This window comes from Eretmochelys imbricata, chromosome 13 (assembly GCF_965152235.1).
Source record: "Eretmochelys imbricata isolate rEreImb1 chromosome 13, rEreImb1.hap1, whole genome shotgun sequence".
NCBI lineage: Eukaryota > Metazoa > Chordata > Testudines > Cheloniidae > Eretmochelys > Eretmochelys imbricata.
Window position 1 is genome coordinate 5,640,816 of NC_135584.1, and position 126,397 is coordinate 5,767,212.

The 126,397-nt window shown below is 44.5% G+C and overlaps 1 protein-coding gene across 1 annotated transcript; it reads left to right on the forward strand.

Annotated features, from left to right (window-relative positions):
- The first annotated feature begins 62,163 nt into the window (after positions 1 to 62,163).
- Positions 62,164 to 114,317, forward strand: MYT1 (myelin transcription factor 1). The gene is made up of 21 exons (XM_077832032.1): positions 62,164 to 62,218; positions 63,936 to 63,966; positions 67,867 to 67,929; positions 69,214 to 69,461; positions 70,612 to 71,493; positions 73,135 to 73,269; positions 75,021 to 75,111; positions 78,331 to 78,444; positions 80,043 to 80,257; positions 82,944 to 83,068; positions 84,463 to 84,732; positions 86,086 to 86,240; positions 90,273 to 90,335; positions 90,496 to 90,564; positions 97,328 to 97,390; positions 97,955 to 98,038; positions 107,434 to 107,655; positions 108,273 to 108,364; positions 111,495 to 111,598; positions 112,257 to 112,400; positions 114,177 to 114,317. The coding sequence occupies exons 1-21, from the start codon at positions 62,164 to 62,166 to the stop codon at positions 114,315 to 114,317; spliced, it is 3,366 nt and encodes a 1,121-aa protein (XP_077688158.1).
- The last annotated feature ends 12,080 nt before the right edge of the window (positions 114,318 to 126,397 follow it).

Consider the following 126,397-nt stretch of genomic DNA (forward strand, 5'->3'; position numbering starts at 1 on the left):
TTGGTTCTGGAAGTGAAGGATCGGTCCCAGAAGTGACCAATTCGTCACTTCCACCCCAGGCCCCGCACCCTCCTAGGGACGGTCCTGGACCTGGGGCCTGGAATTGCTGACGGTGGGCCTGGACAGCAGGAGTAGCACAGTGAGGAAATATTGTCCAGCATGCTAAGCCATGGTCTCCGCACGCCAGCAGCATGACCGTGACCAAGCTTTTTGTAGGCATCATAGTAAAGGAGAGTTTTAAAGAGAGATTTGAAAGGAACAATGAAGTGGCTTTGCAGATATTTACCGGGCGCTCCTCCCTTGTGTGAGGAACACAGCATGGGAGAAAGCACAAAGGTGCTTGTTTGAAAATTTAACAAGGGAGCAATAGAGTCTGGTAACGTCAGCGGATAGGAGGTGGGAGTCGACCTCTTGCTACTGAATGAGAGATGGCAGGAAGGGCGGGGATAGGTGATGAAGGGCCTTGGAAGTGAAGACAAGTAGCTCATGTCTGATGTGATAGAGAAGGGGAAGTCAGTGGAGGAATGCAAAGAGAGGCGTGACAATACTTCCTATGAGTCAGATTCCATGTCTTGAATATTGACAATTCCCATCTAGAGTTGAGACCAAACCTTGCACTCCTTCTTGTCTTAGTTGTGTTCCTCTAGCACTGATGCAGGTCTTTTAGGTTATTTTAGTTACTGATAAAATAATATTTAACTCTGGTGTAAAATTGAGCCCTGGGGTAACAGTGACACCCATAATTTATTGAAATGTATTTTCAGAAGTTCTGGTATTTCCCTTGATCGGTCTTGTATAATTTTCAGGTGCATCTCATCTGGGCCCACTGCTGTATGTGTGTATATACATGGATACACACACGTTAGGCATGAATTCAATAAATTCATGATTAAAGTGAAAAAGAATGAAAATCTGGGATTGTTTCACTGCACTAATGTTGTTACAATGCACTGTCTGGAATTCCATTTATAGTGAGCATCTGCTTACTCTGATGATGTGCTGTGAAACAAACCAAAACCAGATTGCACTCCCTCCAAAATGTGAAGGTTGAATGAAATTTGTCATTGAAATTTCATCCAAATCTTGCATTTCAACAAAAAGCAGCAATATAAAAATGAATTTTTCAGAGTCTTTCCCTGACTAGTTCCATTCATTAGCAATGTGGCCTCCCCATACGTGTCACAGAAATGTTTAAATCACACTTCGTCAGTTTCTGTAATATGGATGTGTGAGATTCTTCTTTTCTATTGCTTTGTTCATCCGCCATTTGCAAAGCCAAATTCTGCTGTCCGTGACTTACTGTCAAAAGTAAAGTGCAGAGACAGTAGGAACTGGTCCATAGATTCTCCAGATGTGCTTGAGTAAATATGGCAATGTTTGGTCCAAGGACTTTCCAATTTTCTTCTGCTTTAATCTTATTATGATCTGTGCAAGACAAGCCATTTGGAGCACTCCTGTATTTGTTTATGCTCTTCAGATAGCAAATATTTTAAAAAACACTGTTTCATCTCGTGTGTTTCTCCCGACATACATCAATTTGAAATCTCCTCCATGCATGAAATACAGGCACTAAGTGGAGGTAAGTGACCTTGTTGAATCTCCGGCCACTGCAGCTGCCCGGGAGTGAGAGTGGGGAAGGAGGGGGAAGGCACTTTGCTGTCTGCCATTAAAGCCCCAGGAGGCTGAAGATGAGAGAAGGACAAAAGTTTCAAATTGCCAGGACGTAATTGTGAAAGTCATTTTGCAAGTGCAGAGCCTTTCACGATGCCACCTCTCATCTGCCAAAGTGGGGTTGGAAAGACAATAAAAGGAAGGAATATTCAGGAACGAAGAAGCCACCAATGTAAAGAAAAGAGTTTTCAGTAGATTAACAGCAGGTTTGTAGATAAACTAATAGCATTTGTCCAACTGGAATTTATTTTGGTCCAGTTCTCCCACCCTCACTCGTGCCCTGCCACATCAGTTTTGCAGGAGTCCCATTGCAATGAATACAGCCCCGTCCACAGTTAGGTGCTACTCAGACTGAATAAGGGTGGCAGAATTGGGCCAGCTGTTTACGGATCTGGACTTTGACTGTACATGTAATCTCTGTTTCCTGATTCAAGCCACTCATGGCTTTATTTCCTAAGCCCCTGAGACTAATGGAGGGTCATAGAAGCAATAGTGCACTTAAAGACTCAAAAAAAAAAAAATAATAATCAGCAAAGCTGTTTCGCACACACACCCCCAGTCCTCCCCCGCCAAAGAAATCTGGATTAAGAAATCGAGCTTCTTTAAACAAAGGGTTCAGCTCAAGATCTTGGACCAAAGCGTGCATTACAGTCTTTTGTTCTTCATTCTTTGCTAACCTTTATTCCATCCCCATTCCCCACAATCATAAAAATAAAAATAAAATAATAATAATAAAAAAAAACCCTGACAGTTGTGTCCTGCTGGGATAAATTGCTTTAAACTCCCCGTCAGTTAATATCAGCTTTGTCCCTGTTCCTTATTACTGTTGCCACCTGTCTTTCAAACAGCAGGCTTCCCCCTTCCAGTTCCCAAATTACCCAGGATGTGAAGAGAGGGGCTTGGGTGGGCCTGCCCTCTCCCTCTCCCCAGCTCCCTGCTCCCATCCCTGCAAATTCACTACCTTCCTCCCAAGGGTCAGTGGGTAGGGTTTGGCTCCTCCTGACAATCGGGCTTTGTGTAACACAATGGCCCCTCCTCACTTTTGGAGAGAGCTCTCTCTGTTCAGCAGGCCAGCCAAGCGGCCCACCAGAAAAAACACTAAAGACCAAGAAGAAAAGGTCACCTGTTTTCCATGTCAGAGTGATGGTGAGTGCTGTGCTATGGGGCACCTGGGCTATGGAAAGTCCTGGCCCTCCAAGCCCACCGGGCCATAAAAGTTCACCGCTGCCAAACATACTAAACGCACCCCTGGTTTATCTTTAGGATTCAGTGGTAACTCGGTTCCCTCCACTTCCATCTGGGAGGCCTGTGAAAGCACTCCTCCCTGGCCTTTAGCCAGTTTTCCCCAGCTGGGAATCAGTTCAGTACCATGTTGCCATATGTCCCTTCAGATGCAGGGCTGCCCATTACAGTTTGGACGCAGCCAGGAGGCAGTTCCCCCTCCTCATCCACCCACCCACATACTCTGCACTTTAACAAAGCATAACCTGAGCTACCCAGTTGCAGAGAGGCCAGGCCTGACTCATTTGGGCCAGCAAGGAGAAAGGATTCAACACCCCACCACTTCCATTCGGAGACCACATTTCTGTGACAAAGACTCCAGGCGGCCGGGTGATTCTGTTTCAACCATGGGACGCTGGCAGCATCAGAGCAGGGGGCCAACACATCTCCAGCACCCACTTCCATGTCCTCACATTGGTGTCCCTTTGGGAGGAGGGGGGGGGGACCCTTTTTCCTGCTTCCAGTGGCAAAGCAGAGGCGGGTGCAGACTTTCCCCGTGTGCATGGGAAACATTTCGGCAGAAGCACTGAAATTGCACCGCCTCACTGCAGCTGGGTGGCTTTTTTTTAATCTACAGAGCCCCGCAGCTTACATTTAGCAGCCGCGGGTGTCCCTCCCTGCTGATGGCCCCGGTTATGCCCGGCACGCTCCAGCCGAAATACTCGGTCGGGCGGAGGGGAGTTTGCACCCCAGTAGCGGCCCCAGGCTGGGCTCCCGGGGCGCATGCTCAGTCTGAGGCGGCAGCTTCCCATTGTCTGCAGCCCGGGGAACAATTGAGCCGCGGCTCCAGATCTGCAGACCTGCGATTGGCCGCATTGATTTGTAATGAGCAGCTCGGCGAGCTCCCATTGGCCGGGCGGCCTCGCTCTATGGGCCTCTCGAGCACATAAGTTTTTGCTCTGGAGTGTAACTTTTTGCAGGGATGAAGTAACTTCTGACTTGAGCTGTTGTGTTTTGGTTTGTTTTTTGGTTTTGGTTTTGTTTTTTTTTGAGGGGAGGCGGTGGCTAAATCGCTAGCAAGGATGAAGCTGTGTGGAACTTTCCTTGGTTCGTAAAAGCCTCTCTAAACTTTTCTTGACTTCTGTGTCTTTGGGTTTTGTTTTCCTTCCTTGCAGCTTCTTAGCCGGTCTCTTCCGCGTCTGTTACATGTCATTTTTCAATGCACCAAGCAAAGGTGGCGAAAGTGACTAACTTCCAGGCGTGCCTCGATGTTAATCGCTTTGTGTATGTGGCTCAGAAAAGGAAATGTGTCAGGGAGGCTAGGAACAAACAAACAAACACACACACAAAAAACCATGTATCTGTATTCTCCTCTGTTGAGTGCATGGCAGCAATACCTTTCAATACATTCAATACATTTCACAGGCTTAAAAGCCAAGCTTCACCTCTAGTGTGTGCACTTAGCAAGTGAGATTCTGATTTATTCTTTTTTAAATATCTCGTTTTCAAAATGATTGACATTGACTAAACTCAATTTCAGATGCAAAAGTTTGTAGATCTAAACACTCTTACAAACGTAGGCGAAAGTGTGTGTGTGTGACTCTCACCTGCTCGTGCTGAAATTAGACTCCAAATAATGCTTTGTTGTTGTTAATCATTCGGGGTTTTTTTTGGGGGGGGGGGGGGAATGGTGCAGGTAAGAGATCTTTTTCTCTGTTTGTTTCTCATCAAAGCTTTGTCCAGAGTTCTCCGCTTTTGCATATTAGTGGATAAATAGGGGGTAGCTCAAATATAAAGCTGCCTAAAGCCTGTTAAGCCGTTGATGGAGTGTCCTAAAGATTGCACTTCACTGCCGGGACACAATGCTGACAAGTTTTGGTTTTGTTTTTAAATGCCATGTAGAAAATGCAGGGTTGAGATTGCAAAGATTTGCATGGGACTGATAAGGAGGCGGACGCCTTTAAAGAAATGAATAGTAGTTTAAAAAATAAGCTTCCAACTGTAAATTCCTTTTAGACAAAGAAGTTTTCTCCTGGGGGAAACTGTGTAAATCAAGAGAGAGAAACGGAGGGATATTGGAGAGTTTTTGTGCGTGTGCGGTGGTGTCCCATCTGCCAGGGGCCTGTAGTGGGCAGGTCTTTCTTTCCCAACCCTTCAGCTGTTCCATATACAATATTAATGCTGGCCATTTCTATTCGGCATACAACAGCACTAATTGTAGTCTGAGGCATTAAGGCAGCCAGCCCATCTGCATCGAAGCTTTCAGAAAGAAACAAGAAAAATCTTTCACCCCCCAGCTGGTACCGTAGAAATTGGTGCCAAGTGCAAATGTATAAAGTTTGAGACCTAAAGTACTTGCAAAGAGTCTCTAGGAAGCAAGTAGACTGTAGCTTAGCATTATGTCTGGATATACACAAAGTAACTGCACTTGTATTTTAAACAACCTTCAAACATAGACCTTTAATTCGAGTTTTTTAAAGGGACTCATCCAGGTTTTTTTAAACCAGAGGATGAATATAATCCATTGTTGTGGTTTTTTTAAAATCTTTCCATATTCATTTTGTAGGGTATGTTTGAAGTGAGCTGTAGCTCACGAAAGCTTCTGCTCAAATAAATTGGTTAGTCTCGAAGGTGCCACAAGTCCTCCTGTTCTTGTTATCAATGACTGGTAAACGTGTCAGGTTCAATTTGCAGCAGCTAAGATTTTCCAATGTTTGCGAGTAATTTTGTACCTCAAAGGGGAAAAAGCCATGTGTAAAATGTGGAACACAGAGAAAGAGTCAGCGTATTAAAAAGTGGCTACTTAGAAATCAGAAATAATATAATTTTAAAACACAAATTGTAACTATTAACATTCTGTGCTTCAAGTAATTTCTTGGTCTGACACATGTATCACTTAAAAGAGAGCCGAAAACCGTAGCCAGTTGTTTGAAGGTTTTGCTCAGCTGTGATCTTAACTTTAGCAGCAAGCTCAGGGGCGGGTATTCCTAAATCGTTTCTGAACAGTGGCTGCTACAAGCTATGGCAGGAGCTGTCCACTTCACCAGTGCTGATTGTCCTGTGTTTGCCTGGTTTCTCTTTAATTTTCTCAGCTTTCTGGAGGCTTTTAAAAGTTGAAACCTCTGTATGCTAATGTCTTAAATCGCCCCTCCAATTTTCTCAATGTGTTTGCCATGTAAGCCATTTATCTTCGTTTAGCAAAACAAACAGGTTAGGTTTAAAAGACAAAATAATAAAATCCTCAATATTTTGTTTCTCTTCAGCAACATCTTAGTGATAACGATAAACTCTAGCCTTACACTGTCCCATTTTGCGTCTAAATCTAGGTTGGTGTATTTGGATATACCCGTTTGCAAACTAACTTTTATTTTTCTGTTGAGGTTTTGCATAAACAACGGAATGCTATCGGCAGTCAATTGTACAGACTTTGGAGTTCCAGGGTAAATAAGTGTAGAAGGGGTGTGTGTGTGTGAGAGAGAGAGACTGTGTGTGTGTAAACCCACATACGCATGCATACACACAAACACCTTTTCCTCTTGTTTTCCATGCTATCTCTTTTGCTTTTGTTTCCCAAGTTTTAGTGTTACGTGGCCGAATTCAATAGCATTCAGGAGTACCATCCAGTATTGTTAACAGAATGGAGCTGATGGCGCCTGATTCCTCCCTTTTGATTCTATCTGGAATGCAGAACAATGAAGATGCGGTGTAGCACCGGGCCTGCTGCCGGGAGATAAGAGTTTAATAGAATTTCTGAATGCCAAAGGTTTAGGATGTAAAATATCCCTGTCCTCGCAGCATGTCCAAAGGAGATAGAAAATGGCTTTTCAGGAGTACTCTCAGTTGAATTCCTCCTTTTATGTTAATGGCTTAGCAGCTCAGGCAAGAGCCAGTAGCTGGGCCTGCAGTCATGGAAATGGGCATTGTAAGATGTTTCTTTCCAAGACACGCTGAATGTTCTGGGATTACAATGCTGTTACAGCCCCTCCCCCTAAATCTTAAAACAATGCATTCAGAATAAAATAGTCCAAAATAACTAACTAAAGGACATGGGCTTTGGCCCAATAGTAGGGTGGTGGGTGAGGAGCTGGTTGGCAAAATGGGATTTTATCTAAAGATTATTCCTTGGGGCCCTTTGTGGTGGTCCCCAGGACGCTCAATGCCATTGGCTTGGATGAGAATAGGATCAGGGCCCACGATGACACGACCAATCTTTCTTTCTTTCTTTCTTTCTTTCTTTCTTTCTTTCTTTCTTTCTTTCTTTCTTTCTTTCTTTCTTTCTTTCTATCTATGACCGTGAAATATCAGGGCAGGAATCGATCTCAGAATAATTGTCATTTACTTCTTTTCTCTCTCTCGCACACACACAACTGCGCCGTAAAGATGTACACGGGCCAGATGTTCCGCTCCTCAGCGTGCTCTGGGAGGAAGAATAAATGACTTGAGTGGAGTGTTTGAAATGCTGAGGTTGCAACTTTTGCCTTCTCTTGGCTTTTCTGTCCCTGCGGGCCTGGGCGAGCTCCAGCAGAGAGACGGTCATCAGTTTGGCTCGGCAGGGTCTCCTCCAGACCAGCCATGGGGGACCACAGGCCCAGACCTCAACTTGGGTTGCTTAGCTCTGCAACCGCTCTCTGGCTCTAGCATCTCTGAAGGCTCTTGGGGTTTTTTAGTCCATTTGTGAGCTGCAGCCTGTTCCTCTCAAACCTCCATTAAGAGGACAGTCGAGTCACCTTCTCAGTGAGGGGAAGAGCAGAGGCTGGGAAGTGCAGAATATCCCTCCCCAGTGCGAAGAGCTTGGTTCAGTCGGATCATATGTCCGCCACGATTTTCCAAAGTTACAATCAGCACCGATTAAAAGTGCTAACGCCCCAGTCCAACACAGGGGAAGGGTGATAACTTTTGTCCTTGCTTGCCCATGTGGGGAGTGGGGGTCTCTGACAAGAGCCGGGATACACATAGCACGTGTCGGCTTCGTGGCACACCTCATGGGTGGTGATGGGGCCTGCGGGGAGGGGGGTGTGTGAGAGAGAGAGAGAGAGAATGGTCAGCTGATAGCTCCGGGGTGGGGGGGAGGCTCTTTCCGGGGGAAACAGGCTTCCAGGAAGAACCGATTCTCACACACACACACACACACACACACACACACACTTAAGTAGAGATTGTGGGGCTGTTTTTAGAAGGATCGTTCTTCTGCTTTCAGTGGAAACAAACAAATGGAACTATCTGAAACTTTATCCGTCACCCCCCTCCTTCCTGTTTTTTGAAGGGGGGGGGGATGTTTTTTGGGACTGTTGTGTGTGGTGTTTTTTAAAAAGAACTATAGATACATTATAACAACTGGTCCTTGAATATATACATGGGCTAATATGCCATACTTCCTGTTTCATATAGGCGATAAATTTCCCGGTCTCTTCTTTATGATGATAGGTCATCTTCCTAACCACCAATAAATATTGTAAAGTACTTTCGCTGTAGCTATGCTAACCTAGGGCATCTGTCATTCCCTGGTTGTTGCTATTAGAAATTATTGGACTGTACCATACGAAGGGAATGCACGGGGGGGGATCAGGATGGCAGTCGTAACATTCGCAGCCCTTCTGTGTGCTGGGCTTCAAAGAAGCCCCAACTCTTCTGCATATTAATTATGAATCATCTTGGGCAAAATCGGGCCCTTTCGGTTGGATCTGGCGGCGGAAGTGGGGAGGTGGGAGCAGGAGGGGGGGGCGGCGGGTCGAGCAGCGCCCCAGCTCTCTCTCCACTCCAAAAAGTCAGCAGTCCCATCTTTTTGATGCTACACTGTAAATGTATTTCACCTCGGAGAGTAAACAGATATATTGCAACCCCAAGGGTTCATGGGTAGTGTATTTACAAAGGGAAGGCGCATCAAGCCCCCTCTGTGCCATTTCCATTAATGAGAGCGGTCATTAAGTAAATGAGACATTGCCTGTAGCAGGCTTAAGAGTTCACACACTAAGGCGCATCAGCTATTGAATTGAAACCAACAAACCATCTTACACGCATGTTACTGGTGTAGGGAAGTGGGCAAGCCTCCAACAACTCTTCCCCCCCCCCACCCCACCTCCAACCTCTCCCCCCTCCCCATGTAAATTTCATGATTGCTTTCCGTGATGTCATTTTGAAAAGGGGCAGACAATAGCTGTGGGGAAAAGGTAAGTCAATATTATGTTCTTTCGCTGACAAAGGCAGATAATGCTGGGGGGAGGGGGGGGTTCACCTTGGATTGGTACAGAGCAGAGGAAGGGGGTCTCGGAGAACCCAATTAATGTAAACAGATACAGGCTTGGCTCTTGGAGGCAGGGTTTGTTGTTTTAAAATTGCATTGGAGAACCGAGGCGGTTTTATTAAGATAATGATTATTCCTAGGTCCATCTTTCTCTCTCTCTTTCTCTGAGACTCGAGTGGACATGTTATGCTTCTGACTGAAGAAGAGAGCTTTAGCGGGGGCGGGGGAGGGGACACAGCATCGGATTCAGCTGGGAAACTTTCTGAATATTTCTGGAAGAAGAAGAGCAGATATGTTTGTGGACATAGAGATCTGTGGATGTTTATCAGGATAAATCACTGTGGTTTTAACAGAAGAAGCTTCGTAAAGGGAGAGGAAGAAAAGGCAAGCTTCGTAGTTTATTTCACTGGGATATCTTGCGTGGTAACTTCCAGTCCAAGGTACTGGAACAGGAGCCGATGCTGTGACTGACTCTGTCTGAGGCTGTGATCTCTCTGGTTGTTGTCTTTCTTTCTTTCTTTCTTTCTTTCTTTCTTTCTTTCTTTCTTTCTTTCTTTCTTTCTTTCTTTCTTTCTTTTCAAACTACTGAAGGGGAAAGGGGGGGGGACCTTTACATATTTTGTTCTTGTTTGCCTTGTACAAAAGATGCAGGCCAGTGTCTTCGGTCTGCTGTTTCTTACTCTTAAATCATTGATGAGCTTTGCATTTTCCTTCAACTAAGTGAAGATAATTAGTTTAAACAAAACAGGGCAGAGCCTCTAAAAATGGCATGCCTTTAAAAGCAAGTTGATGTGAGGTGTTAAAAGACCATGTGTTGGCTGTTTCAGCTAGTAGACTTTTTTTCTGACTACTTTCCACTTCTCTAGTTATAGTAAGGAGAAAGGAGGAAAATATGCGATATTTGTTTCCGTGCTCTCTGTTTACCGTGACAAAAAGACATCTGAAGCCTTGTTTGTAGTTAGCTTTGATCAGAGGTTTTACTTGAATGATCCCTTTAACAATTTCGCCGAAGAGGAAAAGTTAAAAATCCCGCAAAACGTTCGCACAGCAAGTGAAAACAGTTCCTTAGTCCTGGGGGTTGGAGTGAAAGGACCAGTTTGCTGGATGGCAGAGGTTGTTCTGTATTAGGGAGGACACTACGGAAACCATCTCTTGTAGCAGCTGGAAAGCAAAAACCCAGACACGTTCAAGGTTCTTTCGTGCGAGTGACCTGTGCAAACAAAAGAGCAAGTCACAGTAAGATGAACATAAACCACTGAACAAAACAGATACCTAGTGGCAGGAGGCCTTTGTGTTATGAGTCATCAGGATGTTTGCCTTGAAATCCTCCCTTTCCCCCTATTCTGAAGTGAATCGTTCGCTTACAGCTTGGCTTGGATCCAGGACCTGGCTGTCTGGGGGGGCTCTCCCCTACTTTTGTCTTTGACTTACTAAGCACGACTGTGTAGTTTTGCAGGACAGCCATTTCCAAATCATCAAGGGCGGGGGTGGGGGGGAGGCAGGAGTGCAATCTAACCGTGCCAATGTGCAGCCACAAACAGCCCCCATCGCTGTGTTTATCCTCCATCTATTGTGGGCCCCTCTGCTTGTATTCTAACCCTTTCCCCAGGAAAGGCAGTTTCAGGCAAAGTCCTCCCCATCTCTCTGCCGGTTCTTTTATCCCCCCCCCCTCCTCCCAGTTGGCTCTTCTGCTGTTATTATCAGCTTTTTCCATATGGTCACTTTAATTAATGGCAGACAAAAGGGGGAGGGGGAGGAAGAGAGGAATCCAGGAATTAGAGTTTATAGCGGGTTCGTGGCTGAGGCTGTCATAGGAACCCGAAGCAAAGATGCCGCCTGTGCCCTTCTTTGTATGATGCTGTTTATTGTTCCAGCGGCCGCACACGCCGTAGCCGGGGCTCTGCTGCAGGGGAAGGAAGCACAAACCCATCTGACGGCGGCGGTCCTTCTTAGCTCTAGGATTCAAGGCGCCCAACCAAGTTGTTGGTTTGTTGTTTCTGGAGCTGTGACTGACACACACACGCCCCGTTTGCCTGTGCCTTGTGGAGGCCGAGATCACTTTCGCTGGCGAGGGTGGGGGGCGAAGGGAGTGAATTGTGATCTGAAGGAAACCCAGTGGTGAGAGGGGCGCTGGGATGAGCTGTTGCACCCTTAGGAGAACTCAGGAAAGTTTGTTTTGTGATTAGCTGCACATTCGGACAGAATTGCCAACTGGCTACGGAGCGGAGTGTCTTTGTAGCTAAAGGTACAACTAGACCACAGCGGGTTATTTTTATTGGGGGCCAGGCATGCTACTCCACAAGTAACAGCTACTGCACTTGCCGAATTAGCTTTCGGGGGGTCAGCCATGGGGGAATGCGCTGGTAGAAGGAACATGGAGATGCAAGCTCAACTCTTTCCAGTTTATAGTGAGGACAAAGTGCATGCAGGGATGTTCTAACAACCAAGAGGGTGAAAACAGCACAGTCTCCTCCGTGTCCCTGTCATCCCTGCCTCCTAGAGTCTCCCAGGGGTATTTGATGGGATTCCTTTGAAGGAGGGTTATTAATAAATATTAGTCACACTGGGGATAAATGTGGGAAGACAACACGGGTGTTTATCAGAGTAGCTCCGCAGACACCCACCCTTCTGGCCCTCCCAAATGTCTGCCCTGCATAATTGAAGTCTCCATTGGTTTGTGGGTGGTGGTTGTTTTTAAATCTCTGAGAATGGGATGTTTCTAGAGGCGCACGCGTAAAACCGATCCGCGTTGCCTAGCCCGTTGCAGCCAGGTTTGTTGTCAGAGGAGGCGATCTCGTGGAAGGCATCAGCTGATCGCCCTTCACGGCTCTTCGCTAACCTTTTAACTGCACGACAGTCCTGGGGGGAGCTGGGCTGAGGCACTGGGTGCAGGCATCAGAAATGCAGCCTCGCCACAGCTCGCACGTGGGCTCCTGCCAGCGGGGCCAGTCCGGTCTCGCTCCCCCGCTTAACTTCCCCACGGGACCCCTGCTGCCCCTGGCTGCGGGCCAGTACGTCCTGTTCCCCGGGGTGTGTGTGTGAGACTTACCCGGTGCAGAGGCCCAAATGCATCACTAAAGTCAGGGGGTCTCCTGCTGCTTCTCTAAACAGGGGTGAATTTCACCTTTTGACAACAAGGTCCCCAATTCAATGAGACAGTGACCTCAAACGACCCCCCCCCCCGCAACTTTCTCCCACCCGCACTCTCCCCTTTATAAAATCCCTTTTAAAAAAATACAGGGTGGTGGGAATTTCTGAGCCTCGCACAATAATGCCTTGCTCTCATTCCTGAGAAATATCTTCTACCTTTATCTCTTAAGCCAATATTACAGCCTCCTGCCACCCTACGCATCTCCCCCACCCCTTTACTCCAGTGTCTGCGACTATCTGTACAGGCGTTAGGTGTATACACCCGAAGTGTGTGTGTGGGGGGGGGCGGGTAGAGACCTAAAATGCGTGACACTAATAAACTCCAGCTCCCAGTTGGACTCTCGGGGGCTCTGCAGTGGGTGGCTTGAATGACAGGCCGTCAGTCCCGAGGCGGTGTGTCGGGCTGGCCTCTGGGTACCTGTTTGCCAGTGTGCGCTCTTCTGCCTTCCTGGGTTGTTTGATGCTGCGCTGGGGGTTGTTTGCGTTCTTGGCGCTGGCCAAATGCGGATTTCGTGCGGTTCATCCCACGAGGCTTGGGGAATGGGGAGGGGGTGGGCACAGCAGGACCAGGTGATTTCAAACCGGGGAGCTGACGACAGTAATTATCCTTGCGACTAAACCAGCTGGGTAGAGCTGCTCTCTCGTTGGGGCTTAATCAAAGCAGTGAACTGCAGGTCAGGGAGGGAAGGGTCAGGAGGGACATAGGGGAGAGCTTGTGAGTGGACAGTGTCAGGCTGACTCGGAAGGGGAATAGCAGCCAAAGCAAAAAGCCCAGTGCTCGCAGCTCCAGCCTCAGGCCGGTGGGGCTGGCTGGCGAAGCGTCTGCCGCAGTTTTTGGGAGGAGAGGGGAGCCTCTCATAACAGGTGGCTGAGTCCAGTCGCCGGGAGAGCAGCTCCTGTGCGTAATTGGGACACTAACGCAGGCATCGAGCGTGGCTCTTACAACAGCTCTAGACGCTGGGCTTGCTCTTCCTCCCCTGACGTTGGAGTTACTCCTGATCTGAAAGTGGGAACAGAACCCGGCCCATGTACTTTTAACCTCCCCCGCCCCCTTAACGTGTTGGCATTTGGCAGTGGGATCGCGCTGCACTGTTCGGAAGCTCCCTTCCATGTGCATGTAAGACGTCAAGTTACACCGCTACCTACCTCGCCAGTGTGCCCGACTGGAGCTATGATTCCCCGGTCGGGGGAGGGGGGCGGGCGTTGCATTGCTCCCTAGCTGGGGGGATGCCAGTTTTGACGCTGTCTTGGCTCAATTGCCAAAAAATAAAACAAAAACCCCTTCAGCCCTGTTACGGTTTTGTTTTTTGTTTAAGTTATTTATTTATTGCTGATTGCAGCCTTAAAGCGCGGAGAGGCTGCCTGGCCAGGACTGCTGGTTAACATCATTGTAACCAGATCACACAGACTTGCCGGAAGAAGCCGGAGAAAGCTTTTGAATTATTACTGGAAGTCATATGATCCCCAGCCGGGCTGAGCTGCGTGTGCAGCGCGTCAGACCAGCTGCCATTTTACTCAGACATTTTGAAAACACTTTAACCCTCTGATCTCCCGAGCCCGGTCCTCTGACCTCCCGAGCCCGGTGTGTGCGCCTTTGCGCGTTCTGGTCCCTTGCATTTGCACTGGGGGGGCGGGGGAAACTTTTTCAAAGCTTTTGCTTCACGTGGGGGGAAGCAGTTTTCTCCACCCCCTCCCCAATCCCACCGTATGAACAATAGGTTGTGATCCGGAGTCGGGAAGACCACCTGGCTTGATCGGTTCTGCTCCCTGCACGTGTCAGCCGGTGCTGCGCTCTGCTCCCTGCAAAGGGGGACCGATCTACCTCCCCAAACGGGGAGATTCGGCCTCTAAGGCAGAGGACTAACGTGGCGGGGGAGGGGGTCTGGCTTTGCAATGCGAGCTTCCAGTAAATGCCAGAAGTGGCCTCAGCTCGGGTGAACTCATCCCGACAGACCCACTGCATTTCCCAGAAAGCATCAAGGCAGCCGGCGCAAAGGAGCAGCGCGCTGTCCAGGCTGCTGTGAAGTCAGACGTTTGCGTGGAATTGCCAAAGGGATGGGAATGGGCCTGCCCCGTCCCTCTCCAAGGAGGCGAGAGGCAGACCCGCCCTGGAGACGGTCAGTGCTGCTCCAAAGAGCACGAACTAACTCCCGAAAGTCGGGAACTTTTCGATGAAAGCAGCCCGTGGCTGTCTCGATCTGGCTCTGGGATAGCGCATCAGTTAATGAGTGTTTCAAGGACAGATGGACAGGGATCAGAGGGAGGAAATTGGCCTTCTCCTGGTGATGAGCTCCGTGTATTAACCTAGACAGACAGACGCCACTTAGATCCGTTAGTGGTAACTAGCTCCTTCTCATTGGACGTTTCTGTACGTAGGATCGTGAAACCATTGTAAACTTTATGAAGGATAATAATACAACTGAATAATATGTTGTTCTTGTCCAAGGATTTCAAAGGCCAATAAAGTGATATTTATGCCCCTGATCTGCAGCTAGGGTAATCGAAGCACAGAAAGGTTAACAGGACCTAAGTACTATACATCACTTCACCCACCACTGAGAGGCAGCCACCTCTGGGATGGATTGGGGCAGCTTTTGAAGCAAGGCACCACTAAATATCAGTTTATAAAGAACATTGTATCAAATTGAACGTTATTTGACTCTACATGGGGACTTGATCTTTCAAGGAGTTTTAGTAGCTTGGAAGGGTGGGGAGTGGGGTATCATGCTATGAATAAAGAAGACAGGCTGTATATGCAGACTAATTCACTTGTAAAGAACTACTGCTAGAGTAATAATGCATGCATTGGTACATCACCCTTCCCCAAGGACTCTTGCCACCAACCAAAAATGTAACTAAAGGATAAGGACCAAATTTTTTTCCAATGGCAAAAATAAAACCCACTCCTTTGTCATTCCTTTTGCTGGGGGTGAGGAAGAGAGGCAGGCAGGTGTGCGTGTGTGACAGAGTGAGGAGGATGGAAATGTATCATCTTGATGGGGTGATTCCATGAAGACTAGTTGCAACTCATTATATAGTCCCCAGACGTCCTATGGTCTTTTCTATGGGATGGTATTATCTACCCTTCCTCTGCTTCTGAAGCTGCTTACATGGATATCTGCACATTTGTCACTCTGCCTTTGGGGCTGGGAGGTGAGGCATGAAACTGGTCTCCACAGCATCAGCCTCTCCCCAAACTCACTGGGATTTCCAATTCCCTGCATAAGATATTTTCAGCCTTATCTTCTGATGCTACTTGCTTCTCAAACCAGCTGTAGGCTTGAGGGGAGTGGAGGGCTTCTGGCAAGCCCAGACAGAACCAGGAGGCTGCACCAGGGGCTATTATTAGGGTGGGAAGAGAGATGCCCTCTAGGGAATATTGTGGGAGAAATAGGGTTCTGCCCCCAGGTATCAGCCCTCTGTGAATAGTTAGAGATTGGTAGGATATGCATGGGTTATGAGGTTTGTGGCCCTTGCCTACTCTGACAGGTTGGCATTTCCTTCACACTTGTGTGCACATCACATTGGCTGGATGAGTCCATGGAAACTCCACACAGGGTGACACTCATGGTATTGTCCAAACTTTCCAGTTTTGCCACTGACTTCAGTGAGGCAAGGATTTTATCCTGAGGACCCGAGGGTTGCATTCAGATTCCTTCAAAATCTCTAATTCTCTCGTGCGGCTTGATAAGAGCAAAGTATCAATGGTTTAATTGCTCTACTAAGCCTATGTTTCTTGCTTACCTGCCCCATTGTCCCTGATGGGCTTAACAAGAAACCAGAGCTCCCACAGCCGGATGGACTCTGGGAGAATGCATCTAACCGACTGGTGGCTTGGAGGGGATGAGGTACAGGTTCTGGGGCCTAAGGACAGCAAGGTCCCACTGCCTTAGAGTGTTCGGCATGGGGGCCTGCACTTGGGAGCATGCCTGAGAGACCCAGAGTTAGGAACCAGTCACTACTCAGACCAGGGAAGTTAGACGCACATGGACCCAGTTTACAACAAACTAGTGCCTGTCCAGAAGAAGACAGGTCCAGGGTTTCACGTTTGGTTCCTAATCCTGTGCTCATCCCAGTAGGTCACCCCCGGAATACTGATTTCTGATACCCCCTGTACCGCCTGGCTCAGAGTTGCCCCTGTGCATTGCCTGTGTGTGGTGGTAAACTTTGGAGGAAAAACTGAAGCAAGGGGAAATTGTGACTTTGAAAGCCTCTACAGTGAAGGTCCTGGCAAAGGTCCAGTGTAGTGTGGAAAGGAGGGCAGAAAGGCAAACTGGGGTTCTGTGAACTCTCTTTTTATTGATAAATGGCAAGTTGGAAGAGAATGAGATCAGTGTCTCCGTGGTTAGACGATTTCAAGCAATTGTCAGGTCTTTAAAATAAAAGAAGTGACACATTGCTTTAATACTGCCCTTTATCTTTTTTTAAAAACAAAACGAAAATGGAAAATATAATAATTTTCACCTGAATTAAAATGCCTTTGATCTTTGTCTTTCATTGAACTTTTTGCTTCAGAGAGAATAGATTAATAAACACTTTCAAATGGAAAAGTATAGTTTGAAAAGGTTCCCTTTTTATCTTTAACAGAAAGCTTTAGTGCTGACCTGTATATGGGCCCCACCTTTTTTTTTTTTTCCCCTTTCCCCTTTTATGTTCACAGAAATAAGTTTGCTTTTACTGTGATCACACTGGCCTTTCCTGGGCATCTTTTATTCTTTCCTTTTTTAAAATTTTGAAGTCAGCACATTTAAAAGAAATTGCAATGTTATTTGAATCAGACCGAATGAAAGAGCAAAAAGGAGAATTTTAATCTGCTCCAAGCAAAACTGCCTTGTACATCTGTCATGTTTGGGATTAGTGGAACTCTTTAAAGAAGCTGAAGACTTTTTAAACAAAGTATTAAACATTTGTGACCTGGTTTCCACTCTGACAATATTCTCATTAATAAGAGTGTAGGCTGAAAGACATCTGTTAAGCCCTGGTTGTTTTATGAATATTACAGAATTAAAAAAAAGAAATCTAAACATAGCAGTTAGGGCCACAATCTTTTAGTCAGTTTCAAAATAGTGATTTTTTTTTTGAATAGCCAAATGAAGATGTTTTAAAAGGATTCCACGTCCTGTGAAAATTGGGCCTCTTTAAGGTGTTTAAAGATGAGCACCTAAAATCATTCATTACTTTTTGACAATTTAGGCCTTCAGTCCTTACTTAGGATAAACATCCCCCAAAGTCAATGAGAGTTTTACCTATGTCAAAAATGCATGTTTTTGCCCTTGAATTTGCCTTGCTGGAGGGGAGAATTTACCTCTGTCCCCAAATGGAAAGTTTGTAAGACATCTATTTCTTCTGTTTGAAAGCAGCAGTTTACAACTCCACTAAAAGCCTTTTCAAGTGGATAAATGCCTAACACCATACAGCGAGTAGCAGGCAGCAGAAAGCAGGGCCCTAAGGAGCTGTCAGCGGAGCAGACTGAAGCTGGGAGGTGCTTAGCGTTCTCAGCTGACATTGGTTTCAGTAGTGGATAGTGGCTCATGGTATCTTGCAGCGCTAAGTCCTATCAAAATAAAAACCAAAGCGGGAGGCATCCTTAGACACATAGACAGCACATTTGAATGTATCCGATGTTGCTTTTGGTCGCAATAAAAAAGAAAGTTCTTTTGGGGTTTGCTCCCTGTGTTTTGTCTGATAACACAGATGAAGTAAACAACTCAGTTCAGACCCCCGAGGAAAAACCATGTGCCCTCAGTAAACCACTTGCTGAAAGAATCTTTCAGTGTTAACACAGGTACCTCGTTTGAAAAGGAGGTTGCTGGCGACGGCAATCTCTGCATCCTGTTTATGCTTGCTGGGTAAAATATTAACGAAAGCATCTGAACATAAAGTTCTGGTGTGAAAGGGTATCAGCAGGGGAGAGCCATATGGTGCCAGCGTGCTCACAAAATACCAAACGTTGGAAATTCCTTTTTGCAGAAGACTGAAAACTCTACTTCCCATACATAATATATGAGTTCACGCCTTTGATGACTAATGTTTAGGAGTACAAATGGTACAGGCAACTCCTTGGAACAGACACAACTTAGGGCATGCTATTTTCCCTTCTTCCTCTGTAGAAAAGAAATCAATCTTGAGCTGCTAAGATACATTTATCCAATATGCTGTAAGACAATATTTTTCCAGAACGGCTGCACAAGCTGCCTTTGGTCCAATTAAATATAACTGCAGGGGGACTTAGGCAAAAGAAGAAACCTACCAGCTTGAAACCGTTTGGAACTGGAATAGATGCGTCTAGGGCAAGCTTCCTGCCCCACCCCCAGCCTTTTCAACTGAGGGCGGGCTACTCCAGTGGGTTTGAGATCAGAGCCCGTTTGAGTGCAAAAAATTAGAAATAAAATTGTCTCTTGCAACGGCACCTCAGACTTGTTTACTCAAGTGCTCTCTGCCAGATTAGGAGTCAGGTGTATTCAGCAGAAATGAATTCAAAACCCACATTATGGATTCCCCATAGCGAGTTTTGTTATAAGGTACATGAGATGTCTCTGGGGGAGGTTTCATATATACACTACTTAAAACCCAAGGCATCTCTGGCTTAATCTGCAGGTGATCCTTACTGTGTGCTTGATTTTATTTTATTTTTTTTTAATCTCTCAAAAGCAACCATTTGACATTGAATAGATATACTGTAGCCAAAATACTTATGTATAAATGCCTGTATGTTGCACATAAGATAATTAAGTAGAATTTCACCAACTGCTTTGTATGGTTTGAATGGCCTTAAATGTCCTAGAATCTGAATGTGCTGTCTTTCCAGCACCTGTGACTCTTCATTTTTCTTGAGCCTGAAGAGGGGAAGTTCTGCTAGGAGAAAAGGAATGGTTTATCTAGCAGGAAGGCATTTGGGACCCAATTTCAGAAATCCAGATCTTGCATGTGAGCACTCAGATCAGCATTTGGGCACCCAGCATCCCTTGGAAGAACTCTAAGTATCAATTGGAGCATCTAAACGCAGAATTTTGCCCTCCCATTTAGGCACTCGCATTTCAAATTTGGGCTTCCCCGTGTAACCTAAAGAGAGGCCGCCCCAAGGACTTGCAGACTCGTGGTAACCAAACACTCAAGATGGACTACTGCCACAAAGATGTGGATCCTGATCCAAAATTTCTCCATGCTCAGGGGTGTTTAGAACACAGGTTTTGGTTCAACCTATTTGACATATAGGCACCAGCTGTGAAGTTGCCTATAATGACATATGGCCCATCCATGACTCCTATTAGCAAATATCTCTAACAGTGAGAGATAAGACACTAGAGGGGAGGGTTCTGATTACTGCAGATAATTCTTTCCCAGGTGTCTGGCTGGTGGGTCTTGTTCACATGCTCAGAGTGTAACAGGACTGCCATATTTGGGGTCAGGAAGGAATTTTCTCCCAGGTCAGATTGGCGGAGTCCCTGGGGGCTTTTCACCTTCCTCTGCAGCCTGGGGCCTGGGTCACTCGCTGGTTTGAACTAGAGTAAATGGTGGCTTCTCTGGAACTTGACGTCTTTAAATCAAGATTTGAGGGCTTGAGTAACTCAGCCAGAGATTAGGGGCCCATTGCAGGAGTGGGTGGATGAGGTTCTGTGGTCTGCGGTGTGCAGGAGGTCAGACTAGATTATCACGATGGTCCCTTCTAGCCTCAGTGTCTGAGTCTAAATTGGTGGGGCAGAGTCTCTGCTTTGCACAGGTTCTGCTGCTTGACGCAGCACAGTTGGGATGGGGGACTGTCAGGCTACGTGGAGGAAGGCATAGGAGCTTGTTTTGTCAGCTCTGCACTTACTGGAGACTCCCCTAGGCTGAGGGTTTTCCCAGAAAGGGCGCTATGGGAGCTTTCAGCTCACCTTTGCTCTGCCTTAATGATGCAAAGGGTGATGATTGAGAGAAAAAAAAAAATCTCCCTCTGCACCTGGAACTAAATCCGAGCATTTCCTAATTTGTGCCTGTGCTGATTGGGTGTCTTGGTTCTGACCTATCTCTGTAACACTGTGGTGCTGGTATCTCTCTGATTGACTCCGGTAGGAACTGGCCCAAACACTAGAAACGCAAGTCTACTAAGCCCTGGCCATGCGCTCAATTAAGAATTCTGATGATGTTGCTATTATCAGTCTGCATTCTCCATATTACAGGAAACCTATTGACTCGTTGGTTGGAGCCCAGAAAAGAGCAAGGAAAATGACCGGGGGACGGGAGGGATTAATTTACGAGGCCAGTCCAAAGGAAAATGTGTGTGTCAGTTGGCTAAGCAGTCTAAACTACAGACCGGTGGGGCACACTTATATTGGTCAAGGTTGTGAAGAGGTGTGATTTGTGACAGACATAGCCGTGCCCTCTGAAGCTCCTAATGTCAACCTTGCTTTTACCGGAATAGCTCACCTCGCTCAGGGCGTGTGTGTGATTCGGGCAACATTGGTAACCGCGCGTGAGCTCTTCTGGTATAAACTGCATTGCTTTCCGGGTGTAGGAACACTGTACATTATACCAACAAAGCACTCCTGGTGTAGACATGGCCTCAGACGGGGTGTGAGAACGGTCCATAAGTGGTGTAAACACCATGGAGGGAGTGGAATTATCTAGGGTACACAAGTAGCGTAACTGGGAGTAATGGGATGAAATTAAGAGAGGAACAATGTAGGCTGAAATATTAGCCTTTCTTGACAGGGAAATGGTCTAGAATGTGAACTAGCCTCCCAAGGGAAGAACATTTTGATTATGACTGTAACAAATGAGGATCTCTTGTGGTCTTCTCCAAATATAGGAAACACAATGGAGGACAACTCTGCAAAAGGCTATGCTAACCCCTCAGGGGTCTAGAGTGACATTTCACACTACTCCACTTTGGTTTACCATGGTTACCACTGTCCTCAATCTCCTGTCTGCCTTTATTTATGTGTGAAGTAACTCTCCAACTCCATCCTTGCTTTCCACTCTCCAGTATCTGTTTAGTCACCATTATGCATGAATGCTTATGCATCAAAGTAGAACATATCCCTCCCAGTGCAATGAATAATGCCTCTGAGGTGTGGTGCACATTTTGGGTGTGGTACTGAAAGGCAGGCAGCATTGGTTTACCTCTACTTTGCTAGCTGTCAGCAAAACTCCCAACTGGTTTCAGTGGGTCCAATTTACCCTGGTATTACATTGGCTGATTACAGGAGAATAGCACTAGCATAAAACTGGAGTCACCCAGTGGTAACTCAGGTCCAGCCCCTGTTCTAGTCACAATGGAAAAAAACACAAGTACAGGAGTGAGAGAAGATCATCTACCTGGCAAAGACATAAGTATGACTGTTTTGGTGAGAGTGGAGTGTCTTAGGGGGTGTGTGTGTGTGTTTTTCAGATGTTAGCGTCTCCTAAGGTGTTAATATATAAACCTGGCTGGAATGAAAGCTCATGCTGATGTCTAGAGAGAGAGATGCTGTAGTTATATTGTCTGCTGGATAGTAGCAATTCTACAGCCTTAATTTCTACAGTTAATACAACATCTATTTTCCATAATTTTGAAGCTTTGTGTCTCACTAGCTTCTGGCAAGTGGAGTTAAAGTTTGTTTGTGGTCCCAACGTTTTGATTTAATTAGTCAGTGAGCAACTAGCTGCTTTGCTCAGAGAAATGCTTTCTCCAATAACATCAGTGACAGGCAAGGATTAGTCGCCCTATAGAGAGAGCTGCTTTGTTTAAAAAGTGGCTGGAAGTTGTGTAGCTGCTTTAAAGAAAAAATGACAGCCTGAGCAGTTAACTTTGCCCCAGGGGTCTCAAAGGAGCCCACAATGAGTTGTCATCTCCTCTTGCACTTCCCTTAGAAACTTTCAGCTACACGGTGTTGAGAATGGAGCTTTCTGACTGGCAGAAAAACAGATTGCTGCTGGAGTGGCAGAGGACCCTTGGCATGTTCACTCCATCCATCACTTACTTTGCAGGATTCTAAACAGGATTGGGTGGCTGGTTTTTGTTTGTTTGTTTGTTTGTTTGTTTTGAAGGATAACAAGCATATCCAGTGATAGTAAAGGTGTTGTTGGTTTTTTTGGGGGGGTTTGGAAGAAATATAAACTTTTATGCTCCAGGGCAAGAGACAACTTTTAATTAGCAAAGGTCAGGAGGAAACTTTAACTAGGGCCAGGATATCACATTACTGGCTCCTGCAGGGTTTCATGCACCTTCTTCTCCAGCAGCTAGCACTGGCCACTCTCAGAGGACAGTGAATTAGATGGACCCTGGTCTGATCCTGTACAGTAAGCCCTATGTAGCAATGTAGCCCTTTCAGCGTTCGCTGGGAATGTAACAATTGCAGAGTGATGAACAACATAGGCTTGATTGTGGCCAGACTTCAGAACCCCATACAGGGAGAGGTGCAGCACTGTACAGCTCTGGGAGGAGCTATGAGAGGCTTCCTACCTCAGGAAGGAAAATGGCTCTAGGAGCCAATGTGCCATCTTGAAGAATGCTGTATGCTCTCCCCAGGTACCAGGATGGGACCGCTCAAGGGACACAATGGCCCTGCTTTCTTTGACCCTTTAAGAAGGCTAATGTCATGGCTTCTGGCCTGGTGCACTCAGGGAAGCACAAGGGCTAGGATTATACCTTATTATACCTGAGCCATTTCAGGGGTGAAGGAAATGTCCTTCTGCCCTTTTTTCATCTGCCTCAGCTCCTCACAGGCAACTTACATACCCATGCCAACCTGGGCATGATCTGGCCTCTGATTCTTGCCCAGTGATCAACTCTTCAGTCAATGGCTACTTGATCAGACAGGTAGAATGTTGGGTTTTGTGAGGCCAAGGCAACTGGGGATGGACTGGCCTGGCTGGAGGTCCTGCACATCCCAAAAGGAGCCTAGTTAGGCAGGATGGGGACTTTTCCCATACAGCACAGAAGCTGGGGTGGGGGCCAGTACTAGAGAAAGTTCATGCTGCACCTTTAAAAGGGTTCAGTTCTGCAACCCCTCAGAACCAGAACTCTCATTGCTCTCAGCAGAGCTGTCATTGACTTCCATGCAGCCCCCGAAAGAAGGTATAAAAGCCACTTCTAAGCATGTTCCCCACAGCACCCTGGAGGCGTTCTGTCTGCTTCGGCGCTCTGCAGAGAGAAGGCTTCTGGCTACTGCTCCTAATGCCGTACATGTTCCCCCTTCCTGGCTGTGAATGCTTAATCGTTAGCCTATTAACTCTACTTCACACTTAAAGAGCGATCGCAGAGTCTCCATATAGCCTAACACGATAGATATAAAGGTATCACACTTTCTTATTTCATTTCAATTAAGGGGGTCTCCAGGAGCACTGAAAATGGCACCACAAGGATGATGAAAGAAAAGGAGTACTTGTGGCACCTTAGAGACTAACCAATTTATTTGAGCATAAGCTTTCATGAGCTACAGCTCACTTCATCAGATGCATACTGTGGAAAATACAGAAGATGTTCTTATACATACAAACCATGAAAAAATGGGTGTTTACCACTACAAAAGGGTTTCTCTCCCCCCACCCCACTCTCCTGCTGGTAAAAGCTTATGTAAAGTGATCACTCTCCTTACAATGGGTATGATAATCAAGGTCGGCCATTTCCAGCACAAATCCAGGTTTTCTCCCCCCCTTTTTCCCCACACACACAAACCCACTCTCCTGTTGGTAATAGCTTATCTAAAGTGATCACTCTCCTTACAATATGTATGATAATCAAGGTGGGCCATTTCCAGCACAAATCCAGGGTTTAACAAGAACGTCTGAGGAATGGGGTGGTGGGGTGGGGTGGCGGTGGTGTGTAGGTAGGAAAAAACAAGGGGAAATAGGTTACCTTGCATAATGACTTAGCCACTCCCAGTCGCTATTCAAGCCTAAGTTAATTGTATCCAATTTGCAAATGAATTCTAATTCAGCCGTCTCTCGCTGGAGTCTGGTTTTGAAGTTTTTCTGTTGTAATATCGCAACTTTCATATCTGTAATCGCGTGACCAGAGAGATTGAAGTGTTCTCCGACTGGTTTATGAATGTTATAATTCTTGACATCTGATTTGTATCCATTTATTCTTTTACGTAGAGACTGTCCAGTTTGACCAATGTACATGGCAGAGGGCATTGCTGGCACATGATGGCATATATCACATTGGTAGATGTGCAGGTGAACGAGCCTCTGATAGTGTGGCTGATGTGATTAGGCCCTGTGATGGTGTCCCCTGAATAGATATGTGGGCACAGTTGGCAACAGGCTTTGTTGCAAGGATAGGTTCCTGGGTTAGTGGTTCTGTTGTGTGGTGTGTGGTCGCTGGTGAGTATTTGCTTCAGGTTGGGGGGGCTGTCTGTAGGCAAGGACTGGCCTGTCTCCCAAGATTTGTGAGAGATGATGAAGTTAACATAGTTGATGAGTCTTCTTGCTTTTAAATAAACTGGGTACAGCAGAACCCCTGCTCAGTGTGTAATGATAGTGGCAAACTGGTACTTTTGTTTGAGGCTACCTTTTTAATGTCTAATGGGGTCATTGATTGACTGTGCGTGAATAGAACTGAAACGCGCGTCAGCGGCCGTACCAAGTGTGGAAACGGGGGCCACTGTAGAGAGATGATTGACCCTCTCGAAGGCTGAGAGTCGTAGGGTGCTGAGTAATGCTAAGTTACCCCAAGAGAGTGATTATTTCATGATGATCTCACCTCCTATTATGCCTTATTGCTTCTGTCTGTTTGACTCTACGACACACACTGATGTGTCAAATTTTCACTTCTTATGTGACAGGAGAGAGAAAAGGCTTAATATCACAACGACAAGCTGGCATTCTGGAAGGAGCCCACTTAGTCATCTAACTCTACGTCAGTGACATGAACAGCCAGTCTGTTCACTGGCTGCTTAGCAGCCTGCCTTAAAGACAGCCTCTCTGCTCCTTTATCCTTCCAACAACTGATGTGGCATCCAACATATACACACACAACACAAAATCTATTGGCTGCAGATTTTATTTATGGAACCTTGCCAACTTGACTCATTGTGAAATTTTCCCCAGTTTCTTGGGCACGGGTATTTGGTGGAGCAAAAATGCAGAAATCTGTCTGAAATCTTGATTTTTGGCTAATGAGGAATGGATCTGATTTAAGAAGCAATGAAGTGTCCCTCTGAAGTTACTATATGTTTGCATGATGGGTCAACGTCTCTGTTGGCATAATCGGTTCAGGCCCACTGACTTTGATGAAGTCACACTGATTTACATGAGCTGAAGATCTGACCTGTGATGTATATTTTTAAATCAATCACCCTGTTTTTTAAAAACTAAACTAAAACAACGCAAAGTGTTTTATCGGTGTTTGTAAAACTGGATTTTTTTTTGGCTGTCCGTAAGAATGTTCTCCAGTTCCCTATAGTTTGTCTAGGTCTGTCTTTGCTAGTAAACCATGGGTTGCTGGGGACGTTTGCACAGTCTTGCTACAGTCAGCAGTGACACGGGGTGAGATTTTCATCCCCTACTGCAGCTCCTGTTCATAGGGTAGAAGGTCCAGAATGGCGTACAGAAGCCCTAGTCCAGCTGGGGAGGACTTCCCCATTCAGGCGTTGCAGAGCTCAGCCGTAAGTTGGCCTTCTGAGGACCCCCTTGCAAGCCTTGGCATAGGGGATGTGCCAGACATGGGGCTGGAGGGGCTGGGGTAGGGGTGTGTGGGGCATGCAAATATAGCACACCATGCGGCAGAGATTGTGGACAGTACTGGATGGAGCCCATAAAGATCTAAGGTTAGGCTGTCATAACTGAGACAGGCACCAAAACTGCCATGGGCCACAGAATCAAGAGAGTGGAAGGGTGGCTTAAAGTCACCTTAACCTCCCAGTCCACGAGGCTGGGAGTTCTGTGCTGGGCCACTTAGAGAATCTCACCCTTGAAGTTCGAGGTTTTGCTCTGTGTGGTTGGCAATGCCCTTTTTGCCTGTCAAAGGCCTTTCAAGAAGAAGGAGACCTGAGCAACACACTAGACAGGACTGAAATTTGAAAGGTTTGGCTAAAGAGCATCCGGACCTATTTAAGGTTTTGAAGACCCCAATGGAACATGCAGTAGTTTTGCTTACAAGCCATCGACTTTCTTCACACTCACGAGTGTGTTAGGGATTTCATTGATTACGCTAAACTCCTTAGGTGCAGCCTCTCCCTCCACACAGACCCACACTCACTTACAACCACCACTGCAGCTCTCTTCCTTTTCCTTTGGCTCTTATATTGACAGCTCAGATACGCTGTGCCAGATTCTCAGCCGAGTCAATGGGCCTCATTCTGAACTATTGGACAGCAGCCTAAATGGGGAGCAACTCCAGTCAAACCAATGGAGCTCTGCCCATGTAAAACCAGCATTAGAGAAAAGAATCAGGCTTCGCTCAAAGCTGGTGTAACTTACACCTTCTCCTTGGCAGATTAGTTGCACCAGTTTAGAGACTCCCTGAGGCTGAGTGGGCTAAACTTACAGGTGGTGTGAAAGGAATGTAATTTATACGTGTGTGAGTGGAAAGGATCTAACACAACTGGAGAGACCCTAGCTGGATCTAAAGTGGTGTCTCTGACAGGCTGGAAGAAGGCATAAGCTCCCTCCCTCTCAACTTAGCCCATTCTTCCAAGGGAAGGAGCTGAATTCGCTGGAGGTTTTGAATCTGAAATATGCCTGAGGTTTTTTGGTGGGGAGGAGAGGCAGGGGTGAGGTGGATCCTTCCTGTGAAAAATCTTTTGAAAAAAAGACCCCCTCTGGAAATGTTTTAATGCCCAAAACAATACAACTGTCATCTCCTTTCTATTTTCATTCCCCCTCAACCCCAGTTTTCTGACTTTGGCTCCCATGACTCTGCCTCCCTCTATTAATGCCACATTTCCTGACTTCGCCAAAATGGAAGCAGCATCCTCTCTGCTTGGCTCTATTTGATTAGGATGTAATCTGTCCAGCTCCCATCTCTTTTCATCCTGCGCTTCTTTTGTTTTTCTTTCCCTTCTGTCCCTCCCCAATTCTCTTTGCCCTCTTGCCCGCTTATTTAAGAACATAAGAATGGCCCCGTTGGGTCAGACCAAAGGTCCATCTCTCCCAGTATCAGTCTCCCACCGTGGCTAGTGCCAAAAGCTTCAAAGGCAATGAACAGAACAGAGCAAGTATCCAGGGATCTATCCTCTGTCCTCCAGTCCCAACCTCTCCACCCCGGGTGTTAGTCCATCTCACAAGCTTCTTTCTTCATGGTTCCTCTCCTCTCCGCCCCCTCACACACATTATTATTTATTGTTTGTATTACCACCGCACCTCAGAGTCCTAGTCATGGACCAGGACCTCATTGTGCTTGGTGCTGTAGACACACAGCAGACATATGGAGGTGTCTTTCCACACCTTCTGATTCCCCAGCTAAGGTGTGAATCACCCCTTCATATGATGCCCACACCTGTGGGGTCAGCTCCTGTAGTCCTTCTCATGGTGCTCCCTGTCTCTGTGCTGTGTGACGCATGTCTCCAAGCAGAAATTCCACAGGAGTCAGGAGGGCCCCAAGAGTCCTGCAGCTGTGTGACGGAGGGCAGCTCCCATGCCACAGATCAGCAGGAAGCCAGAGCAACTCTCCATTCAAGAAAGAAAGGATCATCTATCCCAATAGCCCTGGCCAGATATTCGCTGCCATAAAATGCATGATATAAACAGCATTTTGTTAAAACAGTGTGGACCACATCCAGAAAGAATAAGCTCGTACCCTTACAAACCATGTATCTTATGCATGCAAATTGGCGGCTGTAGGCAGTTGCCTGTCTTGCACATTTCCCACACGCATTTTCCATCCACGTGCAAGCTTTTCCTATTCAGTCTGTGCATCCTTGAACTCAGTCATGCAAAGTCATCCGGTTGGACTGGACTCTAGATATGTGCTGAAACAGAGGTGCATAAACACATCACTTATTTTAAATACACTGCTGAAGCACACAAGCCTATATAGAAGATGGAGCACTGGACTGGAACTTGGGCAACCTGGCTTCTATTCCCGCCTCTGCTACTGGCCTGCTGGGTGACCATAGTCAAGCCACTTCCCCTCGCTGTGCCTCAGTTTCTCATCTCTAAAAGAGATAATGAACAATGCAAAGCACTTTGAGATCTACTGATGAAAATACTGTGTAAGAGCTAGGTGTTACTATTATACTTTCTGTATTGTTGGGTGTGTGTCAAACTCACACATGATATGTCTTATATAACAGAGGAACTATCTGATGCTTTTCACTGAGCCATTGGCTACTTCCTTCAAGAAGCACAATCCCCTGGTGCTGGCCACATCCCCAGGAGTCCAAGACTTGCTGGTCTTCCTGAATTGCCCCTTAAAATCTATTGGCAGGGAATTCTCCTGCTGTGTCGACATATTGGCTCCACAGAGGCTTTTGATTTGGTATGAAAAGTAATTATTATGGTGGTGCCGTTTAGCAGTTGTTTTTTACTCTGCTGGTCAGGTTAAAAGAAATAATAATAATATAAGAGAGACTCAGCCAGAGTAACTGCCTGCAACATGCTATTTGCATTTTTAAGGAAATACGTCTTTGAGACAGCTTGGGTGAAAGGTCAGTATTTGCATATAAATGGAAAAGAAAGTGTATGAGGCTGGAAGTTACAGCTGTATTATTTTCTCAGCAGTGAGCCGCTGTTTGGGAGATTCAGGGACAGGGATTGTATTTGGCTTTTATTGAATAGAAAAGTTACCAGGAAAGCCAAATTAGAACAAAATAATGAGGTAAATGTGCAAGAAGAAAGAAGCAACATCCCCTTACTCCCTTCCCAAACACACTCATGTGCAAACAAGCATGTAACACATCATGCATACACAGGCAATGTACAAATGCCCAGTCAGACACCAAGAGGAACCACACATGCAAAAGGGCATTTGGAGGACAAAGCAGGTTACAAGTAGGGACTGTTATGGTTTTCCTGTCCCTGGCAGTAGAAGGTATGCTGCGAGTAATTGTCTGAAAATGATAAGCCAGTAGTTTAAATTTTGTTCATGCTCAGATCTGTTCAGCTGGTAATTATTAATGTGCTTATAGAAGGTTCCCGCGTTTGTGGTCAAAAGAAACAGATGGGCGATCTAAGCAGCTTTTTGTTGCTCCCAGGTTACTAGACTGATGCACGAGGTAGAGACTAGGCAGCAGGACTAGTCGTTACCTAGAAAGCAGTCAAAGGTTAAAACCAACTGTCACTATTGTTGATCTCTTGTTGTCCCAAAGAACATAAAGAAGTTCTCTAGGGATGTGGGGAAAAGTTAACTGGTAGGTTTAATATTCCTTCTTTGTAGTCTTCATTTTGGCAGTCCTCTCCTAGGCACCAGCAATGGTATCTGGGCCACATTTGCTTATAAACATGTTTAAATGGAGGTGCTAGTGGAGAAATCATACCAGTTAATTTATCTCTCGGGTTGCGTTAGATTTTGACTTTAAGTCCCCAATTCAGCAAGCACTTTAGTATGTGCATAACTCTTACCCTATAGCGTTCGATGTGGCTACTCTCCTGAGTAAAATTAAGCATGAGTTTAACTGTTTGCGGGTTTGGAAGCTAACTTAGCCAAGCACAGTAGCATCCACTGTAGAATAGTAGATTTGCTTTTCCTGAGCCCCCCCACCTGAAACTTCTGTAACTTATATTTTCCTGTTCTTTGGCTTTCTGCCCCCCTTCTCAGAAGGCAGAAGAGCAGCGTCACAGTTTGAGAACCACAGAACCAGGAGCAGGGGAAAAAACGCTGAAATACCATAATTCTATTCACTGGGCAAAATGGTCTCTGGTTTTGTTTTTTTTTAATCAACATATTTTTAGAGAATGACACATAAATAGAACTGCTGCCATGTGCATGAAACATTTGTTCCCCCCCTTGAAGAATGTGTGAGTGACATGAACATCAGGAAGTGGAAGGAGAAAGATGTTACTTTTGAACCTTATATAGCCTTCTTTAATGTATTTCTCTCACACTCAGAAAAAGGCATTGTCTATTTAACGGTTCAAGAACACTGGACCCTAAATATCCTTGTTAAGGAGCGGGGTCTTTAGCCTTATTTGTTGTTTTTATATTGTGGGAGCACTTAGGACTCCATTCTGCTAGGGGCTGTGTAAACACAGGACAAAAAAATGGCCTCTGCCCCCAAAAGCTTACACTTGAAGTGTAAGACAAGATATAATAGATCTATACAGACAGCCAAGAAGAGTACAAGGACAAAATGAGACAATATTGGTTAGCATTACAGGCAGTGACCTTAGCACACCCATGGCCTATTCGTTGTCAATTTTTTTGTAGGCATCATGGTAGAGGCAATGGATTTTTCCTAAAAGTGGGGGTGAACATGGGGGCCCTGCTCCCCAGCCAAGCTGGAAGCCACAGCCAGGCTGGGGAGCACAGTCCCCTCCATCTGCCCAGGGTAGGGGGGCCCAAGAGCCCCTGGCTTGTGTCTCTGCCCCCAGACCCGCCGAGCAGCGCAGGAGGGTCTGCGGCTACCCATAGCTGCCAATGTGGCTTTTACTGTGACCCAGCTTCAGTTTCCAGTCTGGCTTCGGGCCTCGGGGGCCGAAGAGCTGCTGCCAGGCCATGGTAAGAGATGCCCAGGCAGCTATGGGGAGCCGCAGACCCTCCATCTGCCCTGAGCAGGAGACCCAGGGGGGCAGAGTCATGGGCCAGGGGCTGCTCTTGGGCCCCTCCCCCTCGGGCAGGTGGAGGGTCCATGGTTCCCCTGGCTCCCTGGGCCGCTGTTACCTGGGCCGGGCTCCAGCTTCTGGCATGGCTGGGACGTGGGACCTTGAGGGGGAAGAGGAGGGGCAGGGGGCTGGGCCTATGGTGAAAAGTGGACAGGCCAGTCCCATCCACTTTGGCCCTCTTCTCCCCCCCGCACCATTCCGGCATCCATGCATCATGGCAAAGGAGGATCTGAAGGAGGACAATGATGTAGCATTGGGATGTTTATGGGGAGCTCCTCCTAAGTGTCAGGAGCAGAACAGGAGAATATACAAAGATGTTTGTTTGAAAATTTAACCAGTGGGCTGTGAAGGCATATTCCATTGTCTGATCAGAGGCAGGAGTTAACATCTCAGAAGTGAATGAGAGATAAGTAGAGTGACGATAGGCCATGAAGGGCTTTGAAAGAAGACAAGTAGCTTATGTTTGATGTGATAGAGAAGGGGGAACCCAGGGAGGGATGCAAAGAAAGGGGTGATGTGGTCAAAGTGATGAGCTAGGTAAACAATCTTTGCAGCCGCCTTCTGAATGGATACCAGTGGAGAGAGATGGCATTTGTCAAGGCCGAAGAGAAGGATGGTGCGGTCATTGAGATGAGTCTGTGTGGATGGCTCGGAAAGGCTGTGTCTTAGGGATGTCATACAGAAAGACTCAGCCTAGAAATCAGGATCTGAGAGAGGGCTGAGTAGAAGATGGTGCCCAGGTACGGGCCCGAGTGACAGGGGGATGACAGTGTTGTTCACTGTGATTAGGGCAGGACTTGGGGGCGGGAGAATTAGAATTTGGTTTAGGCTATGTTGAATTTAAGGTGATGGCTACGCATTCATGAGATGTCAGAGTAACTGAATGGAGGACGGCAGGGTGATGCTTCTGGTGCTAACGGAACAGCTGCATCCTGGTAGCAACAAACTCGTCTCTTTCCCTTGACACGGCCAGCTAGAAGCCCTAGTGTTCCTCTCTCTATCCTCTCACCCTGGTGCCTGCAGAGCTGAACCAGATTATACCCAGCTGTCAGCAGTAAACACCTCTGAGCCATACTTCTGCTGATCTGATTGCTTAGCTGTTAGCAATGCAAGCTACGCTGGGAGCGTACGTTCAACGCAGAGAGAGTATAAAGATCTGACCCTACTGAAATTGCAAACTTTTCTTTCCCATGGGGAAGAAGAAAGAAAAATATTCACAGCTTTCACCAGCTTTGAATCCCCGGGGAAAGTCTGAGCGTGGGGTTAGGTGGTGGGTTAACATAACACTATTTCACCTTTGGAGGAACACCCTCCAAACTTAACGCCGGGAGTGAAATGATTTTGTTTGTCTCACCTTGGTCCTTAATGGGCATTTGACTATGACACAGTTTTGCATAATTCACCAAGGGCATAGGAGATGCTGGGTGTGAAGTAGTAGGGAGTGTAAGGATATTGCTCAGATGCATTGGCAGGCTGCATAAGGGCCCAGGACTATGGTGGCAAGATGTGTCAGATCAGGTATAATGTACCCTGACCGAGCCATGGGAGAATCAGTGCCCAGGATGGAGGTGCTTTGGTATAGAAGTTGGGGGCGAGTTTGTCCCGTGGCCTCTGAACTGCGTTTCTCGTAAGCGGTGTCTGTATTTCTTGTCGACGTGAAAATCATTTACCTTATTGCTTTCAATGAGATTTACTGGTAAAAAGTAAAAAATAAAAGCCTTTGGGATGGGGCACAAATATTGTATGCAAAAGAGATGAGCTTGAATCTAAATGTCGGCTGTGCCGACATCGTGGGGAAGTGCCCATACATATGGCTCTCCACTGGTAATGTCTACTGGAGAGCCACAGTGCGAGGGCATTCCCGGAAGCACAGGTGAGCCCCAACAAACCCGAAACGTCTGAGTTTTACACACATGGTGCTCCACAATACAAACACCAGCATGGGCCGGCAACCTATATTCTGGGAGAGTGGGGAACTGCCTGGGAGGGGAGGAGTGCAGGTCCAAACTGGGGCTTGCATTTATATAGTGTGAGCTTTTAGAACTAAAACTTTTTCTGATTTGTCCCCACCTGGCCACTGGGTAGCCAAATGCTCATCCGTGGCCTCATGGGTCTCCAAACATAAGGACCTGAATTAATCCAACCTTTTCCCCCCATCTCTGGATTTGGAGATGTTGGTTCAGTTTAGTTTGGAGAAAGGGGCAGTACCTCACTCACACAAAGTGCTGAAGGATTGTCTCACAGTTAAGGCTCTGATCTGGGCCCATTGCCCAGCTCTACTACAGACTCTTTGTGTGATCTTAGGCAAATCACTTAACCTCTCTGTGCCTCATTCTGCCAATCTGTAAAATGGGATGATAATCCCTTCCTTTCTCCCCCCCATTTTCTGTCTTGTCTATTTAGACTGTTGGCTCCTTCGGGCTTTTCTTGGCCTTGGAGTGTACAAAGAGCTACCAAGACTCAGCTTCTCTTAAACCATTCACTAGGCTCCTCTCCAGACATGTCAAAGATGATGAACACATGGAAAAATCACCAGAAATCTAGACCCACTAGCACTTCCATCTATACATCTCACTCTAATCTATTTCTTAAATCATATTTACTGATAAAGTAAGAGATCTGTATCTATTACACGGCTGTTTAACTTCAATTAGTGTTTTAATGATTGGTCATTAACCATGCAATATATAGTTAGCATCCTGTATAAAATCTTAAATTAAATGCATGTTTGGGAAGCGAAATTCCAAGCACTGGGCACTGCTCTTCTGCAGTACGCAGGATGATCGTCACATTGGATGGGAAACATTGTGGACCCTTGAAAGGGGGTTAAACTTCCATTCGCTGAGCCATGAATGGGAAGAATGGCTAACCTGGAACAGCCATCGCTGTTTACTTTGATACCAACGGAGGTTTTAATTCAGCTCCCTTGAAAAAGCACCCAGATGCAGAGCTTGTATGCTGCCATATTCCTGAAGGCTAAATGGATACATGCACTCACAATATATCACTTCAAGCACATCTGTGTTTCCTGCGTGTGGGGATAGAGGAGGAGTCTGGAGAAATTTAGTCCCGTTTCAGGTTGGGTTTCATTGTGCTATGTCCTGTCTACTGTATAAGAGGGGTTCAGTTAGGATCCAAAAGACAGCAGCCTTAAATCGGTGATGAAAGGATCATTAGTGATGCCTGCAGGAACAAAAGCCCTCTCTCCGCCATGGCTTTGACCACACAGGAAAACAAATTCTGGTTAATAATGTTCTCCAGGGAGCTGGATCTTACGCTGCTGAGAACCAGCCTCCCTCTGGGTGTAAAGGGCAGTGAGGAGAAGCCCTGTTGCTTTCCTTTGTGGCAACCTTTTTCACAACATTTAACACGTCTCTATAAAATATTAGGAAGGTGAATTAGTAACTTGAGTGTTTTCAGAAGAAATTTGCATTGGTTAATTGCAAAGAAAACAACCAGAACTGCTCTTAGTAATCCCTTAAATTCGTGCAGTGTGTGTATGCAGTTTATTACACAAATAAAGGAATCACCCACCACTGTAATGCAGCTGCCTCTAGTGTGAAGTACAATAGCGGGTGGTGGTTTTTGATAGTTTTTTTGTATGTTTTTTTTTTTTTTTAACAGTGCGCAGCAACCATGTCTGCATGACATTGCTGGGGGCATTTGAGTTGTCATTAAATGCAAAATGACTCCCTCTCCTTTGTGCCCATTACCAAAGAACGGTGTCCAGAGCACATCTATGGTAGACTCTGGGAACCTTTATGCATGCTTCCTTTCCATAAAGGGCGCTCAGGCTGCAAGTACAAAGGGCCTACTCCAGAGCCCATTGACAGGAAAGGGAAGGCTACTGTTGAGTTCAGTGGACTCTGGATCAGGCTCCAAGTGCAGCAAACACAAGTAATATGCTGCTTAGAGAGTTTTTTACACACAAAATGAGGTTCAATTTCTCTTGAGACCTAGCCCACCCCCATTTTATGAGTTCCCCAACATAGCCTTCATAGTGCTTCTAGGTCAGCTTTGGGAGGGAGGCCTTAATTCACCTCACTCCAGCTTCCCATCCTTGGCCATGCCCTGATGTGTGTAGTATAAGAATACAGCCTGAATTTTTTCCAGGCTGAGGTGTGACTGGCTTGGCTGAAGCATTAAATACCCCCTCAGCACATTCCAAGTCATGCAACCATAGGGCTTCCCTTTGCCACAACAACATCCTTGAGTAGCAATGTGGAAAAATCTCATCCTCTTCCTTCATTTTATTTTTTTTCTTGTGTCTGTGGGAATAAAAGACGCTTGATGCATACTTAAAACTAAAAAGGTAACCTGGTGCCAAAGCTGCAGTGCTATGAAGTGCTGGTTGTCCCTGTGCTGAATGGAGTTGGGCTGGGTGTCATCCGTTGCACATGGAATTGCAGGCTTGCTGATCTTACCCCTGGATTCAGGAAATGAGGAAGAGCTCTCATTTTGAAAATGTTTTCCTTCCACTCCTGTTTCTTTTCTGGATGATCGTTGAGGGTTTGTATGGTACGAATGACAATATATCAGCAAGGAAAGACATGGTAACAGGGAGTCAGGAAATTGCTAAACCGGTGACTCTTTCTCTATGGTCTTGGTCAAGTCACTTAAACTTCCTGCCACCCTTTCCACAACTGTAAATAATGGGATGGAGCAGAGAATTGTCAAATGCTATGGTGATGGGGGGCAGTATAAAATCCTAGGATAGATGGATGATACTTACCGACCTCACAGGACATTGCACTTGACATAAAATGTTCTGTAGAAGTAGCAGTAACCCTTTGCCTTAAAGGAGTTGTCTTAAACACTCTGTCATGTATTAAACCACCAGACATATTTAGCCCATGGATACAGTGACTTAAAATCATGCCTTGAAGAAGGGCTATAATGTAATTTGCTTTATAACGGTGCCTTAAAACATTTTCCCCTTAATGTATTACTAATGCCTTTTATAACATCCTTAAAAGGAAGCTCCATTTCCAGAGGGGCTGCTACACATATTTGGAAGTAAAGCCTTTCATTGTGCTTGGTATTTCCAAGCCTGTATGTGGTGGCCACCTTGTTTTTAAAAACAAAGCAAACCCACCCCCACTCCAAAAAGTGTGATATAATTTGTGACCCAGGCAACATGGAAAGTTGATGTCCTGCGAGGGATCGCACATGAGATCCCATCCTGCTTGGTTAGCCTAACAAGCTTAAAATATTGTTGTGGAATAATCAAACCTTTTTCATTTTTAAACATGAAAACTTTTTAATGCTTGCTGTATCTATGGCAGTTTCCCTGGTGCAGATATGTACAGATGGGGCAAATGGGACTAGGACTTTGCCATATGCTTCCAGGCAAGGAGCAGAGGGGATTCGGGAGCTTTCACCCGATTTTACAGTGGCAGATTTTACATTTATACTGTAAATGCGGAGCAATTCCGTTGAAGCTGGTGGAGTTAGACTGGCGTAGAACCAGTGTGCAGTCTTGCCAACGCTTGTGACTTTTATCGGGGACTCATATTGGCTTTTCTCAAAGCTTCAGCTCCTGGAGTCATGTGAACAAAGAGAATCTTGACTTTCATTTAAAAAATAATAAATTTCTCGACCTTGTGGTTGTAGAGAAAAGGTTGAAAATGTAACCTGAGTCTGTTGCAAAGCTTCAAAAACCAGAAGATGAATTAGAAGCAGCTCACATTTTATTCTTTGGCTTAAAAATCCCAATCTTATGAGTCTGGGGGGGGCATCTGACTATCATTTTGTGAATGCTTAGGGCTACACTGAGTATGGGTGAGCAGAGCAACAGGTCTTTGTAATGCAAGGGATGAATAGTTCACCCAGGTGTACTCCACACTGGACTGGGGGTGTCGTGTAGCTGTCTGGATGGAGTCCAGAGCCACCTCATCCCTCTCTGCACTGGCTGGCAGCCCTTGAGGGGAGCTGAGGGAATGCATCCTACATCTCCAAAGAGAAGGTGAAAGGGAGGACGCTTCACCTAGTGACCAGAGAGGCATTTTCCAATTGCCACACTGTATATAGCTCTGCAATGCACAAACACTTTGTTCAATATCTTCATAAATGATCTGGAGGATGGTGTGGATTGCACCCTCAGCAAGTTTGCAGATGACACTAAACTGGGAGAAGAGGTAGATACACTGGAGGGTAGGGATAGGATACAGAGGGACCTAGACAAATTAGAGGATTGAGCCAAAAGAAATCTGATGAGGTTCAACAAGGACAAGTGCAGAGTCCTGCATTTAGGACGGAAGAATCCCATACACCGCTACAGACTAGGGACCGAATGGCTAGGCAGCAGTTCTGCAGAAAAGGACCAAGGGGTGACAGTGGACGAGAAGCTGGATATGAGTCAACAGTGTGCCCTTCCTGCCAAGAAAGCTAATGGCATTTTGGGCTGTATAAGTAGGGGCATTGCTAGCAGATCGAGGGACGTGATCGTTCCCCTCTATTCGACATTGGTGAGGCCTCATCTGGCGTACTGTGTCCAGTTTTGGGCCCCACACTACAAGAAGGATGTGGAAAAACTGGAAAACATTTTTTCAGAGGGCAACAAAAATGATTAGGGGACTGGAACACATAACTTATGAGGAGAGGCTGAGGGAACTGGGATTGTTTAGTCTGCGGAAGAGAAGAATGAGGGGGGATTTGATAGCTGCTTTCAACTACCTGAAAGGGGGTTCCAAAGAGGATGGCTCTAGACTGTTCTCAGTGGTAGCAGATGACAGAACGAGGAGTAATGGTCTCAAGTTGCAGTGGGGGAGATTTACGTTGGATATTAGGAAAACTTTTTCACTAGGAGGGTGGTGAAACACTGGAATGTGTTACCTAGGGAAGTGGTGGAATCTCCTTCCTTCGAAGTTTATAAGGTCAGGCTTGACAAAGCCCTGGCTGGGATGATTTAGTTGGGGATTGGTCCTGCTTTGAGCAGGGGGTTGGACTAGATGACCTCCTGAGGTCCCTTGCAATCCTGATATTCTATGATTCTGTGAAACACATCACAGCACCTCTGCTTCTGAAAACCTGAGTGGAGCCCTACAGCAAGTTGTATACTGCCTTTGGTAGTACATTCTGATATACCATTGATGGGTGGGGCATAGAGAGAGAGAGGAATGCATTGCCAATGCCTACATCTTCTCCATGTTAATGACGTGCTAGAACAGGCTGATGAACCTACCGAGATGCACCTGGTTTCCAACTGGGCACCCGAATTTTGCAGGGTTTGGCCAAGATCCCATATATCTACCCAGATTCCTTCCAAAGGTTCCCAGCTGTTTCCATGAATCTGGGACCAGTTTTGACTCTCTAAGAATGCCCCAAACCAGGCAAAGTTTATTTAATTTGGTTTCCATCGCAAGCGTGTTGTACTGCTCAAAACTGAGCTGACTATGTGCCATAAATTAGGGAGCTACAAATCCTTGCTGTCTCATTTGTTCTCTCCACTTGTTTCCACTGCAAGGCTTCGGGGCTTATGTAGATCCAGACAGAGATTAGAAAAGCTAGAGAGATTGGGAGGAAAAGTGGAGCCATGATGTCACAGCAATACAGAAGTGGTTTTTTGGCACGATGCAGTATTTTGTGTGATCACAGGGTACGTATTTTTGTACACTAGAGAGGAGCCCAAGCTCTGAAGTTGGGGTCAAGATCTGAACTCCTTCAAAGTCTTTTGGAGGTGCCAAGATCCAGGGTTTGAAAATGAGCTCATGCTGGGAGGAAAACACAGATTGTGGGGATGCATACTGCTCATAAGGAAACACAAGGAGAACCCCACCCTACACAATAGATGATCTAAGGGGGCACAAAGTAGGGATGGGGAAAATAGTTCTATGAGTTGCAGGTAAGAATCTGGATATTATGTAGTTCCCCCATCCCCGATCTGGCAGTGATGCTGAGCACCCACAAGAGCCACTGATTTCATTTGGAACTGTGTGAGCTCAGCACCTCTCCAGATCAGTTCTTAAATGATTTGGGTAATGTGTCAGATCATTCCTCAGTGGGCAATTCTGTACAGCACAGAATCTCTATGCCACTTGGCAATTAACTTCTTCAGCTCAGCACTTCCTGTCTCCCCAGGGAGACGTGTACTATAAAAATCAACCCTGCCTTCGTCCATTTGAAACTAGAAACTCAGTGCAGGGTTGCATGGAGTTCTCTGCACAGCTTTTCAGCAAGCTTGGTTCATTGCAGCCTAGACTATTTGCTTATTCTATTTTATTTTCTAAAATACTGAATGAAATAAAATATCTTCTTGTATCTTTTAGAGGGGAAGTTTTACTGCTTAACTTTTGGGGACATCTCAGGGAATTGGATTAACTGATGAATTCCTGGGTGAAACTTATTCCGTATTTTATTTAACAAAAAAAAACCCAAAACATTTTTATGCCATGGTTCAAAATACTGTAGGCCAAATTCTGCCCTTGGCTATGCTTGCACAACACTCCAAGTAGGGTCACAGCTGTGGGTTGGACCATGATGGAATGATGCTGGGTTTTTTAAAAAATAAGGTGGATTCCATCTGATTCAAAAGCAACTTGATAGAGTTCAGAGCTGCTGCAAAGTGGGAGAAAGGTCACAAGGCACAGACATTGAATCTGATTCCAACCCACACTAGTCTGTCAGACAATCTCTGGAGCTCACAGTCCTCCAGAGTCCTCTCCTCTGGGGTGGTCAGGGAAATTTGCTAGGGTAGGAGGAACCTCCTTCCACACCTTGCAACTGTAGCCACGTGAGCTGCGATTCTGCTGAAACCAGGAATGGTGAGGGGGTGAGGGAGGGTGCAAGCTGTTGCCCTCTGGGGAGTATACATGGCAGCAGTAGGGATACAGGAAATACAATTAATGTGTTAACAAGGTTATCCCAGCTAACTAAATTCAGGACGGGGAGACAAGGACTGGAGTGTGGTGAGCTCATTGTGACAAGCCGCTCTCCGACAAAACCTTTCTGGCTGTCAGGGTGTCTGTGTTTTCCTAACACACATTGCCTGTTCTCTTCCCTGCTATGGCTCGATCACATGGCATGACCAAGAGTATAAGGAGGTGGGGATAGGGTCACCTGTAAGCATCAGTAACTGGCCAACGGATGGGGAATTGTGACATCAGGTGGTCAGATTTACCCAGGCAGTTGCCTAGGGTGACAGCTGTGTCGATCCTACCCTACAACTTGGACACACGTGAACAAAGCAGGCCCGATGGGGGGTGGGAACTATGCTTTTTCCTCCTTAAGGGTGTCTGACTCTCATAAAGTCTGAGGCTTTTGCAAACCCCTCAAACCACGAACAGGGGTTGCAAAGACATCTTGAGTTCATGAACCTTTTTTCTGTAATGTATGCCCATTTTCCCCAAGAGTGATTGTTAGTTTAAAACATGTATTTGTGGTTTAAAGGGAAATCTGTATCAGGTGGAGAAGGATACAAAGCTCCTCTAAGATAGGCTGGGACATTTGGGTGCCCTGTACATGGCGTATGACCTGCACTGAGTTTTCATTTAACTTTTGCCTTTGTTTTTATATATCCATCCCTCTCCCTCCACTGTCCCACTGTCTTTTCCAATTTCTGCTCCATTTTCTCCCTGCTTGTGCCATTTCTCTTTCTCTGTTCCTCTTTTCATAGAATCATAGGACTGGAAGGGACCTCGAGAGGTCATCTCGTCCAGTCCCCTGCACTCATGGCAGGACTAAGTATTATCTAGACCATCCCTGACAGGTGTTTGTCCAACCTACTCTTAAAAATCTCCAATGATGGAGATTCTAAGACCTCCCTAAGCAATTTATTCCAGTGCTTAACCACCCTGACAGTTAGGAAGTTTTTCCTAATATCCAAACTAAACCAACCTTGCTGCAATTTAAGCCCATTGCTTCTTGTCCTATCCTCAGAGGTTAAGAAGAACAATTTTTCTCCCCTCTCCTTGTAACAACCTTTTACATACTTGAAAAAGGTTCTCATGTCCCCCCTCAGTCTTCTCTTTTCCAAACTAAACAAACCCAGTTTTCTCAGTTTTCCCTCATAGATCATGTTTTCTAGACCTTTAATCATTTTTGTCACTCTTCTCTGAACTCTCTCCAATTTGTCCATATCCTTCCTGAAATGTGGCACCGAGAACTGGACACAATACTCCAGTTGAGGCCTAATCAGCGCGGAGTAGAGCAGAAGAATTACTTCTTGTGTCTTGCTTACAACATTCCTGCTAATACATCCCAGAATGATGTTTGCTTTTATTGGAACAGTGTTATACTGTTGACTCATATTTAGCTTTTAGTCCACTATGACCCCCAGATCCCGTTCCACAGTGCTCCTTCCTAGGCAGCCATTTCCCATTTTGTATGTGTACTACTGATTGTTCCTTCCTAAGTGGAGTACTTTGCATTTTTCCTGATTGAATTTCATCCTATTTACTTCAGACCATTTTGAATTTTAATCCAATCCTCCAAAGCACTTGCAACTCCTCCCAGCTTGGTATCATCCGCAAATTTTAAAAGTTTACTCTCTGTGCCATTATCTAAATCATTGATGAAGATATTGACCAGAACCAGACCCAGAACCAATCCCTGCGGGACCCCACTCATTATGCCCTTCCAGCGTGACTGTGAATCACTGATAACTGCTCTCTGGGAATGGTTTTCCAACCAGTTTTGCACCCACCCTCTAGTAGCTCCATCTAGGTTGCATTTCCCTAGTTTATTTATGAGGTCATGTGAGACAGTATCAAAGCTTTACTAAAGTCAAGATATACCATGTCTGCGGCTTCCCCCTGATCCACAAAGCTTGTTACCCTGTCAAAGAAAGCTATCAGGTTGGTTTGATATGATTTGTTTTTGATAAATCCATGTTGACTGTCACTTATCACCTTATTATCGTCTAGATGTTTGCAAATGGATTGCTTAATTATTTGCTCCATTATCTTTCCGGGTACAGAAGTTAAGCTGCATGGTCTGTAATTCCCCTGGTTGTCCTTATTTCCCTTTTTATAGATTGGCACTATATTTGCCCTTTTCTAGTCTTCTGGAATCTCTCCCGTCTTCCATGACTTTTCAAAGATAATCGCTAATGGCTCAGATATCTCCTCAGTCAGCTCCTTGAGTATTCTAGGATGCATTTCATCATGCCCTGGTGACTTGAAGACATCTAATTAGTCTAAGTAATTTTTAACTTATTCTTTCCCTATGTTAGCCTCTTCTGATCCTACCTCATTTTCACTGGTATTCACTATGTTAGATGTCCAATTACCACCAACCTTCTTGGTGAAAACCAGAACAAAGTCATTAAGCACCTCTGCCATTTCCACATTTTCTGTTGTTATTTTTCCCCGCCTCATTGAGTAACGGGCCTATCTTGTCCTTGATCTTCCTCTTGCTTCTAATGTATTTGTAGAATGTTTTCTTATTACCCTTTATGTCTCTAGCTCTTTTGATCATGGTTGATTTCATGGTTTCTGCAAAACAGACTGTGGTCTTAATAACTCCTGTTTAACTTTTGACCCCCATGCTATTCTGAGGGGTTCTAATTGAAACAAAGCAGCTTCTCTCATCGCTTCCTAATCTTCTAAATCCAAATTTTGGAATGAAATCTCTAACTTGGGGATTTCTGGGGAGTCATTGATGCAAAGCCAGAAAAATAATCTAATCAGATGACCTAACAAAAGTCATATTTAGGACAAACAGAGGAAAGCTGGCCTTATGATTACTCATCTTAGTCCCTGTTACCATAGTATCTGAGCACCTCACAACCCTCAATGTCACAACACCCCTGGGAGGCAGGGCAGTGCTGTTATCCCCATTGCACAGGTGGGGAACTAAGGCTCAGAGACGCTAAATGACTTGCTCAAGGTCATACAGGAAGCCTGTGGAAGAGCAGAGAACTGAACACAGGATTCTGGAGTCCCTACCTAGTGCCCAAACCACTGGTCTACCTTTCATCTCGCAATGGCTAAGGGACCAAACTGAGACTCGAAAGCTCTGGTTTCAAATCCTACTCTGCTACAAAATCCTGTGTGACTTTGGGCAAACAGTTTAATCTCTCTGTGCCTTAATTCCCCTGTGTGTAAAATAGGGAGCATGATCCTTTTTCTCTCATGCTTTTTTGTTTTGTCTATCCAGACTATAAGCTCTTCCAGCAGGGAGTAAATTTTACCTTGTGTATGTGCAGCACCTGGCACAATGCGGCCCAATCTCAGTTGGGACTTCAAGGGGCTACTATAATAATCAGGGTGACTTTCAGAGACACAAATGGGAATTAGATGACAAACTCCCATTAACTTTCAGTAGAGGTTATTGGCACCAACTGCCCCTAGTGTCACTTAAACTCTCCTCCAGTAATAGAAATGACCAAGCCTAAAGAACGTGGAAACACACTGTGGCAATAGCAAATGTGACATATCCCATTAGCTCTTCCCCAGGCCGTAAACACCTAGAGACGATTGAACTCAATGGAGTGGAGGGCTTCCCCGCATGGCACATTTCCTCCTTTTATTCTGCAGGTTTCTCCTTTTGTAATTTTTCTTACGTTGGTGGTAGATAAATGGAGCAAGGCTTGGAGAACGGGCAGTAAATTATTCAGCATGAAATACCATAGGGAACCACAATTAAAGATTCAAGGGGAAGGATCGTAGCAGAATCGCCCAAAGCAACCACAGTTTGCCAAGGTGAGCTGTGACATTCAGGGCCCTGAGGCCAAAATCTGGGGGCATCCCTTCTGATTTGACTGTGACAAGGTATAACTTAATACAGGGAAAGGAAGGCAGCCTAATATACTGATGCTGCAGCTCACACATAGGAGCAGATTCTCAGTTGGTGTGAATGGACTGTGATCAGGTTAATGTGCTAAAAACAGAGTGGTGGAGGGGCTAGCTGCCCTGCATACATACCTAGTGTCTCGGGTGGTACATACTGCGGACAATTAGCCCCTCCCACCACTCATCCTGCTGCAGCTACACTCTGGTTTTAGCGCTCTAGCATGATCGGAGCTAGCGCAGGTATGTCTCCAGGAGATGTAAATTTCCAGCTCAACATGTAGACATACTCTATATTCAGAGTTAGAATAGATGAAGGAAAAACCTCCAAGAAATGGCCCCTCTTACTCAGGTTGCAGGTACCCCCTGGTATTTTTCCAAGTTAAAATGCATACAATAGTAATAACGAGTTCTTACATAGCACTTTTCATCCACAGATCTTAAAGGCAAAGAAGTAATGATCCCCATTTAACAGATAAGGGAAGGGAGGTGCCCACAGTCATATAGCAGAGCCAGGCATAGAACTGAGATCAAGTGCAGCCCAGTCCCATCCACGGGGCTACCTGCTTTTCTTTAGAAAGTTCACAGACCTTCAAGTTCAGAAACCCATGGGTGTGCAAAGCCCAAATGTAATGGAACATGGTAAAATGCCTTTTATTTTTTCTTTGTATTGAGGAAGGGCAGACGAAGGATTGTTTCACTGGGTGTATAACAACATGACAAAACCCGTTGCTGCTGTCAACCTATGGAAAAGGCAGTTGAATCCTGCAGTTTGTGGTATAGTGCCCTTTGTGCATTTGATCTTTGCTTATATCAGGATCTTTGATACTGGGTGTTGTGGAATAATTACCTACGCCCTTTTCCCAATGGACGTGATGCTTCTAATAACATGTTTCCATCACTGCCGTCCTGCCCCATCCCATTGTGGCTATGAGATCACTCTGGATGGCATTACAAGGGCAGGTTATGACTCCAATTGTAGCAGTTCTTGCTGCTCAGGACGGAGAAGAACTGGTAATGGCTGTTCCAGGACTGGACTAGCAAAGCAATAGCAGGTCCAGACTGAGGTTTAGTGGCAGGGTTGTGAAATGGGCCTGAGCCAAGAATGGAATATTATGGGCACTGCAGGCCCGAACCAGGAGATGTTGCCATGGCACAGCCATGTGTGGGGAAGGTGTACATGGAGCTGTGCTGTCCCCGTCTCTAGCCAACGTTGTGAGCCCCCCATAAGAACCAAATGCACTCTAAAATGGGGGTGAAACAAGGAGAAAGCGAAGGGACTCAGCTAAATGAAAATGGTGGGCTGAATGGTGGTCATGCTCCAGCACAGACTGGACTGGGTCTCGAGTGCTAACATGCAGGGGATGTCAATGCGCCAGCCTGAGTAAAACCGGGGCGGGCGGGGAAGAACACCAGCTTGGGTGGGGCCAGTGGGCCCTCTGGGGAAGTGGTGGAGCAGGGGGCAGGACCATGGTTCAGGTGCGGGTGGCCCCCTCAATTCTAGGGAGTGTGGTGCTCCTGGGTGAGGGGGTATGTCTGCAGGGGCTGGGCCATGGGTTCCCCCAGGAGGCTGATGCTAGGTGGGTGTGTGAAGATATCTTTCTTCCAAAGGCGATGCAAGAGTCAGTAGTGAGCCTGGTCCTCCCCTATTCAAGCAGGAGGCTGCCCGCCATCCTCCCATCAGACGGTGGGCTCGGTCCTCCCTCGCTCCAAAGTGGCTGTGTCGGCAGGAGCCTTCCCTTTGAAAGCCCTGGTTTTGTATTATCTGTGGGTTGGTTTAATGACCTGCTCCTGAAGTGCTAGTCTTGTAAAAGACAGTTGTCATGGAAACCTGGGGTGAGAATAGGGACGCCACATGGCTCTTCGCAGTGTCCAGCGGACGAGCGCGTCCTCTGCTCAGATGTGTGAATGTTTGTGAAGGATTAAAATTCAACAGGATCTGTGTCAGTGGGGAAAGGGATTGGCAGAAGGAGCTCAAAGACCATAGAGAAGAATTCAGAGGTTCATCCATACCACAGACCCTTTGGTGTGTGTTGTCAGCCGCCCCACCCATTACGTTTCCCAGACTGATGTGGGAAGTACCATCTCCCCATCCTTAAGGCTGGTCGGCCCAAGTGGAAGTCACCACGGAAGAGATGAGTAGGAGCAGAGTGCTCTTTACCTAATTTACCTAGGCTATAAACGCTTTGAGGCAGGGACCATCTTTTTGTTCTGTGTTTGTACAGCACCCATCACAATGGGCTCCTGTCCCTGACTGGGGTCTCCAGGTGTGACTGCAATAGAAATAACAGTATATATAATTCCACAGCTCGTCTCCTCCGATTGGTACTATGGGTGAACCTCAAATGCTCGGTTTTGCATTTGAGTTTAAATAAGCCAAATTTTCCCTCAGGAGACTGTTCATCTCTGGCCTGCGAGACGGGGCTGACCTCTCATGAGACAGGTTTATCACCTGTGCTTTCTAGCGGAGTTGGTTGAAAACTTCTGAATTTGAATCCCCCCCTTGCTCCCCCCCCGACACACACACACACACATGCAAATCAGAGTCTTTTTTTTTTTTTTTTTTGCAAAACCTTTGGCGAAAAATATGCTTATTTTCAGACCTGCCCTGCTTTTGATCACTTGAAATGCTGTGAGACTATTCCCCTGGAATTGTGTGGATTGGTCCCAGCTTGGAAGCTACAGCAGAACGGTACCAAAAATCCCTCCAATCCTAGAAACAGAAGGGCTGAATTTCAGAGTAGTCAAAGTTCAGTCCAAGTTTGGCTCCAGGCTCAGGGCTGGGAGTTCTTATATTTCTGGACCTGATGGACCATCCTTAGAACCACATCTTGATGTCCTTACTCAGTCTTCATTCATGACAAACTCCCTTTGACTCCAATGAGCATTTTACTGAATTAAGAAGTTAGGGTTGATCTCCCATGGGTTTCACTCTGGAAAGCGATGGTGGACTCTGCGCCATCAAATCTCCATGAGGACTCCCTTGCAGAACATCCCCCTCCACTGCCCCACTGGGGGAGGGGTTGCCCCATGCTGTAAAAGAAGGCCCCAGGGCCTACCGACAAACCCAACAGATCTTCCTGTTTCCTTAGAAACCCAGGCCGTCTGCCTGGAGGCTCTGTGCCTCCATACTAGCCCTGGCATACATCAAGGCTGCTGCTCCAGCACTGCCGGTGACCGTCTCCTGGTGCTGGCTCCCAGTTGTGATGGGCTCGATGGCAAGGATCAGACATTCCCAGGAGGTATTATCTCTTCTGAACAAGCTCCACAGGGCCATATGTATCCACCCGATCTCCGCCCTCTCCCCCGGCACAGACACCAGGCCCACCGAGGCCTCTTGGATTCAGAGGGTGGATGGACTGAGCCATGTTGGACCACTCCCCTCCCTCCATGCAGGTTGGTGATGATCCCTGTGTACTGGGCCCCTCCATGACTGGACTGATCTCACCTTGAGAGGAGCGCTCAGGGGCTGATTCTTAGCAATTCTCCTCCTCCAAAGCATTATGGTTACATGCTCGATCCAAACTTTTTATGAACGCTGGACTATTGACAGCAACAAACGCGACAAGAAACCTTCCGGTTATTAAGAGGTGGGCCTGATGTGTATAATGAAACGTGTCACCAGTATGTAAAACACCATTTCCAACATCTTCTTTGCACAATTCGTTTTTTTTCCAGTGATCATCCTGTCTTTGTGCTTGGGCGGCAAAATGCTGAGGCAATTGTGGTAGGCTCGTTTATAGTTCTCTAGCTGTTTGTTGGTTCTCTCCCTCTACCATGTGTCAAGTTGTAGTCACAGTGAAGGAAATCCAGCTTTGCCAGTTCTGTGATGTCGTTCCCACTGTTGAGTGCCAAAAGGATGCACATAGTGTCTTGGTGCTAGAAGCCAGTAGCATGTAAGCCCTTAGGGGGAGGAGCCATCTTTATGTTCTGTGTATGTACAGCACCTAGCACAATGAGGGTCCCAGTCCAGTGACTGGGCTCCTAGGTGCTACCACCGTACAAATAATAACTAGGGTTCCTCTTTCTCAGTCCTGATGGCTCTGCTGAAGTGGTGTGGCCAGTGGCCACAGGACTGGTTTTGTTTCCTGACACTGTATTTCTCTTAACCCTTCAGAAAATGAGTTCCGGGGCGAGCTGCTGAATCAAAGGTGGACACGTGGAGAAAAGCTCAGCAGTTGTGAGACAGCAAAAAGCCTACACAGCAGACACATCAAGGTGAGCAGGCAGGGCAACCTTGCCAGAGCCTAGCAGTAAAGCAGCCCAGAAGTCCTATTCCCCCTGCTTTGTAGGACTGTAGACTGCACCATTAAAGAATCGTATGACCTGACCTTTCCTGCAGCATAAAAAGCTGAAATACACACACCCTGCACAAAGGCCCATGCACTCTTTTAGCCTGTACGGAGGCTGTGGGTTCTACTGATGCAGACAAAACCCAAAGTGAATTGTCTCCAAAGCAGGAATTAGCAGAAGTGTCTACCTGTCATGAATCCTAGACACCACCAGGTATAAAAGGAGAAAGGGCCTCCAGCTGTACAATTTGGATCCAGATCCATGTCTGGATTTTTTTTTTCAATCCTTTCCTTCCCCACAACCCGTCATCGGGTATGCTTGGGTCTGGAGAGCTGGGTAAGGCCCATCTCTGATTAAAAAGGCTCCTTCTCTAAGACACAGGCTCATTGGAAGAAGCCCCTTGCACACCAGTGGAACCTCAAAGCTTTAGAAGGAGATAAATGGGTCATTCATTCATGAACCCGGCCTATTAGACATCTGAGGGAGAGAAAAGCAACTCTGATGTTCTCAACACAGCAGTTCTTTTAGGGAAAAGTGTCGCAGCTGTGATCCTGTGAAAGGGGTAAAGCCAACACTGTCAAAACTCATGGCCGATTCGGAAGCTTTAATTCAACGTAAACCTAGGCTGCTCGCTATACAAGTGATACTTCCTGCTTTCTCTTTGGCCCTATCAAGAATTGTCTTGATAACAAAATGTCATCATGTGATGGACTATCAGTCCATTCAAATAGCCGAGAAATCACCCTGTAGCTGATGTTAATTTACTTCTCCCAAATTGAAAATTAAACCTATCTGCAGAAACACCTTCTCTGCTTGGCAAATTGTGAGCTAATGGCAAGTGCTGTCCGGAATGCTCATGCCCTGAGCCAGATAAGCACTTTCTTTGGATTTAATAAGACTGTTGTGTGGGACTAAAAGAAGGATTGAAAAAAAATGATTCCTAATAATACTTATCATTCAGCATTTGCAAAGCAAATAGTCACTGACTGTCACAACGCCCCAGTTGGGGTGTGTTGTTTATCCCCATTTTGCCAATGGGGAAAGTGAGGCAGAAAGGTGAAAGGATTTGCTCATGGCTGCAGGATAAATCTTAGAACTGGGATTAGGACTCAGGAATTTGACTGATGGCTGACAACTGGTAGATATCTAAAAATACAACCCTACAACTTCAAAAGTTCACATGCAAGTCCGGAAGTGGTCATGATAGGGTTAATGGGTTTACCCAGAGTATTATGGAATGGAGTCATTTTCCACTCCTAGCTTACTTCCTGCTTAGTCAGTGCGGGGGTTGAGCACCCCTCTTTCCCCCCCCCTTACTGTGATGCAGTAAAGTAAAGCAGCAAGTCTGCAGCCTGCAATCCTGAGAGTGGACTTATTTTTTATTGCACAGAGCAGTCCCTCTAAGGACTGCATGTGCTCACCTGCCCATGCCCATGAACAGTCACATTGTGCGTGTGCAGAGGTTGGGCCTGGACACACATATGCACACGCTTGTGCAAATTTGGACCTGATCCTGCAAGCCCCTACTCATTGGACCAATCCTTGCATTGGTAAGGACTTCTCCCCTAAGTAACAGTTTGCAGGTTCTGGTCTTATATTATTAAATCTAAGATAACCTTTACTAAAAGGATTGCCAGCTTTTCAAACAGCTTTCCCTATGTATCACACATCTGAAGTCAGATTAGGAACACTTTTAAAGATTTACCTATGCACATCAATGCAATGAAGTATTCACATACTGTTACACTGCTACGTAAACTTTGTGGAAGCCCAGCAGGAGATCATAGTTCGGACACGGATAAAGTGTTGGATTTCATGTATGTGTTTATGCATATATATAAAATATAAACATCTCCTTTTTATGAGGTCCGGTTGTGATTTATAGTCCGTAGAATGGTGCAGCGGAGAAGGACAATGTGTTGTGTGGTGGGTTTTTGTGCATACAAAGAAATAAAGGCTCAGGGTGAAATTTCTCTTTACAGGTTTGAAATGAGATATCAGAAGCGTGATGGGTAGGGTCACTCTTTAAACAGATCCAGCTGAGCCCATCAGTCTGGAAACCTCTATTCATAATTGTCCTGGGCCCTGACACTGCATGGGGAAAAGAATCTCTCCCCCCTCCTCCCCCCCACCCCTTACTTCTTTTACACTCTTGAATGCCAGGTGAACGGACTATTGAATAGCAGGAAGTTTGTGTTGATGAATGCTGGTAGGGATTACATGAATTGGCCCATCGGATCCCATGCTTTGGCATAACCTCCTGGCACTAAACCTGGTGGCAATTTAGGGGAGGGACATGCAGCAGCACTGTGACAATTTCCTGAGATTGTACTACCTGAGGAGAAAAAAAACCTCATGAAAATGCCGGCTTATTACAGAGCTTGAAAACAATGGTGTTGAGGAACTGCAGTTTTAAGGATGAGAGAATTGTTTGTACATCCTAAACCACTCAGAGCCCTCTGAGGATGAAGTGTTTGGATTGCATGTTGTCGCACTTTCAGTAGGAAACTATATGTAAACCTAAGCTACCGCATAAGAAATTACCTTGGCCTAGTGCCTAAATGTCAGCTCTGTGAATACAGATGATACAGCTCTGGCTATGTCAGATGTGATGCTGTGTAGCAGCTTTTCTGGTCTGTTTCCCCCATGCTCTGCACTTGCTACAGAGCATTAGCACTTGGTAAATGTTTCATTTGTGCCGTAAGTTTTAGCAAATGAAAACTGACAGTACAGCTTCATTAGGATGTTTATTATCCAGCTGTAATTTTTAATTTGGGGGCTGGTTTGAGCTGCAATCTTACATATAAAGATGTCAAGGAGAAATCCTCCCAAGACTTGAAGCCAGAGAAAACCATGCGGGGTGTCCTTTCTCTAAAGCAGCGAGGGAGCAAAAAGCAACCGCTAGTTTATTCAGCTGCGAAGGGGACTCACAATGGGTGGAATGTCAGGAGGATTTAAATCAAGCAGCAGGGAGAACCCTAAAGGGGAAGAAGAGGGAGGGAGAAAACCAACCTCTGAGTGTGGTAACAAAATAACAGCTGGGAGCTACAGGGCTGATATGCAGGCTTCAGGATACATTCTGCTTTTTAAAAGTAGAGGGGGCTTTAAGCTAATTCCCCCCCCTTTTTTTTTTCTTTTAATTAACAGCTACAGCGGGCCCATGGTGCCAAAGTCATTATCATTTCATGGAATGTTTGCTGGAAAAATACTTTTGGGGGAGTGGGAAGGGATGTTCTTAGAGTCTGATCTTTAAACTTTTGGTTGATGTAACGCCATTGGGCCACGTTCTGATCTCATGCGGACCAGGTGTAACTGCACTGAATTGAAAGGAGTGATGATCCCTGATGAGAGGAGGTGGTGGTTGTTCCAAGGTACATTGTTGATTTCCGGATGGAAAGCTAATTCCCCAGCAGTCAGAAAGCCATAGGGCAGATAACTGAAATTCTAGCTTTGCCTCTTCTAGTTGCCTCACACTGATAACGACAGGAGGAGGAAACTAAGGACTTGATGGTGCCTGGTGCTGAGCTGCCCCGAGAGCTCTTCCTGCCAGGTGCTGCGGGTGTAAGTTACCTGCACGACCAAGCTCGCTCTCCTCCATTCAACCTACTTCTGGGGACAGGCGCAGACCTTCAAATGAGCATGTGCCTGCTCTTGGAGGGGGTGTGTGCTAGCCTGGGGCCCCATGATAGCGCCACCTCTTGGCGGCGGGGAGGGTGGACATGGGCACACAATAGCGCCGGCTGCTTGTGAAGGAGCAGGCGATACGTGAATAAAGCCTAATGAAGCTGCCAGTTAAACCACTCCCCGGTCTAGCAATGTTTTGCAACTAATAAATTATCTTAGCCCAATTGTAATGACATACGTCATTTAAAAGTGTCAAACTATTCATCACTTGTCGATCAGTGCTTTAATCTTCTAAGGGCTCTCCTGGAAGATATGGCACTTATGTGGGAAAGCAGCCTGGCTCTCTCCTTCCTCAATAGGATCTGTGCTCGCTTAACAAGGGCTGTATTGTGGCCTGGGGATGGAGTGGCAGGCAAGCTGCATCACCCTGGCAGGCGTTGCACCTGGGACACAGAGCACCCTGTCCAGGTGGAAACGTGGGGAATACCGCATTGCTTACTGCGGAGATGCAGCTCTCTCAGCTCCAGGCTGTTCCATTGCTCAGCCTGTGGGAGTGACGGGACTTGCCTACCCCACCCACACGCTTAGGGAGGCACAGTGGGGAACAGCAGCTCCACAGGGGTTCGCTGCACTGAAGACCTGAGATATGTAACACCCGATTGGGTGGGGCTACTTACTCCCCCTTGCTCCCTTCCATGGCTGGGTTAAAGTTGGGTGTAATTATTACTGCCTCTTCTTTGAGGGAACAGGCCTTTTGGAGTAGGGATGGGGGAAGAATGGAAAACATCGGACCAAGAATTATTATTCAGTCCCTTTTGCTGGAGAAACATGATGTTTCTTGTATCATTTTCCTTATCAGCTTTTGCTAGGCTGGTTTCAGTTATTTTTTTAAAAACTAAAGTGAAAACTTCCTTTTCTGGCTATAGATGAGACCTAGGTTCTTGTCAATGGAATTTGTATCTACCTACAAATGAACAGTCCTGGAAACTTTGTTTTGTTTTTTGCTTTTTCTTTCCATTTAAAATCAATATTCCATTCAGAATCCCCACCCCTCTTTGTCAAAACGAATGCTTTGTAAGTAGGTTTATTTCTTCCGAGCTCTGCAGTGCTCTTGAATATACATAAAGTATTAACTCTGACCTTGGGGAATTTCAGCATGGCCCTTAATGATATATTTGCATAGAGCTGTCAAAACGACAACTTGGGCTCCACCCCATGAGCGGTTGAGAGGTGTACAAAGGCAGTCACACGTGGGTGTCTTAAAGAACAAGAGATAGAGCATGAGCTTAAACAAGTTCAAACCATGTTTAATACTTCCGTTAGCACCAACAAACGTTTGGTGGCTGTTTCATTGGAAGAGAAATGTGGGGGTTTTTTAGAAAAAAAAACACCCATAAATATTTCTTCAAATTAAGTTTCAGATCTATATTGTATCATTATTATTATAGCACTAGAGTAGTGTTTTAATTATTATACTTATATAGTACTAATGTGTGTGTTTGTTTACTATCAGTTTTGATTTGTACCTTACTCAAGCAAAACTGCCACAGAAGTTTATCTGAGTAAGGGCCTTGTGATTTGGCCCTATAGTATTAAGATGTTGTTCACATTATCCAGATGAGGGAAGTGCCAAGGGGCCCCAACCCACATCAGGGGTTCATTGTGCTAGGCTCTGTATAAACACATAGTAAGGGACAGTTCCTGTCCCTAAAAGTTTGCAGACTAAATAGACACAGGATGGAAGGGGAAACAGAGGTGAAGTGACTTACTCAAGGTTACCCAGCCAGTCAGTCATTCAGTAGCAGAGTTTGGGAGGGAGCCCAGCTTTCTTTGACATCCAGTCCCAGTACGCTATCCACAAGGCTGTATTGTCACATAAAATTGGGATAGTAAATCCACTAGGGCCTTTGCTATTAGTGTTGATTTTACATGGAAGTTGCTGGTATATTATGGTAATAGGTGGCCCTATAAAATTCTAAGGTAGGTAGCTTGTTCTATAGTGTCCTTGTAGTATTATTAATACGCTATTGAGCTAATGTACTATAGGGTTAGCATTCTGTAGTTCTTTAGTTTAGTGCAGTATTCAGATCATCAGAGCAGTGTTACATCGTTACAGAGATCCAGGATAAAAGATTGTTGCAGTGCAGGGAAATGCCCAGAGGTTTTCATAGAGGGGCAAGGTTCTGTTTTTTTCAATCTAAGTTAAAATAATAATGATACAAATCTGGGTAGCTTTCCAACCGGGTTATTATGAACACTAGTGAGAAACCAAATGGAAATACCCTGTCAGTCTCCAAGACTGCCAACATGCTCTATGTGACCTGAAATTTCACGTTAAAATGATCTGTCGAGAAGACTTCTCATTGATGAGGCAAAAACTAAAGGACAGTGGTTTCGTATAAATAAGCCTCATAGATGTGAGCCTGACAACACTGAGATCTCAGGATGTTCACTGCTGGCACTGTCAGCTGAAGCCACCAGAGAAAGGTATAATGGGGCTCAGAGGAGAACACTTCCTTGTATTTTTGCACCTTGCTGGGAAATGTCACCCAAGAAAAAAAGGTTTATTTTCTATTCTAATGATTTTTAAAAACCTGACAGCTGTTTGTGTTTGCATGACTCTCATTCCATGCTGCTTTATGGACTCTGGGTATGGGAAGGACTTTATTTCAGATAGGCCCACAGTTTCAAAAGTGCGTGCCTGTGTGTACATGTCTTCCAGAACTATTAGCCTCCATCTGAGCATGCTATTGGAAATCCATCAAATTAGGAGGGCAGTGTGCCATATAGAGGCCCTCTCCTTTCAGCACTACACCAAGAGGCCGCCGGCTAATTCAGTAACCATTTAAAGGGGCTTTCGTGGGCTCAGGGGAAAGACACATGCCATGCGGCTATATCTCCTTCCCCCCCCACATACATTAAATCTCACGTGTGTTGCATCCCCAGTGTAAAGCAGAGGAATACATCAAGCTCATGCTTGTAAGCCAGAATCGGAAGACAGACGGTGATGTTTTTATCTGACTCGAGCAGGGAGAAACCAATGATATGAAAATACTGACGAGAGCTGAGTGAAATTTGTAAGACATCTTTTTTTTTCACCAAAAAATGCAAATTCAGATTGACCAAAACATTTCACCAAGTTGCCAAATTGTTTTGGGGGAGAAAAGGGTGCCGGGGGTGGGGGAATTAAAAATTTCAAAAAAGAATTGAAATGTTTCATTTTGACCGTTTCTAAATTAAATGTTTTGCTATTTCAATTCCAAATGCCCTTTTCGTTTTGAATTTTGCATCATTTGAAAGTAAAACCCCTCAAACTGAACATTTCATTTTGAATGGACTGTTTGGTTGGACTTTTTGATTGTAGTTTTGCAAATAAAATAAAATAAAATAAAATAAAATAAAATAGGGCTAGCAAAACTAATGCTGGTCCTAGATTTACCTATTGATTTTAAAAAATATATAAATTAATGTTTTATAAGCCCTGCGGAAAAGAATTTTCAGCACAGTACAGAAATGTAAAGCATTCCTTTCTGGAGGAGTTGACCCACAGTTACGTTTTGTTCGGTTATTTGTGGTGCAGCTACTGCACCGAAAAATCTGTTACTTGCACAATTCCAGTGCTCCCCTAGGATTTGAAACCATCTTACTCCACAATAGTATGTGTCTACTGTAACATATTGGGCTAGAATATACAGAATTTAGAAAGTTTTAACTCTGCTTGACAAAACATGTTAAATAGGTAGGTAGTGGAAAGATGGGATTGTTAATGCAAGCCACGCCCTAACTCATTACCGCCCCCAAAGCCCACAGCAAATCTTATTAAAGAACTCAAAACATCTATTGATTCCATTTTGATGAGTTCCCCAGTGCTGTAGCCATGTGAAGCTCATATCAAGAAATAGAGGGTCTTATCCATGGGAAAATGTGAAAAGGATACATTGCAAAGCCAGCTGATCCAGCCAGTCCATTTAACACTTCCACATTCCAGTATTTGCAACACCAGCAAGTCAAACTGTCAATATCCCTCTGCCTTTTCCACTTGGGGTCATGTGATGGTCTGTCCAAGCTCTGTACAGTTGTTTCTTGTAGTGGCTGCAAAAAGCAGTGATGTGGTGCCAATGATGCTTACCTGTATGTGGGCAGGAAAGCTGGGTGGCTTGCCAAACCTCTCTTCCAAGTCCCAGTGGGAAGTATTTGCACCCAGACACTTTGTGCATGCTCCAGCCCTGGCCATTCAGAGTTCCGGCCTACTTTTCATCCTGTGTAAGCGATGTATGCGTTCTTCTTTGAGGATCGACGCCACTGTGTGTCTGCAAAAGAGCAAAGACTCAGAAGTCCCTCCTGCACTTTATGCAAAAGGTTGTTTGAAAATATGAGCCTCAGTGCATACTCCTTCCGTTTCAAAGAGAGGGTTGGTAGTTCAGTCTCCATGGTGACTTAATCCACGGCCTAGCTTCTGAGTTTGCTAACAAGAATGGGTTAATTGGTGACTGGCTTTCTGAGTGATTAGGAGCATAAATATGTTGCGTATACTGTGTATGAGGGTACCAATTTCTGGGCATTAGCAGTACTTAACTGGCACAGTTATGAACAAGCTAGCTAGGCTCCAGGCTCGCTTTCCAGTCTACCTTCCCCAAAAGGGCAGGATTAAGACCTGAATTTTTTGCCCCTCTGTATTTTATTCCCTTTAAATTGAAGCTCTTCACCCCAAAGCGAAGAAGTGCTTCCTGTTGTCCTCTAAAAAAAAAAAAAAAAGTCAATACATTGCAAATGGCAAGATGCTCTGGAAAAAGGAATACCACAGCTGTTAGTTCCATCAGTAGGAGTTAGCAGTTTGCAAGCAGCGCCCATTACGCTCTCTGCAGCCCTCTCTATTCTCTGCTTTTTGAATAATTTATCTGCTGGAAATCCAAATTGCCAAGGCCCCAGCAGAATGCTTGCCAATTTCTCTGGGAAAACTGACAAAAAAAAAAAAAAGAAAAAGAAAGAAAGCTCTAGATTTTATTTCAGCTGAACATAGCCACCTAGCAATCAAACATATTAGTTCTATTGTACAGCATGCATCGGAAGGCATTAGCGAGCTAGCTCAGAGCATGGCACATTTGAAAGGCTCATAAATGTAATGAAGTCCCGTTGACACCTGCTCCTCTCCACACTTTAAATGTGAGCCATTGGTCCATGGGGAGCCAGGGCTTTAAAAATAGAAATTATAGTAATTGTCTTCTGGGTTATTGGGAAGGTTGTAATAAACGTAGAGAATAACGCTCCGGCACCACAAGACTATAGCTGACAGGATGCATAAATTACTCCAGGTTTTGATTTTTTCCAGCCCCCCTAACAAATGACATAAATCACTGGCTGCTACTGGTGCATTACCAGGGGGTGGAAGGGAGGGCTACGTGGGGAAATTTCATCTTGCTCATTTGAGGCATTTTCTTCAGCAGTGGCACCTCAGGGGGCTTTGTTATCTCCTGGCTTTTAGAAACTAAAATAAACACCTTAGTATGAAAAAATACAGGTGCAAATCGCACTTTCTGCCCGTTCAGTTCTTACCGTAAAGAACCACACACACACACACATGTTTTGAAAGAGAACATTCAAGAGCTTAAGCGGAATTAAAGTAGGCATTTTGAGTCACACATTTAAATAGAGCCTCTCCTGCTCCTCATTGAAGAACAGATCACGTGGCCAATCGCTGGCTCTTGTGCTGGGCTTTATTCCAATGAGGAGCCAGCATGCTTTGTTTTCATTATACACAATGCCAGCAGAGCAACAGAAAAGGGAAGCAGCACCATACTGCACATTACAGTGCATGCTCCAGCTGCACTTTCCAGTTCTGTTCCCTTCCTTCTCCTTTTGAATTTATTTAACCAGTGCTAGGATTCCACACACCCGCTCTTTAAACAGTGGTTTTAGGTTTTAGAGCCACTTCATTTTGTTACATTGCAGAACCTCATCACATGATGGCCAGCAGGACTTTGTTAAGATGAGAACACTTAGTCAGGGACATTCTGGGCAGAAGGTAATTCACCCTTATTAGGACAAATCAGCATTGAATTTTCTTGTGCTGTCTCCAAACCAGACATGTATGATAATCATGGGGATGAAATACCCCCAAGAAAATGTATTATCTTCTCCCTCCTCCCCCATGCAACCGTTTTAAATGGACGCTAGAATCCCAGTTCTCTGCACCACTTTGATAACGCTAAATACATTTGGCTAGGCAGGAGTTCAGGTAATCAAGAGTCAAGGCATTGCAAGAGAAGCAGAGTAATTCCACACTAATGCCTATGGCAGGAGACAGACTGACAGCTCAGCAAAAAAAAATTTACTGGGTTCCTGCTCTGCTTGATTCCATGAGAACAGACCTCTGCCTCTACATGGAGTTAATAGGAGATCAGGATCCAAACTGATGTGTGTGTGTGGGGGGGGGAGGGATCTTGCTCCTTTATATATCTGGATTGGAGCCGGGCACAATCCTGCCGATATAAAGAAGTTGCTAACTTCATTCATCTCTTTGACCATCTTTAGGCTGAGAAGTAAAACTGATGCCCTGCCTGCTTTTGAAAGTTTTTAAAGATCCATTGGTGTGTTTCATAAGAGCCTATTCCTATTGTTCTTCTAGCTTCTAACTCCTGTTATACTCTGCCTATTGAGATAGCTTGTGAGGGGGCGCTGGTTTTTATTGGGGAACTGCAGGTGCTGCTGTAATATAAATAATTATTTCTCCTCCTCCTGCCTAAGCTGTTGTGTGGTGCTGACTGTTCAACAGATGCCCTGTTGCACCCCAGAGGTAGCTGCATGGCAGCTTTCACTACTTCACGGTGTGTTGTGATGCTTAATTAATTAATGTCGAGCACTTTGAAGTCCCAAGTATTATTTATTCATGTTGTCATTCCCTACAGAGCATAATGTTTGATGTCCACAATCTAGAGGTCGTCTGGATGCCTCCTTCCATCTGTGTAAAATTTCTCTGAGTGAGGGTAGAGGGGTGCTGTCAAGCGTGCCAAGGGAAAAGCTACACAGAAGATGCTATTCATAGTGCACGACAACAACTTTATTGAACATAAAGACACATGAACAATACAACATGCCCTATACTCACATGCCAATAGATGGCAATTTTTATCTACTAATGCTCTACAAAAGTGCAGATGCCACTTTTATTGCCTAGAAATTTCATAATAGAGGGAATTCATTCAAGGCTGCAGAGCTTGTGGTTTGAGACAAATAAGCTATCCGTCCTATATCTTATTGCTCACTCGAGCCCCTGCTTGCCGCCTGCCAACAATACCAGCCTTGATCATCTGCGTCTCCCCCAAGCATCTCTGTGCTGTCTCCCACAAGGACCCTTGTGGGTGAGAAAAAGCTCCTAATCCAAATACAGCCACTGTCTTATCTGCCTTCAAAACTCATTTCTGTTGCAATGCACGCAGAAAGCTGCCATCTGCTGGAAGCCGGGCAGATGGCGAGTTGCTATTATGGGCGAGACAGTGTAACCTAGTGGACGGTGAACTGGATTGGGCATCGGAAGACCAAAGTTTTATTTCTGGCTCTGCCGTTGGCCTGGTGGATGACCTGAGGCAAGTCACTTCACCCCTCAGTGCCTCAGTTTCCCCATTGGGGGTAATGGGATAATGACTTACCTCCTTTGAGATCTACTGATGGAAAGTATTATAAGAGATAGGAGTTATTATTATAACCACTACTGATTGTCTGAGAACTGCACCCCCAGCTGGGCTGGGCTAAAACATCCCATTGTATTTGTTACCTGTCTTCCTCTATACTTTTTAGTCTTATCCACCTGGTATGTCTCATCTTGTAGCATGTAAGCTATTAGTGGTACAGACTGTCATTTTACTGTATGTTTGTACAGCACCTAACACAATAGGGCACTGACCTGGTAGAGGCTTCTAGGAGCTACACCAATATAAATGTTTGATAATAATAATAAATGGCTGTGCAGATCCCAGTGACCTATTACAATTTTGACACATATATGTTAAATAACACTCATAAAAAGCACATGGAAAGAGTTGCACGGCACCTTGCTGAATTTTTTTTTTCAGCTATGCCTGATACAGTGCTGGAATGGCCCCATGACTCAGAAATGGAGTGAAATGCCAGAAATGTGGAGGTTGCATTCAGATAAAGTTCTAAAAGTTTAGATGCTAATCAGAACCTCATCCAAACCTTGCTGAGGCTCAGTCTTCACCGCCAAACAATGGGTACTGCTTTGCATCAAGCCAGATAATTCCATGTAAAATCCTTGTGGAAACAAGGCACAAATAGTTATTACATCAATGTAGTTAGGTGAGATCAACCCTACACCTAGGGTGACCAGATATCCCGATATTATCAGGACCATCCCAATATTAGGGGCTTTGTCTTCTATAGGCAACTATCCCTTTCCCCTCCCCACAAAAAATAGTGTCCCAATTTTTCACACTTGCTATCTGGTCACCCTATCTACACCCTACCCAACTCGGGATTTACCGCAGCTGGCTACATACAGGTAAAAACTACAGTGCCTTGTCTCCACTAGGGTTTCACACCGACTTAGCTGTCTCTATGGAAAAGCACACCTTTTTCAGCCAAGGCATAGCCTTGTCTGCAAACCTGGGCCTACTGAAGTCAATGGGACTGCTCCATGTGGGTAAAGGTAAGCATGTATGCTTGCAGGATTGAGACCCTAGTCTGTAAATCTCACCGGAATGGGTTGCAATATTCCCAGTAGAGTCCGGTTCAAGTTGGGCTTGGGGTAGTGCAGTATAGCCCTCTTTGCAGGTGTGCCAACAATTCTGGTGGATATGAAAGCAGGAAGCACAAAGGTGCATATGTGTGTAAATATTTTTCCAAAAGGTCTGCTCTAGTACAGAGAGGAATTAATTCAGGGAAGTCCTATGGCCTGCAGGATACATAGGCTTGGTAGAATTTGATTTTTATATTTTTATCATTTTGATAGATAATATCGATGTTTGTTTACTTTTAAGGCTCTTTTTAATGTTTATACATTTAAATTTTCAGAGTTGGGCAAAATTATGGGGCGTCAGGATTTTTTTCTTCTTCTATTTTTATTGATTTAAATTTTCACTGTCGTGGGAAGTTATGGGAGGTCAGACATTGGGGGGGGGTCAGACCCTAATTATTCCATGACAGTAGACAGTGAGATTCCAAAAGTCAAAGCTTTATAACTATTAAAACATGAGTTGTCAACGTCACGTGTGGAAAATATACAAAGTAAATATCTTGAAACAAACTCCAGGTTCTCAAGCAGCATTTTTCTTACCTTGCCTATCAGTGAATTTCAATGATCATCAATAGGAAATATTTTGTCATTGGTTTGTGTGTGTACGATGAAATCAACATTTACCAATAAAAATCCAACCCTTCCAACCCAAGGTATCCAGGAGGTCAGAAAAGATGGTCGCCCTAGTCCCTTCTGACCTTAGAACATATTACATTTTTCTAAAGTTAACTGAATTTCTTGTCATTCATAAAAGGGTTGATTTGAGTTTGGGGGAAAGGTGTGGGCTAGTTCTGGTATCCTCTAGTTACCATGTCTGTTAATAAAGCATGATTGTTGTTTGTGTGGGGAAAATGTCTTTGTACCTTAGTCCAGCTATTACAGCACTAGGTGGGGTTTTGAAGACCTCTGGATAACATTTCCCGTGTGCAGAGGGGAGAATTTCACCCACTATGATTTTATTCCGTTCGAAAGTTCATCTGGTCATGCTGAAGTTCATCTGGTCCCTCAAGGCTGTAGCTATTTTCCTTCATGCATACAGCTGGGAAAAGAAGTTGATAGGTTTTTGGATACAGATTTAGGGCCTCATCCGATGATATGGTGTCACCCTCTACTCTCGCTGCCTTCAGCAGGGTCTGCCTTTGCAGGGTCTGGCTCCAAAATTGTGTCCTTTCCCCCACCTCTCCCTGGGATGAAAACATGCAAGTTTTTTTATACTTGAAGGGACAAACCCTCAACTGGTTCAAGGAAGTCAGTGGAACAATGCCATTTTGCAACAGTGGGTGCTCAGCCCCTAAAAAGCAATGTCTGCAAAACAAAGCCAGCTATTTACTTGGTGGGCCAGAATAGCATGTCCATTCTCCCACTGCGTAGCACCTATCTCAGAAGTCCTATTGACTTCAGTGGGATCACTAGTGGTTTAAAATACCCTGATTATCATCAAATAGTGTCACAAGCTGAGCATGCAGAAATACTTTGGGTGAAATTCTGGACCCATCAAAATCAATGGCAAAATTCCCACTGACTTCAATAAGGCCATGTTTTCAGCCATTTGGTCCATAGAGCAAGAGAAACGCTACGTTCCTATTGGGTGAAGTCTTCATATTATAGGGAAAAGACAAATCAGGGCTCCTCCCCTTAGAGTCAACCCAGCAAAGTTAGTCTGGCCTTAATTTAAAAGGTAATACAATCAGTATCTTTCTCAAAAAAGACAATCCAGCCTCCCCAGCTCCAAGCACTTATATTGGGGAACGGTTTCCAATACATTCTATGTGACTGAGACTTTTTTTTTAAATGCTAATTTTGTCGCTGTTTGATTCCAGATGAGTTTAGAAACTGATGATAAGAGAGCACGCACACGATCAAAGTCTATCAGAGGTGAGCCATTTATTCTCCTCCTGTGTGGAATTGCATCTGAGGTTAATGTGCTCCGTTTTTTCCAAGCAGGCTCTCCTTTCAGACCCAGGAACACTGCTTCCCCGCCTCCCCCAAACCCAGGAGATCTGTTCACAAAAACAGCTCGAGCAATAAACACTTACACCCCACATAGTATTTAACCTTCCCTCCTCCACCCTGCAAAAAAAAAAAAAAAATCCCTTCCATGCTTAGTTCTATAGGAATCGTGATAGCTTCAGATCAGTTCCAGAGGCTTTCATCATGCATGCTCCGCTAGAGGCTTTGAAGTTGAACATCTGAGAGTGCCTGGCAGAGGTTGTACATGCTGCAGAAGCAAACAGGCCGTCTCATGGCGGGGACTGGAGGACAAATGACTCGTTAATTCAAAGCTTGATTGCTATTTATTTTCCAGCTTTACAAAAAATAATAATGCATATTTCATCCTCTAGATGCCTTTTCCCTACAAAGAAGGGGAAGATGCTGTAATCTATTCTGCAGTGTGTAAAGTCATATCCAGATCATTGGTACCCTGTGTAATGATTACAGATCAACCTCGGAATTTATTTTGTCTCTTCTGTGTGTATGGATCTGATGCATTTCAAAGGTCATCGAAAGTGAGGAACTAATAGCACTGGTGAAAATAGAGGGTGATGCGTGAAGGAATTATGCAACTTCATCCACACAGCTGGGCCATTGCGCCTCACTCCATGCTGACCTACATCATTCTCCTTCTAGGCATTTGCTTCCCTCAGAAATCAGATACAGCCAATTGTGCTGAATCATGCCACATTATGTGGTAGTTTTTGTAATATATATAATGCTCATTAGGGATTATAATGAGACCAGCCTGATTCTGTTTATTTTCCCACCTTAAACCTGCCTTAAACTCATTTAAACCCAGGTCTCCTGATGTGAAAAGGTAATTTCTTGGATAGACCATGCTACTTACTGTTGCCTCCAGTTTGTTGAAGTTTGCGAGTCACTCCATTGAGATTTGGATCCCCCAGAAACCCAATTAGCTCAAACAAACTGAGCAGCTGTGTTATACCTTTTAGCCTGTGCCACATGGCATGTTTCCTTTTTTTTTTCTTTTTTCTTTTTCTTTTTCCTGGCTGTTTGGATTCCTGGCTGGACATCAGGTTTTCAGTAAAGATCCAGTAATGTCATCTGTATTACTCAGAAATGAAGAATCATCCCTAAAAATCTAGAGCCTGGGCTATCGTTACAAAAGGGATTAAAATGAGAAACTAGAAAAATGCAAATGTAGAAAACTATTTCAAATGCATATGAACTGCCAAAAAACTGAAGAGACATGAGAGAACTCAGTCAGTTCCTTTACCAGTAGAGGTCCAGATCCTGAGCTGGGTTAAATCAAGGTAGCTCAATTGATTTCAATATTGCCATGCTAGTTTACACCAGCTAAGAATCTGGCTCAGTGTGCGTGTGTGTTTGTGTCTACATAGAGATGTAGGCCCTTTCCCTGAAAACACTACATGCTTAATTGTAACACGCTTAAAGTTAAGCATGTGTGTAAGTGTTAGCAGGTTGAGGGCTGCAGACAGTTTATGCTTTTCTGTTTACTATGTAGCCTTGCATAGTTTACGATCGAGCATGACTTAGCTCAGCGGTGGCAGAGGAATCTGTGTTTTTACTCACGGCCTTGTTTCTTTCCACTCTTGTTTCCTGCCCCTCTGCTCAGTGCCCACGGAACTCATAGGACAGGAGGTGAGGTAAGAAAATTTTCTTCTCAGCCTCATAGCTTGGGGAGGGAGAGGGATTCTGGCCCATTCCTTAAGGAAATAAAAGCTGTGGAAAGCATTAGACGGGGCAAATCTATTACCAAGCCCAGGCCCAACCCTAACTCCTTCCGCAGCCCCTTCTTCTGCCCCTCCCACTTGGCGAGTCCCATTCTATGGCTATAGGGAAGGGGAAGAAAAATTAACAGGATTTTAGCTGTGTTACAGTTTCCTGTACATCATGTAGCCAGACACTCAGGGCTTGGCCCTAGGTAAGTCCCCTTTGCACCAGCCCAGAGTGAAAAGGGACCCCAGGAGGGTAAGGGAATCTCCGGAGTTATAGCAGATTGAAACAGGAGGGGAGAGCTCTCATTGAACCAGTGTAGGGGAAAGCTGTAAGGGAACACTGCTTACGCATGCCAGGCAGAAGAGAGGGAGCTGCCCTCTGCACTTCCCCATTCCCACTTACTTTAATGGCGGGGAATCTGGCTTTTACCATCCACTACCCCCTCCATGCAAGGTGCATTCTGTGGTGGGCTGAGGGCAGGAGGCGGCCGGATAAGGATGAGAAGGAGCAATCTTTGGCTGGCAGGGAAGCCCCGGGGGGACTGTTCCAGCTGGTGTTAATTAGAGCAGCCCTGTGACTGCCCTATTGCTAGGCCCCACTCCAGCCCATAACCAGTCCCAGGAGCAAAGGAGGTGAAATGATGCACCAAGGGCTAACTCAGCCAAGGATCCAGCCCCCAGAGGGAATTGCATCCTTAAATAATGGCACTTGGAAAAGTATCGTTATGTACAATGGTTAAAAGCAAACCTCCCCTTCCGTCTCTTGTGTCCTCCCCCTGCTCCCATTCCTGGATCATTCTCTGGTTCCCTTCCCCTCTTGTCACTTCTGTCCTCCTCCCCCATCGATGTTCCTGGTCTCTGTCTCTCCTTCCATCCCCTCCCCTGCCTTACAGGATGGATTTTAAAATTATTTAGCCCCACAGGTACAGGATAAGATTTTCCATCGGTAAAGATCTGATGCCCACTCCCCACGTCAGCCTGGTCATCCCCTAGCCCGATGACTGAGATGTTCAGGAGGTCCTGTTGTTCATTTGATGTAGCTTGCATGCTAGCAACAGCAAGAGAAAAAACTGGAGCAAACCGTTGCAATCTTACGAAGCTTTTTATTATAAATCACTGGCTTCTGGATCTCTCAGATCTCTGTAAAACTGACATAAGTGCTTATGCAAGAGGAGGATTCACTAACCTGGGCATGTGCTAATGGCAGGGGCTGCATTTTCTAGTGGCCTCTATTAGAAAGCTTTCCATGTCAAAGAGTAATTGGAGCTTAACTGTCCTAATTTCTTCGAGTTTCTGCTCCTACGCTCTGCTATGACTCCTAAGAGACTAGCATGGGGGATGCTGGGCATTACACTTCCCTAACTTTTATTGCTGAATACTCGAGTGGAGGTGGTAATTGAAGCAGGTGACATATTTCAGGGGCAGCACAGAGTGCTCCACACAGCCATCTCTGCAGCTGTCACCTAATTGCCTGATTAACTGGACGATTAATCGACTAATTGGAAGCTAGGCATCGTCTGCATGACAATAAGAAGGCTTTTGTAAAAGTATTAAAGCTCTTGAGAGAGAGAGAAATTGGTGAATGTTGTAAAGAAGGGAGAACCATTAACAAACCATGGAGCCCTTTGCCACTCATGACCCCTGCCAAGATGTAAGAAATTTCCATCTCTAAGGATTTCACAAATCAAAGTCCTAGGCCAAGATTGAATGACCTGGCATTCCAGAAAGCACTGAGCGCCCACCCTCTGAATATTGGACACCTTTGAAGTTGTCTAAAGCTAGGCACCAAAAACTGAGCCATCTAAAATCACGAGTCACTTTAGATACATTTGGCTCAGATCCTCTGGGCTATTATCTTTTTTTTTTTTTTAACCACAGGCTGTAATTTACTGCCTTAAAAAGGGGAATCAGCCTTAACTGATTCAGCAAAGTTTAGAAATGCTCATAACATCTTCATCAGAGCTGTTCTTGTTCCACACTAAATAAGCCTTTTTATTTTTTCAGGCAAGTCATTGCTAGCTTAACCACTGCGCTGCGTGCAGTCACTTAGAGTGTGTCTGGGGCTGTTCAGAACAGAGCAATCTCAGTCATGACTGAAGGCAATTCAAATTAAATAGACTTTAAGATCATCAGTAAAGGGGAGGGGGACCTTCTTCCAATTATGCACATTAGCCTGGAGAGATCTTCTTATTTATGATCTCGAGCATGTCACTTGGAAGAATCCTCTGAGCTGCCACTTCCACTCATACGAGGAACCCCGTGAAAGGTGCAGTTTGGTTTGAGCATATGCACCGGACAAAGGCTAGGAGGCCAAAGAGAACACTGTGCATCCTCCCAGTTGATCGCGTGAGTTAAAGGAGGATCATCACCTCAGATATAAAGCAGGTCGCAAGTCAGTTTATTGCAAAAGGCAGCCCTGGGGTTTCAACGTTACAAGGACATGTAGCAGGACCAGGAGGGTTTTGAGACAAGATAGGTCTAAGACCTTGCTGGGAGTTCAGATTTTTGAGTCTCTGGCTTCAGCTTTCCTTCCGGTCAGCAAGCTCCCAAACACAAAATGAACAGGGCAGTGCTTCTGTTCTCCTAGGGCTCCCTGCCCTGAATTCTGGTCAGCAAAGCGCGGCACTGCGTCAGCTTCCATCTGGACCTTGGCCAGGAGTTAACCCTCAGAACTGCCTGGCTCAGCTGGGCTAGTTCATAGGGACACCCGTGGGGGGAGGAGGGGAGGGAAGATCCTGAAGAGTTGCTGCCGTTTCAGCAGCCAGCAGGTGGCAAGGGCCTGGCACAGGGCACACTGCACATGCAGAGCAGGACCTGGGTGCCAGCCGCAGCACCACGCCCCGCCACATCGTGCACGGATGCTAGTTACGAGATCACTATGCGTGCGGCGGAGTGTGCGCTCAGCAAACCCCCCTGGCAAGTTGCATCTCGTGACCAGCAACTGGCAAGAGAGTTGAGAAACCAGCCAGGCCAGTCAAAAAGTGGTCAAGCCGTGTCCCAGGTGGTCCCCCTTGCTTTGCAGCCTCTGGCAGTAGCCAAAGCCTAATGTACATCCGCCAGGGAAACTGGCTGAAGCTGCTTTTCAGCCTTTGGAGCCCCTATAATTCCTGAAGACTGGGCTATCTGTAGGGGTGACATTTACCAGTGCAGAGGAACTATGCAAAGCAGCGTCTTCCACTTCAGTCCGTGTTAAGGGCTGAGTAGTGCCTAAGGTTTCTGGAGCCCTCTGCACTGAGATTGCCGCTTCAGCTGAGCAGAAGCCAGGGCAGGGGACCTTGTGAATTTTGTCCAACATGCTCTGACTCCTATCACCAAAGGCCTGGCTTCCCATGTCCATTCCTCAACCTGGCCTCCTCAATAGGTCCCCCATTCCTAGCATCCTCAAACAATGCTTGTCTGACAAGCCAGAAAACGAAATTTTAAAAAATGATTTATTTTATGCACTAGTAAAAAAAAATAAAACAACAACAAAACTAAACAGTGACCGTGGGAGGCAGGGTACGGTAGTTGTCTTGTGTTTAAAGGCTTGCTTTTATACATGCAAATCTTTAATTAAACATACTCATAAAACTATAATGAACCGTTCATTTAATTAAATGGGGTGACTCATTTCATTAATTTTTAGCAAACTGCAAAGCCGCCATCCTGCCCTCCTTGCTTGGAATTCAAAGGGATGAAATGAACTATTTAAAGGAAATTATCTTCCCGTTTGCAGTTTTTGTTCCTTCTGCACAGATTCTTTTTAACTCTCCATAGTTTATATATTTTAATTAAAACGCATTCTCCAAGTCATCGCCGTTCTTGTTGCTTGATTGTTTCCCTCTCAAGCTGCCCTACCCCAGGATGTAATGGCTCAGGACACATCCGTGGAAAGTATGCAAGACACAGAAGGTAAGATTTGGTCTGGAGGATTTCCAGTCTAAGGAACCTCAATGCCAGTGGTAGAGAGAGATGTAAGAATCAAGACAGACTGACCCTGATCCAGCTCCATTGACTACAATCGGAGTTGGATCAGGGTCCTAAATGAGCTTTACCAAACTCACAGCTGATGCGGAAAGGAATAGATTGTGTTGCTATACAATGGGTTTATTAATTCTGCTGAGATGTCTTCAGGCTGAGGACTTGGTCTGCTTGCTACTTGCATGCATGGTAGAGGGGAATGGGGTGGGAAATAATAGTTTTTTTGGCTGCCTTGGAGTCCATTCTTCTGCTAACAGATTTTTCATCAGTGCATTATACTGTGCACATCTGGACTCCTGGTGCCCATGAGTTAAATATGCCACTATGGCTGGATCTGAATACCAGTTCTAGTTTTATAGCTAGAAGCAACCAACAGCCTTTAGTATCCAACAGTGTCCAAGGTAGAAACAACTGGGCCTAGCGTAAATTGTGATGGCAGATATAAGATGCAGGGGTGTCCAACCTGAGCCTGAGAAGGAGCCAGAATTTACCAATGTACATTGCCAAAGAGCCACAGTAATACGTCAGCAGCCCCCCAGCAGCTCCCCCACCCTGCTCCCAGCACCTCCCACCCACCGGCAGCCCCGCCAATCAGCGCCTCCCTCTCCCTCCTTCCCTGCACCTCCCGATCCGCTGTTTTGTGGAGTGCAGGAGGCTTGGGGGAGGGCTGGGGGAAGGAAGCGAGGGCATGGCAGGATCAGGGGAGGGGACGGGAAGGGGTGGAGAGGAGGAAGGCCTGTGGCAGAGCCAGAGGTTGAGCAGTGAGCAACCCCTGGCACATTGGAAAGTTGGCGCCAGCCCCGGAGTCGGTGCCTAGACAAGGAGCCGCAGGTTAACTTCTGAAGAGCCGCATGTGGCTCCGGAGCCCCAGGTTGGCCACCCCTGATAAGATGCCATAGGACTAAATGTTTTTACTGGGTTATACGAACTCCCAGTGATCTCTGAGCGAAAACTGAGTAAAGGCATCAGGAGCTGGCCCATTCATAGGTGAGTTTCTTTAGAGAAGAGTGAAAAAGAATGAAGGCCAGATCTGCAGCTTGGTCAACAGAGCTAGGACATATAAACCAGCTGAAGACCTGGCCTTCCCTATGCATTGCCCATTTCTCTTTAGTCCTTAAAGGACTTTTTTACCCCTTGCTTCATTGATAAAGCCTCCATTTCTGAGGTCTTGCTCAGACATGCCTCCCTCATGCAATGAGTCCTCTTTCCCTCTAGTTTACAAAGCTGCCCTCTAGCAAAGAAGAGGAAACTTCAGGATGCTGAGGCCGAGCACCTGGTGTCAAAGAGAAAATCCCATCCCCTGAAGCTGGCCCTTGATGAAGGCTACAACGTGGACAGCGATGGGAGCGAGGAGACAGAGGTGAAGGAGGAGTCTGTCACTGACGAATCAGAGGGGACTTTGGAGGAGGAAGAGGCAGAGACGATAGAACAGGAGGAGACCCCCAGCCCTGAGCCAGCGGAAGGTGCTTTATCATTATTGATTGCAGAGCTTATTTTACAGATGCAAAAAGGGAAGTGGGTGTTAATAGTGAAGAGTTATAGCACCTCTGAATTATGTATAGGATGGGTTCTTCCAGTATTATATTTAGTGGAAGAACAACAGAAAAGACCTGTTTAATCTGAGAAGGGATGTTCCTGGCTATGCTGGTCACAGACTGTCTCCAACATCGTAAAAATAAGAGTTTTTCCATCAGTGACGATTCCTGGGGAAGGAACTATGTAGAGTATAAAAGCATTTCTCTGTGTGGCTCAATAGGTAAAGCAATGGGAAAGGCAACTTGGAGTCTTGGATCCTGATCCAGAGACAGGTTATGAGCTTCTCTATTGTCTTCAGCCTGTGGAACTCATTGCCGGAGGATGTTGTGAAGACCAAAACTATAACAGGGTTCAAAAAAGAACTAGATAAGTTCATGGAGGATAGGTCCATCAATGGCTATTAGCCAGGATGGGCAGGGATGCAACACCATTCTCTGCCAGAAGCTGGGTATGGACGACAGGGGATGGATCACTTGATGATTACCTGTTCTGTTCATTCCCTCTGGGGCACCTGACATTGGCCACTGTTGGAAGAAAGGATATTGGGCTAGATGGACCATTTGTCTGACCCAGGATGACTGTTCTTATGCTCAGTGGTCACAGAGTAAGACTCCTAGGTCCAAATTCATGCCACTTTCATGGGCTTTGGGAGGAGGTGTATGTGCGTAACCAGGGAAGAGTTTTGGCCCTCGGATCTTAGCCTTCTCCCATATCTCTTTCCTTGTAAATGTATTCGTGCATCATGGACCCCTGTTTATTAAGGCAATTTGCATCAGCCTCCAATGGGGTGCTCTTTAGCATGAAAACATCACCTTGGGCTAGTGCAGGCAACATGCAAAAATGTGTAGCTGATGGTTTCTGATGGCTCAGTGGAGAAAATAGATATCTGAAGGTGTTGCTCATCTTATCAGTGGGAATCATTTTAAAATGGAAATCCCTTTTTTTACCTGCCATTACTAAATGCATTAAATCAGGTTCACCCAGGGCATAACAGCAAGACTTGGGGTTCAATTAAGCTGAAAGGAGACAAAAAGTTCTTTATGAGCTTATAACGTTTTTTCTTCTTCCTTTTTGCAGTAAGAAGCCCAGCAAAATCATCACGCTATGGACAAAATGCAGCTACCAGTACACCCGGCCCTAGCAAGGCCAATTACAGCAGCTATCAAGAAATCATTGCCAACTCTCTCCTAAATCTAGGCCAAATAGCAGAAGAAACCCTTGCAATAGAGGGGCAGCTGCCTGAAAATGAACTGCAGGTCTCCAAGCCTCCTGTTAATGTTGTGCACCTGGTTCATGAAGGGGCGGAAGAAGAGGTGGTCGAGGAGGAATGTGACAAGGAAATTATCATCCAAACTGAGGATGCAGAGGAAGTTATTGAGGTCACTAGCGAACGTAGCAGTGAATTGTGTCCAGAGCATCGGGATGACATGAACTGTGAGGAGTCCTGCAAGTTGCAAAAGGCCATGCAAGCAGAAGCAGAAGAGGAAGAAGAGGAGGAGGAGGAAGAGGAGGAGGAGGAAGAAGAAGAAGAAGAAGAAGAAGAGGAGGAGGAAGAAGAGGAGGAGGAGGAGGAGGAAGAGGAAGAAGAGGAGGAGATGGCACCTGAAGTGATCTGTGAAGAAACTCCTCAGACATCTCGGGACTCCCAGAAAACCCACTGTGAAGGGCGGTTCAGCCCAAAACCTGAGTACTCGGTCATCGTGGAGGTCAGATCAGATGACGACAAAGATGACGATGCTCGGTCCCAGAAATCTGCCGTGACCGATGAGTCTGAAATGTACGACATGATGACCAGAGGGAACCTGGGGCTGCTGGAGCAGGCCATTGCACTCAAAGCCGAGCAGGTTAAGATCATGAGGGAGCCCAGCCGCCTGCCAGGGGAGCATGTAAAGCATTTCCAGGTGGACGAAAAACAAAACAAACCTTTGGACACTATCAGAAAAAACTACTACAGCAAAGGTGGAGTATCTGAACAACCTTCCATGCACCATCTTTCTCCCCAGCAGCCTTGGACTGTGAAAGAATCTGAGCTTCACTGCTAAGTGTCCCATGAAAACTACCTGGTTGTGGATTTTCAAGCTCGGTTTGGTGATTGAGCCACATAGTTCCTGTTACTCTCAGTGGGAATTGCGTGGCAAGTCCCCTAGTTGGCTTTGAAAATCTCAACCTGTACCTCTAAGACAGAAATGGCAAAAGTGATGCAGAGTGGATAATCTGGGAGACTATTTATATTCATTTTATTTCTTTCCATTTATTAAAATGTTCCCACCCAGTCTTCTGGCTATGAAGTCTTCCCAGTGTCAATTAAAACCAAAATCCAAACGAGAGGACCCTCCAGAACAAAAACTCAGAACAAAAACTCTCCCACCAGTGCCACCCTTCTGCTCATTTTTCCCATTCCAGAAAAAGCCCATGAGACCAGATACTATGGACCTTGTGGCCTGATTTTAAGGTCATTTGGACTTTGGTGCCATAATTTACTTGAGCAATAGATAAGTAGAAGCCTTCTCCATGGGGGCCATGATGTACATATTGAATAGACAGGTGGAGAAAGTTCCACCAATATCCTCAATCCATCAGTTTCATCAGAATCTTTAATCAGCACCCAGTTTACTTTTAAATAGATTTTTGAACTAAAACTATAAAGAAAAGCAGGAGACAGGAACCACCTGATTCCATGCACACCTCTCCTACTGAGAGTTTGTTGTCCTCTTTCCTAGCACAAGGCAGGTTTTTTTAAAAAAAAAAAGTGTGGGGGGGAATATTTGCCAATGTTTCCCCCTTTTCATTTTTGAAATTAAAAATTTTAACAATTTTTGAAATTGAAACACAAACAAAATCAACCAGCTCTATCAATTTCCATTTGAAAATTGACTGAAAACTTTCATGAAGAATTTCATGTAAAATGTTCCTAATTTATGAATGAATTAATTAATTAATTTTCAAATTTCAAAACTATTAAAATGTGAAACATTTCAACTACTTCTGCATAGGACTCATATGAAAATATCAACCTGAAAACTAATGCAGTTCACATATTTTTGAAGCAGGGTATCACCTGCTAAGCCTTTCTGAATTCTGCAGGAAGTACTAGACCGTAAGTGGGCAGGCCTATAGAAACTGAAGCCTGGCCTAAGATCAATAACTTCTTTTGGCTTGGCTCGGTCCATGATTGAATATGAGCCAGTGGGATTATCCTGTCATAATTCTTAGATGGCCTCACTGACCTTATATAGCACATTACAGGATACATTTTCAGCCACACTGAGCATGGCCTCCCTTTCGTATCCACATGCAAAACTTGCACCTGTATTTTTACACCTACAAAAATGTAATTGTGTGTGCAAATCAGAGTCTTTGCACCAGTAACTACCTGATTTGCACCAACAATCAGGCAGCTAGTGGTGTGAATATTCAACCTTGGCGTCTCACTTGAACTACACGTGCAAACGTACTCCGAAATCTTGGCAATAAACTCTTTTGCAGCAGTGCTGTACAAAAGCTCCTTTTCTTGTATCCAGTCACTCATGATTTGTATCCAGTTGCTGCCCTTGCCTGGGGTAATATTTTTTCCCACATCCCCCTCCCCATATTTCCTAGATCCCTCAAGACCTGAGAAGCGAGAGATCAAATGTCCTACTCCAGGTTGTGATGGCACCGGTCACGTCACAGGACTCTACCCTCACCATCGCAGTCTGTCTGGTTGCCCACACAAAGACAGGATCCCTCCAGAGAGTGAGTATACTGTAGGGATTTCCACACCGCAGAAAAAGGGCTGCCTAACCTGGGGAGCTGAGGCACTTAGCTGACTTGTGCCTCAGAGCACATCTGCATTGCAGTCTTAAGTGTGAATGGTAACTTGTCCAGATGTATCCACACTGCCTGAACTCTAGAAGAAGTGAGGACACAGTGGCAAGGGCTTCAATGCCGGTTGCACAAGTATGAACCCGTGGCGACGGTCAGGCAAATTTGTGCAGTTCACCCTGCCACATCCTCATGTCTGTTTTTAGTGAGCTCTCTAGAGTACAGCTAATGCGGGTCCGTCGACACAGGTTGCCATTTACACCCCTAGCGGCAATGTAAAAGCACCCTTAGAGTGAAATTCACCCCTGCGCGGAAGAGCCCCATCACAAGGTCAGTACACCACTGAAGTCGCACTTTAGCCCTCCAAATTCAACTTTAGTGGTGCATAGTTCATGTGCTGGCCTTCTGCCCAGGGGTAATTTTTGCCTTAAGAGCGTTGTTTAATTTCTCATGTTGTGTGATGCAGTTACAGTGTCTTACCCTTATGATGACAAAAGTTATAGCTACCCTTACAGGAAAGTTCTGGAGAATTTAATAGAAAATAATAATCTTTATATAGGTTTTTAGATCCATCTCATACAGATCTCCTTGCTATAGAATTCTATAGGGTGGTTTAAAAAAATGCAACTTTTAGAAAGGATTTCATTCTCTGTTAACTTCTCTAGATGTTGTCAGTAATTTCTATGGAACCCTACTGAGCTTCTGTTGAACCATGTCGGCTTGGTCCCTATATTGAATCCCACAGATTCTTTTCCCCCTATGGAGTAGCTTGTCGGGAAGAGGGAAGAAGGGTAAAAAAAGGAAATCTCGACAGCAGAATTTAATTATGTTTTATTGTATAGCAAAAAAAGTAACCATTTGATATGTACACTAGAGTCAAATCTCTTTTTATTCACTCATCACCTTGACAGTTACAACATAGCACATAAAGATTCATATATTCTGCAGGAAATGTTTATCACTATGCCACTGGCTTTTTTTTTTTCAAATATAGATTTTATTTCTATTTGTACCAACCTCCTAAATAGAATTCTCTGTACATGTAAATAAAGTTCAGTATTGTGTGCTCATGATAATGGAATAATGGCCAAAAAAAACCCCACAACTGCTGCCTTATCTGTAATTTCAGAGGTTGCAGACCTGCCATAAACACAGAACTGCAGGAGACAAGGCGAAAGTAACAGTTATCTTCATACAAGTGTGCATACAAAAAAAATTAAAAAGCAATCTGCGTGCTTTCCAAAGGCTTGCAAAGCAAATTATTTTCTTTACTTTTAAGGTCAGCGCTGCAGGGAGCAATAATCCTGAAGATTAAAATTTTTAAAAATCAAACAAAGACTAGTCCTAAGGATAAAAGCATAGATTCAACTCCAATCACTTAAATCCACCTGAAATGGGCAGGCATGGCTCTGGAACGAAGGGGGAGGAGGAAAAATGGATTGCAATCAGCTAACCAGGAAAAAAGACCAAGCTGGCCTGTGCAGAAATGCTAACCTAGTGCTGACCTGAGCAGAGTTGGCTTGTAACTCTTTTCTGTACGCAGACAACTTTTAATTGCAGTTTCATATTTGCTGATTTCTAGGAAGCCAGCATAAAAACTTGACTATTTGTCTTTTTTGCTCTGTTTTTATAAAGTTGTTTTTACTTCCCTCCCCTCTTCCCTTCCTCTCCTCGCTACAAAGTCTTGGCTATGCACGAGAATGTGTTGAAATGCCCAACACCAGGCTGCACAGGACAGGGTCATGTGAACAGCAATCGCAACACACACAGAAGGTACTTACTTCAAGTTCTAATCTGCAGGGGCTGAAACATCATCAAGGCAAACAGCAAAAATTACATTGGTTTTATCCCTGCATAATGAACTTCACACTGAGATATGGTGTAACTAAAACAGATTAATTATAGATGGCTATTAAAAATAACTGGAAATCAGACAGAATATCAGGTATCAAATGGAAATGGGCAATAAGGCAGAGCAGAGTTTCTTGGTTTGGGTGCAGGTATTTAGTTAGAATGGAGTCAAGGAGATGGTATTCCGTTCTAGAGGAAGTTTAAGATGAGGTTCTAGTCCAAATGAGGGTTAGTGTTTGTTGGCACAGAACACTTGTGAGGTTTCTTGGTTGGTAAAAATGTCATGCAATCAGCTATTTTCACCTGAATTTCTGCCATCTTAGCATGAATTTCATCTGTAGCTCCAACCAGAAGTGAAAAATAGCCCCCTTCTAGTTTTGTATCTCAGACGGAACCTAATCAGTAGAGATTGGTTCAGATCTGGAGATCCGAAATTGTACCTCAAGTTCTGGTTTTGCCCTTGCTCTAGTGTAAAGAAGGTTATTGGTGGCTGAGAATTCTGCGGTGGTCCTCAGAAAATGTTTCACTAGTCAGGAGGGCTTCTATGAAGCTTATCATGCAAAGAAATGCCAATGGTGTTGCCTTGGACAATATAGGCTGTATAACAGAGTGCTGGGGTTATCTAGCTCAGGCTTAGGACTGTCTTGGTCAAATCATTTGACTTTAATGGACATATGGATTGACTGACAGAATCATAAATGTTAAATTCATTTGCAGGCACTAGGTGAGTTTGCTTAATTATTTATTCATACATTGTGGGGAAATCATGAAATAAATTGATGTGATGAATGCCTCCTCACAGCCTGAGAGGCCAGGGGAAAATGAGTGAAATGTTCTCACTCACTTGATAAGACCCATTTGTCTTGCACACTAACTAGCAGGTAGCAGTGAGCATCTGCAACACAAGTGGAAGCATCCACAGTTACTGACTGATGCGCGTGGGTAGCAGTTGGCCCAGAAAAGAGCAGCAAGAGTTGGGAGAAAAGTTCATTTTCAGTTCACCTGCAGGTCAGCCCAGCGATAATACAAGAGACTGTCAACTGTTTTCAGTCTGATAATCGATGTTCAATGCAAGGGAGGGGGGGCAGTGGTTGAGAGTTGCGTTCATGAGCCAGATTCAAGTCAAGTGTCCCGAATTCAAATCCTGGCTTGGGTCGCTGGTGATAATAAGTGCGAGGGCCTTAGTCAACATCCCAAAACTGCCATTTAAGCTCTGCTCAAAAGGTGTCTGTGACTGGAATAGCAGGGATGACCCCAGCCAGGACTGAGGTTCAGATGCAGAGCTCTATAGGGGAAGATCATGGAGCGCCTCCTGTACTCTGCTTGTTCAAGCCAGCCCTAGCAGCATCTCTCCTAAAGGAACACTGAATTCACAGAAGTCAATAGGAGTTTTGCCTGACTCAGGACTGAGTAAACATGGAGGGCCTGGAGCCTGTCTCCAGGGCAACAAAGCCACTCCACCCATAATTCCAGTCAGATCCTTGCACAAGGAGGGGAGCAGGAGTACTTCCTTCGATAAACTGAGGTTCCATGCCCCTCAAAGCCATGAATCTCCTGAGACCATGACAAAGAGCTTCTGTACAGAAGCCCTTTGCCACTGCATTAGTGTCAGGGCCCACTGGCTCCTGCTCACCCCTGGAGAGAATCGCTTCTACAGGGGCCAGGTTTCTAGTGGCTGCCTTGGCATCAGCTACTTCAGAGCCATTCTTGGGTCTTGAGGGGGATGTTTTCCAAGCCACTGAGAAGGGAAGCCATCTAAGTTGCTGCAGGCTCTTTCCACAGGAAATTCCACCAGCTTTCTCTGTGGATGTGAAGGGGAGAACCCAGTGTCAGCCTGCGGGCTGCCTATCCAAGGCCCTACCCCTCACCTGTCCTTGCCCCACCATCTCCATATGTGTGGAGACTGAACCCTGCAGAGCTCTGACAGAGGAGCTTCCACGGGGGGGACAGAAGAGGGGTGCTTGACACAGAGGTGACCCAAACCTTCCCAGGACCTCCCCCACCCCAACTAGGATAGGAAGGGGCAGGATCCCCACTGCAAACATCTGAAGAGGGGGCGGTCAAGGTCTGGAGGATCCAGCTCTGTTAAAATGGGAGCCGCTACTATAATTCTGAGTTACGGCCAATCATAGCAAGCATTTCAGGATCTGCATGGCCTAGGCTGTGAGTGGCCCCTCTTCAGCCTTGCTAGGGCAGAGTGGGGAGTAGGTAGCTTAGGGTGGCCAAGACAGCAAATGTGGGGGTGGGGGGGTAATAGGAGCCTATACAAGAAAAAAACCCAAAAATCGGGACTGTCCCTATAAAATCGGGACATTTGGTAGCCCTAAAGTAGCTTCTCCTCCCAATCCCTTTCATGGCTGCCCAAAACAGCAGCCCCTTCACTCTCTGCACGGCAGAAAGCACAGGGTGGGCGTGTTCTGTTCCCCTGCAGAGAACAGGACTCCACAAAGGCCGCCCTGGCTCCATCACCCACCCTTTTAGCAACAGCCCATGGATCGGAGCTCATACACCCCGGGGTGCAATCTGTCCCGTGTCCAAGGAGCTGTGCTGAGGGGGACTGTGCCTCTCTCAAGGCAGACTCTTTTTGGGACTCCTTTGGGGCAGGGCAGCACCACACCATGGCCTATGAACAGCTGTGGCTTAAAAGCCACACTCAGGCCCCATCCATGGAGGTCGTGGCAAATGTGTGTAAAAGTCACACTCAAGCCCCCCGGTACAAGTAGATGTTGACACAACTGCACATCTACAAAGCACATTTTCTGCTTAAATCACCCCTGGAAATGTTTGCTTAAGCAAGGAACCAGAACAAGTAAGGAGAAGAAATTCCATTTATTCATTAAAATTTCTCCAAATGAACCATACCTCCCTCATTCTCTCTTTGAGGAACTCAACCCAGTTTATTGATATTATTATTACATTATCTATATCCTGGTTCTTTGAATGCTTCTGAACTTTTGTTTCTGAGCAATATCACAGTGGATGCCTGAATGCTTTACAGCTTGCCAAAATAATAACAATAATAATAATAAAAAGATTTTTCTCATGGGCTCAGTGCAGATCCTGGTCTGTAAAGCATATGGAGACCTTCATCCCAGTTCCTCATGCTTAGCTTTCCTTTCTTTCTCTTTTAATTCCATACAGTTTATCTGGGTGCCCCATAGCCGCTGCTGAAAAATTAGCCAAATCTCATGAAAAGCAACAACCGCAGGCCGGTGACCCCTCTAAGAGTAGCTCCAATTCTGACCGGATACTCAGGTATGTTAGATTTATAACAAGGAAATTTGTAACAACATTTCTTCCAACCCCAGCTCCCACCCAAAATCAAATCAAATCAAATCTGTTGCAAAAAGAACCCCGTCACAATCCATTCATGTACTGCTGCATCTTGGTACTACCGATGCCTGTTATTGTGATCATAGGTCTCTCCAAGGTGCGGGGATATTTAATTGATGATCCCATGGAGGGCATCCAGGACAATGAATTGCTTCTGTAGCATCAATTAATGCTGAGGCTACAGGCCAAAGGGTTTTAACAGTACAGCAGAAGGCACTTGTGCTGATTACACTACAATGCAAGCTGCCTGAGAATTATGGCTATTATATTAGCATTATAAGTAGCGGGTTTTTTTAAGGCCACATACAAATTATTCAGTCCCAGCTTTTTTTAAATAAACCCCAACATTTGTCTTCCTTTGACGACATGGCTTGCAGGAGTGGGACCCTGTTGGTTCGACGGGAGTATCGTCATTTTTGAATGATTTGATTTATTTGTTCTGGTTTTATCTGATCTGCCGGGGATGAGGACTGGCCAGTACTAAGAATGTCCCTGATGATCCCTTGCCTGCACAGTTTTGTGATTCACGATGCTACACATGGAGTGTAATATGGTTAGTTAGTTTACAATGAGAGCACTAAGGCAAGACTGCTGCGCAAACCCTTCTAAATGTTGATGTGCTACAGCCCAGCGAAGCATCAAGCTCTGATGGTTTTTGTTTTTTTTTTCAGAACAGCTGAAAACCTAGGTCAGCTGGAGTTTTGAGTGCTTCAGCATCTTTTTTTTGGGTGGGGGGGGAAGACCATTAGCATTATTTATTGATTTATTTGTGGTAGTTCTTCCCCCACCCCCACCCCCCCATGTGCTAAGGTCAAGATGCTCACAGTCTAAGGAAAAACCAGTGGAAAGAGGTTAGGAGGAAGGGAATAACAATAGGCATTTTATATACAATGTATATGCAAGTCAAATTGATTCACTATGGGCTGCACAGCAGAAGTGGGTCATTAAAAGGGACTCTGCAGATAGGGTAGCGGCCTTTCCTTATTGTGTGTTCACATTCACTGTGGAGTCAAACCTACAGTGGTGACTTGAGCTTAACTCTGCTCTCTTGATAATATTTAATGCCATTTCTTTTCAGCTCTCCCAAAGGAAAGCACTACCCCAAGATTTTATTGCTGTTGGCAAAGAGCAAACATAGACACAGTGTCCCACAATAAAAGGTTGCACTGTGATCTATGCAGTGAACACCACTGGATCCCGTGCAAGAATTAGGAACGTGAAATTTCCAGCCCTACTCTTTAGAAGCTCAGGGTCAGATTCTGATCTCTGTCACTCTGGTGTAGGTCTGGAGGAAATGAAATCAGAATGTGGCCCACATAGTATTTTGTAAGGAAAACCTGATAAACCCATGAACGGAGTTATGAAGAAATGATCCTGCTTTGTTTTGGGTATAATATTTGTCAACCATCCTCTGGAGAAAAGAAATGGCTTGGCACTTTCACTGTGAATCACTTACAAAGCAGGGAAAGGAAAGAGAAGTATTGTTGATTGTTGGGTTTTGGTTCTTTTTTTATCTGCAGGCCTATGTGCTTTGTGAAGCAGCTGGAGATTCCTCAGTATGGGAGCTACAGGCCCAACATGGTTCCAGCAACCCCTAGGGCCAACCTGGCCAAGGAGCTGGAGAAGTACTCCAAGGTCACCTTCGATTATGCAAGTTTTGATGCTCAGGTTTTTGGCAAACGCATGCTTGCCCCAAAGATTCAGACTAGCGAAACCTCACCGAAAGCCTTTAAATGTAAGTTGGGACAAGTGAGGGGTTTGGTGCTGAGTGCTCTGTGCTTTATCATCAAATATCACTCGCCAGAGAATACTGTGGCTCTTGGGAGGGTGTGTTTGAGTGAAAGGGCTGGGACAAGTAAGAACAGTTGTCTATGGAGTGCTTAGCCCAAAGGACAATTTCTTTGGCTTCAGCTTTGGGGAGAATTGCATCCAGTCTTGGGTACGTTCATCTGAACAATATCTCTAGGTGGGATAAGTTACACAGTAGCCTCCAGTTTGTCCCCAGTATCTTACAGCTCATGTATATTCCTCCATTCATCCATCTGTTTCTATTCTAGCTAGTTGGCTTATATTTTCTCTCTTCTCTATCTGATATCTAACTAAGATATTCTACCTGTTTGTTTCACATATTATATTGTATTAACCACACACCTTCTAGCCATCAGTTGTCTGACATCTTATCTATCTTATCTACCTATCACTCTTATCTACCAAGGATTCTGCATGACTTGGCAGAGCCATTGACCAAAGGAAGCCTCCAAATAGATGCATCTGTAAAATGAAATGATCAAACAACCCCCCTGAGGATGGACCTTTAGGTGCAGGAATTGAGATGGACATGGTGGGCTAAAATTAGAATTGTATGCTACACCTCTGTAGTGGATGGCCAGCGCAGACTCATGCAGTTTCACTGTTTAATGTTCCTACTCCATTAGTCTCCACACATGCATGCTGAATCCATCTTTTAAAGCATAAAAAAAAAAAGATTTAGGAAACCAGTTTGCAGAAGTCAGCAGCCTCAAGAGGGCTTTCTCTTTGTAGCTAATCCCACTTTCAGAGTCCTGTTTAATCCTGACGCAGCTGCTCTCTAAAAAGTGCTCATGCTTGAAAGCATCCCGGTTGTTGCACTACAATGGAAGCTCCCTTTTATTACAGTACTAAATCTGTAAAGGATCAGACAATGAAATTGGATGGAGGCCAGAGAGCACAACTGCCACTGTCATCCTGGGTTAGGGCTGATGGAAAAGTAATTTGTTTCTCAGCACAAGTGATTCTGCTGCTGAATAGATTGTGTTATTTGCAATATTCGCAAAGAATTTTCAGGGTAATTGTACTGACAAAAATAATTCCAGCAGCCCCACTAGGATAATCCTTTTTATTTTTTCTCGTCACTCATTTTTACTAATTTGCTGATTGCAAGTCCATTAGTGCCGGCAATACTTATGAAATGGAAACGCATCGCTGAGTGTACAGTGTGAAATTGAAATTGGCATCTCACCATTCTGGATATTGTCAGGTCGTGCTTGCAAATACCCCGACCCCACCAAAAGACATGGATTAAACTGGACCAAAATTTAAAAAAAAAAAAAAAAGTAATGCGCAAGAATAACCATTTGGGCAAGACTCCCATGGGTTAATCAGAGCAACAAGATTAATATGATTGCCAATCATAGCAGGCAAATCTGTTCCTTTCATTAAGGACTTACTTTAAAGAGCTCTTCATCCAGAGGGATGTGTGCACATAACTCCTATTAATGTCAATAGGCATTATGCACGCACACAATGAGGGGGGAAGCAGTCCTCGAAAAGATTAGCAGTTTATACTGTCTTATTTTTAGAGTTCATAATGGGAATAATAAAATCATTTTGCTTTGCTATGGCACCTTCATCTGAGCTTGTCAAGCTGCTTTGCAAACATAGGCCAAATCTTACAGGCCTTTCGCAGGCAAAACTCCCACTGAAGTTAATGGGAATTTTGGTTGGATAAGGGCAAAGGAAAAATTGACCAAGAACTTCAGGATCTGGCATGTAAATTTAGAAAGACAGAGCCCATCCTGCAGCTGGATCTGTGTGAGAAGACCCCTCCGCCTACACGGAGACACTGATTTCCAAGGGAGTCTATATGGTTGTCAGAGTCCTTACAAATGGATTGGTTTGCAAGATTGGGGCCATGATTTATATTGACTTAATCCTGAGAGATAGCGAGTCTCCTCACATCCCACTAGTGTTTCAATGGGAGTCGAGGGTGCTCAGCATCTGGCAAGGTCAGACCCAGGTCCGGCACAGTGTATAATAATGTACAGGGCAATGTAGTTCTAGACAGTATAACTATATTGTAGGAGATTTAATACAGCTAGATCAGCTATCAGAAGAGCCCTATTTCACTGGTGTCATCATCAGAAAGTCACATTTTATAGCTGTCATTGGTGTGGTTTTGCTGTTAAAATGTGACTTTTAAAAAATTACATATGTTTGTATAATTATATGAGTTTTGAGAAGGCAAAGTTAAAAAACAGGTGAAGACTCACTATTGTTTCCCCTTTGAAGCCCTCAGGATAGTGCAGGGGCATGGTTTTAATGAAGAGGGCTACAGTATTCTGGGAATTTGATGGTGCAGTCAGCTAATGCAGGAACCTTTCACCTTAGCACACCTGAGCATGAGTTCCCAGCTATTAGCACCTTCAGTTCCAGGAGCAGTATATTTGCTGACAGGTTTATAATAAGTAAAGGGCTGCCATTGCAGTATGCATATACACTGAAATCAGTGGCATCGGATTGATTTGCCTATAATGCTCACGTGCAAGTTAATATATCAGCCCTGTATTGTTCCCTTTTTGCAGCTAAACCTTTTCCAAAGGCCTCTTCCCCCAGCCACAGCCCTTCCAGCAGTTATGTGAAGAGCACTTCATCTTCCTCTACAGGCTTCGACTATTCTCACGATGCCGAGGCCGCACATATGGCTGCCACCGCCATTTTAAATCTCTCCACCCGCTGCTGGGAAATGCCAGAAAATCTCAGTACCAAGCAGCAGGATCTTCCCAGCAAGGTGAGCTTGACTGCAAGGAAATGCAGGGGGCTGAGGGTAAAATCCACAACAGCAAAGACAATGCAAACGGGACACTGTTCAAAAAAGATCTTCAGGTAATTAACTTCAATGTACTTAAAACCAGAGCGGGCTGAAAATCAGAATTTCTGGCCTGAGGGAAATGTTGATATTTTGACATCAGTTTTCATCCTGAATCAGGACAAAATGCCAAAACTTTACACAGAATAAAAGGCTCTCAAAAGTTTTGACTTCCGAAATGGCAGAGGGGAGACCCTGATGCACGATGGGAGATGTAGTTCTAGTCAGGAAGGCTAGCCAATGGGGGAGAACAGGGACAGGAGGCATCTTAACTACAGCTCCCATTAGGCACCACATCATAAGAACATAAGAATGGCCCTACTGGGTCAGACCAAAGGTCCGTCTGCCCAGTATCTTCCGACAGCGGCCGTGCCAGGTGCCCCAGAGGGAAAGAACAGAACAGGTCATCATCAAGTGATCCATCCCCTGTCACCCATTTCCAGCTTCTGACAAACAGAGGCTAGGGACACCATTCCTGCCCATCCGGGCTAATAGCCATTGATGGACCTATCCTCCAGGAACTTATCTAGTTCTTTTTTTAACCCTGTTATGGTCTTGGCCTCCAAGTGAATGCAGGTTATTGTCAAACTGACCCTCAATTAAATGTTTCATTTAGATTTTTCCTAATGGAAAATCAGTGGGTTTTTTTTGCAAAAAGGAAAATGTCTTTTCTGTGGAAAAAACATTTAGAGCTAAAATTCCTGACCCGCTCTACTTGAAGCCTAGATGGGACTGGTGCTTTGGAGCTTGACTTCACAAGCACCAGGTACTGTGGGGAGCTGAGCACTTCCGTAGTAGTGCAACAGAAGGCACTTGGCACCATCAAAAGGCACTCAGCCCCAGGCAGGATGAGGCCTAAACTGAAAAATTGGGAGTAAGACTCTTGACATGCTAAAATAAGAAGTGCCTGTGCTGGCTCGGGTCCCACTGTACATCTTTTGCACAGTCAGCATGTCCTGTTTTGAAGAAAGAGTGCTTGATTGTTCATTTGGAAAATAGGTCAGTATCCACAACGGTGTCTGTAGAACATGGTATGGAGGCATGTGACTATACAAAGTGGCTGTCCAAGACAAGCATCCCTTCCAAACAGAGGTTGCATTCGCTGCTGGGACATATTCACATGGGACATTTCTGAGAGGAAATCCCATTCTGCTCCATTCCATCCCATTGCCTGTCAGAGCTTGAAGAAAGGGTGTTGCATGCTAGTACCCACTACTCCATATTGCTTTAGGCCCCTGACTGCCCTGTAAAGCAAGAGATACACTCCGAAAACTGATTGCAGGGGCTCATTTAGAATGTTGTCCCCCATCTTTCAGTCTATGGACATTGAGGTGGATGAAAACGGGACGCTGGACTTAAGCATGAACAAGCATCGCAAACGGGAGAGCACCTTCCCCAGCAGCAGCAGCTGCAGCAGCAGCCCCAGTGTGAAGTCCCCAGATGTGTCCCAACGCCAAAATAGCACGAGTGCCACTAGCAGCACCATGACCTCACCCCAGTCCAGCCAGACCTCCCGTCAGGATGAATGGGATGGCCCCATTGACTACACCAAACCAAATCGTCAGCGGGAAGAGGAGCCAGAAGAGGTGAGCGGTGATGAGACCTTGTACTTAGGTCCCTTTTCCACTGAGATGCAGAGTGATCTACAGTAATATGTTTTCACTCTAGAGACCAGTGACTCTTGGCTTCCTTGGGCACTTTATTCCCATTGACTTCAATGGGGTCAGAGTTAGGCCAGTGCTGAGTACTTTGGAAAATCCCACCCACACTGTGTTTAGGGTTTTTTTTCTCTCTCTCTCTCTTTCTCTCTCCCCGCTTCTCTGATCCCTTTTCAGCCTCTCTGTGTTCACTTTTCACTCTGCCCACTCCGTTCTCCAGTTCTCATTCTGTTTTTGTCAGTTGTTTTCTTCCTCTTTCTTTCTCCTTTTCTCACCATCTCCCCTGAGTAGAAATCAGATGTGATAAGGTTGAAGTTGAATGCAAATTTAAAACCCTCTGGCCCAGATTGCTGCACCCAGCACAGGACACAGCTCTAAGCCGCCTTTCTGCCACCCTCGTCCTGGGGCTGAATCAGCCACTCAGCATAATTTAGAGCAACCTAACAGCTGCTCTAAGTTATGCAGATTGGAGTGATCCCTTAGGGACTGCTCCCCCAGCCAGGGATCACCACAGTACAGCATGCTCAGACCATGCCCCCTCCTACCCCAGCCTACTCAGGAATGCCCCTTTGCAGTAGATGGCATAAAGCTGGCTATGCCTGCTTTGCATCACCTAGGAACTCCTTAACATCATGTTAGGGCAGTTCTCCTTCTCCTTTGTGTCGCTGGAGTGGGGCAGAGAGGCTGGAGCTGGGGACCGGGATCTGACCCAAAACGTGCAAGCAGCTGCAAGGTCAGGCAAAATGAGTTTCCCCACTCATGACTGAGAGGATTGCAGCGTGAATTAATGAGCCAAGTGGAGGGGAGAAATAATCAATAACTATAAACCCAGTGGCCTCATTCTGATCTCAGCGACATCAGGGTAAATCAGCAGCGACTCCAGTGAAATTACACTGGTGAACATCTAGTGGGAGCAAGACCAGAACCAGACACTGGACGTTTAGAATTCCTGACAGGAAGGATGATCCAGTGAGTAGGGTGCTAGCCTGCAACTTAGGACACCTAGGGTCAATTCCCTGCTCTACCACAGACTTCCTGTGCGAACTTAGGTTAGCTGCTTAACCTCTCTGTGCTTCCGTTTCCCATTTAAAAGGGAATAATAGCACTGCCCTGCCTCCCAGGGTTGTTGGAAGGATAAAAATACTAAAGATTGCAAGGAGCTCAGATGATGGGAGCTATAGAAAGGCTACGATGGATAGATGGACTCTTTTGATCCCTCAGCACTGCCATGTTCACAGCATGTGGATCAGTAAAGATGTTATTCCCGCTGGTTTCTTACAGTCAGAGCCTGCAGCCCATTCTTTTGCCTCCTCTGAAGCAGATGAGCAGGAAGTATCAGAGGAGAACTTTGAAGAACGGAAATACCCCGGGGAAGTTACCTTAACCAACTTCAAACTTAAATTCCTTCCCAAGGACATCAAGAAGGAGCTACTCACGTAAGTCCTGCCTCTTTGACGGCAGAGCCCAAGTGAAATGTATAAAATGCGCAGGACAGCCAGGAAGGATGGGGAGGTGGGAATCAGTTAAAAAAAAAAAACCACAACTAAAATGTTCTGCATTGTTTCATACTGTGATGGTCTTATTTAATCCAAACACTTCAAACCAGAAGCTTCAAGAGAAATTTCAGCCTCTGACTACTTCTGATTATCAAGATGAAGGGTTATCCCAGACGGTCTTCCTGGACCTGTGTAATGATTAAAAGAACCTAGTTGAAAGCTCTTCAGTCCCAGGATTCATGAAAATGGCTGTGAACGCGTAATTTCCGAGATCATTTTCCCAATATAGTTCCCCTTAAAATTAATACTTGTGCAGTGATCGAGGGAAAGAGTTTGCCCAGTCCCCTGCCTCCTCAGGTACGAGATGCTAAACTATTCTTTGACGTCCATGTGGCCAAGGGATCTCGGTACCTCCCAGCTGGTGCTCAGAACCCAGTGCCATCATGCCCAGAGTTGAAAAGGCAGGTAAGTAGGCAGTCTAGGAGCCATCTCAGCTAGTGGAACAGTGTTTTCTGGTAACACAGAGCAGTGAGTACAGTCCCCATGAAGAAAGCTATAAAGACTCTGCAATGTATACTATTGAAACAACACAAGTGTATATTATTGCACTGTGTGCTACATTTGAGAGGGCCCTGAACCAAACTCCAGACCTGAATGCTGTAGAAACTTGGAAAGTTTGGATCCAGAACTTTTCAGCTGGATCCCTCTCCTTAGGAGACGATGAAGAATCCTGGATCCGTATTGCTCATGTGAACAAAAGGGGAGAATTCAGATTCTGATCCAAACTTTGCAGCTTGGACCCAGCTCTAATCTAAAGGAATGCTGGAATAAACTGTCAGATGCAAGGTGTGGCAGGCTGATCCCTGAAGTAAACTTGTCAATGGAGCTATTATTCCTAGGCTTATTTCCAGAGTAAGTCTGACCTTTTAAAAAAATATAAGGTAGGAAGGGCCCAACAAGCCTTCATTTCGCTGACCTCTTTCAGTCTAGTTCATTATTTGGCAATGCAAGTGGGAGTTTTGAAGGGGAGTATGTGATGCTGGAAGGAAACGGGGAATATGTGGAAGTCCCTGGTGAGCAGAGGAAGAGGGGAATGAATCCTCCCTACATGAGCAAGACACTTCAAACAATCCCCATACGCAAAATTTTAAAGGTTTTTTTTTTTTCAGAAATGGCGTGAGCATCAATTTCTGGGGTGGGTAAGCCAAGTTCTCCCTGATCCCTGGCAGTATTCAAAGGGAGACTGTTTCATGGCAATGAACAGCTCTGGAAAGGAATCTTCCTGGCGTTCTAGGCAGCTCCGAGCTTCCTTTCCATACCAGGGACACAAGTCCTCTTTGATCCTTCTGCCATCATCTTGAACTACGGTGCACTGCATGCAGGCCATCCATGAACAAACTCATTTGTCATGTAGATTTGAGTTTTTATGTCCATATGGTCCCTGCATCATCTCAAGATGCTGGTGGCAAGTGTCTGGGAAAGTGTTGCCCATTTCTGTCTCGTTTATGGCCACCCTCATTTATGGCCACCCTACCCTACAAGTCACTAGTGCCACACAGCAATGTATATTGTTGGTTGAACATCTGCAAGTTAATCGTAGTTCCAGTGATTATATATATATTTTTTGTTCCTGTGAGAGGGACTTGAGGTTGATTTTCCTTTCTGTATCTTGGTGTGAGTAACCTTTGCATGTGCCCCTTGTCCCATAATGCAGAGGGAGTGGAGGCAGCAACAGCAGAGGGTATAAAACAAGTTGTTTTGTGGGGCATCAGAAACGGGAGTCCCAGGACCATCATCATGGACAAACTATGAGGTAGTTGTCCTGCCCTAGTACCAAGATTCTATCCAGTTCCTGTGCACTGTGTATTGATGTGGGTTGCTTCTTTCTGTGTTCAGAGTACAGCCATCTCCTCCCCGCCCCAACCCATTCTTGGTATTTCTACTTTCCACCACCCTCAAAGGTGCCATGTTTTGCAACCCTCTGACCAGATCCTGTCATTATTGCTTTGTGCATCTACCATGGTTGCTCCAAGCTGATGCAAGACACTCCCTCCCCATAAGGGTTGAGGACATTGTCTTTGCAAGATTCCCTTAATCCCTTCAGCTTGGGCAGTTAGGGACAGGACCAGGCCCCAAATTTGGATCCATGAATAATAGTATCTAACACTGCCATTAAGTCACTGGGCTTGTTTCTATGCAGAGAGCTGTACCATGGCTGGGCAAGCTGTGCTATGGAAAGGCAAGGAGGGATGCCATATTGCAGACATGCCGAGGCAGACACAATGCCTGTGGCCTGCTGTGGGAATTCACTGAGAAGCAGATCTTGCACCTGTCTTTGGAGGTGTAGCTTGTGCTCCCCCAGCACTGGCCTGGTGGGCTTTTCCAGCATCCAGGGAAGGGAAGCAAACTCCAAGCCCAAGTCCTTCAGAAGGCCCTTTCCGCGGGGTGCTTTTTATTGTTTACCACGATAGTCAGACAACAGAATAAAACAGCTGCTGAAATCACTGACCATAATACCCAAAGGCCTCAAGAGGTCACGATCTTCCCCTGTGATATCCCTGGACCCAGCTTCTTCTTCCTTATATGCTCCATCCAAACCTGTGACAGGTAGGGATCACTTAATCCTTTCCAAGTTGCTGCTTTTACTTGGTCACATGGCCTCATTCCACTAGCCACCGCAAAATGGAGATGGAGTCATGGCCATGTCCCGACCAATTTGGCATATCGACCACTGCTGATGGCACTCTGGCTCTCCCAGCGTTGGTCCTTATGGAGCACAAGGGATGGAGGAAGATGGCTCCCTAGAACCCCCACCATACCTTGCAAACCCATGCAGGGGGAGCCAGAATTCATCCCAAAGTACTTCATTAGCACTAATTCCCAGATATGGTCCTGAACCCAAAAATCCATATTTGAAGACTGTGTTTGGCTACACTGTATCATAAGCCCCACCGTATGCAATTGTAGCTGTGCAATCACGTACAGCATTATGGATTTTATTTCCTGAATATCACAAACCCGCCACACCTGTCCCATTGCCTATAAGATTCACTGGGAAGCGGTGGGGAGGTAGAGAGATATAAAACAAAGCCAAGATAAACCATCTCTCTGCAGCATGCCCAGCTCCAGCTGTTAAAGAATTATGAGTGAAACCCCAGATATCATGAGATTTATTTTTTAAATTGAGGTCTTTTCATTTGCCTTCAGGTGATGGAACATTTAGGATTCAGGCTTTTCTCTGCAGCCTTAAGTGCTAGAAACTGAAAGAAAGTAAGCTGTAATAACTAGACCTTCACCTGTCAGGAATGGTCTAGTTATTTTCTTTAGTCCTGCCTTGAGTGCAGGAGACTGGACTAGATGACCTATTGAGGTCCCTTCCAGTCCTACACTTTTATCATTCTATGAAAGCTGAGATTCACAGATAATCACCTGATTCCAGCAGCTGGGGGTTCTAATAAAATGTCACAAGACTGTGATAAAAACCACGAGAACTGGCAATACTGAGTCTGTAAAGCTGGTTTTCCATTTACAATGCCATTAAGGCTGGTTTAGTTCTTCCTTTTAAAAACACAGACAAAAACAAAATACCCCAAGCAAACAATCTTTTTACTCATTCTTCATATTTTGCCACAAATTCCTTCAAAGAAGGAAAGGTCGCCGTGGCCTTTTGGGAAAGAGAGCAGGGAAAGGGAAAGAGAGCAGGCCAAAAAGGAAGCAGTTGGTTTATTTGTACAGATTTCTACCGGCTGCTAGCACTAATAAGTAAATATCAAGGCCAAGGCTAAGTTGTGCTAACAAAATCCAGAACACACCCCGGTATTTCACCTACCCAAAGAGCCCTGGCCCACACACCAACCAAATTTATTTTATTTTTCACCCAAGAAAGGTTTCTTCCCTGTTTTTACCCATGCATGAATCTTTCAATGAGTTTATTTCTTTTTGGCACTTACACTTTTTATTATTTTTGTTCAGTTGCCCTACCCCAGGCTGTGATGGCAGTGGACACATCACGGGAAACTATGCCTCTCACCGCAGGTTTGTTGACCTACCATTTCAGGTTCTGACTCTTTAGACTACATATTTTTTTAATCGTGTGGATGGTTTTGTTCTGTTTCCTTCTCCCCTTCCTTCTCCCTTCCCCTCTTTTTCTTAATTTTTTTGGGCTTATCCAGATATTCCATCTCTTCTCTTTCAGCCTTTCTGGTTGTCCTCTTGCTGACAAGAGCCTCAGAAACCTCATGGCTGCCCACTCTGCTGACCTCAAGTATGTTTGCTCTAAACTCAAATCTCCTTTTTTTTCCCCCTGTGCTATGCTCTTGCTTTCCCCATACCCCTCATCTTTAGAAAAAGCAATCAAAATCTGCCTGAATGGATCTCCAGTGTGTGAGCCAAACATCCTCCCTGGGCTTGGGGAGGAGGGAGAAAGGTTAAGATGGGATCTTGGTCCATGACTTGGGCTCCTAGGCACTGTGGTAATACAAATAATAAATTATAATAATATTAGTAATAAGACAAGAGCATCAATGCTCAGAAAGTCTCATTGTGAAAGATGAAGTTCCATGAAGATGGTCAGATGTATGATTTTAACCCCGGGCAGATTTTTGTTGGCTGCAGTGGAAATGTGCTGTTTTCTTTTCACGTGGTGTCTCCTTCTGAGTTCCTGTAGCCTATGCAACACTAATATCTTTGTCCAAAAACACTTTATATAGTGCCATAGATGTCCTACACAGAATTGCTGTTGGTAAAATACTTATTACCCATCAGTATCAGAAAGAAGCTAGCTCTTTGCAAGCAACCTGACAATCTAATTACATGCGAAAATTTGGGGGATGTTCATTACCAAAAGGGAGATATTTCCATACTTTCAATGGGAATTTGATTTGAGAGAGAGAGGGAGCAGAAGCACCATTATTCATAGGGCCAGATTCTCAACTGCTACAAACAGGTACAATTCCAACAAGGTCAATTAACTGGCCCAAAGCATTACATTGGAGTTAAGATTTGCTCTGTTTTCGTATATGATCCTGAATCAAGGAATCCATATTTGAAATCTGCATGCAACTCTACTCTACCAATGGCTTCACCCCTCCCAAATCCTTATTAACCTTGATGGAGCTACACTGAGTTACACAAGCTGAGGTTCTGGCTCAGAATCTTTAATAAGAGTCCTAAGGCTTACAGGAGAGTTTGTCAGGTTTCGTCTTAACTTCCCTCCCCTAAGGAAAATTCAGGCCAAACCTCTAGATTTTTTTTTTCAAAGGTGTGGCAGGGTACTTAATATCCCTCCAAAAAATATGGAAAATAAAGTGTTGTGAATCATTATTCTAGATATATTAGATGGAGCCAGTTTGTGCCGTTTGTTTTCTTGTTAGTTGATTTTCACTTCGGATTCAGCAAAGCTTTGTGTGGATATTACAAGGATTATTATTAATTGAATTTGTAGTACAGTGGCATACAGGTGTCTCGGCTGAGAGTGCGGTCTCATTGTGCTAGGCTTTGCACAGGCACATAGCAAAAGGCTGTCTCTGCCCAGCAGAGCTTACCATCTAAATAGGCAAGACAGAGAGGGTAGGAGGGGAAACAGAAGAATGGGCAATTTACTTAAATTTTCAAAGGTCACATAGACGGTGAGCAGCAGAGCAGAGAATCAAACCCAGATCTCCTATCTATACGCTACCTCCCAATAGATAATTCAGTAGGGCTGATTGAAATTTTTGCATTTAAACTATTTTTCTATGGAAAATTGGGTTTTCAACTAACTGAAATTTTTTAAAAAAACTATTTTCCAACCAAACCTGCAATTCAGCCTTATCCTAGGACATGTCTAAGTTGTGAGCCTCGCTTGGATGAGACTGAAGCCTAATTTATATAATTCCTGGAAAGCTCCTTACTCCTGCTGAGGCATAACCTACTTCTCTCCCTCCCCATCCTAATGCATGTTGTGCCTTCTTTAACGTCTGGTCAGCTATGCAGTCACGCTTACCTGTTTAAATACCTCTCAATGTGCTAGTTAAGAAATATTGAGAGGCTTAACTGATACTCAGGTGTGTCTTTGGGTGAATGTATTATTGACTCAGAATTATCAGGCTCTTCACAATCACTTTTTCCCTCACTTCTGATCCTACAGTACCGAATTTCCAAAACATGGCTGCCCAACATGTGGCTGCACAAACAACAACAACAAAACTGAGTTTATGTGAGCATGTGCAACAAATGAGCCAGATGAGCAAATGTAAATTGGTCAATTGCCTATAGGCAGCCATTGTATCCACAAATACTATAACCACTTGCACTTGCAAATACAGTTTTATAGGTGGTCCTTGAGGCCTATGTGTTAAAAATGTGGCCCTGTGTCAGGTTAAAAATAAAAGTTATTACAACACGGGGGATTCTTCCATAGTCAGACTGGTGTAATTCCTTTCTCTTTGCATTTTTCCTCATGTCTGTACAGCTTTTGGGGCCTCTTCCAGAAGTGCCAAGTTAAAAATAGGGACATGGCTTTTAACTGCACTGAAATACTTTGGGCCAGGAATGCTTAATGGAGGGACAGGAGGGGAAAATGGTAAATATTTTATTCAAAAACCTAGAGACTGTCCTACCTAATTAGGGATGTTAGGTATGCACAGCTGTAGTTGCTTTACTACCATGGTATTAAAGCCTATTCCACCCCCTTAACAACAACAACAAAACCCCCCTGCCATATCCTAATACTACCCTTTATAGCAATACCGCCTTGGAATCCTGAATCCGAAATGTGTTTCCTCATGGAATTGGTTTTTTTCCATCACAAGGTAGGGACGGGTAAAAGTAGTTTGGATAAAATAAGAACTGAGCTGAAACAGCGAACTAAATCAAATTAAAACCTTTTCTGAGATTTGGAAAGGTGGTATTTGTGGTGTTTTTTCATTTTGTTTTGTTTACATGTGTTTTTGTGTCTTGACATTTGCCTCTGACATTTCCCTTTAGTTTTGGGTAGTTCTGGAAATGGAAATACCCATATAAAATGGAGGGGGAAATGACTATCTACCTCACAGAACTATTGGGAGGTTCAATTAGTTAATGTTAATACCCTGTTATGGAGGTGGAAAGCACAGTATCTATATGGTCAGTGCTAAGTACAATACAGATAATATTTTTCAAAGAACACTTTAAGATATCTTTATTTAAGCAATATTCCTCCATGCTTTGTATAGTAGCCCAAAGAATGACCACTGGATTATTTCACCACTGCTAAGAAACATTAAATTTTATTAGGAACATTGACCATATTCGCTGTGGACCAGCAAAAAGGTATTGGTTGCAGGTGTATCTGAAACTGTAATTTATTCAGAAAATTTGTTGGTCAATGGACACCCCGAATTGACATTTTTCACCTGAACACATTAATGGTCTGGTGCTAACACCAACCTGTGATACAAACCAGAGGAATCCTGGCTAGCACTAAATCTCCAAACCTTATACTACAGTATTATTATTTGTCTGTGCTTTGATGCTGGTTTAGCACATTTATAAAAGGGGAAAATAGATTCCACAGGTATTACTCATATTATAGTGTCACTTTTTCCACAGTTCTAGATAAGGCTATGTCAGCAGCATTATAAATTCTATTTCAGGGGTTAATCTCTCAGATATAAAAAATTAGCTGCAGGCCAAAACATCCAGTACAAGGTATCTGTCAGGGATGATTTCTTTGAAGATAATTAAAAATAAAAACCAGATAATTCTCTTCACCTCTTAAAAGGCACTGAGAGGCAAGAAGGAATTAGATGTCAGTGATACGTATCTAAAACAATCCTAGAACTACAAAGAAATAGCTCTACTTTCAGATTTTAAAATGCTTAAGATCCTGGTGCCCTGTCGTCTCCCAGGCCTGTAGTTTGAAAGTTGTCCAAAGGATTTGGACATTCCGATCCCAAATCACAGCTGGTTGGATAAGGTGAAATTTTGAATTTTTCTGACAAAACAGGGATACAATTTTCACACAAAATTTTTCTATTTTCCAACCAGCTCTAGTCCAAATGCTGAGGCAGCTTTCAAAATCTCAGCTTTAGTTGGTCTGGACACCTATAGAAAAGGTAGGAAAAAAAGGCATTCCCAGTATTTATCTTAGGATCATGCAGCTTTAATCATGGTAGATTCCATGCTGCCATCCAAATGTATTGCCAATAAGACAGAGATGTACATGACAGTAGTAGGCAAAAACTAAATTGTTGACTGTGTGAGATGCGACTATGTAGCTGCGTTCACAATAGATTGGGCTCAGGGGCCACATTCACATGAAAAGTTTGAGCATTATTTTATTGGTACATTTTGGAGATATTTAAATAGCTGGGCATTTAGGGATGAATTCTACTCCCGGTAAAGCGAGTGGCAAAACTCCCATGGGGTTCAGTCACACAGGATCAGGCCCTTATACCTTAAAAAGAAGGGACTAAGAAAATGTCCAATCAGTGTAGCAAGGTTCACTCAACATGAGTACATGGTTAGATGAAGGGTTCACAGTTTAAGGGTTTGTCTATAAGTGTAGCTTTTAGTGGCACAACCTACCCTGGCTGCTAGCCAGGGAGAGCTGCATTAGTGTAAATTGTGGCTTATAGCTCGCTGCCTGTCTATACTAGGAGTAGGGTCTACACCCGTAATTAGCCCCCAATGACTGTGTTCTCTAGTGTAGACAAGCCTAAGTGTAGGAGACTCAATCTTCAGAAAGGAGTTCTCTCTTTCTCTGGTATTCAAACTCCCATTGAAATGAATGGCAAACCTCCAATTCATTTCACATATCCCCAGTGAGTTCTCATTCAGATACTGAAACTTGACTCAAAACTTTTGTTAGCTAATTTGCAGGTAAATTATTTTCTTTGCTAGAGCTACTCACATCTTTTGTGTGTCCCCATGACAACTTTTATTTCTGCCGCATTGCCTACAACATCCGCAGCCAAGCGTTCTGCTCATCACAGTTCATATTCCAACACTTTTTTCACTGCTTCCATGGCCCTAATTACTCACTGTTTGACTTGCTCAATTATCTCTTGCTTGGTAACAGTTTAAGCCAAAGCCAGCTTTCATGCCGTTTTAAGTGATCATAGAAAGGTTGGGAAATGAGCTGCATTGACGTGCTCTTATTTTTTTCCTTTCATGCTTTAATTTCATTTATATTTTTGACTGTTGGATGCTGTACCTTCAGATGAGGCATAGCTGGCAAAAGCTGAGCATAAGTGTACAGCCAATCATTTCTTTATAGCTGGTATAGGAAGGATTTGCAGTATTGCAATGTTAAAAAAAAGTATAAAAAACTCATGATGCCCCATGTGAAGTGACTTGGGCCACAGCTTTGGTCAATATAACTAATGTCGCTCAGGGGTGTGAATAAGCCACCCCCCGAGCAATGTAAGTTACACCGATCTAAGCACCAGCGTGGACAGCGCTGTGTTCCACCAGCATTCCCACAACGAGCAGTGGTAGCTGGATTAATTAAATTGACTAGAGACTTAATTAATCCAGCAGCGCTACAACGGTGATGCTGTAAGCTCTCCAGTGTAGCCATAGCCTCGGTGGTCTTGGTGCCAGCTCGTGGTGAGAACGGTTCCACAGACAAAAGCAACCAGGACCCTGATTGGTTGTATTACCAGAAAGGAAAAGGACTGAATGAGCATGGAGACTGAACTAGCCTTTCACCGCTAGAGAAGGTACCTTCAGACTAGCGGTAAGGCACAGTCACAATCAAATGGTCTTGTGGTTAATTTACGGGCCTGGGATTTAGGAGATCTGGGTTCCTGGCTCTTCCACAGAGTAACCATGAGCAAATCGCTTGACTTCTCTGTGTCTCGGTTCCCCATTTGTAGAATGGGGATAATAATATTTCCCTGCTTCATGGTGGCACTGTGAAGCTAAATTCACTGGCATTTGTGAAGTGCTCGGTTACTATGGTGATGAGTGCATACAAATGATAATACATAAATAAAAATGACAATTAGATTACCATAGTGGGAACTTGCACTCTTGCAGCCCTCACTTTACCTGTTCTGGGTGTAAACTTCAGTCTCCAGAGTTGTCAATCCTGAGCTGAGATCTATTCATCAACCTCCTCCTGGCACTGGCCAAGATGATCATCTACCAATCCACGAGAAGGGAACTTGGCAGGGAGGTTTTCTGTGACTATGGGGCCTTCTTCCATTCCCTCATCTTTTTGTGTCCTCTGGGTGGCATCCACTGGCTCCTTGGACCCCTTCACCGAGCAGTGGGGACTGTTTGGGGTTCTCTGCTTAGAGTCCCCATCCAATACCCTCGTTTTGAACCTTGTATCATTTGTTGTCCATTGGAATCAGTTGTTTTCTGGGCTGAAGGAGCGGGCCTTTTCTCCTGGTGTATTTAAGGTCACCCTCCATAAATTCATATAGGCCTGATCCGAGACCTTCTCATCAGCCTTGCCACCCATCAATCCAGGAGGCGGGAAGCTTGATGGGGAGATTCTGTGTGGCTATGAGACTTTTTTCTAGTCCCTTGCACATGCACAATCCTGGGTAGAGTTACTCTGGGTGGTATCCCCTGACTCCTCAGGTTCTTTCTTGGAGCAGTAGGCATTGTCAAAGGTTCTCTGCTCACCTTCTGATTCCCTTATTTTCACCCTATGATCTGCATCCACAGCCCTGTTTATTTTTGTGTGTGTGTCCGCCTGCCCCTCACTCAGCTGATACCTGGATTCTGTTCCCACACCTAAAGAGACAGGCCTTCTGTTGTTTTGGGCTCCACCCACCAATCCCAATCATCAAATAGGCCTGAACTTTTCACTTCATTTTTGTTTAAATTGTACCGCGCTATCTACCAGTTTTCAAATGGTTTCCATTTGGATTTGTGGTGTGAACAGTATGGGTTGTGTATTATTACAAAATATTTGTGGGGGGTGCGGGGCTGGAGGGAAGGTTAAAAGAGAGATGCATCCAGTTTGATGCTCTCCAGCTCTTCCTTTAAAGTGAGCTATCCTACTGTTTCATTCAAGCCCTTGCTAATCATTGTTTCCCATTCTTCCTCAGGTGCCCAACTCCTGGATGTGATGGTTCTGGTCACATAACAGGAAATTATGCATCACATAGGAGGTAAGGTCTTCACTAACATTATTTTGTTCTATGGCCTCTTTTTATTTTTTTCCTCTGCAGTGGGCAGAGTTGGAAAGTTCTGAATAAAACATGAATGTTACTGACAACTGAAGCCTATTTTCGTCTCTTTAATCTGACTCTCTTTTTTTTTTTTTTTTTGGATGTTTCCAGCATTTGATTAGAAGCTCTCTTCAGCAGAATAAAAGACAAAGGGTCAGATTTTAGCTGATGCAATGTTCCTATTAATAATGCTGCCTATTTATGACTTCTGTTATGACTTTAGAACATTAATAGAAGCGATCTAAGCCTTCTGTTTCAACAATTCCGTTAAACATTGCAGTCTGTTAGCAGATATCTTTTTATCTAGACACCATTAATTACTATCCATCTCCCTCAAAATGTGCTCTTTTTTTCCTTCCTCACTTCTCCTCGTGATGTGAGGCTCCAAAATGAGCGAGATCAAAACACTACAGTAAATTCAAGGGAAAGATGAGTGAGGCAGGGGAATATTAGAAGCGGTAATTCTGCCAATGAGACGGGCCTTTCTTCTCTTTTTAAACATAGTCTGTCAGGCTGCCCCCGTGCCAAGAAAAGTGGCATCAAGATAACCCCCACGAAAGATGACAAAGAAGACCCGGAGCTGATGAAGTAAGTCCAGAGGAAGTTCCTGAGTAGATCCTTTCAGAATTGGAAACTGATCAATTTCAATAACTCATGCAGCATTACACCGATTTACACACATGTGTAACTTTACACCATCCATTGATGTCAATGTGAATACTCGCTGTGCCTAATGTTAAGCATATGCGTACGTCTTTGCAGGCTCAGGACCTTAATTTGAAGAGGTGATTGGGGAGGGAGGTAGAAATTATAAAATATTTTCCATTTTTTCCCGTTTATTCTTCCCCACAATCCAAAATACTCTTGAAATTTGAAGAATTTTGACTAGTCCTAGAGCTGGCAAAAAATAAAAATAAAAATGGGGGATGGGGGGAAAATGTGGTCAATATTTCCCACTTATTTTCCAAATTTGAAATGTAGAACATTTTTCACCAGCTCAATTTATTAATTTCCTGACACCTTTTCTCTTAATACTTGGTGAAGAAATTGCTGTTCTTATAACTGACCAGACAGAGTTTCTGTCCAAGTGTTCTAGGCTTCCGTCTTGGCAAAGAGCAGTCCACGGGTGCTGCTGAGTTCCTTCAACTCCCATTAACAACAGTGGGAATTGAGGGCATGCAGCACCTCACAGGATCGTGCAAATGACAACACTGAACAAGACTTTATTAGTTTGGCTATTTCATGCTGTTAATGTACGCTCAAAGAAGCGCTCTGCTCCTCCCCCCAATGGCCCCCGCACTTACAATAGGCCCTAGAGCAGTGGTTCTCAACCTATTTACCATTGTGGGCCTCATATGCAGCTCTCTGTGTTATGTGGGCTGCATCCACACAATATATATACTACCTGTATGGCCCTGAGGATGTCACATGGGCCACAGCTGTGTGCTGATTGGGTCGCAAGTGGCCCGCAGACTGCGAATTGAGAACCACTGCCCTAGAGTCTCCGGCTGAGATTTTCAAAGCATGTAGGGGATTGAGGAATGGAGATTCTAAATCCCTTAGGCCACTTTGGAAAATCTCATCGACTGTGAAGTACCTTGTACTAGTTTATAATAAATGTGTGACACACAGGAGCAGTGGTAAGTAACTGAAATGTATTTCCTAGCCTCAGTCACCTAATATGGGTTACAGAAGGTTAGGCCTCTGTCACATGACAAGAGTCTGATACCTTAAGAGACAAATCTTACAGCTTTGTACCAAAATGACCACAAAAAACAGTTGTTTCAGAATCCCACAACCCTTTTGTGGGAACCAGGAAGTGCAGAGGCATGTGAGAATAATAATGATCAAAAACGTTTCAAACCTCCAAACACGTGTTTGGAAAAGTCTGTGTTGCCAACTCTCTTGATTTTAACACTGTGCTCCTGACATTGGGAGGGTGTTTTCTTACAACTCGAATCCTGGATTTATTTGATTGTGAGGCAGTCTCAGGTTTCAGGTTTTTCGAAGTAAGTTTCTAGCCATCGTGGCTGAGGAAAAGTTAGAAAACATAATCCAAGCGTACCCTAAAATCTCAAACACTGGAAGGCAAATTAAAAGCACCCCATTTTTAAATTATTTTTTAAAAAATCTCATGATTTTGAAGGCAATCTAATGGTTTGGAGGGGCCTGACTCATGATTTTTGACTATATGGGGTTGGTAATACTGTATTTTAACCAAAATAATTTGCTCAACTCTAAATGGAAGCACCCAAAATGGGCATATTTTGTCTTGGCCTGAGTTCTGGCTTGTGTTTTTGTGGGTGTAAAGTTTGTCCTTGCAACATGTATTGGAGGTGAGTAAATCTGAGTTTTTGTGCTTCTATATTTCCAATTTCTACCCTCCAGCAGGTTGATACATTAGCGATTTGTGCTCCCTTTTCAGCTGCAAGTGCAAAAATGTGGCTGTGTAATGCACCTAAAGTGCTGTGCAACTTTCTGTCATGAGCAGGGAAAATGGCATATTGCTACTCACCAATGGGTGTCCACGGTAAATAGAAATGCAATAACTGATAGAAAAGATGTTTAAAAACTAGATGATATTTGAGCCATCTGCTCTGCTTTTAGTCTTCAATCCACAGGAAGAGAAGTATTTGGTTAAATGAGCTGTGTGATAATTAGCAGGAGTTTATTAAAAATTAAGCAACCTATTCTACAATCTTCAGAAAAATCCTTTTTGACGTAAATGTTCCAAATTGCTAAGGGGAAAAAAATCCATAATCTGATTCCATTAACCAATGGCACAGAGAGGGGAGTGAAATCGAAAGACAGCGCTGGCAAAGTGCTGACTGTCTCAATTTTGGCCCTGTAAGTACAACAGGCAATCAGCTACGCCGTGTGTGCCATTTTGTTTAAATGTTTACTTCTCTGAGTTAGTCCCATGAGATCTAAAATTGGGCTGATGCTGCATGAGTGAAGACACAGGAAATTCAAATGGAGGCAGAATTGTGGGCAAAGTATGCAAAGGAAGCACAGTATAAAGGATCCATGGGAAGCTCCAGTCTATACATATGAAACTTACATACACGCACAAATATATATACAGAATAGATCACACATCAGTAAAAAGGAGAAAGAGGTCCTTGGTTGGACCATTGCATCATTTGGCAGTTGCTGTGAGCACACACACTCGCACGCACAAACAAATACATACACACTTTATGAGGTCAGCTGAAATAACATCTAGTAGAGTTGCTTGGAAACCAGAATTTTGACATTTTGGGGAAAAAATGGTTCCAAATCTGAACAAAAAGCTGAAATTTTAATCTTTCCCCCAAAATGAAAATTCCCCCAAAATTCTGTTCAGAACCATTGAAGCATTTTGATTTGATATGTTTGAATCATTCTGTTTAGATAAAGTCAAAACTTTTCATAAGTTAAAAACAGGTCATTTCAATAATGTGGAAACTTTTTGTGAAGATTTTATCATGTTGGTTCATTTTGCTTAGACTTTTATTTTATAAGAAAATATTAAATATAATATGTTCTGTCTCTTTATAAAACATACTACATACAATATTAAAATGAATATTTTAATATACTATAAAAGGCTAAACAAATCAAAACGATAAAGTTGAAACAAAATGTTGTGCCACTCCCAAGAGGAACTATTTTGATGTTAACAACTCGAGCAGGTTGAAATGATTCAGTTTGGCTTTTCTCCTTCACAAGTTTTGTTGAAATAGAAACGTTTCAGTTTTGACAAAGCTGCGCTTTTTGATGGAAAGCTCTTCCATAAACATTGTTCGACCAGGTCTGTCATCTAGCAGTTTACAGGTTAGATCTTCAGCTGTAAGTGAGAGATGCTCAGTGCAGCCATGGGGAAAAAAGGGGTTTTGTGTTATCCAAAATCATGGGGCCAGCAGCCAAATTTATTCCAGCTTTCAGTAGCCCCCAGGGGCCATTTCAGCAGCTCAGTGAAGCAAAAGGGCACCATGGTCACACTCCCTGCTTTGCACCAGTTCCCAGTAGAGGGTGTGGCATAGGAGTTGTTATGCTGGCCCTATGCTACCTGCATATTCCCCCGCCCCCCATGTAGGGGGAGCCACAGGGAGCCAGATCTGCCTGTTTTAAGGTGCATTGCCGTGCTGGAAACAGCACAAAATAGCCCCCACCTGGCCAAGAATCTGGCCCTTTATATTCAAAGTGCTTTACAAAGTTTTTCTAATGACCCTCCCAAAAGCCCCATGGTGTAGGAGAGTAAGAATATTACCCCACTTTTACAGATAAAGAAACTGAGGCGCGGGACTTAAGGGACTTAACTGAAAGAGCCTGGATTTTCTGACTCCCAGCCATATGGGCTGGATAAAACATTGCACCCAAATGAGATCATGAGGGAAGACTCAGGACCCTCCTCCCCAGACTGGCATAACCCTTCAGCCCACAATCTGAGCAGCTCATCTGCATTTGCAAATATGCCCTCCTGTGTAGGGTAGCACATTTGTGCACTACCCCAGGAGCACCCCAGGACTTCTTCCTCCTCCCCCACTGCTCCAGGTGGAGAATAGCTCAGATCACTGCACCAAGCTTCCTCTGCTAGCAGCATGCTGTTGGAGGACAAATCTAAGCACCACTCACTCCACGCCCCTCCCCTACTTGGCAAGGGGAGTATCAGACTTGCAGACCCAGGGCCCAGGAAGGCCATGCAGGGCTGTAAAGGGAAGTGAGATTTCCCCTTATGCCACTGTATGGGCTTCAATATCTGTCTGTCCCGCAGTTATTAACAAGTGGAAATGGCAATCAGAATAGAGGGAGCCCATTGGAGATGACTTGGGGGCAAAACAGCAAGAACAGGAAATGATCCCTTTGTTGCTGAGTTACCTAGTCCTTGGGAAGTTAGCATTTTGTCTTCTCTAACAAGGTACGCTCTGGTGAAGGTCCCAGCAGGTTTGCATTAAAGAGGCTTAACTGTAATTCCATTACTCCATCTGTGTACCAAAAGGCACTTGGAACTGATCCGAGTTTTGCACATTGCCACCGAGGAGAAAGTAATTTAGTCCCTGTTGTTTTGTTGCTCATCCTTCAAGTAATTTACTACAGATGTGATTGAACAGATCACCTCAACCTTCAGCCTACCCCTGGCATAAAAAGAAAATAACAGAGACTGGCTCTCTAATTGATCAGCCATTACTAACACTCAGTTAAATAAAAAAAATAAAGTCCAAGCCAGCTGTTTTGCACAATAAAGGCTATGGTTTATTTTTTACAATAAAAGTGTAATGAAAGTTAAATTAACAGTGTAAAATATGTAACAGTTGGGCCATAGAGGCTGCATTCTAAATGGTGGGGGGGGTTTCTTTCTTTCTTCTCTCCGCCCTCACCCCTTTTACTCCTGGGGATTCAGTAATTTGCTTGTGATCATATAAAAGCAACGCGGTTATGAATTTAGCAAGGCTCCTGCTGGCAGGGATATTATAAGTGAATTGTGCTGCATTTGCAGATGATTAAAATGGAGATCAGCGTTTTTCAAATTATCTTGGAAAAATGGGTGTATAGCTCCCTCCTCTGCCGTCAATTTCTTTTTATACAATATAAAAATAATAAAGGTAATCATTTCATTGGTGAAACGTAGGTTGTGATTTCCAGGAACAGCTCAGTGAATGTTTTGATAGGAATGCTTGAAATCCCTAATTACTTTCCCGAAGAGGATGAGGGGGTTAGCTCTGCCATTTCATACCTATTTATATATATATAAAGCTATATATATGGCATTCTCCCCTGAGTAATAAACTTTTAACTGTATTTATAATTGACTAGCATCTTTAAACAAATGCAGACCACAGCAGAAACCTTAACAGATGCACCAGGTTTCCTTGAATGACTGAATTTAGTTAGCATGCCATTAGCAAGTGAGTTTGGAGGCAGGGATGGGTAAGAGATTCCTTTGTAGGGGGGCACTTTTCCACATGGCTACAACTGTAAGTCGTGGCTGCACTTCCATTATAAATCCCCACCTCCAGAACTTTATAGTCAGCCTTAAACATTCGCTGAAACATGGCCTATAGAATTGCCACAGGGTCACAATCCAGAAACAATAGCTATTATTACTTTTATACATCTTTTTAATGTATCTCCTTAGCTGTTTAATTCTAAGTGTCAGAATGAAACAATGAGGCCCCAATCCTAAAGTCACGCCTTTGTACCTGACAGGTTTCAGAGTAGCAGCGTTGTTAGTCTGTCCTCCTTTTCTTTGTACCTGAATGGGTCTGGCTGCATGATGAAGGTCTAAATGAGTGACTGATTCCATGGAAATATTTGTGTTTCCACAACACAAAAGTAGCTTTTAACAAATTTATGATGATGCTAGTACATTCAAACCCCCTTGCCTTAATCTTTAGCAGAATTGTCAGCAATTATTGTCTTAACTGTGCTTGTTTGGGGAAAAGGGATTTAAAAGTCTGGATTTCCTGGCAAGAATGTCAGATATGATTTGCTGTAGCTATGTAAAAATGGGTGCCCGTTGGTTTAGTGTTACCGTGGTGTCCATACAATCATTCCATCACCTAGGGGTAAAAAAGTCCAGTTTGATGACTGAGTGTCAATCTTTGGAGTCATTGATGTAATCAAGATGTGTGGTTTGAGAACAGGATTGTGACCTGGGTTTTAGTTCTTCTGTTGGAAGTTGAAAAGGATTAATGCTAATGTTCTTGACTGAAGGGATTTTTTGGTTACCCAGTTAACAGATGTAAACCAAATCTTTTTTACTTCCTTTTCTTACCCTCCAAGGTAACTCTCTTCCCAGACCACAGCCCAGTGCTGCCTCCCAATGTATCTTACTCCTTCCACTCCTCAAGATGGGCCAGGCTTGTCCCAAATGTGAGGCGTGGCACAGGAGAAAGAGGGTCAAATTTCAGGAGGAAGCTAGTCTGGTGTCATGAATGCAAGGCATGGCCAGGCTGCTATCATACAAACGCTAGAGCCTCCACGTGTAACACTAGCCTCTTGGCATCTTTAATCAAATTCTGTGCCCTGCAACTCTGTCTGCCTGATCTGCCAACTTATTATGAATGAAACATGTAACTCTTTTTCTCCTGCTCCCCACCTATGGGGAGACAGAGAGGAGAAGGAAAGGAGTGAACTGAATTTGAGAGATGTGCTTTCCATCATCCATCCATGTACCCTCCATCTGCTCTCCAGCCTATCCACCCGGCAATTTCCCATGCCACTCCTCAGTTGTGATCCGCTCTTTGGTCAACTCCCCAAACAACAAAAACTTGCTCACCCAGCAAATAACCTCACACTTCCACCTCTAGGCTGACAGCAAATATAAGTGCTCTTGGTTAATCTGTAATTTTCCCAAAAGTCTACAATCAATGTATTAGATTTTTTAAAAAGGGGGGTGGGGACAAAATTCAGCTGGCTTCCACAGTTGCACCCCCCGCCCAAAAAAAATTTTGCTCAACATCTATTTTGTGTTTGTAAAACTGACACATTGACCAATGTTGCCATTGTAGTTAAGGGGATACCCCATCATTGTGGCCCTTTCTATGATGCCTTTACATTTAAACACTGATTTATTTTAAAAAAAAAAACAAACTAGAACAGCCGGTCAAAGTAAACCCTGAAATTGGTTTAAACATAAGATAGGGTCAAGAGTAGGAGAAGTCGCCAGAACCTTCAAAGATGAGTCTTTCTCTCTGTCCCAGTCTCCTGTTGTTCCCCACGTCCCCCATTTCTGAGCTTCCCTGTGAATGTCTCAGTGAGTGCCAAACGCCCCATTGAAAGCAGTGGCTGATGTTAAATGCTCACTAGTACGTGATGTGACGTTCATTCTGAGCTCCGCATTGCTGTCCCGCTATATACAGGGGAGCCAAACACTCGAGGCATTATGGCCACCCAGTCATTACAAATTGATGCCATGGGCCCACAGGTGTCTGGGGGCTGCTGCTCTGCTCTTATCTACACATTGCACTGCCTCAGGTTACTGTTTCTTTGCCTGCCTATCCATTGTAGTTCTTATCATATGTTCCCTCTGCTCACAAAGCTCTCTGTTATTTATGCTTTGTGCTGGACCCATCTCCTGCTCCTGTTACTCTTTACCCTTGGCAACAAAAGGAGCCAGTGTAAGGAGATGACTTATTGTTGGCCGCTGTCCTGTGGAGTAGCTGCTATGCAGAGGGCCACACATGCCAAAATCTCTACAGCGCTGTTGAGTTATGCACTAGAGCTGCATTAGGAAAGCTGGAGGCCATGTCACAAGAAATCCCTTGGCTACATCAAAATCCATGGTGAGAAGACTGTAAAGCCTCAAGACCACAGCATTTAGGCCCCAGCTCAGCAAAGAATTTAAGCAGGGTGAGATTAAGGGTATAGGCCGTATAGGCCCATAGCTGGGGGGCCCTAGCTCCTGCAGGCAAGTGTTCGTGACAGAATCTCAGCTTTCATTTAAAAATAGTAGAATACCTCTCTAGCCCTCGTGGTTGCAAAGAAAAGTCTGAAGCATGAAAGGAGCGTAATCGAGGCAGTGGTGTCTGCACAGCAGAGCGTAGCCGCTGGGGAGCCATGCCCCACCCAGGCCCACCCAAATCTGAGCAGGGGCATAGTGCTGCCGGAGCGGTCGGGAGCATCGCTCCAGCACCTGAAATCCAGGACAGAGCGAGGCTCCGTCACTTCAGAAAGCTACGCTCTGGCAGCTCTGCCTTGTCATTTTCTAAACCACACCCCCCTCATGCCCGGCGGGGCAGGCCTAGCCCCTTGTCTAGCGGTATCAGGGCCAGGGAGGGGATGGGGCACTGCGGCACGAGGGCCCTACCTGCACATGGACCTGCAGGTCACTTGATGCTGTGGCAGGCTCCTTTGAGAGCCCACAGGCTGGACTGGGGAGCTGTTGTGGGGAGGGCTTGGTCTCCAACCTCCCAACCCACCCTTCAGGCTTCCCCTCCATTCCAGGCCTGGATGGAAATTGCACAGTGACACCCCCCCACCCCATCCCCCACACAAATACCAGGGAGCTCATCTTCTGTGCACAAAGAGACCTTCCCCACAGCGCTGGGAGCCTGGTCTCTCCCTCCACCCCAATAAACAGCTGCCTTCACAGCAAGCGGAGCCCTCCCTGCACACATCCCTTCTCCTTGTGCAGGTGTCGGGCAGCTCCTTGGCCTTTAGGGGCCCAGGCTGCATCTCATCCCTGTGTTTGTCTCCAAGAGGCCATAGCAGTGTGTACCAGGGGCAGTGTGTACCTGCTTTAGCCAGTTTAGTTTCTCCTGCTTCTTCTCCACCTCACACCCAAGGGGTTGGGTGAGCATAGCCCATCCACCATAAATTGAGGCCCAACCAGATTTCTACTCCTAGCTATGCCAACTGTTGCCTGAAACAGTATCTCTGAGAGGTGTGAACTGCCCCATGCATTGCAGGGACTTGTTAACTCCAAGCCCCACAGCTATTGGGAGTGGGGAGCAACATCGCCCTTTGGAACACCCTAATCAATTCCTCACCCTCCTTTGGTGTTTAGACTGGTGTACATGGTGACGGAGATGTGACTGTTTACTGCAGCTGAAGATCTGCCCTCTCCAGTTGAGATAAAGTTCAGATCCAGTGGTGTGCCATCTCTGTATGCAAGACATGCATTGCTTGCCCCAGAATTCAAAAAACATGGGCCAGCTTTTAGTCCGTGAGGTGATTTTGCCTGGCCCCGATCGTGCACTGAAGAACAAAATGGTATCCTCCGCACAACGTGACCTCTCACGCACCTTATGTGAGAGGTCACACTGCATGGAGGACACCATTTTGGACCTCTAAAGACATGCAAGTGTAGAATTGCATGCCCTCCTGAAAATGTCTCGGCACACCACAATTTAGATGAGAATCTTGGCTTTGAAGTACTCACCTCAGAACCTTATTTGGCTTTCCCCATCACTAATTTTATCTTAAAGTGTGTTTGCACCTTTAAAATCCTGTTTGTTCCCATTTTCATCTTATAACTATTTGTAATTCCCTGTGGTTAGGTGTCCGGTTCCTGGCTGTGTTGGGCTTGGACACATCAGTGGCAAATATGCCTCTCATCGCAGTGCATCAGGGTGTCCTCTTGCCGCCCGACGGCAGAAAGAAGGATCACTCAATGGCTCATCATTTTCCTGGAAGTCACTGAAGAATGAGGGGCCTACCTGTCCGACCCCTGGCTGTGATGGCTCGGGTCATGCTAACGGAAGCTTCCTCACGCACAGAAGGTGATAACTGGGTCCACAGCAATCCTGTGCACAACCACACTCAACAAGGAAGTAAATGTCAGGTTGCCTTGGTATTTTTGATTTCTTCCATCCTTTCTGGAGATGGTGGGCTAAAAATATTCAGACCTTCAGCCACAAAATAGGCTGGAAAAGTTCACACTTTGGGTCTTAGTTTTTGCCCGGTTTTTCATGAACTTGAAAGGGGTTTTCTCCAGCAGAACAAGAATAGCCAGTGTGCTGTGAAAAATTATGAAATCTGACATCAGGCAAATTGTGAAAACTGATAATTTAATTGAATTAAATTAGCATGTTATGGCATCTTTTTGACACTTTTGAATGTCATTGTTAGTCAGAGATGTCCCATAATCCGTCATGTCCACTCCTTTAGGGGATTTGCATTTCCTAATCTTTGCACAACAAAAATCGCTCTTGTTTTATAGATGAGGATGATTGTGGCATTGTTCATAATACAATTTCCTCTCTAACATTTAGTGTAGGATAGTTTTAGAAGAATCGCCTCATGGCACAAACTCAGCCAAATGGTGGGAACCCTTGTTGGGCACATAAACATCCATAGATGCTAAGAGTTTATGAAACCCATTTTTACTTGCCTTTAGTTTATCAGGGTGTCCAAGAGCTACTTTTGCTGGAAAGAAAGGAAAACTCTCAGGGGATGAAATTCTCAACACTAAATTCAAGACCAGTGATGGTAAGGATATTGCACTTGGTTGCTTTACCTTGCATATGTGTTGATAAGCTGATTATTTGTGTATTGTATACATCCTGTATCATTATTAGAATCAGATGACTCATGCAAAAAAATTGCTATTTTGCCAACTGTCATTGTTATCAATTAAGTATTGAAATAATTGTGTTCCGTTCTATTCTATATAGGGTCTCACACTGCGCTCATGAGTCTAGTATCTGAGCACCTGCCAGAAGTGCTTAAGCAACATGACTCCACAGTTGTCACTTGTTTGTTCTGTCATCTTCTCCCCGAGGGGAGAAGTACGTGCAGGGCCGTGTCTTGTTTTCGTAGGGTTTGTTTATTTGTTTTTGTTTGACCAGCCATTGATCAGCAGAGAAATGCAAAACAATTATTTGGGAGTCACTTCTGCCAGCTTTTCTCACTTTCAGCAGTACTTACGTACACATTTAGTCCTGGTTTGCTCAGTGGAACTGCCGGCATGAACAAGGGTGTCACAGTCAGGCTTTTGATGAACAATTTGTTTAACAAATAACAGCAAAATTGGTGAATACATTTGACTATCTCTAATAATTATCAGCCTTTGATCATCAACTTACGAACTTGTTGTCTTAGTATAGCGATAGCCCTACCATTCGCTCAGCTTCTCCCTCCCACAAATTGATCAGTTACATCATTTCTTTGCAAAAGGAAAAGGAGGACTTGTGGCACCTTAGAGACTAACCAATTTATTTGAGCATAAGCTTTCGTGAGCTACGCCTGTAGCTCACGAAAGCTTATGCTCAAATAAATTGGTTAGTCTCTAAGGTGCCACAAGTCCTCCTTTTCTTTTTGCAAATACAGACTAACACGGCTGTCATTCTGAAACCTATCATTTCTTTGCATGCTCACCTAATTTAGGGCTTGATCGTGCTCACCACCGTGAATAGGGTCACTCTGTCTTCCCTTATCCTGCTATTTCTTCCTTCACCTATGCTCTTATATTGTTGAAACTGGAGATTACCCCACTTTTGTCTTTATGTTGTCATAAAGATCAGTGTCAGCGGTCACTGTCATATACAGGGGTGAAAGTAATATTACATTCTTACTGGTACGGGGGCTGGCTCCTGCCCCGAGAAGGGGTGGGGACACAGGCAGAAGGGGCAGGGCCATGGGCAGAAGGGGCCGGGCAGTGCTTTAACATGAGCTGCGTACGGGCTGGTACCGGCTTCCTACCCGTACACCGTACTGGCCCGTATCGGCCCACTTTCACCCCTGCTCATTTAATATTTATTTAAAAAATAGATATTCAAGTCTAATGTGCTGTACAAATTTCTGAATGCTAAATAGAGCTGATCAGAGTATTCACGATGAGTAAGGTCCTTCTTTATTTGCGGTACTGTGGAAACTGTAATTCCTGCAATATTAGGCTTCCGCTGCAATTTTGATTTTAATTAGCTTACAGTCCACAATTTTGCCTACCTTCTGAGGTTTGCAACATACACTTTTTTCTCCATTAGTATCCTAGAACCCCATTTATCCGAGCTGATAGCAGCAGGGGCTTGGGCTGCAAGTCCCGGCTGGCTGGGGCTCCTGCTGTCAGCCCTGCACACTAATGAACATAATGACATGCATCAGACGAAGTGGGTATTCACCCACAAAAGCTTATGCTCCCAGACGTCTGTTAGTCTATAAGGTGCCACCGGACTCTTTGCCGACCATAATGTAGTGGCAGCAAAATGTCTTTTTATCAAAACAACAACAAAAAAATAGCAGGCATAACAATGATACTCGAGTGTTTACATTGTTCCAGCAAGTTTTTCTTAAACAAATAGGTCTTCTCAGGTTTTTCCAAATTACCCCAATAAGTAAAGGTCCATTATTACTTTTCCACTATTTTCCGTGTCTTGTCCACAACTCAGCTGCAACTACTCCGCAATCATCCCGCAATTCAACTAGGACCTTAACTATGACTGATATTTGTTATGAATTTAGCTCCATTTTTAGCAAATCATAGGCAAACCCATCCTGATTCCTGAGAGTTTATTCGTTAGTCATCGTGTACAGCACAGAGCTTCAGCAAATAATTTTCAGCCTGCTGACTGCTAGCAAACTGTTTGCTGTGAAAATTCATTACTCCTGTTGTGAAACTGATTGTCTAAGACACATGGTGGTGTTGCTGCCGCCGGACTGGATGACTGAAAGTTAAAAAAAGGAGTATGATAAACAATGAGCTGCCATTGTGAATTTTCAGATGAAAAATTGCCAGTGTCAAAAGTTATAAACCTTTCAAGAATTCACAGACATTTTCAGGAATTTCTTCTAATCTTTCAAATACTCTCACGTACTCAGGGCTTTTACTCACAAAAATATTTACAAATCAGGATTTTTGTGGTTGGTTTGTTGGTTTACTATTTGATCAAGCCCTACTGTTATACTAGAACACTTCCTTCTTTCTGATCCAAGGAAATTCTACACAGTTCTAGAAATATTGCTCTAGTTTATACGCCACCTAGTTTATTACTAAACCACATTATCACTTGAAACGAGATCCTCCCAAATTCAGATTACACACGGTTCAAACTCGCAGCGTGCCAAGCAGAACATACATCAGTTCTGAAGAGCTTGTGAGTAGGAGAGGCTCTAGATGGAAGAGTCCATTATCTAGTTCTGGTTTTACACATTATTATATTATTTATTATTATTATTACTGTAGCGCCTAGGAACCATTGATCTATGAAATAATTAACTGTGATGCTATGGAACATATAAAACCATGTGAAATGTGAGTTCGCTTTAGATGTGGTGTTAGGAAGAATGTAAGCTTTGCCAGCACTCTGATGCGTATATAAAAGAAAAAAGAAAAGGAGGACTTGTGGCACCTTAGAGACTAACCAATTTATTTGAGCATAAGCTTTCGTGAGCTACCGAAAGCTCATGCTCAAATAAATCGGTTAGTCTCTAAGGTGCCACAAGTACTCCTTTTCTTTTTGCGAATACAGACTAACACGGCTGTTACTCTGAAACATATAAAAGAAAGAAAGTCCCAGAGCACGAGCCTTGCATTCATCAGAAAACCCTGCCTTCCTGTTGCTTTTTTCCTCATCTGTGAGTCAGAGCAGCAGATGACTGACTGCAATTTTCCCACCTGCAGTTCTAGAGAACGATGAAGAAATTAAGCAGTTAAACAAGGAGATTACTGAGCTGAATGAGTCCAACTCGGAGATGGAGGCTGCCATGGTGAAGCTGCAGTCACAGGTATGTGAGTATGGACTCTTACCAAGCTCTTGTAATCATAGAGCTTGAGCCAAAATTCACTGGAGTCAATGGAAAGTGGAGGGGGGACTCCTCAGCTGACCAGCCAGGGCAGACTTGAAAAGCAATGCAAAGTGACCTCATCAGAGGGCAGGACCTGCCTCATTGTCTTCCATTGATTTCCTAGGTATGTAAATGATTTGCAGTAACTTATCTTAGCAAAGTAATTACAGAAGGGAAGGAAATGTCATTAACATCAAACCCCTGATTAATTTCTTCTAATCACAATACCAACTTTCAAAAATTCAGAGTGCCTATATATTAGAGCCCTTTGGGAAGTAGCTTTTTTCCCCCAGAGGAAAACTGGCAAAAATGGGAGAAAAATTGTTCAAATAAAAATTTTGATTTTTCATCAAAAAAAAAAAATCAGCCAAAAACTGAAAAAAACAGAATTGTTTTCGGCTTTCCGATGAAAAATCATACGTGCTGCAGGAACACAGACTCCTGTCATGGAACCATTCATTTCGCTGAAAACCCAGCTTCCCATCGGAAAAAAGTTTCAACAGAAAATCTTTGACCAACCCCAGGGCATATTATATGGAGGGACAGGTTGAAGGAGAGGGCGAGGGCAAATAACTTTGCTGCACTCTTTGCTGTGCAGATATCAACCATGGAGAAGAACCTAAAGAACATTGAGGAGGAAAACAAAATCATTGAGGAGCAGAATGAAGCCCTGTTTTTGGAGCTCTCAGGTCTGAGCCAGGCTCTTATCCAAAGTCTTGCCAATATCCGCCTTCCACATATGGTGAGGAACTTTTAAAATGTTTCATCATAATCACTGTGATCAAATGAGCAACACTAAAGCCATTTTCATGATAAGGTGTATATACAATTAAAGACTAGGAGAAATATCTAGAGATCGTCATCTCTTTATTCACACATCTGCCTTTTGTAACATCAGTACCTATACTGTATCTCTGAAGCACATATTGTTATCTTCCTTTTGTTGTCACTTTCTGCTGATCTCCCTTTGTATCTATTGTTCTGTCTCATTCCATCTAGTAGCTAAATCAGAAAATAGGAACTTTATCAAGGGTGCATAGCGCCTTTCAGACTAAGACAGCACAAGCAGAGATCAGGAGGGATTTGATTTCAACGTCAGAAAGATCTTACGGCTCCTATTATAATGCAGGTAGTTTCAATTCAGTTTTGAATAGCTAGCAGCCAAAGAATAGCATCCTTAAAGAGCGTGTGTTTTGTTTAATTTAACAAGGTCTAACAGGACACAGCATGTTGCCATAATGTTACTGCAAAATGAAAAGACTACATTAAAATAGAAAAATCAAAAAGAGCTATTAATTACCTTCTCTCTAGTCTCAGAAATTTAATTATTATTGTCTAAAATACGTGTGCAGTATGTATGTGAGCTGGGGGGCAGATTGGTGGAAGGCATCTGATTGCAGATACTAGAGACTTGCGAGATGATCATAGAAATGAGCTTTTGATTTATGGAATGAGCTTTCCCATCACCTTTTTCAGTATTCCTTTCACGAAGGTTTGGATTTAATTTTGGGCTGGTTGGATACTATCTCTTCTTCAGCAGAGAATTTCCTTTACAAATACTTTTGGGCAGTATTCACACAGCTCTCCACCTGACGAAAAACTATTAATTGAATTGGCTATTTGATAGGTGAAGGTCAAATAAACCAGCCAGCAAATATGTTTTTAATGTGTTCAACCATCTCCAAATCAAATAGTGTCCACAAAATGTACACACTCATATTACTAATATTTCTTCATCTTTCTGCTCTTCCACCTCCCTCTCTCTCCTCCTCCCCTTTCTCTCTCCCTCTGTTGATTAATCTGATGTGTCTATCTGGGGTGTTCATGTGGTAGCCAATCAGTGTGGTATCTGGACTGGTGTGGCAACATGCAGTGCTTAATTTGTAATGAAAGAGGTGCTGGGGCTCAAGCAATCAGGTGCCAGGGCTGAAGCAATTTTTTTTACTTTAATAAGTGACGTGGCAAGCCCAGAGGTTCCAGGGCTATGAACTGCCAAGCCTAGAGGTGCCAAGGCTCAGCCCTGGTGCAAATTAAGCACTGGCAACATGCTCGAGTTGATAAAGCATGATACAAGGACGCAGGAGACTTGGGTTCTAATCCTGACTCTGCTGTGTGCCCTTAGGCACATCTCCACTTTTAGTCTGCCTTCTCTATTTAGACCTCAATCCTGTAAATATTTATGCATGTTCCTAAATGTACACGCTTTTACTAGTCCCACTGCGGGCAGTGCATAAAGTTAACCATGTGCTTAAGTCTTTTCAGGATCACGCCTAGATTCTAAACTCTTCTCTGCATGGAGTGTCTCTCAATATATGCAGTGCCTGGCACAATGGGGCCCTGATCTTGTCTGGGACCCTGTAGCTGCTGCTGTAATACAAATAATGATTAATACCAAATATTGATAATCCCAGCACCACCCCAGCAGAATTAAACACAATGATTAGGCTCTGTTTTCTTCCTCCCCCTCTTCCTCTTCTTTTTAACCATTTATATTTATGTTTTGTTTTATTGGACTCAGGAGCCAATCAGTGAACAGAACTTTGACGCTTATGTTAATACCCTTACCGACATGTACACCAATCAGGAGTGTTACCAGAACCCTGAGAACAGGGACCTGCTAGAAAGCATTAAACAGGCTGTCAAGGGAATTCAAGTCTAGTGCTGTGGGATAACACAAATAAACAAACTGTAAGAAGATGGAAGCTTCACTCCGAGTATTCAGGTTTACAAGTTATAAAACTTGTCTAATGAATGAAAAAAGGACCAAAATTTAACCAAGAGGCCATTTACAAGAAGCAGAACTGAACTGAACTCCATGTTGTCGTTTACTTAACTTGGACCTTCTTGCAAAGAGTGGGATTTTCTACCCATACCAAGTGGTAGAAGAGAATGGACAATGAGACACTACAATAGGTTGCAGGGCTTGGTTGCTGGTAGAGAAAAGGCATCTTCATGAGTTGCCACATTTTACTGATGAGAAAAGAAGGCATTGTAACAGAATTAATCCAAGGGTTAGTACATTAGAAGAACAGGGTTTTGTCTGATTTAAGAACAGAGTATGGCTGGCTTAAACCCTCATGTTGTCTATGGTCATATGTCCAGATCACCTACTCACACATGAATTATGTTATAAGTTACTGTAAATGAGAAGCTGGAGCTGCAGGCTACCTGTAAATCTGAACCTCTGCTGGGCCTCCCACCCCCAAGGTATTCAGATATCCACTGGGTGTGGGAACTCTTAAGTATTATAAAGTAGCTTATTTTTATTTTCTGAAGAGCAGTTCTGGATCTCCAGTGGAAAGCGCAATGGAAAAAAGGTTCTCAGGGAAGCTTTTGGAGTTTGCAACTACAGTATTCCTTTGTCTGTCTTAAATATGAGAATAGCTATTATGAATAGACCAATACCAGATGTGTCATGGTCCAGTGTATATGATTTTTTGGAAGTCTATTGGTGGACTGTTCTGGTTCTTTTCAATATTATGGTCATCATTACAGCAGTGCAGTACGGCCAGTGCAGAGATCATACATCAATGCCAGAGAAATGTTTAAAGAGATTATCAACAAAAATGAAAGATGCTAATTGATGGCCAGCAAAGTGCTTATCTACCATGGACTGTGGCTGATTCCTTACAGATGTACTTATGGCAATGGGTTTTTCTTTTGTTTTGCTTTGGTTGGCTGGTTTTGATTTCTGTATTTTGTGCAAGGTTACAGAGCAAGCATCATTCCGCAAAAAGAGCATTTGGGTATTGATCTTTGTAAGCCGTTTGGTACATGCAGCCCACCATGCACTTAAAAGAAGTACAACTATGTGAATGTCTTTTCAAAACCAATCTCTAGCACCTCATTCATCTAACCATCCAGCATTGCAGAGCACAGTGATTAAGGTATTTTTCAATCTGTAAGAAAGGAGTCAGCAGAGAGGGAGAGAAGTATTGGTCTGTCCCAGCAAATTGCAAATCCTGAAAGCTTGTTTAATAAACAAATCTCACACAAGCATTAACTATCATTCAGAATTCTTTATCAGCCTGGTGATAACACTTTGGAGAAGAGGGAGGTAGAAGCCTCTAGCACCCCAGTACTTGTCACATAAGCCCCCCACTTTCAATATCATTTCCAGTGAGGTGAGGGGTGGAGATGAATTTGCTCACCAATAATAAAATGAAGAATATTGTGTCATTATGAGCCCAATCCTGCAGATATTTAGGGGATAATGCAAAGCTCAAGGGAGATAATGGAAAGACTCCCATTGATTCCGGTGGACATTGGATCAGATTCTTAGCACATGAGTAGGTAGGTAGCCCCACTGAAGTCAATTGGGCAGCTCATGTGAATAAATTTAATCACATACTTAAGAGTTTGCAGGATTGGATCCCATGAATTCACTTATTTTAGAACCCATTCCAAGTGCAAAAATAAAACGGAAAAAAATGTAATTTGATGTGTTAAAAACACAATTCTTAACATGTAAATAGAGTCCAACTTGCTTGTGACTACAATTCAGTTAGTATTTAAAAGTAGAGAAATTGCACTTCCTGGAAGAGAGAGAGAGGGGGGGAAAGTAGCTAGTTTAATTATCCTGTAAATTATTTAATTTTGGCAAGATGTATGTAATTTATATTCACAACACCTTATGTTAACTTTTTCCTATTTATTTAACCTTTCTTATTTATTAATTTTATACTTATTTTAAACTGGACACCACACCATGGAAAAGAAAATAAAAGCAAAAAATAAAAAAGTAAAACTTTTTTTTGACCATAAAAAAAAAATTCCAAAAAAGAAAGAAAGGAAGGAAGAAAAAGAAAAGGGAAAAAACCCATGTATCTACAACTCCTACTTGTAATTTTGATGCAACCGAGTTATTTTTTATATATTTTGTTATTTATTCTTTTAACAATGGGAATTTTTTAAAGATATTTTATAACTGAGGCATTTTGATAATTTTTTGGTTTGTTTTTCTGAAGGGGCGGGGGACAATGGGAGGGGAAGAGAGACCTTTAGGGATTTTGTTTTCATTCATATTGTTTCAGGCACTGATTAACGGTAAATGAAAATTCTGTATTTATTATTTATTTAATATTTAAGTCAAAATGAACTGTGCTCTTGCTGTATATTTATTTTGTCACGTTTGTGTGTTGGTTCTGTGATGACTGAGTAATTGTTTATGTGAAGGAATACTGTTCATATTTAAATAATAAAGAGTCACATTGAAAGTTATAGCAGGCTACATGTTATTCTGTGAAAATTGAATACTGTGATCCACTTTCCTCAGGAAATGTATGCTGCAGACAGCATTTCATTATGTATTTTCAGGGTTCTTTCATAATAAAAACCCAGTTCTGTTTGTGACTTTAGTTCCCATGGTCTTTCTTGAAGATATTGTTAAAGTCCCCAGTATTTTCTAAGAGCTTTGTTCCAATGCATGGGTAACCCACTGTTCAGCGGTATTACGAATTTCTTTTTGAGCACAATCTGCAAAAGATGGGAGTCTGTTATGATCCCAGCTAGAGGAATTAGACCCAGTTTTTCAAAGATGGTTAGGCAACTGAAGATGCAGATAGGTGCCTTATGGGATTTTCAAAGTAGGTCAGGGCCCGATTTTTGAAGGTATTTAGGCGTTGTTGGGCTCAATGTTGCAATGTTGCAATGCCTAACTCATTTAGGAGCCTGTTTTCACTTTAGGTTCCTAATTACCTACATTCCTTTTGAAAATGAGACATAGGCTCCTAAATCAGTTAGGCATTGCAATGCTGTGTGCAGCAACACCTAAATGCCTTCAAAAATCTGGGCCTAGGCTCCTAGCCCAGACTGAAATCAATTGTTGCTTTGTGCAATGGTTATTAAAGGTTCTGCGCATTGCAAAGGAGACACTTCCGCTCTGTGGTTTAGGGTTAATGGTTGCAGTGCAGTGGGCTGAAATAAAGCCCTCACAGCTGTGTGCCTCAGCACAGTGTTAACTAGGAGGCAGGTGTGCATAAGAGAGGGGCACTCAAGGAGTCTCAAGAACAGAAGTGCGCAACCCAAGCAAAGATGCATTCTTTTTCCCATTGTTCCAGAGGCCTTTTACAACAGAAAGGGCACTGCAATTTTGACTTTAGATTTGTCATATTTTTTTTGGTTTCCCAGAAGTTCATTATGAGTACATACCCTTTGGCATTCAAACTTGAGCTGTTTTTTGATGGTACAAGAAGGTCATAAGGTATGTTTCTGTTCCCCAGGATGAGTGTAACTTTAGATCCAGGCTATTGGCGGGAATATTCGGAGCTGCACATTTGAAATTCGTTTTCCTCAAATATTCTCCAGTGTTTGATCACAACTTGTTTCTAGCCATCATCATTCCCACAAGGGCATGATCCAGTGTTCACTAAAGTCAATGGCCTCTCAGTGGAATCAGTGGGCACTGGATAATGTCCTCAAGAACGTTCACACCAAGAGAACGCATTCCAGGTGTCCAGTTCAGCAGGATGCAAACAACTGACACTCGGCCAAATTTTGTCAGTTTACACAGGTGAGTAACTTTGAAGTCAATGAGCTACTCGCATGAGTAATGTTACTTATATGCATGGGAGTTTACACGATTGGTCCCTAGCCTATACTTGTATTTTAATTTTATAGGTAGAAGGAAAATGCACAAATTACTCTGCAGACCCTTGTTTTACTAAGGCAAAAGTCATCCCAGAATGTTGCATAAATGTTCCTGTGTGTCACAGGGGGAGCTGTTCCAACAGGTTCCAACTCTGACCTGTTATCTCCCCTGATGGTGCAACAAAAATAAGGCCTTGTCTACGCTTGCGGCACCATGTAGGCTGCGTGTAGCTACACACTGTGGTGAGAGGCAGATGGCATCTACGCTGTGACGTGCAGCTCCGCATGGCAGTGAAAGGCTCTGGCGGGAGGGGCAGCAGCAGGGACCCTACACTGCTAAACATAGCCGTGCAGGCCTGGAAGGCATTGCTGGAGCATATAGAGAGCCATGCAGGGTATATAGGGCTCTGACATGGCTCTACGGTAGTCGCTTAAGCAGTGCCTCACTGTCTATACCTGGTGCTAGCTGTGAATTCTGTATGTTGACACAAGTGTCGACCTACCCTAAGAGGACATGACTGAGAGCCAAGCCTGCTGGGAGATACAAAAGGCAGCCTTTTCTGAATGGAGGGCGATCTGGGGGAAGAGTGTTTCCTTATTAGGAAAACCTGTCGGGAGAGACTGGATCTTGTGTGGGGTGCTCCACCGAAAGGGGTAGGGAAGGCCTCCGAAGAGGTAGGTCACACCAGGACCCTGGAGGAGGGTTGAAGGAAGAGAAGGAAACTCTAGGATACTGTACAGTACTGAACTGTGTGGGGTAGAGGCCCAATTACTACTGGTCCGTGCTTAGGCAAGCCAAGCCAGCTGTTCTGGAAAGAGTGGGAGGAAGCCACTTTTAACTCCTGTGCCAACAGGGGCTTGATCGCAATGGACCTTTGGTGGGAAAACTACAGTTATTACTATCACTTTTGTTTGAAGTTACTATTGCTTGAACTGAGGGAGGGCTCAGGAAGAGGCTACTACATCTGGGGAGAACTGGAAAGCCTTCAGCAATGCTTGAGCCTGGAGAAGGGCTGACAGTTTTGTTTGGACTCCGAGAAGACTTTCGTTAGGTTTGGCTGGAAGACTAAACCCCAAATCACTCTGCTGGCCTGGGAAGATCATTGTTAAGGGAGGTGACGTGTCCTCACACTGGGCAGAGGTAAGTTGTTGTTGTTCCTACAAAGTTCAAAAGCTGTTTCTTTTGTGTGGTTATCCAGAATGAGCCCCAAAGGCTACTATCTATAAAACAAAACAGTCCCTGTGAACAAAGATAAATGTCTCATTGGATTTCTCAACAAATCTTGCAAGAAGGCTGCGGTTTCTTTTCTGAGGTTCATTTTGAAACATTGGAAGATGTTTATCTTTGTTTTCAAAAGCGTCCTTATTTGCAGCTAGTTGGCGGTCATAGTCCTAGACAAAATTCATGGAATAACAGAGTTTTGCCCTGGTAAAACGTATCTAACACTTTAACATGGTTATTGCCATAATGAAAGAGAAGCTATTGTAGGTCTTGGTATCAGAGACTTCCACAGAAGAATTTTACACATATATCTCTTTTAAAAGTAACTGGAAAAATATATTTGTGCACATTTGGGAGGGTTTAGATCCTTATAATCTATAAAGAAGATTGAAAATGCTTTTATTTTTTTTAAAAAAATATGGGTTTTACCTTTGGAATATTGTTTTCTTCTCCTGTTACTGAAGGACTCCTAAAAGGACTAGAGAACTGGAGTGGGAGCCTTCTCATCCCCCATTTGAAGAGATGGGGCTATCCGAACCTTTAACAGAGAGATTATTCCCACAAGTGTCTGCTAGAAGTTTGAATGAAATCAGTGTTAACTAAAACAAAAACCAAAATGATATCAGTTTGAATAATAATGTATTTTCCTGTCAGCTGCTCAGTGTTCTGCCTTTTACCATAATCCCTAGATGACCAGAGTGCTTTAGCCAAAACAGGGTAGACAACACCTAATATTTCTAATGCAGAAACAAGCAGGAAAAAATTCAGGCCCTCTTTATACATGATGATGAAATATAAACGGGGACAAACACACTCTTTTCTGTCTGCAGGTCACACTTCAAAAAGGAAAGGAAAAAAAATCATATACTTAAAAAAAGCCCCACTTTCAAAGGGCCTCAAATCAGCCTCTACATTTTTGGGGGGGGGAGGAGGGGGGTGGTTCTGCCCATATTTTTAGACAAAGAAAAATTAACATAAAAGGTTTGACTTCAATGGCAGTAGGATCAATAGAAAAGCTCCCGTTGACTTCGGTAGGACAGGATTCCCAAAAAAGTATTTCTCTGTGAAAAGTAATTAGACGCTCAGCATTGGTCTAGCTCTGCATCCACTGAAATCAACGGTAAACACTCTCACTAACTTCAAAGGGAGGAGAGTTAGACCGGGGCTGAGTGCTTTTTAAAATCCCACTCTTGGACTCCATTCTTTTGTGCTTGCAAATTTTGCAAGAAAACTTGCTGGTGCCATTTTACAGGCTGCTACTAAAAACGTGTCCCTAAAAGAGGAAGTCAACGGACACATCCCTGAAGTGTAATGGTGGTTCAGTGAACAGTGTATGCTGAGAGCATGCTTTTTTTGTTGCTTTGGCTGAGGCACATAGACCCTAATGACACTAGACATATCTGTCTCTTCAGTCTTCTGAGAGATCAGGTGGATGAGGGAATATCTTTCATTGGACCAACTTCTGTTGGTGAGAGAGACCAGCTTTCGAGCTACACTGAGCTCTTCTTCACGTTACTGTGTCGCTCAAAAGCTTGTTTCTCTCACCAACAGAAGTTGTTCTAATAAAATATATTATCTCCACCACCCTGTCTGTCTAATACTCTGGGGCTGACATGGCTAAAATAATACTGCCTACTTCACTCTTCTCCAGGGCACTTTGAATTCGATGGACAAAAAAGGACCAGTTGCGTTGCTAATTTTTCATTTTCCATGCAACACAGCAGTCGTGAACCATAAGGCAGATCCATATTGCACTTTACTGTTGTTGGGAGTCAGCTTAAAGTCTTGGCAGTTTGGCTCAGCCAGCCATCCAGACGTGGCTAACAAAGAATTGACATGGTTGGGCTCCCTAAAAAAGCACATCAGTCATCCTTGACTAGATGGTGGCTGAGACATAGAGAATTAAGTGTCGCAGGTGGACGTATGCGGGTCAAAATGATGGGAACTTTCAAAGCAGGGAGGGGAAAAGATATAGTGAAACTTGATGAGTTCCACAGGCAGGGTTTTCTACTGCATTGTCTAAAGCATGTCATTCCAGTGTGAGAGATCGTGCAGCTTTATCTGAGAGTCATGGGTGTGGATGAGAGAAGCAAAAATAACCAAATCAACATCACTGACTTCTGCAAAAAGGTCAGCAACAAGGATTTTTCTCCAGGCCCCGCTGGCATTAAAGGAAGCCGCACCGTATCAGATGCTCATATCTCAATCAGCTGCATGCTACATTAAACTATCTTCATGGTGCAGGATTAACTGCATCTGGCAGAGGCTTAGAACCTACCTGAGAACAGGAAGATCCTTCCTGGGAGGGTCAGCTGGCCTGTCACAGGCACATCAAACTATTCCTTTAGCTCTTGTTACCTCCCTTGTTTGTTTTCAGGCATGGCTGCTTTGCTACTATAATCTTCCCAAAGGCTTGTGTCCCTGATTTGTATGTTGTCAGGCTGAGGTGTCTGCTGTGTAACTGACTCGCTTTCCTTTCTACTCCCCTGCCCCTCCGTGGACATGTTACAGAGATGTCAGCAGCATTCGAAAGTGAAAGGCATGGGCTGATAAGGACAATTGAACTCAGGGCCTGCAGTCTCCTACAATCAGTGAATGACAGCGAAATCGGGAGAGTTACTAGGAGCCATTAAACAATACAGCAGCAACTGTCAGAGATACTAGAGACAGTTTGATTCAGAGCCTTCCCGCTGACCCCATGCTTGTGTGCCGGGGTAACAAATCTTCCCTTCAGCTTCAACCAGCATTTAGGTCTTAACACGCTAGACATCTTGGGATGCACAGTGTTATGTCTTGTGCTTTGCTTGTCAGCCGCACAGCGTTTGCCCATCATTTACAATCAGTCAGGAAGCAAAACAGTTCTTCAGGTATTTGTTAGAAGCTCTAATGGATGTGCAGTAGGGATGTGAGTTTGCATCCCAAGTTCCTAGTTCCAGCAGGAAATAGGTATGCTGCAAAGCCAAGATGCACAGCCCCTGTCAGGCCTCATATACCCTCTACAGGAAGTGCGCTGACAGGATGCAAAGCAAGCAGACTGCAGGAAAGCTTGCTGCAGAAAGGGACCTGGGAGCCTGCTTTCAGAATCCATAAAATCCATGATTTAGGAGGGGCCTCCGGTTTGCACCACAATCCTAAACTGAATGTCTGTTGCTGGCTGACCATAGTGATCTCAGTGGGAAGGGGCAACAAGGGGGGAAAGGGCCTCCCTGTCCCCCGAAGATCCTGAACTCAGCCTTGCTTTATGGGGACGGGGACTAGGGGCTCCAATACCCCTCTCAGTGGAGAAATAAACTGTTCTCAAGGTAATGTCTCCTGTAGTGAAAAACTCATGCAACAAAGGATTATGGGGTTTGTTTTTTTTCAAATTTGAAGTAATAAACAACATTCCTATTTGGTGTTGAGTTTTAATATCTGGTTTTCTCCAGAGCCCAGTCCCTGACTAGATCGCTGCTCCAGTGCCGTCTGCTCCTGGCCACTCTCCCAAGAGCAAAGTCTCATCCTGTTGTTACTGTAGCTACTCTCCCCTTCTTAGCCCATCCCACCAGGGTCTTTGTCATTACTCTATGTGATCTTTCAAATTTAGGGCCCTATCCTGCATCCCTTAGTTACATGGCCCCTTAGACATCAGCAGAACTACGCACAGGAGTGAGGGATGCAGGATTAAGAGCCCAGGATTTAAGTTCCTCAGGGCAGGGGCTAGTGTGATGCTGGCCACCTTAGCTGACGCTGGAGACTGAATTGGGACCCTCCAGAGCTCATAGCAGCAACTAAAAAGCCAGGCTCCCATGCTGTAATGTTCACCCCTTCTGTGGACCAGGCACAGAGGGGGAAGTGTATCTACGCTGACCGGGGGTTGTACCAGCACCATTGTTCACCTGCTTTGTGCCCAGAGTTATTGTGCCTTGCAATGCAACTGCAGTCATATTGTGTATGGGGTGGGGGGGAGGGGGTAGGCACGCATATCTGAAAACTGAGGCCATAAAGTCGGGGATCCTTTGTGTGGAAACCTCTCTGTCAACATAAAACAAATGCATCACTGTTCCACAAACACTGCCCCATTCCGTGGTTTGGATTTTAAAATGGCCTTATCCCTGTGATGAACCCACCCATGTCTATGAAGCACCTTCTTGAATGATGGTGGCTCCTGAGGGAAGACCTCTCTGGAGCACTGCAGTGGGACGTTTGGATGATATAAGGACTGGGCTTAGAGGGTCTTATGCACTTCACTAAAGGGGCAGCACATTTGTAAAGAAGGGTGTGTAATGGTGCAGCTAAACTGACTCTTTTTTTTTTTTTTTTTTGAAGGGCGTATAATTGTTTTAGGCTTGTTTTACACAGACGTTGCATTGCCAAGCAGTTTATTGTGCCAATATTTGATTATGGTGATAGACATGCTAACTTGTCCTTTCTTAACAAATTGGCTTGTGCTGCATAATAGAACGGGTAGATTTGTGTTAAATTGCAGCTTTGGGAGCCATCATTGTGAGATGTTATCTTCTCTGAACTGGCTTCCTTTATCGCAGGGAAGGGAATTGAATGGGTTTGCGATGGCACACTGTACGGTTATAGGTGTGCTTAGGAGATGCTCAGGGTCTGAAAGCTGAAAGGCAGTGATGAGTGGCTCTCTTGCTTCAAGGATGTGAGGGAAAAGAGGCTTGTCAGTGTACGTGTGCTCCTAAACACATCAATAAACCATTAACCTACTACATCATTAGTTGGCATGGCAAATGGAGACAGTTAATTGTTCAAAGCTGATCGCTAAATACTCCCTCCACCCTTCTGCCAAAATGGTATGCTCCACTTGTCAACATTTACTCAGCCTCCCCAGCAGGAGCATTTTTCACAGGTTTACATGGTGCCTTTCATGTACTATCAAACAAGGTTTTCTTTAGCCTCAGGTTTTCGGTTTCTTGGCTGAGGGCATCAGAACATCCAGGAGGAAGCTGCCAGCAGCAAATGCTGCAGACTTTAAATAACATTCCCAGGTGTGCTCTGCCCAGTTCCCATTAGACTCGCTTCCTCCTCACTGAGTTCACCACCCCAGCTGACACCAATTTTGCCCTTTTGTCATCAGTCTTAATAGGGAAGCCTTAGGAGCCATAGAGACTGGACTCCCCTTTAGCTCCTAGAGGTGGTTCCCCTCAGGTCAGGGTCAAGAGAAACCCGTGGAGCAATGTGTTAGAACATCAGAACATAAGAACTACCACACTGGGTCAGACCAAAGGTCCATCTAGCCCAGTATACTGTCCTCTGACAGTGGTGAATGGCAGGTGCCCCAAAGGGAATGAAGGTTATCATCAAGTGACCCATGCCCTGCTACCCAATCCCAGCTTCTGGCAAACAGAGGCTAGGGACACCCATCCTGCCTAACAGCCATTGATGGACCTATCTTCCATGAATCTATCTAGCTCCCTTTTTAACCCCATTATAGTATTGGCCTTCATAACACCCTCTGGCAAGGAGTTCCACAGGTTGACAGTGCGTTGCATGAAAAAATACTTTCTTGTGTTTGTTTTAAACTTGCTACCTATTAATTTCATTTGGTGGCCCCTTGTTCTTGTATTCTGAGAAGGAGTAAATAACACTTCCTTATTTACTTTCTCTATACCACTCATGATTTTATAGACCTCTATCATATCCCCCCTTAGTAATCTCTTTTCCAAGCTGAAAAGTCCCAGTCTTATTAGTCTCTCCCCATACAGAAGCTGTTCTATACCCCTAATCATTTTTGTTGCCCTTTTATGAACCTTTTCCAACCCCAATATATCTTTTTCGAGATGGGGCGACCACATCTGCATGCAGTATTCAAGATGTGGGCATACCATGGATTTATAGAGAGGCAATATGATATTTTCTGTCTTATTATCTATCCCTTTCTTGAAGATTCCCAACATTCCGTACGCTTTTTTAAGGGCCGCTGCACACTGAGTGGATGATTTCAGAGAACTATCCACAATGACTCCAAGTTCTCTTTCTTGAGGGGTAACAGCTAATTTAGACCCCATCATTTTATATGCATAGTTAGGATTATGTTTTCCAATGTGCATTACTTTGCATTTATCAACATTAAATTTCATCTGCCATTTTGTTGCCCAGTCACCCAGTTTTGTGAGATCCTTTTGTAGCTCTCCACAGTCTGCCTGGAACTTAACTAGCATGTGTTGGGGTTTTTGCGTCCGCTGCCCATGTTCTGTGGTGAAAGAAGAGAACTTCATTCTCTAGGCTAGGCCCCTCGGCATTAAACTCACACACAAAAATTAAAAGAATGTATACATTCATAGAAATGTAGGGCTAGAAGGGACTTTGAGAAGTCATCATAGTCCAGCCCCTGTGCTGAGGCAGGACCAAGTAAACCTATACCTTCCCTGACAGGTGTTTGTCTAACCTGTTTTTAAAAACCTCCAGTAATGGGGCTCCCACAACTTCCCTTGGATGTCCATTCTAGAGCTTAGCTACCCTTATAGTTAGAAAGATTTTCCTAACATCTAACATAAATCTCCCTTGGTGCAGATTAAGCCCATTGCTTCTTGTCCTACTTTCAGTGGACACAGAGAACAATAGATCCGCACCCTCTTTATAATAGCCCTTAACTTATTAGAAGATTGTTATCAGCTCCCTCTCCCCCAGTCTTGTTTTCTCAAGACTAAACATGCCCAGGTTTTTTAACCTTCCCTCATAGATCAGGTTTTCCAAAACTTTTATCATTTTTGTTGCTCTCCTCTGGACTCTTTCCAATTTGTCCATATCTTTCCTAAAGTGCGGCACTCAGAACTGGACACTGCTCCTGGTGAGGCCTCACCAGTGCTGAGTAGAGTGGGACACTTCTCTCCTGTGTCTTATTGTGACAGAGAGTAGGGAGTTAACAGAACCTGCACTCTGATCACTCTGACACCCATTAGTACCTCCAGAGAAAACTGAATGGGGTAATT

Bases quoted from the DNA above. Each gene is read 5' to 3' on its own strand.
- MYT1 (XM_077832032.1), top strand. From the start codon at position 62,164: ATGAGTTTAGAAACTGATGATAAGAGAGCACGCACACGATCAAAGTCT. The intron at 83,069-84,462 runs GTGAGCTTGACT...CCCATCTTTCAG, and splicing joins AGCAGGATCTTCCCAGCAAG to TCTATGGACATTGAGGTGGA. The intron at 84,733-86,085 runs GTGAGCGGTGAT...GGTTTCTTACAG, and splicing joins GGGAAGAGGAGCCAGAAGAG to TCAGAGCCTGCAGCCCATTC.